This window comes from Pipistrellus hanaki, assembly GCF_964339955.1.
Source record: "Pipistrellus hanaki genome assembly, chromosome: 10".
In the NCBI taxonomy this organism is placed as follows: Eukaryota; Metazoa; Chordata; class Mammalia; order Chiroptera; family Vespertilionidae; genus Pipistrellus; species Pipistrellus hanaki.
This window is the reverse complement of record NC_140512.1, coordinates 58777379-58921557: the sequence shown is the minus strand read 5'-3', so window position 1 is coordinate 58921557 and position 144179 is coordinate 58777379. Positions and strand designations below refer to the sequence as shown.

Below are 144179 nucleotides of genomic sequence, written 5' to 3'. Positions count from 1 at the left end.
AGTTATATAAGGGAATAAATTTCAATAAGACACAAGCATATTTTTGTTTCATGCCTCAGATTACATGGGTATGGGGGAAAAGATATATGTATCCCACAATAGTGCAATGTCTTGGGGAACACATCTAGAACACTAATTAAAATCAATTTTATTGACTTAAGAAAGATCTATGTAAGAACTTTGTGTTCCAATGTACTCGGCTAGTTTGTCTCTGTAGATATTCCTGAATGCACTGATTAGCTGGTTTCTAAGGAAACTGGCTGAAGTTCTCTTGACTGCTTCATTGCTCACTTAGGGCATAACCAAGAACAAGACCTTAGTTCAAAGGCAGGAACATAGACTGCAGATGGGATGATTCAGTAAAAAAAAAAAAAAAAAAAAAAAAAAAAAAAACCTGTAGTGTGTCCCAGTGTCCCAGCAAAATGTGGCAGTGCTGCTGTGTTCCAGTTGTTTTGACTGCAGTGTAACTGCCAGCAGCTGCAGAGATCGTGGAGACGCTGAGCAGGACTGAGCACTGACAGCAGAGGAGCCAAGGGGCTTGTACACAGACAGACGCTGACTCCAAGCTGGCTCTGTCACTGCAAACCCTCTGAGCTTGTTCAAATTACATATTCATTCATTGTTTTTGGCTTTCTCAAGTTTTAGGTTGACCTATATGAAATTGCAAATATTAGTTGGTTTTTAAGCTATAAAATTAGCAATTTCATAATTCATCTTATATATCTACATCCTTCAGTGCCTATGATTAAATGAAATGTTTCTGTAAACTTGTAGATAGAGTAAAAATGCATTTATCATTTCTTTTACTTCCTCTGAGAAGAATTCTCTCTATATAAAACCCTAATATACAAATATTCCGAATGGCAGAACGACTGAACAACCGCTTGCTATGACATGCTCTGACCACCAAGGGGCATGTGTGGAACACTGTAGGCATCAGCTGCAGTGGGGTGGTGGAGCAGGTGAGCAGGGGTGCCAGACCAAGGCTGGGCACTGCTTGCTGTCATCCGGGTGAGCCTCTGGTGGTTACTGAAAATTCTTTGCTTCCATGTGCCGCAGTCCTGCCTAGCACTTGCACCTGCTGCCAGCACTGGAGACTGTTCACACCTGTTGCCAGCTGCTGCCACCTGGTGCCAGTCCCTATCCCTTGGTACGGTCAGTGGGTATGAGCACTGGCTGCTGGCCCTGGTTGTCCCTGAGGGCTTCTCCACTTTCCCCCCAGCTCCTGAGGGGTGAATTGGGCAGCAGCTGCAGCTCGCACCCACTTCTGGCACTGGCCCCAATCACTCCATGACTTCAGCAGTGTGAGCAGGGCCAGTACCATGGGAGTAGTGGCTGCAGGAGAGGTGCTGCCAGCAGAGAGGGGACTGGGGGGCTGTAGCAGGAGGGGCCAGGTGAGGGCCTCGGGAATGGGCTGAACCCCTCCACTGAGCCCACTGCAGCCTTGCAGCCCACAGTTACTTTCAAGGTACACGAATTCGTGCACTGGGCCCCTAGTTTAGTAATAATTGCAATTAATTATTTTAGTTCATTGATTTATATACATAAATTAACAAGTGACAATTTAATTTTTATCATTAAAGAAATATAAATTTCATTGTAGAATAATTTATTCTGCCATGTGTATACTCTGTAGTCCCGGGTCTTCATCAATAGTAGAGCTTGTGCCTATAGCCATGTCATCAGGTGGGGCATGTTCTGTCCAACAACATGTTGCCCTGGTACAGTCTCATTGCTCATCTCTGACACCTGCCTTACTTCATGTTAGCCTGCATTTGTGAAGCTAATTGAAAAATACTGGCCAGTTCTGTGAAGATGTTGCAGTAACACCTCCATCCCCATGAACAAGCCTCCAGGTCTAAAGCACAGCTCTGTTATTAACTGAAATGAGTTCTGTAGCTTATACATTCAGCCCCAGTAAAAGCCCGGAAGTGCAGCTCTGAATTATTGAGATGTTTCCTTAAAAATAATACACATTCATAAAATTATTTAACTCTTTGAGTACATATTTTCACAACATTATAAAACCTGAGGCTTTGGGTCCATTTTCCACTTGATACATCTTAAGGCTGAATAAATCCAAGGTGCGAATTGCATGTTTGTATGGGAAGAGGATAGAGGCATGACAGCAGAAAATGGCCACTAATTCTCTAGGGTCATTACGGAACCTCCAATGGGTAGTTTTAGAACTGAAGAAACAAAGCATAATCCATAATTAATAATGAGGTGTAATAGACTTGGTGATGTTTATAATTACAATTAAACCGCTTAAGGCAGTCAGTTCCCATTGGATTGTGGTTAGTGGTATGTGGTTGCAATACATTTCCTACTCAAATTTCTCAGCATGTTCATTAGTTACTCTATTAAATTAAAAACACTCCAGAAAAACATGTAAAATCAGAAACACACTTCACCCTTCACCTTCCGCGTATCTGGATACTAAGAGCGAGAGAAGCCATAAACCAAAGGTTTCAATCATACACTGGTTGGAAACCGAGGATGCTAAAGATGTTATTACTTTTTCATTCTTACCTGCTCCATGGGTTTCAGACTGTTCTCTTGGAAATAACTGGAGATATAACATGAATCTTGGTGAATTTTCTGAAACTTTGAGATCCACCAGAAACTATACTGATACCAAAAATCTTGATCAAATTTTAAGAGAAAACAAAAAATTCACTGGTAATTTCTCATCAGACAAGTTCTGAGGTCCTTCTCATGCCTTAAGCAGCCATTGACTCTAATGGGTTGTTTTGGTATCTACTTTTAATTTTATGTATTATTTTATTGTTTACAATAATGATAATAAACTGAATAATGCATCCTGTTCTTGGTGATAATTACATGTTATCTTCAGAAGAAAATCCAAACAAGTGATGAATGATATACATTTTAAGTATCTTAATAATAAAATAAAAGATGTTTGCTGGTAGATATTTTGAGGAATTTTCAGTGCATCCTATATTTCTGCCACTTGCAGAAATATAAATCAGTGTTATAAATCAATCCAGAATCATTTATTCCATGCCCAGTATTAGGGGTTTTGGAGCATTACTGCATAAGATAAAGCCCTGCTGAAAAACATCTACATTTCTTTGAGCCTTCCAGATAACCCAGTGTCCTTTGAGAATGCCCAGCTGCTGAAAGTAAATGGCCCAGAGGACAAAGCATGCAGCTTGTAAAAACCTAACCACAGTGCCCTGGGAGTCTTTGGTGGTAAGCACTGTATAAACATCCAGTAGGGACTGCATTCAGAGGGCAGAAGTTCCCAGGATAGCTTTGCATAGAGATGCCCAATAAAGAAGGTAGAAAGGGAATGTCACTAAAGATAAACCTGGACATAATAATGTGTCTTGAACCCCAACTCCTGCCTCCACAAGTATTTTATGGAATAAGCATGTGAAGAGACTTGGGAGGGTGGGAGGAGACTCTGTTTTCCTCCCTTTTTCAAGCACCATGTGCAGCCACCCTGCCCAGCCTGCATTTCTGGAGACAGCTTCTTGAGAGACGAAGTCCTGAGTACACCCGTGTGAGGCATTGTCTGAGAAAAATCATCCCCAATGCTTCTCGCATTTGTCCCCAATACTTCCCATCTGTAACTAAATCTGTGTTTAAATAAACAGCAATGAGGGGCAGCATGAGTATGGAAATAAAGTAGAAAATGCAGCAACTATGAATAAAGTGTTATGGGCTGATGGCCTTTTTTGGAACAGGAATGGCAAATAGACCAGCCAATGGACAAATTTAACTGGGAAATGGGATTTTTTTGGCCTGCATAATGTTAGATTACAAAGTATTTTTCAAAGTTTTAAAATCCATTCTCTACTACAAACTTCACCTAAAAACCTGAATTTCTAGTTCTTTGAAAACCAAGCAATCTGACAACACTGGGCCTGCATTCCCCCTCCTCACTACATTGGCTGGAACAGAGCAGCAGGTGCCTGCTTACAGCCAGCATGTCCTCTCCAAATTGCTGCCAACCATCTCTCTTATTGTCTCCATGACCATGCACCATTTTTCTAGCACCTGCTGGTGTTGGAGATTAAGTCTCTCCACTAGACTCTTATGTGCCTTTGAGCATCATCATCCAGTAAACCAAATACTGTCCTTCTCCAAAGGAATGCTGGCTCTGAAGCTGTAGTCCCTGCCAGCTTCCTCAACAGGGAGCTTGTCCTAGTCTAGGCATAGACTTGGGAAGGAAGAAGAGCCAATCATTGGTGTTTCTGCATGTTGAGTGCCTATCTGGATGGCTACCTGCCTAACAACTCTAAATTTGCAGGCGTGTGTGCATCACCTCCCCGGGGGTAAATCTTTCTCCCAAATAGAAAATCTGATTAATGTGATGGATTTTTCTCAAATTGCTTTGTTCGATATTTGAAGCAGTAACTCTTGGTTTTGCTTAAGTGGAAGTTTTAATAGTAACTACTACATTTAGAATACTATGTCCCAACCATCTCATATTTCTAACTGCATTTCATTTCCCCAACAACCCTAGAATGTAGGATAGCAAACATCTGTTGTTTTAGCTGACCAGAATCCTTTCTGCCTCCTCTTGTTAATAATATCCCCACTTCTCTTCACGGAATTACCTACCACCTTCCAAATCTCATCATGGTAATCTTTGCAGAGCTGTCAATCATTGTATTCTACCATAAGTCACAGGGTGGACTTATTACCCAACTATAGCCAATCAAACTCTAATGAATATCTGAATCTTGAGCAGAGTTGTGCTAGCACAAATAGAGATTGGTCAGATTCATCTCCATGGTGATTACATTAGTCCCTAGTCTGCATCTCATAGCTACCATGATTCCTATATTTTCAGATGTGAGTTATTCCTTTTCTATCGATACATTTATTTTGTCACTTAAAGTAGTTGGAGAATGCATCCATTGTTATAATCCATTGTGCTATTATTATGAGTTAAATAAGATTTTTTAAATCTTGCCATTCTTAAGAAGGGCAAATCCATGGCATAGTGGTGTCAGAGTTCTGTCCTCAGAACTGTAAGATAATAAATTCATATTGATTAAGCCAACTAGATTGGTAGCAATTTGTTACAATAGCCATGGAATACTGATACACTGGGTTTCACACAGAACATGTCATAGTGGCAAGAGAAATGCCAGGAGCTGATTGGCTAAGGCATCAGTTAAGAAACCAAAGGAATTATTCTAGTGGGGAAAGCTGGAATAAGAATCAATGAGCTTACCTTTAGAGCTGAGGGAAGCAGTTATAGGATCCATGGCTGTCCTTCAATGGAGAGCAACATGTGGGTGGGCAGTCTAGAATATGTATTGTAGTTCACTCACTTTAGAAAAGATGTGAAACTTAAGGCAGATACTCTTAAGACTGTGGTTTGTTCAGTTCAAAGGTTACTTCAAAATGTGGGGTTTTTTTTCTTTTCTTTACAAGAGGGGTATGGATTAATTTTTCTTCCATGTCTTACAATTTCTCTTGATCAATATATTTTTAATGTCTGAGGAGGCTGTTGTTTGTTACAAGGCCTATCTGAAGTGAGGTGAATTATGTTTAGTACTTGAAGACTGCTTACATAATGCCTAATGTAGAAAAGAACAACTGAGTGGAAGAAAAACGAGGCTAAGATGCAATTATAACTGTTCATGAGAGTATGATGTTTTTATTACCTTGAGAGAACAATCTAGGAGCATAAACTCATGAAAAATAATGTAGCAATCTGTTTATTATATAATCTTAGTTCACTGAGGTCCTTCAATAGTTCTTTAAATGTTTATATATAAAGACCTCTATTTGAACTTGTATATTTATTTCTATATACAGTAAATACTATATAAATATTTGCTATAGTTAATGCTATAATATATATATATATAAAAGCCTAAGTGACCATTCAACCATTCAACTGGTAACTATGACACATACTGACCACCATAGGCAGATGCTCAATGCACAGACATGGAAACCTGAAACAGACTGATGAATCTCAGAGGGAAGGGGGAGGGAAAAAGGGGAAAAGAGATTAATCAAAGATCTTATATGCATACTAGAGGTGAGGTGCATGGATTCATGCACTGGTGGGGTCCCTCAGGCCAGGCCAAATCCGTGCACTGGGCCTCCAACACCCCCAAAGGGTCCTGGATTTCAAGAGCCAGGCCGAGAGACCCTACAAATCTGTGCACCAGGACTCTAGTACCTATATAATGAGTATCTCAGAATATGAGATGATTCTGAGGTTCATCCAGAGTAACTCTGAAATATAAGAAAGTCTATTTCTCTCTAAAGAAAAAATTAATGTCAACCCCCAGTAGGATGCAATAGATGTGGGAACAGTAAACTTGGTTAGCAATAGCGTTCGGTTTAATCAGTGAAATTAACACAGAGGCATACAGAGGCAGAGGAGAGAGACTCAGAATCAGACATCTTAGCAACTCCACCATGACAGGGCATTTGCCCAGGCATGTCCAGGGCCTAAACAACTATCCCTCTAGACCTGTCATTTCCCTTCACCCACCAAGCCACCATGTGGTTACTAATGCAAATCCTCAGGTTCTTTGATATCAAGACACACCACAGCAAACAGAAGATGTGAACATATACTTACATGCCCCCAAATATACAAAGTAATTGATATTCTTATTATATCTAATTCAATGAGTTTGTCAACCAAAGACGCATTGTCCCTGGGTTATACTGAAAGAGTTCAAGGCCAAAATAGATTTTGGACTTTGGCAAATTCGATTCAAGAGGGCCTCTCACCTGACAACATCCTCACAGCTCACCAAGAGTTTGGCCTTTCCATTCAACAAAGTCTCCAACTTGTTAAATAAATCTCGGAGGTATAGCCTAACAGTTTCTATGGAAAAGTGTATATAAATTACAAAAATTAAAAACCCTCTTGTTACAACATTTTAAAACTCGGGAGTTGTCTATACTTATGCTATCATTTTCTAACCGAATATTCTTTTCATATTCTAATTTTTATAAAATATGGTAAGCTCGGAATAGTGGCTATGCCTCCTAGTATGTATTTTTCCAACTATTTCAGTGTCCGTAATTTCTTTTTTTTTTTAATATATTATAATTGACTTTACAGAGAGGAATTGAGAGGGACAGAGAGTTAGAAACGTCGCTGAGAGAGAAACATCGACCAGCTGCCTCCTGCACACCTCCCACTGGGGTTGCGCCTGCAACCAAGGCACATGCCCTTGACCGGAATCAAACCCAGGACCCTTCAGTCCGCAGGCCTATGCTCCATCCACTGAGCCAAACCGGTCCTGGCAGTGTCCGTAATTTCTTATGGTGGCTCTCAATTGGCTTAATCTGGCACCATTCTACTGCTCCCCAGGGGCCTTTGGAAATATGGGAGGTGGAGATGAAAAGAAAGGAGTGTTCTCTTATCACCAGCACTAGGAAGTGGTCCTGGTACCTAGGTCCTGGGTCAGGCACAGTTAACTTGCTGCAACATCAGGAAAAGTCACACACAGCAAAGAACAACAGAGAACTGTCTTGTCCTAAAGGCCAAGTGCGTTTCTGTTGAGAGACATTGTTCCTGGTCCCTGATGATGCAAGGACTGATGTGACTTTCTGAGATTATGATTCAAAACAGGAAGACGCTGCAGGTTTGAATACATTTCAAAAGCATTACCGGTTTCACTGACCACTTCCATATCACTGTATGTAACATTGTGTGTGTGTGTGTGTGTGTGTGTGTGTGTGTGTGTGTGTGTGTGGCTGGCTTTGTATGAGTTCCTTTATCTTCAACAGGCTCTAACCATAAAAATATTTTCTCTCCTTTTTCAGTGGCTAGAGCCTCATGACATAGCCCCCGGGTCTGTAGGAAATGAAGTTCATTCTAGTTAATCTGATCAATCAAAACGGCCAAATCAGAGCATTCATCTTAACAACAGGAAGCTGCCACATTGGAAACAAGGGCACTGTCCTAACTTACCTTAGCACCGATCATTGTGTTTTTAGCTATTCACACCATGCTTCTTTCCATTAGACTTAACCATTCAAAGGGGGCAGTAGAGGCGGAACCTCTGAACACCCATGCATCTTCTCCCCCAGGTACAAAGCCCAGCGCTCTATGCACACTTTGCTGATGTGGAAAAAGGTTGAGATACAACTAGGGGCTGATCAAGTACCAGAGTGGGGCTGACTCTTCACACAAAGGCGCTCATTGCAGGGCCTGGTGCAGCTGGGTCTCACAGGCCTGCGCTAGACAAAGACTCTTCAGCTGAAACCCTTTATGAGTCAGGTCTAAACAATCACACCATCAGTTGGCATTACAGCATTCCATCTTTTTAAACGGGGTGACCAAAGATCAGTCCCAGGCAGTGAACTTTCTAATTGTTGCAAATACCACGTAAATGCCCGGCTTGTCCTGCCCCAAGGTTTTCGGGAGATAAAAGTTAATTCGGAAACAAAGTTCTATGGAAATCAATGAAGCCTTTTCACGAAACATTATTGCGATGATTTTTTAATCTCTTGCCAAATGAAAAAAAAAGAAAAAAGTGAAATTTCTGCCCAACAATCTCAAAATCAGCAAGACAAAGACAAATAATCCAACCCCCAAAGCCAACAAAAGACCCATTTACAGTCTGACACCCTGGGTGGACTTTGAAGCCACACTTCTACAACAATCACTGTATTATGCTCCTAGAATAATGCAAACCTGTTAATGTGGGGTTTGTTAAATCAATTTGAATTCAAATCAGAATATATCAGGATAGAATGCTGCCGGAACAACAAGTCACTAGGGCTAATCACACACAGAGAAACAAACTAGCTCACTAACAAAAAGTCTTCTTTCCAGGAGCAGCCAGTGAAAACAAGATTAAAACTTAATGGAACTAAATGCTGCCCACATGAGCCTAATTCTATGGTACAAAAGCATGGTTTCAAAATGAAAGAAAACTTGATCCACATGACTTTCAAGAACTTAAATGTGATTCGTGATGTCCCTCCTGCCCACAAACTGACAATTCACAAAAGGACATATTCATCTTGACAAACTTTTCTCAAGTTCTTTATGTTTTTTAACTTGAACTATTAATGTGATAGAAGCAAGCTAAAGTTTTTAAATGTGTACATGCTTAAACATGTTTCTATTTATTTTTAACATTATTTTTATTGTTGACTATTACAGATTTCTCCACCCCTTTGCCCACCTCCACCCAGCCCCTGTCCCCTTCCCTCTGGCTTCACCACACTGTTATATGTGTATCTATGGATTATGCATGTATGTTCTTCAGCTAATCTCTTCACCTTCTTCATGTTTTTAAGCCAGAGCATGTATTCATTTTTAGAAGGACTAAAGCACACATTGTACATTCTAACATAACTTCCCCATTACTAAAATGCTTCATGTTAGGCCACAGTTCTATTGCTTTGAAAGCACTGGTGATCTGAGCCCACTTTTTTTTTTTTTTAATAAATGGAATTACAACCAACAAGATATTCAAGATGAAAAGTCAGTTGAGGGTTAAGAAAACTCTGATTGTCATTTTATGAACTCTTTTGAAAGCTTCCCTCACAACCATTACAATATCTTCTGGACATTCCAGATGTTCTCTCTCTCTCTTTCTCTCTCTCTCTCTCATAGACACTATCCCTTAAATTTTCAAATTCTGTCTGAAACAAGTTTTCAGATTTTATCAAGTTCAAAGTACTTGATTAGGGATTAGAAACCCCAGTCAACCTAAATTTCTAAATATAATATTGATACAAATACTAGTAATAAAATTGCAGGAGACCGTTTCTCTTAAAACTTGGGGAAATAAATTATGATTAAATAGAACAATTTTAAATGTCTATGATTATATTTAAATTCAGCATATATAAAATATGTAAAACAAATCAATTACATGCCTGTCTCTATAGTAAAGCATTAATTCAACTCAGAAGATTTTTATGGATTTTAAAGAATGTATTGCATATGAATTATTTATATATCTTAAAAATAGAAGAAACTATCAAATCTAGTTTTTAGAATTGACAACAATAGACTAACAGGAAATGTAAAAATCACTTAACAGCCACGTAATTGATTAAAGTATTACTAATACAAGAGAATGATCATGTCAAGATTGATTATGCCATACTATTTTTTAATCAATCTTCAAATTCTGAGTACTTGAGCCAAAAGACTTCTAATCCTCTACAAATTTATAAAATGCGATGAAAAGATGATTTAGCACCAGAATTCTAGGGATCAGAAGTTCTCATAACTATGACAGTAAATAATTCTCTTCTACTAATATCAATGCAATCTCTTCAATTGTTGCATTTCAGATTGCAATATTTGAGGTACAAGTGTGGAAGCACGTTCGGTGAATTATAATGAAAAATCAAGACTAAAAATTGAGACTGTTAGATTTAATTACATAAGAAGTCAGTTTTCTAATAGCAAGGATGAGTGGTCTCCCATGAAGCACAGAAGGTCAGTATAACATTGATAACTTAAATTTTTCTACCTACACATAACATAAATCTATTGAGGATGAACAGAAATTGTTTCCATTCAAACTCTGGTTCCAAACTTACTGCTCTATGCTTGCCTTGGCTTTTCCCATGCCAGCCTTCCCTGTTCCCTGAACTTGCTCTTCTGTCTTCACACAGAGCCTTAGCACAGCACTTCCCTCTGTTTGAGTCATCCCCTTGCCACCTCTAACCCTTTCCTAGCTCTTCCTCAAGGAAACTTTCTGATTTTACCACTAGGTCAGGTTCCCCTCTCACATACTCTCAGAGCACTTTTCTTTCTTGGCACTACTCAACGTTTTTGCTGAATAGTCAATGGAGGAAATGACGTTTAACAGTTGTAAACTGTTAACTCAAAAAAGGACTGAATATGTCTAATTCCTACACTGTTATGTCCCTGAGATGTAGCACAGTGTGGAATATAGGGTTAACTGCATAAATGGAGGAGTGAATAAGGGAAAGAAGAAAATGAGCCAAGTACTAAAGTGGCTTTGGGGTTACCTGGACTTAATAACTTTAAGATCGAGAAGTTTGAAGATTTAATTGTCACACCCAGATGTTATATTTTGTTGAAAAAACATACTACATATATGGCCATAGGTATGCACATCATATGATGAATGCTGAACTACTAATGTTATGGTCTGAACACTGTTACAAGAAAACTACATTTTCTTACTTTTTATTTTGTCCTGGTTTCTTAACTCAAAATCCTGGTTTTCCATCTGTAATTTGCTAAACAATATTTCTGCATCTTCTTTCAGTTTAAATATTTGCTATTCTTTCATTGAGCAAACATATAATGAACACCTAGTATGTGTTATCCAAATAAATATAGTATTTTAAAGATTGCTGTGAGTGTACTGGTCAAGTAGTAAGAATTATTATTTATAATCCCTGAAAGGAGACATTCTATTCTTAGAAATTTTTATCCTTGCATGAGAATAACATGTTCCATTTATCTTAAAGAAAGAGAAAGAAAGAGGGAAAAGAAGAGGGAGAAGGAGAGGGAGAGGGAGAGGGAGAGGGAGAGGGAGAGGGAGAGGGAGAGGGAGAGGGAGAGGGAGAGAGATATCAATTCAAGAGAGAAACGTGGATCTGTTGCCTCCTGTATGCACCCCTACCGGGAATTGAACCTTCAGAGGGCAACACTACAACTAACTGAGCCACTTGGGACCAGGGCTATTCTTATAATTCTTATTCTAAATCAATATTAAACCAGGGTCAAATGATGTGACCTTGTGTAAGTCAGTAAACTTCTCAGAGGATAAGTTCCATATATATAAAGATTTGGGTAATAAGGGCAGACTTTGAGGTCACTTGGGGCTCTAAAACAATGTAATTCCCATTTATTATATAGGCCCTATGCTGAATGATTTCCAATTCAGAGACAATGTAAGTATAGAGCAAAAGGAGAGCTCAGTAAATGTTCTCCAATTGCATTCACTAAAAGACGTTCTGCTTACCAGCAAGAGAGAAGGGACATTCATAAAACATGATGGTGAAGTTGTAGAAACTTTTAATATGCTGTTCCTTCTTTCTTTATGAAAAAGGTTAGCTGTAATCAGACATATTGGAATATGCTGCCTAGAAAAAGAACATAGGAAGCCAAGACAAACAGAAAGTAATTGAAGGATACCCTCAAGTGCAAGATGAATTCAAACATTAGGAAGAAACTGTCACGTGTTACCCTAAAGAGTGCTTGAAGGCTGAAAACGGTCCATCTATTTTTTAAATGAGGGGGCAGGGTTGAAGAAAAAAATGTTCTTTTTTTTTTTTTATTTTTATTTATTTATTTATTTTTTAAATCAATCTTTATTGTTCATATTATTACAAAGGTTCCTCATTTCTTCCCCCCTCCACCAGGTTCCCACCCCACCCTCTGCCCCCTCCCCATCCCCCATTGTCCTCATCCATAGGTGCACAGTTTATGTTCAGTCTCTTCCTCCCTCCCTCTCCCCGATAGTAAATCCCTTTTCAGATAGTAAATCTGTTACTTAGCATTTTCTCATATCAATAATACCTCCACATGCCCAATGATACACTTCACACAAAAGACATTTCCAAATAGGTCAACCAGCCTCATCCAGGCCCCACCCAAGGCACTCACAGATCAACACCCCAGCGCTATACTAACTCAACACATCCAGATCTAAGCCTTCATCACTTGATTCAGCAGACCCTCAAGTTCCCGCAAAAGTTTCCAGCCATGTCTGAGAGGCAGCCGTGGGCAGGTACAGGCGAGGAGCGAGCTGTTTCGGGCCTGGCTGCTCCGGGCCTGGCCTCTGTTGCTCTGGTTCGTTCCACAACCAGCTGCTCCGGGTCTGGTCATTGCCGCTCCCGACCTAGTTGCTCTGGACTTGGCTGTTGCTGCTACAGGCCTGGCCGCACCCGACCCGGCTGCTCTGGGCCTGGCCGCTCCCAGCCTGACAGCCGCTGCTCCGGGCCTGGCTGCTCCCAGCCTGGCAGCCATTGCTCCTGGCCTGGCCGCACCAGACCCTGCTGCTCCGGGCCTGGCCGCTCCCAGCCTGGCAGCTGCTGCTCCGGGCCTGGCCGCTCCCAGCCTGGCAGCCGCTGCTCCGGGCCTGGCCGCACCAGACCCTGCTGCTCCGGGCCTGGCCGCTCCCAGCCTGGCAGCCGCTGCTCCGGGCCTGGCCGCACCAGACCCGGCTGCTCCGGGCCTGGCCGCTCCCAGCCTGGCAGCCGCTGCTCCGGGCCTGGCCGCTCCCAGCCTGGCAGCCGCTGCTCCTGGCCTGGCCGCACCAGACCCGGCTGCTCCGGGCCTGGCCGCTCCCAGCCTGGCAGCCGCTGCTCCTGGCCTGGCCGCACCAGACCCGGCTGCTCCGGGCCTGGCCGCTCCCAGCCTGGCAGCTGCTGCTCCGGGCCTGGCCGCTCCCAGCCTGGCAGTCGCTGCTCCGGGCCTGGCCGCACCAGACCCGGCTGCTCCGGGCCTGGCCGCTCCCAGCCTGGCAGCTGTTGCTCTGGGCCTGGCCGCTCCCAGCCTGGCAGCCGCTGCTCCGGGCCTGGCCACACCAGACTCAGCTGCTCCGGGCCTGGCCGCTCCCAGCCTGGCCGCCGCTGCTCCAGGCCTGGCCGCACCTGACCCGGCTGCTCCGAGCCTGGCCGCTCCCAGCCTGGATGCTCCGTGCTTGGCTACTGCTGTTCTGGGCCTGGCTGCTCCCAACCCGGCTGCTCTGGGCCGGGCTTCTCCGGGCCCAGCCACTCCGTGTCTGGGTGTTCCTGGACTGGCCACCCTGGGCTTGGCCGCCTCTGCCTCAGGCCTGGCTGCCACTGCCCCAGGTCTGGCTGCTCCAGTGCTGGCCGTTGATGCTCTTGTTCTGGCTGCTGCTGCTCTGGGGCCTGGCCACTGCTGCTCCGGGCCCAGCTGCCACTGCCTTGTGCCTGGCCACTCTAGGCCTGGTCGCCGCTGTTCCAACATTCTGTCCCTTTTTTCTCTTTTTTTTTTTTCTTTTAAAAAAACAAAACAAAACGCATTTATGTTGCAATGTTGGCTGGTGCGTTGAGTTCTGACTAGTCTTTGATTTTTTCAAGATCTTCTTTGTATTCTTTCTTAAGTAATTTTACTATCATTTGCTCTCACTTGATTTCTTCACATTGAGAACTTCTTTGGTTTCTTCCTCCTTGTCCTGGGAGCTCAGCAGGTTGGCCTGTGGCACCCCTTTGTTCTCCGCGGGCTCCCGCGCTGCTCCAGCCTGTTGCCGGGGTCGGCGCCGCCTAGGAAGCAGCCCCCATCCTTGGCTCCGTTGCCAGCGCTCAGCAGTCGAAGGCTCAGGGGCACCCCCCCCACTGGGGGCCCCGTCGCCCGGCTCCTTGCTGGCGCCCGGCTGGCCGGTGTCCGGCAGGGGCTCCTGCTCCTCGTGGCCTTCCTCCAGTCTGGGGCTTTCTTTCTCCCTCCCACTAGGGGAGTCCAGGATCAGAGTCAACAGACTGTCCTCTGCGCACAGTGTGCGCGTCTCCGGGGGCTCGGCCTTTCGCCGCGCTCCCAGGACTCCACCTCACAGCTCCGTCTCCCCCTGCCCGAGCCTGGGTCCCCAGGGACTGGCCCAGACCTGGAGTTCGGGGCGGTCTGGACTGAGGCTCAGAGCTGCCGCCGGAGGCTTTGTTTCTTCCGGCTAGGGTAATCCAGCATCAGAGTCAACATTCAGTCCTCTGCACGCCATGTGCGCGCGACTCCGGGGGCCCCGCATTTCGCCGTCCCCCGGGATTGTCTCCCCCTGCCGGAGCCTGGGTCCCCAGGGTCTGGCACATAACTTGGGGCTCAGCGCTGCCGGTTCGGGGGTTCAGCCCAGGCTGGGGGTTCTATTTCCTTCCTGCTAGGGAACGCCAGGCAGCACCCAGCCCTCTCCTCCTCTCCGGCTGCGACCTCTCCGCGCGCGCGTGCGTGCGAGCGCGCCGCATGTCTCCGTACCTTAGGCTTTTTTTCAGCTCCTCTGATTTTCCTTCTGGTTTTCTCCCTCCTTCCTATTGTAGAGTTTTCAGTCAGTCGACTACCTGTAGCTCTGGGCAATGTCCACTCTACATTTTAGTTGTATTCCCTTGAAATTGTTGTGAGCTGCTGCGGCTAGGTGTATACCCGAGCAGCCATCTTGGATCCTCCAGAAGAATATCGAAAAAAAATGTTCTTGAACAGAGGCATCTTACACGTTTTTATGATAGGGTCTCAGTGCTTATTTTCATCAGTATTTTCCATGAGGTTTCTACGCACATATAGCATAGGAACCAAACTGGACTGTTCAATTATTCTTCAATCACACCTCATGATTCCTTCCTCTGTTCCTTTAATTTACTCTCTCCTCCTGAAGTGTCCACTTCTCATACTACCTCTCATCAACTCCTGCTGAAACCTATCCGCTCAGTTACCTCTTAAAGCCCTTCATGATGTCCTCCACCCTGAGCTCTGAACCATCCTAGAACTTCATACCTTCCCACCTGCTATCATGGTTGTTGATTTATTTGTCATATGCCTTCCTTCCCATCCCACCCTCGCCTGGCTTTGTAAAGTCTGACCCTAAGCTCTGTGTACTTTCATCTATAGCAGGTAATGGCATAGAACCGTTTCCATATCACATGCTCAGCCGATATTTCTGTATTTATGAAGTTGAGTGAATGTTATGAGAGACACTGGGGCATCACAATTGCTGATCTGCTCAGTGGCCAAAACCTAGCTCAAGCGTCCTTGAGAAGTTTTCCAAAGACCTGTTACGATGCCTTGTTCTTATTCTTATTCTCCTTCAAATCCCTCAGGGTACACACAGGAAGAAGGGAGAATCCCTTTGAACAGTACTGACTGAGAAAAAGGAGTTATTCTGGGCACTGTCAGAACCTGGGTTTCATGTGAAAGATGAATAGTCTGGACTAAGTATCTTTATTTTTCTAGCACTAAAGTGTAATGATTTAAAAACACACACACACACACACACAAAAAAAAAAAAAAAAAAAAAAAAAAAAAAAAAACAAAAACAAAAAAAAAAACAAACAAACAAAAAAAAAAAAACACCGTGTTATAACCTGGAAGAAAGATGGTGCTACTCAGCTATGCCAAACAGTGCAGAAACTGGCCAGCAGAAAGCACAGAGGGTGGTCTCCAGCCAGAGCACGGGATTCTCCTCTCCACCTTTTCTGAACACACAGACACTGAGCCACACGGCCACGCTGTGTCCCCAGGTCACTGTCTCTGCCACCGGATTCAGACATGTGTCCCACCTGGCAGGCATCCTACGCAGCTGCTGCAACTTGAACTCCTTAAGGAATTCAAATTCTTCAGATGGAGAGGGTTAGCTTTCTGATGGAAGTTTATGGAATGCCAGTTCAAAGGTAGCATTTGAATATTCGAGTGTTCTAATCAAGATACATAAATATTTTATTACTCCACTACTGTTCTTTCAGTCTACTTAAAGATGTGAAATCGCACAGATTTAATCAAGTTCATTGTTTGAAAGGAGAGAAATTAGCATTCAGAGTGCTTCGCATAAGAGTCCCAGCGCTGCAAGGTCAGTGTTCAGACGGAAGTGGGTGACAAGTGCATTGTGTTTGAGTCCTTAGTTCAGCTCATTATTCCTTAGAGAAACCTTTTATGTCTACATGCTAGTTGGAAGGTAAGTTAAAAACAAAAACAAAAGAAAAGTTAGTTTCTTCCTACTCTGCTCTCTGTTTATTCGTATTCTATAAATATTTGAAGTAATTTTACATCTGTATCTAAATATTAAAATACAATTTGTTTTAACATAAGATATAGTTTTTTGAGCCATGCATATAAAATCGTACTACGGTATTAAGAAGACTTTATAACACAGTGATGACTGCCTTAAAGGAAAATAAAATTATAAAACACTAAGGCCATTTTTTTAAATTGTGCATAGAACCAGTGATTGTGCATTTAAGGCAATTAAAAGATTTATTGAAAGTTGGGTTAAAAGTAGATTGACAATGGTATTAAAGAATAAAGTGTCATTTATTTGGCGCTACTTTGTGAATGTTTCCCATCTACAAAATCATCTCATGATATAGTATATATACACAATATACTTCCAATTACAACTCAGACGTAATATAACCTACAAAAATCACATGGCTATCATCCACATACAGTGATCCTACTTTGAAAAGAATGAAAATTAGCAATCCGTTAGGGTGCGAGAACGTTTTCTTTTCTCCTCAAAAGAAAATATTAGCACCATACCAGGTAACATGATCTAAAACTATTGGCCTCCTCGGACTTCTTAAATACCTAAATATAAACCTTTTTATTTGTTTGTTTGTTTGTTTGTTTCCCAAAGCACAAATATTAATTTGCAAAAAAATCAGTTCTACAGTAGTTAATAGTTCTCTCCTTTGTCTGCATGTCTTTCAGAGTCAGGAAAAAAAAAAACATAGGAAGTAAAAACTTTCGCAGGGTATGAAAATAAAAAACCGAAGCCAACCTAGCGCCCTTCAGCAGTGAGTGCCCACCGAGGCGAAGGTGGACATCTCGCGGCGGATGGTGCTGAACGGGGACAGCTCCAGCTCGGTGGTGTACTCGTTGTCGTTGTCGTTGTCGCTGGCGGCCGCCGAGGAGGACTTGTGCGCGCACTCTTCGCAGCAGCAGCAGCAGCAGTCCAGGAAGGCGCGGCTGAAGGGCTTGCACAGGCAGAAGAGGACCACGGGGGTGACGCAGGACTTGAAGAACAGCAGGAACTGGCTGATGATGTGCAGCAGGTCCATGGTCTGCGGGGACACGCCGGCGGCCATGTAGGCGGCCACGATGTTGTAGATGTTCTCCGGGACGATGCAGAAGCCGTAGAGGATGGCCAGCGCCACCACCGTGCAGTTCATCTGGCTCTCCAGCTGGATCTGCCGCCGGTGCCCGCGGGCGCAGGCCTTCTCGGCCTGGCGGATCTTGCGCGCCGTCACCAGGGAGCAGGCGATGGTGAAGAGCGTGGGCAGGCAGAAGTAGCAGCCGAAGTACCACCAGAGCCGCGCGCCATCGTAGGTGAGCGCCAGCACATAGATGGTGTCCGGCAGGTCCGGGGAGATCCGGATGGCGCAGCGCTCAGCGGGCGCCTGGCCCCCGGAGCCCGGGTCCTCCCTGCTCAGCTGGCGGAGAACCACTTCGGGCAGCGCCAGCAGGAGGGCGCCCACCCAGATGACCGCCAGCTTAGCGGTGGTGGAGGAACAGTTCTCGATCATCTCGTAGTACATCTGCACGTTGGTGGCGGCCCTGAAGCGGTCTATGCACAGAGCGCATAAGGTGAAGGTCGTGACGCCCAGCGAGGCCACCTGTGGGAGGAGCACAGAATAAGGGTGATATCACTGTCAGAAGGAAAGTTGAAAATGAGAGGGGGGGAGAGGGGGATGTAGTGGTTCAGGACCATAGAATAAAAAATAAAAAAATAAAATTAGAGCTGGAAGGATCTGTAAAGGTCATTTAGTCCAACATCATTTTATATTTCATAATAAAAGGCTAATATGCAAATAGACCAGACAGGGGAACAACCAAACAACCGGTGGCTATGACTAGCGCTGACCACCAGGGGGATATGATGGGCGTTGGCAGCAGGTGGTAGAGTGTGGAACATGATGGGTGGCAGCTATGGTGGAACAGGTGAGCGGGAGCGCCAGACCAAGGTGGGACACCAGTTACTGTCATCCTGTTGAGCCTCTGGTGGTTACCGAAAATTCTTTGCTCCTGCACACCATGGCCCTGCCCTGCTCTCACATCTGCTGCGGGTGCTAGCCTCACTTGCACCCAGCACTGGCCTTGATCGCCTGGCACTTTCAGCAGTCATGAGTGGCGGCGGCTGGCCCCATTGGCCCTGAGGGCTTCTCCACCTACCCCTGCTCCTGAGGGGCAATCAGGGCAGCAGCCACCGCTGGATCTGTGCCTTCAGCAGGTGCCAGGAGGATTGGAGCTATCAGCAAGTGGGAGCAGCAGAGTGGAAGTAGGGCTACTGGCAGGAGGGGCTGAGACCCGCCCCTGTGCCCACTGCAGCTTTAAGACCCACAGTTCCTTTCAAGGTGCACGAATTCATGCACTGGGCCCCTAATTATAGATAAGAACACAGGATCCCAAGAATTTCAGTCATCATGAAAATGCCTGCCACCAGTTGGGCTAGATAAGGAGTAAGGATCACTGAGTGTATCCCACTGTCATTAAAAAGGATGGCCATGTTGTCCAGTGTGAGGGTCATTAGCGTGCCTTACACACAGGTGTTCAAGAGCTATTGTTTCCAACAAGCTAGATATGAGTAGAGATCTCTTCCAATTTCTCCTAAATATAAATGAAAATATTTTAATACTATTGTTTGCATATATCTATGGGAAACAGAAAAGGGAAATTCACCGGAGGTCATAATCAAAGAGAAAACAAAAACTTCAAACAGGTCAGTAAACTCCCCTCCACACCTCTCCTCCCCACCCCATGCTGCACGTCTGCCCTAATGGCATCTGCTAATCCTGGCAAGATTTCCAGGTCATTTACGCTAGAAGGATGGGTCCAGGTGCCTAAGTACATAGGTAGCAAACAAAACTGTGGCCTCTGGGAGTGGGAATTATGTCAAAGATTCCTTGTGAATTTGGAAAGCCCTGAATAGTGACATTTTCATGGTTATAAAAAGAAAATAAACAATCAAGCCAGATAGTGGAGGAACCTGTCTGGATTTTAGGATTCGGTTCTAGGTGAATGGGGGAGTTGAAGGGGAAGGAAAAATTCCAACCAAAAGCCTGAATTCACACTGGACTAGAGCCAGAAATCACACCAGCTACGTGGCTCAGAGAAACCCACAATGCAGTTTAAAATCGTCTCAGGCACTGAAAAAGTGAACATGAAGTCGACTTTAAAACCAGGCCTCACAGCTGATCGATGATGTCTCTCTCATCGATGTTTCTGACTCTCTATCCCTCTCTCTTCCTCTCTGTAAAAACTCAATAAAATATATATTTTTAAAAATAAATAAAAATAATAATAATATTGTAAAACCAGGCCTCAAAAAAATCACTCAGATAAAATCCAGGGAATGTGAATTCACAATTAAAATCCCAATATGGCCCTGGCTGGCCTGACTCAGTTGGTTGAATAGTCCTGCACGGAAAGGTCAATGGTTCAGTTCCGGTCAGGGCACACACCTAGGTTATGGTTTGGTCCCTGGTTAGGGTGCGTATGGGAGGCAACTGATAGATGTTTTCTCTCTCTCTCCCTCTCTCCCTTTCTCCCTTTCTCCCTCTCCCTTCTCTCTCCAAAATAAAAAAATACATATTTAAAAATAAATAAATAAATAATAAAAATCACAATATGCACCAATCCACCACTCTGAGCTCATGTGCCAGAGAAAAAAAGTTACAGAATCAGACAGAAGTGCAATTATCATGAAATAAATATGCTCATCAAATTTAAAGAAATATGAGAAATATGAGATAATGAGGGGACATCAAAGAAAATAGGAGATATAAAAAATAACCATGAAAAAAAAAGCATATAGAAAACAGATAGAATGTCTAAATACTCAGCCACAGGAAAACTTCAGATCCGAAAATGCTGATGCTGACTGCATAGAGCACTGTATTCAAAGAGGAACTGCTCTTAAACCCATAAAGTCTAGACATCTCAATAAGTCAAGTTGAAAGTTAAGAACCAAAAACATGTACATATTTTTTTCATAGAGAGGCTTTTACAAGAATAAAAATACATGTTCCTAGTGCAAACATACTATCATTCAGCATTCTATATAAAATATTTATTGAGCATCATACATATCCTATATAATAAAGAAGTAATATGCAAATTGACCATAACTCCAACAAACAAGATGGCCATCCCCATATGGACACAAGATGGCTACCCCCATGTGGACACAAGATAACCACCACAAGATGGCCTACAGAAGAGGACAGTTGGGGGCAACCAGGCCGGCAGAGGAGGGCAGTTAGGGATGACCAGGCTGGCAAAGGAGGGCAGTTAGGGGTGACCAAGCCAGCAGGGAAAAGTTAAACATCAATCAGGCTGGCAGGGGAGTAATTAGGGGGTGATCAGGCTGGCAGGCAGGTGGGACATAGAAGCATGGAACAGAGTGTGGACTCTTGGAGGGAAGGAGAGGGAGGGTAGGAGGGCGGGAAGTAATCAATCAAGAACATTGTCTGCATATATGCATGACCACGGCTGCAGACACTGGGATGGTGAGGGCCTAGGAAGGGGGATAGGGGCAGGCTGGAGGGGGCCAATGGGGAACATTTGCAATACTTTAAACAATAAAGGAATTTTTTTTTAAATGTGGTCATTATTTATATATTTAATCAAGGACAATAAATAGAAGGTAAAATATCCATAAGGATTAGGAGAAAAGGAGACTAAAAGAAAACTCCCTACATAGATGGCATGCTTTGGGTCGTACCCAAGGCACCTGGGCATGGGCATTCCCTTTGCCCTCCGCTCGTGGCGATGTGTAAGAAGCACAGCTATAGGTCATGCCTTGGCAGGGACTACATATATATGATGTAGATATCTAATTTTTTAGAACTCAAAGGGATCATGTTGACAAAAGGAAAGCCATTTGTTACAGCAATTTTAGCTCTCATACCAGGAGTTGTTTCCGTACTGCATTCAAGCTGTCACTCTCCCCAGAACATAGCAACGTGCCTTGCGGATTTTTTTTTTTTTTTTTTTTTGAGAGAGAGAGAGAGAAAATAAGTTTATTTTCAAAACAATAGAGTCAAAAGGGTTTTTCTTAAATTACCAAGAGGGTTTTTCTTAAACAAAATACCAATGAAAACCTCCACCAGATAATTGCTTGCCTGTAGTGTCATCTACAGGCAAGGTCTTAATGGTAGTAACTTACATAAAAGTTCAGTTTAAATACTTTTTTTTTTTTGTAACTTCTGTAAAGTTTAGAAAAATGCCACCTTTCTTCTCAGTGTGATCTTCTGTCGGGCTTCATTTTGGTGAAAGCCAGCAGCATCTTATAAATGATTATACCTAGCATCTTTGTAGCAAAAGCCTTTTTTTCTTCTGTAAAGTTCTAGATCTCCCCCAGAATTCTTCACTGTTACACATCTTTGGGGATTACTTGAAGGTTTTTCATAGCTGCCCAATGTAGTTCCAATTAAGAAAAGAGAAGATCTGCAGGATTATGTTGGCAGGCGTGCGAACTAACTAATCAAATTTTCCCTGACACAGACTCAAAGAATAATTCCGTTCTTTCCCAAACACGTTCTGCATCTGCCCGCACAGTCACAGGCTCAGCAGAAAATCTTTGGGGTGTTTCCTCAATCTCTCTGGTTCCAGACGGAGCACACCCATCCATGACTTCCAGATGACCTCAGTTTTGGTGACGGAAGTTCTTGCTAGGTGAGCCTCGCTTTCAAATCTCATACACAACGTTGGGCATGGTCTCCTCCTGAAGCTCCTGCTTCCAGCAAGCCTTCTGGATTCTGAGAGTTCCAACATCAAGTCGTCTCTCCTCTTCTTACACTCTACACATTAGTCAGTGTCTACTACTTCTAATATGGAAAATAAGGACAGTGTACCCATGCCCTGACTATTCTCCTGTTGGTGAAGACAGTCTGAAAATGAGATGTAATGAGGGGTTCAACTATGTGAAAAGCAAAAAATGAAGAAATAATATGACTAACAATGGTCTAAGTCAATGCAGATCAAGAGGTCTTGATGGAGTTTATAACCACAATTCCTATTTAACAAAATCTTCAGAAAGTATTCCATGAACAATATAAGAAATATCAATCTAATGTAACTAATAAAGTCATTTTTATATTCATGTTTTAAAAATCAACCCTCAAATTAATAAGTTCACTTTAATGGAAATTTATTTTGAGCTTTTAGCACCAAAAGCTCAAACTAATTTTTAAAATTGAAGTCTAGCCCTACCCAGTTTCGATCAGTAGATAAGAGTATCTAGGGTCCCAGGTTTGATTTCGGTCAAGGACACATACCAGTACTTTTCAGGCTCCTCTCCAGCCCCAGCCCCAATCAGGGTGCATAGGGGAGGCAACCAAACCAACACATGTGTTTCTCTCACATGGATGTTCCTCTCTGACTTTCCCTCTCTCTTCCATTCTCCCTAAAAATCAATGGAAAATTATCCTGGAGTTGAGGATTAACAAAAACAACAAAATTGAGGTCTACACTGTAAGACTGTCTATGATCAGATTATGGTTCTTTTTTTTTTTTTTAACATCTGTAATTATCACATTTGAATGAAAATCTGAGAATTACCTGGCATTTTCTGAAAGTCTACATTGAACAGTATTATGTAGAAATTGCAGGACATATTCTATTTTAGAGATTTTTGAAACTTTTCATTTACATTTTAGCTTTTAAAATATTTTGGTTCGTTTTCCTGTAAAAAGGTAAAACAAAACAAAAATTCCCAAATTACCAAATATGCACAAATCCTCATCATGCTTTCTGCACATTTGCCTGCCACTCTATAGCACAAGTCGGCCCACAAATACAAAGCTTCAAAGATACTGTGCGCTCTCTAAATTAGGAATAACATTTCTATGAAAAGAACAGCTTGGTGACATAAAAATACTAGCAACTCTAAAGAGAGGCAATCTCTTAGAGGCTCAAAACATCTATTTCCTTGGTAGTTTTCTGTCATTACTTACAAAGAACACACCCGGGATAGCATCTTCTCCCCAATTACTCTCCCAAATTTTAAATCTAGAGATTTAAAATCTGGATCAGTTATCCCAAGAGCCAGCTAGCATTTGCATACCTAACCACAAGTCAGTTGCAAAACATTTCTTGAGAGGTAATATCAAATGAATGTGGGTGGACATATATGAAGACTGGTGTGTTTGATGGCCACTCCTAGATATCAGAAGCTGCGCTACACATCCACTCTTACTTAGAAGATGTTCACTGCTTCGAAAGCAAAGCAGGGCTACCTTGGGTTGTATTTCACCTCCCAGGATAACAAAAAACAGGACACAGTTTAAGCAAGATGTACATGCGCTCCAACTTTTTGTTCAGCAGCTCTTCTCCACTGTTTCCCTTTGAAGATGCTCAGTTCTTACAAATGATTATACCTATCGTCTGTGTAGCAAAAGCAGCCATGTTCCCAGAAGCTGTAGTCCTGAGTCGGAACCTCAGACATGTCTGATCTGTAATATTCTTGATGATTCATTGGCTGAGGGAACCTCGATGTCCCCAATTTTCTCAATTTTCACAGACCAATTTCAGGAAGCTCCTGCATCCCGCTTCCTGTTTTCAAATTGGACTTCTCTCTGACAGTATTCTCTGTCTTCAAGATCCAGTGGAAAGAGGATGAACTGTCCAGGAAGTTCGCAACAGCTACAGAGAGATTATTAAAGGAGCCTCTAAGGAGAAGGCTGCCCCAAATGCAGACAGCGCTTACAAGGCAGTTGCCACAGCAACCTCAGCCCAATGCCAGTCCTAGATGTCTATCTGCTCCCTCCTGCCATCACTGCCTGCAGTGTTTTTACTTCACATATTTCCCCCCATCAATTCACGTATGCACTCAATTGTATGATGTGAGAGAACCATAAAGGTGCAAAGTCCCTGCTCAGCACTCTCCCAAAACATTTACAGAAAGCTTTAAACATCTGTAAAGGATAAACGGCATACCTCAGATATTAATTGATAAAAGTCACTTGGATAATGGATAATGGGCTAATTTCTGCTTACTCGGATATGAAATGTATCCATGTAATTAAAACTGCTAAATGTTGGGGTAACATGAAAATATTTCTATCACAATTTTTAAATATACTTGTTTCCATACAGCTCATTAGAAATTCTATCAAGATGAATGGGGCAATTACATATAATTATAAAACTGTATCATGAATACTGGGTCTTCTGCGTTTAATGACCATATCTGATTGCTAAAATTCAATATCGCTGTGAGATATGCTCTTGGGATTAAAGCTGCTAAGCACTAGCTTAGATGGTTAGTTCTTTGAAGCAACATCCTGAGAGATGAAATGAGTAAGATGCAATCTCTTATTAATTAAACTGCAATGGGAGGAATAATTAACATCCACAAAAGCAGAACGGCAAACACTTAGAGTAGACAAGGCTATTAATTTTGAGCCTCACCCTCAGAGGGAAGCTGGAAGTAGAAAAGTTTAACTACAGGGGAAAGAAGATATTGAGCATTTTCAGAAGATTGGCATCAAAACACAGAAACAAGAAGAATCAAAATCAACAACTCTAAAATATTTCTTTCAAATGGAGTTGTTCTATGCCAGAGTCACAGCAGTGACGGTCCTCCCCACCCGGGCCAGGGCAGCATCAGAGCCGGGAGGCTTGTGTGTGTGTGTGTGTCGGGGGGGGGGGGGGGGGGGGGGAACTGCAGCATTGCCTCAAGGCGCCCACAGGAGCAGGGACAGTCGAGCTCTCAGGTGGGAAAGCGGCAGCTCCTGTGTCCAATGGCCTTCCCCATCGGTGAGGCTCCTGATGCCAGACCCACTTCCCATCGAGAGATAACCTGGCCCACCGTGTTCACGTGGTGCTGCATTAAGTCCCTGCTCATTCAAAAAGATATGAACAAAGAGCATACACTTTATGAAAGACATTCACCTATGAAGATCCTGTATTGCTCCGTTTCTCAGAAGCTTATTGCAGACACATAAGAAAGCATTGTGTAAAATATGTACACAGATAATAATTTAATAAATTAAAAAAATAGAAAAAAAAAAGAAAGCATTGTGGTGCTGGCTGATGTGGCTCAGTTGGTTGGAGTATTGTCCAGTGTACTGAAGGGTCATGGGTTCAGTTTCTGGCCCCGGCACATACCCAGGTTGTGGGTGAAATCCCAAGTCGGGGTGCATCTCTCTCTCTCTCTCTCTCTCTCTCTCTCTCTCTCTCTCTCTCTCTCTCCCTCCTCTTTCCTCTTCCTCTCCCTCTTCCTCTCCTTGCCTATCTCTCTAAAATCAATAAAGCATGACTTCATGTGAAGATTAAAAATATTTTTTAAAAAAGAAGAAAGTATTATGAATGAGAGGAAGCTGTGAAACAGAAACACAGATCACCTGAGGTCCAACTCTTAATCATGTCAAGAGTATCTTTTACTAAACTTTCTCGTATAAATCAGTGATAACTCTAATGGGATAAAATAGACCAATGTAGTAATTCTTTTTTTAAATATTTTTTTTTATGGATTTCAGAGAAGAAGGTGTGGGGAGATAAACATCCATGGTGAGAGAGAATCATTGATAGGCTGCCTCCCGCATGCCCCCTATTGGGGATCAAGCCTGCACCCTAGGCTTGTGCCCTGACTGTGACCTGGTTCACTGGACGACGCTCAACAACTGAATCACACCAGCAAGGCTAGACCAATGTACTTCTAAGGAAAATTTCTTTCATATGAAATTAAATCTACATGCTTTAAGTACAGCAAAGCTACTGAAATACACTGATTTTTATAAAATAGGGAAATCTCTAACTGAAGTCATGACAATTGTACTCTAGCCTAACATATTTTACCTCAAAACGATGTTTAAGTGCATCTATTTCTGTGCTATCCTTTGTTTACAAGTAACTCTGCAAACAAGGGCATTATTGTTAAGGAAACCCATTCATTTGGCCATGAATGATTATCTATTATGAGTCCGTGGTTACAGGCCTAACAATCAGTCAGGGAAAAAAAAAAAAAAAAAAAAGCAGGAGGAGCACAGGGTAGTGTTTTCCTTTGAAAACTCTAAATGGCTGCAGCTTATATGCCTCTAGCTTCCTCCTCCATTTTCCATAATCCTGTTCCTTTCAGCACTTTAGGGCAACTTCCCCAGGAAGAGACGCTGCTTTGAGCACCAGTGGGGACAGCGTGTTGTTCAGAGCCACTGTTTACCAGACAGCTCTGAATGAGATGGCCTTTATCTGAAGGTCTTTATTTCAGAGTGCGTGCAAATCGGGATCCTATGACAGTGGCACACTTCCACGAGCGTTTCGGAGCCACACAGAGTGCGTAGGAGTGATGTGCCTCACCCCCACCTGCAGCACTCAGCTCTGAAATGAAACAGCTCTTCACAGACACTCCTTTGCCAGCATCACAGATTCAATCTGATCCACCCACATAGCCTAAATGTCCATTTAATCCAATCTGATCCACCCACATAGCCTAAATGTCCATTTATTTGTAGACACTTACCAATCTAGTTCATCTATACATGATCTCAATGCCACGGGGGGAAATATTTTGAAGCCATTAACTGTCATTACTGCCTCATGCTCCTCCTTCCTCTGTCTTGCTTATGCCTGGTAAAATGCTCTTACTTATTTTAAAAACAATTGAGACCATTTAAAAGCCAATATATCACCCCCAAACTTGTCTTGATTCTGTAAATTTTTCTTTACCATTATATTCGCACCTTGACATAAGGTTTCCTACCAATTGTGACTCCTGGTAGTAAAAAAAATAATATTTACACTAAGTCATCTAAAACATTATAATTTAATTATAAGTATAATTAAATGCTCATTGGTATAAAAATGCAAATGAAGCAAGGTTAATATCATTTGTCCGAAGATGAAAAACTCATCTATTGGAAACAATAAGTCTTAAGGGAGTTATATGTTCCATAATTATTCTCAATAATTAGAAATTCATTTCAAAATATAATATTTACCCTAACCCAAAGTCCAGTTTTCAATGGTTGGTTTTATTATGATATTTCTAATCAATCATCAAGTTACCTAGAATTTCATTTTTTTATCTTGGGGTTCTGATGAGTTTCTAAAGAATAAGTAACAAATGTGTTCCCTGTGTCTAATGACATGGATTTGCATGATGGTGAACCTACTCCATTTATGCTTGTGTGATTATGATTTGAAGATACTGATAAACCGTATTTAAAGACAAAATTTCTCTGTAAATTTTCTTAGTAGTCTAATCAGAAGTACTACTCATGCTCATTCAAACCTCTTACAAGAGACAAATATCTCTAAATCTCACAACTTGTTGTGAATTGATTAACAGGATGTTCTTCCTATATGGGAGTGATCTGACCCCAGGAGAAGACAGCAAAAGTAGGAGGAAAGGCAGAAAGCAGAGAAGGAAGAGGAGGGAGTAAAAGCGTGGCCCTAAGCACAGTCACAGATGTAATAAAAATGAATCACTCCAGGCAGAGATCAAATCAATGGCCTTGGCCTCATTAATGCTATGAACCACTGAAATGTGCTGACAAGTAACACTGAAAACGACTATACAGTCACAAATTAAAAATATTCTGTCTCAAGAATAAGCCTGGTACTGTGATTATATCCTGGGTTTAATGGGAAATATCTGTACCTGCTTTGCAAATGGGAAGACGCCACAGTTGAGGTTGCCAGGATCCCTTCCTCCACTCCACCTTGAAATTTTAGATGAGATCATCTCTTCTGGCACGAAGAATACCATTCTAATTAGGATACTTAAGAGTTAGTCTTGGCAATAAAGTTGAGTTAATTATGGGACGTTGAAGGTCAGTTCTTAGGAAGTGAAAGGACAGGAGAAACCCTGGGGATGGGAGAAGTGCAATGGCAGAGACACCTCACTGCACAGCAGCCTGTCCATCTGTCTCCCCACAGTTCACATCCCAAACCCAGATCCCTGTGTGTCCAATATGACACTGCTGGATCTAGTTGCAACACACAGAAGAGCTATTAAAAGTGGAAACATTCTATCAAGGACCAGGCAGCCTAAGGGCCAACGATAAGGTAGACCCATACCCCCTCCACCTTGGGTAGACATATAAACGCAGATCTATTTTCCTTCTGCAGACATATTTGATTCTTTTTTTTTTTCTATTGAAGGATGCTTTGTAGACTCTTGACAGCCCTCAGAAACTCAGGATAAGTCTTCACTCTGACTGTGTGCTTGAGAGATTAATCCAGTTCTTGGAAAAACATTCCTCATGTTCTCCTGCCCACTACTCAGTGATAGGGTCTAAAGTACCTCCCTAGTCAGTCTTTCTTCCTAGGGTCCCTAAGGTCAAACTAAATAATAGGTATGCCATTCAGATTTTCAGAAGGAATGGACTCAGTGTGATGTACTAATGTTACACCGCTACATAAGCTAGTCATTTAAATACAATTTTTAAATTTGATTTAATTAATGTCCTATGGTTAATAAGGGTGGTTATCTCAGAAATTATATTCCAAATAATAAGTAAATATTTAAGAATATTTAGAATAATTCTGTTTTCAAAACAAAATTTAGAAAAGACTGTCATATTGATGAAATAATTTTGCCAATTATTCGTGTAGGTCTCCTATGCCAGGAAAGGTTTAGAAAATAAGAATGCAAGAGTTAAAATATTTTCATTGATGTAACTTTTCGCCACACCTCTAGGCTGTATGGCATTTATGATGACTAACTATAAAAAATATTCAAAAAGAATTAGAGGGAGCACAGTTTTTACTTTAATTTTTCTTTGATTGTTTCCAAGTACAATTGTGAGCTGACCTATTCCAAGGCCATTCCTGAACTTCCATATTACCTTGTTTAAATCTTTGTTATAGTTTTCATCACGTGGGAAAACATTATTTTACTTTCCCATAACATTAGTAGCAGTGACTCCTCTATGTTCTTCATCTCTGGACACTTTTTCAGTTCTTCCCCTCTCCCTTTCACTCCAGTCTCCTCCTAACATAGTGTCTATCATAGAAAAAAGAAGCCAAATAAATATTTGATGAATGAATGTATAGTGAACAAATGAATGAATGATGACATATATGGAAAGGGATGATAGAAAATGAATTATTCAGACTGTTTTTCAGTCAGTTATTGGGTGCTGCTGTTCTATATATAATCCTTAAAAACTTAATGCCAACTAATATTTTTAAAAGGGAGATAAAGAAAAATCATGTTCATGTTTGTACCTCATTGACAAGCTGTAGAAAAGTATGACATTCTTTTTACAAACAATAGTTGAAAAATTATTTGAATTTCACATTTGAATATCATAAAGCTTTTATTTCTTACATGGGACCCAAATTCAGTAAACTTCACCAAACACTGCTCATCCAAGGAATTATAAATAAGAGCATATTCTATAGCATTTTTTCCCCTTTCTGTGAGAGTTATCAGCTAAATATTTCCATTTGCATGGGGATGCCAAACATAATTATAAAGGGATTAATGGAAAGCATTAAATATTTTTTAAGCACCATTTTCACACACTGAGTCTATTTTCCCTGAGAATATTAGTAACTTTCAAATTGCTCATAAAACTGTATGTTTCCACTTAAAAGTCCATTAGAATACCTAACAGCTAATCCAACACTCAAGCAAACTTCCCATCTGCCAAGATCAATGTGCTATTACATGAATGTAGGGACTCCAGGGGAACCTGTGAAGAATTGCCTACCTGTGTGGTATTATCATCTTCTGCTTTCAGTACCTTCCTTTCTTACCCATTGGTGCTTACAATCTCTAAAGCAATGAAAGGGCCATTTGTTTCATTCACTTTAAAACCAGTATTTCTAAAGCCACTGGGAGAAACTGGCTCTTTTCATCACAAGAGAGTCTAGACCTTTCCCAAATCATTTCTAGTCCAGAGACCCTGGTGAAAAGCATTCCCTTTATTCATTTTCCACCCTCATGCAGGAATCTGTATCCAAGTAAAAGTAAAAAATAGAGAGCTGGAATTGTCTTAGAACTATCTGAAGTCTTCTGCGCTACCACACACCATGAGGGTGTGCTTTCTTTAAACTAAGGAGTCTATATAGTTCAAAGCCTCCCATTAAAGTCCAAAGAAATAAATATTTAGCAGTGGATCTGTTTCAGAGGATGCATCGACTCTGATTGGCTTCCATCAAGTAATGAGCAAAGAGCTATTACACTTGCCACGTTCAATGTCTGAATATTGGCTTTTACCATTTGTTAGATGGTGTGATAGGAAACTCCTCTTCCATTCAGCTACTGTAATCCAGACCTCTATTCCATCTCTCTCTCTCTCTCTCTCTCTCTCCCTCTCCTCTCTCTCTCTCTCTCTCTCTCTCTCTCTCTCTCTCTCTCTCTCTCTCTCTCTCTCTCTCATCTCTGTCTCTATCTCTATACCTAACTCTAGTTCTATCTTTCCCTCTTTCTCTCTCTCCACAAACAAATCTTGATGTGAGTATAGTTTTTGTCTGATGACTATCTCATAAACCAATTTAAAATAATGTGTATGTTGGGATGTCTTCTCTCCTATCCCCCTTTCATACCACTCCATTTGCCCTTGGTCCTTATGGGACTTATCACTAAGCCACAAAGCATCATAATCCTGGAATAAAAATGAAGCAGTTAGTCCTGGCCAGCATGCTCAGTGCTTAGAGCACTGGCCTGAGCTTTGAAGGGTCCCCGGTTTGATATCTGGTCAAGGACACATACCTGGGTTGTAGGTTCAATCCCTGAGGCCCCAGTCTAGGTGTGTTCTGGAGGTAACCAATCTATGTGTCTCTCATATGCATGTTTCTCTCTCCCGAACTCTTCCCCTTCCCACCTCCTTCTACTCTCTCTCTAAAAAAAAAAAAAAAAAAAAAAAAAAAAAAAAAAAATTTATGGAAAAAATATTCTCCAGTGATGATTAGGAAAAAGGAAGAAGCTGAGTTATCAATTACAAGTGCTCCCAGTATATTTCCACTCAAAGCAATATTAAATATTGATAAAACTTCCTTTCTAGTGATAGATCCTGGACACTGGGTGCTTTCCTCAAGCCTATGTCATCAAATTGAAATAAAAAGGACAGTTGAATGCCAATTGCAAAAATTATTAATTTCTGCTGAAGAAATTTCTCCTATTTTTCTATACAAACCCAACCCCTTCCCAAATTCTACTACCTCCTTAAGATTCCACTAATCTTCACATTGTAGGGGGAAGGGGGAAAAACTGTAGTAAAAAAATGAAAATAATGCAAAAGAGGAGATTTACAAAGATCAATAAAAGTGCATTGTGGTTACTATGGACAACAGTATGGAGGTTTCTCAAACATTTCAAAATAGAACAACCATATGATCTAGCAATTCCACTTCTAGGAAATTATCTAAAGAAAACAAAAGTACGAAACTGAAAAGATATATACACCCTCATGTTTATTGCAGCATACAATTGCCAAGATAATAGAAACAACCTAAGTATCCATTGATAGATAAATGAATATGAATAAAAAAGATGTGGCATTATATATATAGTTCAGTGCATGAATTCGTGCACATTGAAAGGAACTGTGGGCCTCCAGGCTGCAGTAGGCACAGGGGCAGGTCTTGGCCCATCCTCTGCACCCCCACCTGGCCCCTCCCACTGCAGCCCCCAGGCTTCTGTCTGCCAGCAGCCCCACTCCTGCTGCCATTGCTCCCACACACTGACAGCACTGGCCCTGCTCACACCTGCTGATGGTGTGGAATGATTGGGGCTGGCGCCCTCAGTGGGTGCAAGCAGCAGCTGCTGCCCCATTCACCCCTCAGGAGCAGGGGGCGGTGGAGAAGCCCTCAGGGGCTATCCGGGCCAGCAGCTGCTGCTCACACCCACTGATGGCACCAAGTGATTGGGACTAGTGCTGGGAACAGGCAGTGGGTGCAAGTGGTAGCTGTGGTGCTAGCAGAGCTGGCGCTGGCAGCAGGTGCAAGTGCTGGACAGGACTGTAGCACGCAGGAGCAAAGAATTTTCAGTAACCACCAGAGGCTTACCCCAATGGCAGAGACCGATACCCTGCCTTGGTCTGGTGCCCCCCCTTCACCTGCTCCACATCCTGCCATGTACCTCGAATGCCTTCTGGTGATCAGCACACGTCATAATGACCGGTTATTCAACTGTTCTGCCATTCGGTTCTATTTGCATATTAGCCTTTTATTATATATGAGGATATATATACACACATATATACACACATATATGTAATGTATATGTGTGTATATATATATGTATATATATACAATGGGATATTATTCAGACATAAAAAATAATAAAATCTTTCCATATGCAACAGTATGGATGGGTCTCAAGGTCATTATGCTAAGTGAAATAACTCACACAAATATTGCATGACTACACTTATATACGGAATCAAAACAAAACAAAACAAAACAAAAAAACAAGTTCATAAACTGATTGTGTAGACTGATGAACAAGAACAGACCCAGAGATAAGGAGCCATGGGTCAGATTGTTGGACCTCAAAGGGAGGGTGGGGATAAAAGGGAGAGATCAACCGAAGGACTTATGTGCACACATATGAGCCTAACCAGTGGTCAAAGACAACAGGGGGGTGGGGGCATGAATGGGGGGGGGGGAGTAGGGGATTGGAATGAGGGTTGAGGACAAATATGTGATACCTTAATCAATAAAGAAATTTTTAAAAAAGAATTACATGCCCTCCCTCCCCCAAATAAACAAATAAACTGATTGCTGGGTGCCAGAGGCAGGAGTTGGGGACAGGATGGAAGAGATCATTGAAGGGGGTCAAAGGTTCAAACTTCCAGTGATAAATAAATGCATTACAAGTGTAATGCACAGCATGGTTATAATAGGTAATGGTACTGTATTACATATTTGAAAACTGCTAAGAAAGTAAATATTACAAGTTCTCATCACAAGAAAATATTGGTATCTATGTAATATGAGAAGTATTAACTAGACCTATTGTGGTAATTATTTTACAATGCATATAAATATCAAATAAATTATGCTGTATACCTGAAACTAATATAATGTTATATGTCAATAATACTTCAATAAAAATAAATTATGGATAAAATTTTAAAATGAGAAATATTATAAATAACTCTAAAAACAAAACAAAAATGGTAAATCATACATTGCAAATCAATAAGAAGGTGTGTGGTTAAAAAAAATTTAAAAATAAAGGAAAATAGCCAACAAATAAAATAAATATAAATGAAAAAGAGGCAAATGCTAAATAATAAAAGGAGATGCAATCTCCAAAAATTTTTAGAAGTCTTGTGGTCAAGAAGAAAATGATTGGGAAGAGGCAGGTTTTGGAGAAAGTTTAAACAAATTTTTTATTTCTTTAAACCTTCATTTGTTTAAATTTGTAATATTCTTTACTAATCTAAAACACTTTGTGATTTTAAGGACATAAAATATATATAACTTATAGAACTTTACTTGATCACTAAAATAATTATGTTTTAAAAGTGCAGTTGTCTAGGGTTATTGCAATTAAAAAAAAATAATAATGCTATCAACTGTAGAACCTTACTGTCAATTTATGAGAAACAAGATGAAAGTTCTATAATAATAAAAGCATAATATGCTAATTAGACCAGGTGACCTTCCAGACAACCTTAATCTAGAAGACCAAGCAGGGGCTGTGAGGGAAGCCCGGGTTCCAGGTGCCAGAGGGAAGCCGGTGCCAGAAGTTGGGGGAAGGAAGGCCTGCTCTTGCACATATTTTGTGCATCGGGCCTCTAGTAATATAAGAAGCTATAAAGGCCATCATCTATCAATTGAAGCCTATCCTACCCAATAAAAGAGAAGCATGCAAATTGACTGCACCTTTGCCACGCCCACCAACCAATCAGGGTGAGTATGCAAATTAACCCAGCCAAGATGGCGGTTAACTTACATATCCAGTCCAGAGCGAAGACTGAAGACCATAGAAAGAAGCCAAGAGCTGCAGAGAAGCAAGCAAGCGGGGCAGCGGAGAAGGGAGGAAGGCAGACGAGGCAGCGACTGCAGCAGGAAGCCCTATTGCAGAAATCTTCCTGCAAGGGGCATCTAGTTATTTTATAATCATCTATTGGATATAGAAATATATTTTAAAGATGCCAAAAAAAAAAAACAGAAATAAAAATGAATGTATTCAGGGAACCCTGTTGCCTCAAAGATGTTAGTAGAATAGTAAACATCCACATCAAGTGCTGAGACAAAGAGTCTGATTGCCACTGACTAGGTACATTAGTATTCAATATATACTTAGGATGGTTCTTTCTTTTCTCTGAGCCTCATGTTTCATCTTTAAGATCAAGGAGTTGGATTAAAATGCCATCTGATTCTAATTTAACATGATCATTCAAAAGCTACAGGGTTGGAGGCTGTGGTTCCCCACCCAGATTGCCGCCCTAATGAAGGGCTGATTCACCCAGCCACTAGCACTACTGGTGGCTGATGGCTCCTACCTGCATCCCTCTCTAGAAGTTGCCCTTGACCAAAGAGATCCACCCAGCTCAACGTTGTGGCCCCTTTCTGGGAGCCACTTGTATCCAATGACTGGTCCATTAGTGGACACAGAGTGTGGGCCCTCATGCCTCCATTCAGGATATCTCTGCAGGCCACCTCAGACCCAGAGCTCCCTGTGGTCTTTGTGGCATCTGCAGCACAGTTCAGCTTCTCCTTCTGCCCAGTCCAGCATGCTTCATTCCCTACTCGGCATTGAACTTGAGTATATAACCCAACATACTTCCTGCAAGCAAATTCCCACATTAGGGTCTGCTCTGGGGGAAACCTGAGATGGAATAAATAAATCTCTGTGTCTTCTGTGAAAATAACAGTGTCTCCTGGAGGCAGAAATACTTTATTTTGGGTTTTGGACTGTACTTATTGTCATAATCAGGAATTATGAAGCTGTTAATAGTCCAATACAATAGGTCCTCGGGTTACCTCGTAGATATGTTCCTACCATGTGACAAAATGTGGTTTTTGCCATAAGTCAGAACCCACCTACATAAGCACCTACGTCACTCACATGGAGCACATACACACAGTAATGAAGTGAAACAGTAAAATAATTTAAAAGAAAGATAACAATTCCTGATTTTACTTGTGGTAAATAAATAATAATAATTAAAAAAACATAAAGCACATATGTACATATGTTGAAATGACGGAACTTTTTTTTATATAAATAAATGGGAGATGGTAACATAACCACAAAACAACGTACGTCGAGTCCAACATAACCCAAGAACTGTCTGTAATTGTTTTCACAAAGCATGATAAAACATTTTAAAACTATTTCAGAGAAATAAGATTAGGTAGAAATGTAGAGAACATATTCTACATTTTAGATGAGAAATTGAAATTTTCACTCACTAGTTTAACAGTAAAAATACAATTGTTGTCTAATTTTTCAATTAAAAAAATAGTGAATCTTTTTTCTCCCAAACCTTTGCTTCTCTAAAAATAGAGCCTGGTACCTATAACTTTTTTTTTTTTTTTTTTTTTTACATAAGTCTAAAAAAAAAAATAGAGACCAACAATAGCCATATTTATATATAAAAGGCTATACTGATCCTACATCTGTCCAACCATCTGACCAACCAACCAAGTGGCCAGTACATATGACCAGCACCGGCAATTTAAAAATAAATGCTGACTCTCACATGTGCAGTACATATAAAGCTCTCTTAGTTGTGCCAATTGCACATGTGTGTTTTGATTTGTCATTGTTGATCATGAATCTGTTTTTGTGGACATTTCTATTACAGAGAAAGGGCAAATAGTGATGTTAAAATATTTCTCCTAATTAATTTTCTTTCCATGTGCACGAATCCATGCACCAGGCCATTAAACAAGAGGTAAAAACAAGTATTCTTAAGGAGCAGAGAATTAAATTGGAAGATGAAATACAAATGAAAGCACAGGACATATTTTTTAAAACTTATTAGAATTAGAATGAAAACCCATATATAATAAATATCATTGTTCACAATTTATAGGTATTACTTTAACCAGTTTTTGTGTGAATTCGGATGGAATTCTTTTCTTTTAAAGTTTTTTTTTTAAGAACTTTAGTAAAAATGTTTCTTTCCCCAGTTTCTCTTTTTCTGTCTTCTTTATTACTTTTTCCTCTAATGATAAAGGTTTCTTCATGTCCAATACATATGCCTTTCCTATTGGAGTAACTCCCCTGTTCATTTTATAGTTTACTATTGCCTCTTCTTTACATATTTTAATTTCTCCTACATTCTTAAACAAAGGAACTTTTAAATTGAAATGGACCTTGAAAAGGCAATTGGTAGACACATCTTCACTAACATAAATTCAACTGCCTCCTCTGCAATTCCACATCGGATGGTCTACCAAACAAACTGGATATTTCTGAGGTCCTCGGAGCTTGGCAACCAGAGAAATCCTGAATCCTGGTAAAACAGGAACAGCTGATTTAGCAAGCATGGCATGATTGTGCCTCTGATCCCTGCCAGGATAACACAGGGTCTTATTTACTGACTCTTGTCTTGGTGCTTCTAAGTAGGTCCTGTTTCTGTGTACTTACCCCCTAGCCTTAGGCCTGGAACAATGTTGAACATAGTGTCATTGGCCCTGGTGCCAGACAGGATCAGGGGCTCTGGAATATTTACAGTTTCCCTTCTTCTGCTTCCATAAATGAAACAAGCCGTATGAATGGAGGAAACCAAGGGCCAGCTGGCTAAAGGCACAACTGGCAGCAGAGCACTTGGGCTCCTTCCAAGAGCTGGTGTTTAAAGAGAGGCCATTTAAAGAGCACATTCCAACCGCCATAATAGCAGTGCAGGACGCTGGCTGTAGGATGAAACAGGCACATTTTACGCAGAAAGATTTTCGTTTCCAAAGTTTAGAACCTATTATATATATATGCCCCATTTCTTAAAAAATCTTCTAGTTTTAGAGTCAATCCCTTAAAATAGCCAATGGCAAATGGCAAACATATATACTTTGAGAATGTTAAATAAATCCTGTCCCAGGATGGCCGAAGTGTTATTTTGGCTTAAGTTCATTCATACAAAATAAGTAAAAAGTGTTGAGAAATAGAGAAGGAAAGGAAACAGAAAGAGACAAGAAATGACACCAGAGTTTAGATGGGACAGCATGGCAGACAGCCAAAGACACTTAAACTAATTTGGGAGGTCATTAATATACCATGAGGCCAACTGACAAATAAAGAGAGGCAGATTTCCTTTGTTGAATAAAATATTACTCCTATTTTGATAGTTAAGAAAAAAATGCAATAATCTCTTGAGGGGGGAAATCATCTTGGAGCCTGGAATTCTAGAAGACAAATTATACAGGCTTTTTTTTTTTTTCTTTTTTTTTTTTCTTGCTGGGTTCTGATCATGACAACCATGCGCTGGCCTTTTATTAACTCTAGAATCTCTGCTTGGTGCCAAATCAGAAATATACGTGACACTATATTCAAGGAAATAAATTTAAAATCAAAACAATTCGCCCTCACTGGTTTGGTTCAATGGATAGAGCGATGGCCTGCGGACTCAAGGGTCTCAGGTTTGATTTTGGTCAAGAGTAGGTATGTACCTTGGTTTCAGGCAAATCCCCAGTAGGAGGTGTGCAGGAGGCAGCTGATTGATGTTTCTCTCTCGTTGATGTTTCTAACTCTCTATCCCTCTCCCTTCCCCTCTGTAAAAAAAATCAATAAAATATATTAAAATTAAATAAATAAAATCAAAACAATTCTACATATTAGGAGATCATAATTATTGCACAATCTGGGAGCAGATGAGTTTGAAAGTGAACAAAGCTACCCCTCTTGATAGATGATAGATAGATAGATAGATAGATAGATAGATAATTGGCAAGAGAAATGAAGGGGAAGGGTGAAAAGGAGTTCGACAGTCAGGGAGGTACCTGGCGCAGCCGTCCTGATACTATAAAACCGGGAAATGGGTAAAGCCACTAGTTGGAGACCCCGTGGAAGGCATTACCTCGATGTAGGGCACAATCTTGCAGGAGAAGTCTTCCAGCAGCCACTTCTTGGTCAGCTCATGGAAGATGACGAGCGGGAGGCAGAAGAAGATGATCAGGAAGTCCCAGAAGGCCAGGTTGGCCAGGAGGGAGTTGGAGATGCTGCGCATGTAGTAGTTGTGGCACACGATGCACATCACCGCCAGGTTGCCGATGATGCCAGTGCCAAAGATCACCACCGACAGACACATGACCGCGTACGCCCCGTACGACTCCGAGGTCAGCGGGTAGAAGGGGTTCTTGAGGCGCAGGCGCCGGCTGGTGCTGTTGCGCCGGCGGGGATCCTCGCGTTCGTGCACCCCTTCCCCCGAGGAGGACCCATTCTGGGCCAGCGCCCTCCCAGGAGGCGCGATCACCCGCCCTTCGCGCTCCAGGGGTCCGCGGACCGCCTTGGAGGGCGAGTCGCGGTGGGAACCCTGGTGCCTCCCGGCTCTCCTGGGCCAGTAATAGAGGTCGCCGGCTCCTCCGGGTTCCGTCCTCACCCCGGGCTCCTGGCTGCGCCCCAAAATGCCAGCGCCCCTGGGACCCTTCTCCTTCTCCTCTGAGGTCTGCAGGAAGAGCTGGAGGCCGGTGGGGTTCCCTCTCCCCAGAGGCCCGGGGGGCTCCGGATCCCGGGCCCCTCTCCACCTCCAGGCGCCGCCGGGTGGTCTGGCTGGAGGTCCCGAGGGCTCCGCCGCCGCCGCCGCCTTCGCCCCTCTGCCCGCCCCGTGGCCGCCGCTCCGGGCCGCCCGCAGGTCCCCCGGGGGCGCGGCGCGCACCGCGGCTCCCCGCTCCCGCTCCCGGGGCGCGCGGGCGCGCAGAGGGGCATCCCCGCCGCGCCGCTGGGCCAGTGCAGGTGAGCAGCTCGCCCCCAGACAAGTTGCGTTCCGGGGCGCAGGGGCGGACCCGCGAGCAGCCGAGGCGGAGACCTGGAGCAGGAGCGGGAGCAGGAGCAGGAGCGGGAGCAGCCGCCGCGGGGTGCGGGCCGGAGGCGCGCTCCTGCCCGGCATGGCTCGCGGCTCCCGCTTAGGACCGACACCTGCTGCCCAAGTTGCTGCTGAGAGTGAGACACATGTCACCTACCCCCGGCCGGGAGATATACCCGGAGCTTTGGGGGGGATGGGACGGGGGTCACCACCCTCCGGCGCTACGATCCTTCCTCGTCCGGCGCCCGGTGCATGTCTCAGCCAAATCCACCCCGAGCGCGGCGAGTCCCCGCGGTGCCGAGAGGGACGCTCCGCTCCGCTCCCGGCGGCTGCTGACCTTGAAAAGTTGCAGCCGACACCTGACTGCCGATGAAATGTTGCGCCTGGGAGAAGCCCCGCGCTCCTCCCCGCCTCGGGGCGATGCCTTCTCGGAACGGCGGCTCTGCCTATTCACATCCCGGCGACACTGCCGCTCCGGGGCCGGCGGGGTGAGCCGGGGAAGTTCACCGCCTCCCGGTGACTAGTAGCTGCAAGCCCGTCCCCGCGCGCTGGAAACAGGTTGCCAAACAGCCAGCCGCTGCACAGCTGCGCCCGAGAAACTCTTGCCTCCCTTCCCCACCCCCCAACCCCTCCCAACCCAGGCGCCTGGCGAGGCCACAGCTGCCGGGGAGAATCGGGACTGGAAACCCGCAGCCGCGGGCAAAGTTGCTGCTCCTCCGGCTCAAAGTTGGCCAGGAGGAGGCGCGGGCTGCGGGGCGGAGAGTCCCCGCGGAGAAGGCACCGGGGAGGAGAGGGGAGGGGAGGGGAGGCGGGCGCTGCTCCTCCGTGCACGGTGCCCGCGGGCTCAGGAGCGTGTAGCTGCGGCAGCCCGTGCAGCCCGGGCGGGGAGCGCGGTGCCTGGAGCCGCTGCGGGCGAGGCGGTGCCGGGCGGGGAGGGGGCGGCGGCCCGGCCTCTCCCCGAGGCTCCGGCCGCTGCGCGCTCTGCCTCCTCCCCCCGCGCCGGCCTGCTCCGATCGACGCCGGTTTGTGGGGAGACGGGATCCCCTGGTGGTTGATGGCTCCCTAATCCTGCACGCGTTTCCTGCCAGCCCTTTGTAGCGGCTTCCACTCCCTGGAGCTGGCTGCCTGCAGGGAACCGGGGCGGAGGAGGCAGGCGCGGATCCGGAGCGGCTCGGGGCCAGGGATGGGTCGGACGTGCTCGTTCCCCAGGTGTGGGAACCAGCCCGACCGGTCCGGGTCTCGCAGAAGGGAGGGGGAGAGACCCGAGAGATCACTGCCCATCCATCCGCCGGGCCGGTGCGCATGCCCAGGCCTCGGGCCCCAGCGGGCAGCACAGCGAGGCGCGCACCGCCCTGGGTGTTCCCGGAGAGAAGGGACGCTCCCAGGTTTCATCCGGAGAGAAAGGGCAGCTGCTAGGGCGGGATGCTGAATGAGAAGGCTCAGTGTCCACCCTGACCTCGAAGGCGGTTGGGAAGCAGTCTACCAGGCGCTGCTTAGCACCATCCATAACATAGTGAACGTGGCTTTGCTTGATGAAGTCCTGGGAGATGATAGATGGGGGAAATTCACCTGAACAAATGTGTCACCATAGCTGACCGTGCCTTTCCAGCCTTTATAACAAACCCCGCAGCTGCCAGGGTGTAGTTATTAAAGTGGGCGGATGCACAAGTCGCTTGAGAGAAAGTAACAGTGGAAGAGATAAACACATTTTGAAATGAGAGACAGGATAAAGAGCAAGGAAAAATATGATGCCAATTGTAGTCAATAGCATAATGGCCCTCCAGAAGATAGATGGTCACGTCCTAATTCCTAATACCTGTGAGCATGGCGAAAGGATCTTTGCAGCGGTGGTTTAGTTAGAGTTCGGGATGGGAGAGTATCACGGACTATCCAGGTGGGCCCTGGAAGTCACAGGGGAAGGCGGGAGGGTTAGACTGAAGTGGAGCCATGAGCCAAGAAATGCTGGGCATTTGCCAAAACAGGTTTGGCTCAGTGGAAAGAGCATCGGCCTGCGGACTGAAGGATCCCAGGTTCGATTCTGGTCAAGGGGATGTACCTTGGTTGTGGGCAAATAGATGTTTCTAACTCTTTATCCCTCTCTTGTCCTCTCTATAAAAAATCAATAAAATATATATTTTTTAAAATGCTGGGAATCTATTGAATCTGGAAAAGGTCCCTAATCGCTCAATTTAGACTTCTAACCTCCAGAACTGTAAGATAATGAATTTGTGTTGTTTTAACCCACTAACTTTGTGGTAATTTGTTGCCACAAAGTAGCAAGAGTAAACTAATATACCAATTAATCTGACAAGGTAGATTAACAAGAATAATTTTATAGGAAAATACAAACTAACAAAAATAATTTAGGAAGAAATGTCTTAGAAACAAGTAGAACTATAACATTAAAGAAATCAGATCATTCATCATGCTCTACTCACAAGGAAGCACTAGACCATAGCAAATCCAAAGAAATAAATATACATTTATACAAAGTGTTTGGAATAAAATATATATTTATACAAAATTCATTTTGTGAATCCTTACTATCAAAATCAGACAATGACAGAAAAAGAGAAAAAAATTATGTTTATTTACTTATATTGTTATTCATTTATATACACTGATTAATTAATTCACATGAATTAATTCAGTAAACAAATATTCTGCCCGAGTTATGTAAGGTAGATTAATGAACAAATTAAGGTCTGTCCTCACTGAATTTATATTCTCTTGGAGGAGATAGGCAATAAGCAAATAAATATGTAATGTCAGATGATGGTAAGTACTATGAAAAGAAAAAAAAATAAAGAATAAAGGAATACAGCAATTAATGGGAAAAGCTGCTTCTTTATAAAGATGGTAGTGAAAGCCTCTGTAATAAAGTAATGTTTTAGTATTTATACACTCATACCCAAAAATACCAAAGAAAATTCTGACAAGTTGATTTCAACACCAACTGTTTGTTGTTGTTGTTGTTGTTGTTGTTGACTATAGCATTTAATAGGGCTTGTCCCAGGAATACCAAGATACCTTAACATTTACAACATTTTAAAATATATATATATTTTATTGAGTTTTTACAGAGAGGAAGAGAGAAGGATAGAGAGTTAGAAACATCCATGAGAGAGAAACATAGATCAGCTGCCTCCTGCACACCACCTACTGGGGATGTGCCCGCAACCAAGGTACATACCCTTGACCGGAATCGAACCTGGGACCTTTCAGTCCACAGGCTGACACTTTATCCACTGAGCCAAATCTGTTTTGACACATTTACACATTTTAAAAAAAATTAATGAAATTGAGATATTGAAGGAGAAAGATATATTCATCTCAACAGATGCAGGAAAAAAAAAAAACTTGGTTAAATTCAACCATCATTATTAAATCTGTTAGCAAACTATAAATAGAGATGTTTCCTTAATATACTAAATGCTAACTAATAAAACACAGCAAAGATCTGTGTAAAATTTGGTTTATTTGACAGGAAATGATAAAGTGGTGGTAAAGAACCTCAAGATGACAGCATCATTCTCAAAGCGGTCAGCTGCAGCTGAGATCTCCAATGTGGAGAGTGGTTTAGGAAAATCCTGGAGGCTGGGATGCCTTCTGTCTGAGATGATACCTCATTATTCATAAGAAATCTCCTCCTTAACCTGAAGGATGGTGCCTTCCTACTTGGATGACTGCCATGCTCTGGCACCTTAAATAAAGACTTAGTGACCATGAATAAAATCACAGAGAACTGCAGCCACTCTGTTGGAGCTTGCTCAGTGTCAATCACCTATCTTTTTGGGAAACACAATTTTCTCATCAGTAAGACTCATACCTGGTCTCAGCTTTGCTCGCTCAAGTTGTTATAATAAGTAGGCACATTTGAAAAGACTTTATCAGTGTACAATATTTGTTTGCTTTTAGGAATTCAACTATTTCTTGCTGTTAGCAAAATTTCAATGCCATCAAGAACATATAAGCCTTGATAAATTAGTCTAAAGACATAAGTTTATTTTATAAGAAAATTTAGAAAGCATTCACTGCCAAAGGAAAAATGTCTTTCAAATCTTTTCCCAAAGCTTATTGCATCTGTAATTACATTTTTTAAATGAAAATTGTCACAGCTCATCTGTACTCGGAAAATATGGTGGTTAATCATTGTCTGGTTCACATCAGAGGTTATTTGTCTGTAAAAAACTGATTTGAACATGGATTTTTCTGTGTCAGCATGCCACGGGGTTTCTAATATATAATATTGATTTTTTATATACAAAAGAGAACATGTAAATTATTACCTGTCTTGGCATTTCTATACAATCTATTAACTTCACTTACTGTTTGGTGTGCTGAAATAAGACATATTACAAAATAAGAGAAATGACTACTTTAAGTTTTAAGATATATCATCGAACAGGAAAAGTATTACTCAATACTCAGTTTACTTCTCAGATAATTATTCTTTCCTTTTGGCTCCAGAGAATACAAATGGACCATTTCTCTGAGAGAAATTCTAACATACAACCAATAGGTTATTATTTTCTGAGATTTAAAATATGTCTTTATTAAAAGATCATGGCTGCTTTCTCTATCCGTCCCTAAATTACTAATTGTTAGTTTGAAAGCCTTTTATTGACTATCTTTCCCCTTTGCCACATGTAACAGCCCCTTTCGAATCAATGACAAAAATGGTACTGTTAGGGATAAATCGCCAATATGATTATGTCTATACTCAAAATTCAACTGTCAATATATAATTATATAAAATTTAATATGAAAGAACAAAAATTAAAATAATCCTTTATTTATGACAGAAAAAAAAATGTGTCTGTTGGGCTCCATAAAATACATCTGGACCACTATACCATATTGCATAGCCAAGTGTTTCTTTGTTAACTGGAAAGAAACATGAATGCAAAAAAGAGATAAAATTAAAGATGAATTAACGCACATATGCATTCTAACCTATAGCAACTCTCTATGGAAGTAAATGCTCTGAAATGCAGCCTCTCCTTGTGATGAAAATCCATTGAGAAACAAAGATACCAGTTGGCAATGAGCCAGTAAGTACAGCTGGCGACCAGAGGATCTCAAGCTTTAGGCCCTTATAGCTTCTCAAGTAATATGTCCCCCCTAGCTATTCATTTAGCTTTAAATTCTATAAATAATCATAGTATGCAGAACTTTTCAACAGTATCCAAAGAAAAATGTGATATTATAAATATACATATTTTATATCCTTCTATTATTTGGATCCAAGCTGTTTATTGATTCAATAAGATTCCTTCTAAGACTCTCAGAAACAAATCCTCCTATTGTACTATTGCTGGGTCTCTGACCAAGGATTATTCTTTAAGTCAGCTTTCTGTGTAATGTTGACACTGAATAATACTCAAGCAAATAAAGCCAAACTACAGGAGCATTCTTTTTAAAAAGTTTTCAATACTAGTTAATTTGAATTTGTAGCAAATTGACTAGAATGTAATTTTTCTCTACAAAACCAGTGAAGAACATTTACACATTTCTATATGGAAATTGAAGAGCTGAGAAAGAAGGATTTTAAGTGAGAAACACGTCACTGATTTGGCTCTCCCGGCAACATTCTTGACCAGTAGTTAACATGCACTGGGGTAGATGGTGCTGAGGCAGGATAGTAAGAAGCCAGAAAGATTCTTAGGCAAATGGAAGGGGGAAACGGAGACATATAGCTGGACAAACTGGTTGAGCAACTAACTTATAGCCACATACAGAAGGTTACCAGGATGGAAAGCCCTGGGTGGCCTTTTCTCCCCGATATATCAGTGGTCCTGCCATTCAGACCCACTGACCTCTCCTCCCTCGAGATGACATCTAAACCTCAGTTGTATTTCAGCTCCAGATAATGCCAGGACCAGCTGCCATGACTAATGATGCCCTGCTCTAGCTCCATCAATGCCCGATCCATCAATGGGGACAATGACCCTAACAGAATACACCTGGGAAAGCTGATGGCTATGCTATGAGAGTCACCCCTGGGACCTTCCCTACAAACCCTCACCCTTGAATGTCCTGTGGCTCTCCCTCCTTGGACATGCCGGAACCTTTCCTCTCCACCGCTTCTTCCCTCCAGATGTGTTTGCCTTTACTTTTCTCTCTCCTAGGCTCCAAGGAACCTTCTTCTTGCCTCTGAAACTTGTTCCCTGAGCCCATTTCTGCTATGTATCACTTATTCGATCTCTGTGACTTTCTAAATAAACTTTCTCTTAGAGTTTGAGTCTTACCTCTGAATTCTTTCTTAAGAACTCAAGTACCAAGGTTATTAAACTGAGGTTCGTCTGACTGCACGGTTCTAACACCTGGTGCTGTTTTGCTACCACCAACGGGTTCATGTACATCCCTTCATGAATTCAGTATCCGTCCCTAAGCATCCACCTTCAGGGGTAGGGAAACCTTTCACTTTCACTCTCAGATAACAAAGTAACCCATCGACTCCTCGTATAGGAAGAGAGGACATGAATGTGATAATGTGACTGAGGCCCTTGCAGTGAGTGCTCTTCCTTCCCAGGGAGGTGACCCTGACGATTGTGTCCACAAGGGTGGCCCTGTGTAGGCAGTGTAGGGAAGATTCTTTTTAGCTCACTGGAGAAAAGACCATGCATTTGCTCTGTGACGGACTTCTTTTAATGAATATATAGGACTTCATAAAAAAATTTATTTATAAAATAAGAGAATTTGGCTGCTAATCAGAAATTGAAGGTCAATGATCTAGCACAAACCCTTCATTTTTGAAATAAGGAAACTGACCAAAGTGGGTGAGGTTCTCTGCTCTCCTTCGTGCAGTGCAGCACAAGGAGACTTTGAACTAAAAACCAAGTTCTCTGAGAGGGAAGGGGGAGGCAATCAGTCAGTGGGTCAGGAAGGCTTCCTGAAGGAGGTGGGAGATAAAAGGGCAGGGAGGGAGGAGTTGGTTATTGAAGTGGGAGGAAGAGGAAGAATCTGTGTTGCAAGCAGAGGGATTGCCCCTCAGAAAAGACGGGGAGAAGAGAAAAAGAAAGATTATGGAGCAAGGAGCACTATGGTGTTGCTAGCATAGTGTAGGAGAATTATGTTTAAAATGTATTTTTATTGGTTTCAGAGTGGAAGGGCGAGGGAGAGAGAGATAAACATCAATGATGAGAAAGAATCATTGATTGGCTGCCTTCTGCACCCCTCCCCGCAACAGGTGAATCGAACTCACAATCGGGCCAGGAATGGAACCTCGACCTCCTGTTAATAGGTCAATGCTCAACCACTGAGCTACACCAGCCAGACTGTAGGAGAATTTTTGTTCTTAAAAAGCTTAGTGTCAATTTTATTTTTTGAAGAGTACTTAATAAAGAAAGTAAATACATGATATTTGACTTGGAGATCTACTTATCCTGAGTCTGGTAATATTTAACTATAGATCCATCTTTTATTTATTCAACAGTATTTATGGCTTACCTCTTCTGTGCCAGGAATTGTGTTGTGTGTGCAAGATGTATAGTGGTAAACAAAACAGCTATGGTCCATCTCCTCAAGGAGCTTACACTATAATAGAAAATTCAATCAGGCAAGTAGGCACTAAATTAGAATCTGCCATGCGCCATGACAAAGTTAGTTCTAGAATAGGGAAGGCGAGGCTGCTAATGAAAACATAAAGAGCTGTCTTATGCAAACTGTATAAATAGGGTGATAGTAGAGTCCCTCGAGACCTGCAGGTGAATGGGGTGGAAGAGGGGAGGGGAGAGTTGGACATCCAGAAGAAACTAGGACAGAGCTGAAATTTAACAAGATATACACTACAACAGTGGCAGCGGTACAATGTGCCTGGGAATAGAGTTAAAAGTGAAGTAGGGAGAGTCAGGTCAGAGGCAATAAAAGGACACCTAATGAATACACATGAAAGCCAGTGATTTCCCCAGAGCATCCCCCGATAAGGATGCCCTGAGGGAGAGACAGGAGTCAGTGGAGGTGCAGGAAACCATCTGAACAACAATCCACCCTTTAACTCTCTTCCTTCTGCCTTTCCTTTCTTCCAGCATCCCCTCTTCTTTTCCACCTCAAATCCTAAAAGGCTAACATGTGAATCCACCGAATAGCAGAATGACCAGTTACATGACCTGAATTGACCGCCAGGGGGCTCCCATGGGGTGGTCACTGCTCAGCCAAAAGCCCTAAGCTGGGCTCCTGGCTGGCGAGCGCAGGGGCAGTGGCCAGAGCCTCTCCCTCCTCTGAGGCAGGGCTAAGGATGTCTGACTCTTTCATTAAGTACCAGGTAAGTAGTAATGAAATTCGTGCACTTGGAGGGGTGGGAGTGGGGGATGGGGAGAGGTCCTTCAGCCTGGATTGTAAGAGGGCAGAGGTCAGGCCAAGGGACTCCACCAGTGAATGATCAAGGGCTGGTGAGGGACACGTAGTCTTGGGAGTGTCTCTAATCTTCCTGTACTTATGTATCTTCATTTGTAAATGGCTAAGGCACTTAAAAAATGTAATATTACAAAAATACTAATTGTTTAAATGATCACATGATGTCTATAATAGTGATATACATTTTTATATTATTTATAAAAATATCTCTTTGGTAAAGACCTGTGTAGAAAAGAAAAAAAAAATTAAAAACTCTAATATAGATGACCAACATCACTACTAATATTTATGAGTTATAAAGAAATAATGGCTTGTTATAATTACACGTTGCTATGTCTGTATGATGCATGTACTATTAGCTAAAAACATGGACCATGTTTAAAACCATTGGTTAAAACCATTGGGTTAAATGTGGTCTGTGCACTTACGGACTGAGAATGATTAAAAATATTTATTGTGACTTTTCAGGTGGTACATCGTATGTGTGGTTTTATTTTCATATTTTTTTCAAATTCCTATAAAAATGTTATTCTTAAGATGAGGAAAAAGTAAAAATTTTAAAGCATGTTGTCCTCTTGGAATTAACTGAAATTTTGAATTCACTGAGCGCTTCATTCACCTCTAAGACATGGTCCACCCTGTCCTGACAGCTACTCCCCAGCAGCCCCAGACATTCGGCTCCCTCCCTCTCTTTGAACTGTGTTGCTTACAAAGTCAAAATCAGTTGTGTCTGTTTTTTTTACAAGTGAAAGCCAGTTATTTTTACCATTCTAATTATTTAAGTTAACATTATGTAAAAACTAATGAGATAACTATGAAAAAGAAGTGTTGTTATCTTTGAATATTTTATAAAGAAATGATTAAAATGCTATTAAATTAGGTGGTGGTGAGACAAGTATGAACTATTAGGATAAAAACTTAAAATGCTTATACTTTTAGATTGCTTTACAAGTACTGTAATAGGTCTTTTTTTTTTTTAATGAAACTTAAACTGGAAATGAAAATGATGTGTTATGGGTGTGGTGTATGCAAGAAGGAAGATGAGGTTCTTGCATTAGAAGGCAACACTCAAAAGGCTGGTGAATGAGCAATAAATGTACAGGTTTATCTTAAATAATAAAGGTTAATATGCAAATTGACCAAACAACAGAATGACTGGTCACTATGACATGCACTGACCACCAGGGGGCAGACGCTCAATGCAGGAGCTGCCTCCTGATGGGCAGTGCATTTCCAGAGGGAAAGTGCCACTCAGCCAGAAGCTAGGCTCATGGCTGGTGAGCACAGCGGTGGCAGAGGTAGCCACTACTACCTCTGCAGCAGTGCTAAGAACCCCTCAGGGGATGTCCGATTGCCGGCTTAGGCAGACATCCCCCAAGGGGTCCCAGACTGTGAGACACCCTCCCCCACAATGTATGAATGTTATGCACCGGACCTCTAGTATTACTATAAAGTATTCAAGGTATGTGTTAATCACTCTTTAATGAGTCCTCACATTCATTGCTTTTCAATTATGTAACTAACTATAGATTTTCCTTGAATTAAATAAGAGAATTCCTATTATACTATTTATTTAGATGCCAATATGTTAAATAATTATTCTGTGGCCCCTTTCCTACTACATCTATCTTACCTCAAACCCTTCCTTTCTTTTCAAATCCTTTAATTATCAACAAAGTTTAGATACAATATAAAGACTTAAGGAAAACAGAATGAGCAAAATTATCTCAGAAGTGCCCATTAACAATCTGTTTTTAATCCTGACCATTATTGTAATCACTACAATTTTTAGGGAATTCATTTCTTGGTCAAATCAGTCCATTCACTCAACTTTGTTGGCTCCTATAGAGCAAAGATTATTACTAGCCTATATATTAAAAGCCAAATACGCTAAGTGTCAGGTTGTCTGGTTTCCATTCAACCAATAAAAGCATAATATGCTAATGATATGCTAATGATGCTCAACCACTCACTATGACATGCACTGACCACTAGGGGGAAGATCCTCCAAATGGTAGGTTAGCTTGCTGCTGGGGTCCAGCTGATTGGGACTGAGCAAGACAGTCTGGACACGCCCTGGAGCCCTCCCATGGACCCTCCCCAGCTGGCCAACCTCCAGTGTCCCTCTCCGGCCCCAATCATGCACTGGTGGAGTCCCTTTGCCTGACCTCTGCCCTCTCACAATCCAGGCTGAAGGACTCTCCCCCTCCATCACCCCCAGTGCATAAATTTCGTGCACAGGGCCTTTAGTAGTTTATATTTTTAAATGTTTAAATAAAAAGCATTTTACCTTGACCAAATTAAATAAAGTGTTACCATTTTTCAGAATAGTTTGTAAGGGGAGAAATATAGAGATATAATTATTTTAAGTGTTGTTTTTTTTTATATGTTTTCTAAAAATTGATTTTAAAGAGAGGACGGGAGAGGGAGAGAAGAAGAGAAACATCAATGATGAGAGAGAATCACTGATTGGCTGCCTCCTGCACACCCCCTACTGGGGATCTAGCCTGCAACCTGGGCATGTGCCCAGATCTGGAATTGAACCATGATCTAGTTCAGTGGTCAGCAAACTGCGGCTCACGAGCCACATGTGGCTCTTTGGCCCCTTGAGTTTTTAGCAAAGGCCAGCTTAGGAGTACCCTAATTAATTTAATAACAATTTACCTACCTATATAGTTTAAGTTAAAAAATATTTGGCTCTCAAAAGAAATTTCAATCATTGTACTATTGATATTTGGCTCTGTTAACTAATGAGTTTGCTGACCATTGTCCTAGTTCATAGGTCAACCTTAACCACTGAGCCACAAGGCCAGGCTTATGTGCTTATTGATTCAACAAATATTTTCTGTCTGTTATGTGAAAGACAATGCAGTGTACTTATACATATATTAAAAAAAGAAGAAAAAAAACACCTTATATAAGAAAACCTGATATGCCTATTGTCCTCACTCTGGGGAAGTTTTCTTTTGATTACTTTAAATAAGAAGTATAAAATAGACTATGTAAAAAGTGAAGTGAAAGCCAATAGCATAGCTAAAATAATTCTCTGAAAAAAAGCATGTTTCCATGAATAATGTGAAGACAAATGCATTAAACTGAAAACAATGGGCAAGAAAAACAAGAAAATAAAAATAACAAGGGAAGCTCTCAGTATTTAGATTAAAGGTTATTGTTGTTTTAATCTGTATTCAACGGGCTAAAAATTCATCATAGTTTTCTACTAAAACCTGTACACTGAATCAATGCCTGGCATTTTCTCACTGTGTGTCTTCAGCAATGCATTGCCAGTGACAGCATTTGATCTTGAGCCTTCCCCACAGGAGAGCTACAGCCCTTGGGGTGAAGAATTTTCTAAAGCAGCAGACCTGCCATCCCTGATCTGTCAGGGTGAGTCAGACAGGCATTCTGCTCCCTGAGGACAACAAGAAAACAAATAGAGATCAAACAAAATGCAAACAAATTCATCAAAGGCATTTGACAAATTAGTAGGTGCCCTAAGGCATCAAAAGCAAGGGCAAGAAACAAATAGCACTTCATTCATTATAATCTTTTGATTTCAATATTCCAAGCATAAATTAAACCATCTTTTATGTCTTCTGATATTTAATTACACAAATACATGGGCTTGAAACCTAGCCAGCATTACATGTTCTCATACACTGCTAATACTCATTGTTCACTCTTTCTACAAAAGTTCATCAAGCTTCTACCACTCCAAGGCACAGTTCTGGGCGCTGGAAGAATATCATGGTGAACAGAAGACAACAGGACTCTCCCTCACCAAGCCCTGAGTCTACCGGGTGGGATTGGTGAAGCAGGCATAGTAATTAAATTTTCACAGAAGCAAATATGAAACTGCAGTAAATACAAATTTGATGGCGAGCTATGTGATTCAGAGAATCTATGGTTTTATCTAACCAGGAGGTCAAAGATGGCCTGTATAAGAAGTTCAGAGGGATTCTTAGAAGTTAATTACTCAAAGAGGGAGGGAAAGATACCCCAGGCAGAGGAAACATCCACCTTCTGAAGCATGGTGACAAGAGGGGGTCTCATCTGATGAGGCTGAACGGAAGTCATTGGCTAATGCAGAGCGTGCCAAGGTGCTGTGGCATGCTATGGGTTTGAAAGAGATGAAGGAGCCAGAGCATGAAGGACCTCACAGCTATGATACATATGATACATGGTTTTGCCTCTATCTTGAGAGCTATATAAAGTCAAAGGAGTATATGACGTGTGTGTGTGTGTGTGTGTGTGTGTGTGTTTTCATGCATGGGTGTGTCTGTTGGTAGTGAGGGTGTCAAGCTACTTGAGTGGCCTGCCTTGATCCATTTTCTTTCATGCTCTTATACTTTACATAATCATTTCTTAATTTTACCAACAAACAACTGTCCTTGTTAACAGTTTCTCCATATGGAAAGAGTAACTGGAGTTGAATATAAAGTAGTTTATATCTAAATTGTGGAAAGCACAAAGATGGCATCATTTATGAAGAAAATATTAAGCCAGTATCAATTACAGGTTTTGCACGTCATTTGTAACATAATGTAACTGAATGGCTTTTTTTAAATGAATGGTCTGTATTCCAAAATACAGGTGTGGCAAAAGTAGGTTTACAGTTGCTTGTATGGAAAATACTACAACAATTAATAAATAATACAAGAATAAACACCGTGTTTCATGTTCTCACAACTGTAAACCTACTTTTCTCTCCCCTGTAGTACAATTTGCTTTTCACATGAAGAGGATCAAGAAAAAGCTTGTTCTGACTAAAACCAATTAAATACTTGAATAATCACCCTAAGCATATACACTGTTGTTCCTGAGCAAAATAATGAATAAAATATTATATACCCACCAGTATTGGTTACATTAAAAGTGAATAGTCTTCCTATTTTAGATAATTTAAGCTAGAGTACTTGTACAAGAGGTTGGGGATATAAAAGATCTGAATATACTCTAAGCATAGCACATTGAACAATATACAAACTATCACCTTTTTATAATTCTATCTAACAAAAGATAATATGCAAATTAAGAATCACTCTGCTATACCCACAAGCCACGACAACTAGCCAATCAGGAGCAAGTATGCAAATTAACCCAACTAATATGGTTGCAGGCATTGAGTGAGCAGGAGGCTTGGGTTTCCCCCAACAATGAAGGAAGCCAAGCTTTCCACACACCCTGCCAGGCCCAGGCCTCCACTTCAGGCTACAAAGTTTTAATTATAGAAGATAAATAAATCCCAACAAAAATGGCTGCATCCATGGAATGAGCAGGAGGCTTGGCTCTGCTCAAGGCTACAAAGTTTCAATTATAGAAAATAAATAAATCCCAGATACCAGGGCCTCCACTTGGGTCTCCATGGAGCATGGCTGGCCGGCAAATCACCACTGGCCCCTAGCCCAGGCCACCCCACACCCCAAGGTTTCCATTTTCATTTTTCTTGAAAATATACAGGGTGCCCCCCAAAAATATATATATATACTCATGTTAACAGCTGATAGCTCAATTCTGAAAATGAAACGTACTTTAATAAGCACTGCCTTTATAATTATTCAAAGTGTGTGTATACATTTTGGGGACATCCTATACATACCCCCTTGCACTATTTTATGAACATTAGAAACCTATTGAAATATGTCTTTTCTACATCGGAACCTCTGTTTCCAGATGTCTGTTATTTCTGAGAAGAAATTTTATGTGAACTATTGAATTCATCCTGTTACATTTAAGTATGCCCCTGGTTTTGATGCTCAGTCCTCTGCCAAAACTAAATGTCTGTTGACTTGCTAAAAGCAAGAACATAATGCTCCCACTTTGGGCACTAATGACAGCGATTGGGATGATAAGATGAGTACCTCAAAGCCTTTAGAATGTATAACACATAAAACTAACTCAGAAGGACAGGAGCCTAGAAGTTATCAATATAGTTACTGTAGAGACTCGGTCTTAAGGCCTGGGAGTGTACAAGCCTCACTCTCATTGTTAACTAAAACAAAGGTTTCCAAGCTATCAGTAATGCTCTAAGTAAAGAAGGGAGGCTCATGACAATCATCGTACAAATTGAAACGGAACAGAAGGAATGCAGGAAGATTCCAAGTGTTGAGTTCCCAAAATAAATCCCTAAAATCCTTCCTTAAAAAGAGCAGTGGCAGTTCAGAGCTTCAGCCCTCAAAGATCACCAACTTGAACTTTGTATTTCAGAACACTCAAAGGATATGGGAAGGGGAAAATCCATTCCATGGTTAAAATCTATTTTGTTTTCAGGCTTATGGCCTCCTCCACATTTTAGAACCTTAGCAGGAGTAAAACTGTCCTAACCCAGCAGCCCTAATTACCCAGGGAATCCAGTCAGAAGGTACTCATCCAGTCCATCTAGCTGGAGTCCAGCACACTCAAGATTGTAGGCTGGGCTCTAGCTGGTTTGGCTCAGAGGATAGAGCATCGGCCTGTGGACTGAAGGATTCTGGTCAAGGGCACTTGCCTGGGTTGTGGGCTCAATCCCTAGTAGGGGACGTGCAGGAGGCAGCCAATCAATGATTCCCTCTCATTATTGATGTTTTTCTCTCCTCCCTTCCTCTCTGAAATCAATAAAAATGTATTAATAAAAAAAAAAAGAGATCGTGGGCCGGGAATGCACATGGGTGAGCTGAATGGAAAGCCCTCCTTTTTCAGTCTGAGTGGGCACTGAAACTTTAGTCTTCTTCTGAGACGACCCAGAATCTCTGAAAACCTCCACACGGCTGTGAAAGGTCCTCCCACCCCAGCTGGGTTAGGCCTAATCATATTTCTCAAGGTCTCCACATAACGGCATTGCCCTGATGCTACTGAATGTGCCGGGTGTTTCTTCTGACCGGCGTGGCTTCTCACGCCTGATTTTCTCCTGGAGGGTTAGATGAGGAGCTCCCTCGCCTGCCTCGCAGAAGGTCATGCCAGGGTGGACTGCCTCCCACGGCCAATCTGTTCCATTCGGTCACGTGGAGTCTGGCTAGATCTTTCCTGTATTGATAGCCCTTCATTCGGAAACCCAAGTTTTATGTATAAATAAATGCATAATTGAAACCTCAACTGTAGAGTGCATGTAGAAACAAAATGTATAACTTGCTCATGGGGTACAGATTTTCTTCAGAAAAACAAATATTATTTCATATGAGGTTTTGGAATGAATAGGAATCTGTTCAGTTGTGAATTATGTGCACTTCCAATCTGAAATTGTTACAGAGGAAATTGTGGCAGTTAATCAACATGCAAATTACATGTTTATGTATGAGTTAAAATACATTTTGACAGAAGTATGCATACCAAATATTAAAATTTAAGGCTTTAGCCGTGTAATGAAAGTGACTCAAACCTCAGGAAGATCTGCATTACCTGTAGATATATTGAAGGTCAAGAGAGTTTTAATTAACAGTTGCCAGATAATTTTTTTGCTAGGTGATATAAAATAAAATATTCAAAATGCAGGAAGTCAGAAAATACTCATACTCAAAACCTGCCACCTCCATCACAACACATGGTTATAATATCCATCCCAGTAAATATAATTTTTAGATATGTGTTCAGGATTAAAATGGGTACATTTAAATGATCATTCTGAAATAGAATTTCTGTTCATAAATATTTAAAAATGGACCCCTGTTTCTGAACACAATGCCTTTCTTTTATTCAGAATCTTGTAAAGTTCAACTTTCGTTAGAAACTTTACAAGATTCTGAATAAAAGAAAGGCGTTGTGTCCTGGAAGGTAGCTCAGTTGGTTAGATCCTAGTCCCAATATGTAAAGGTTGCAGGTTCAATCCCTGGTTAGGGTACATTCAAGAATCCACAAATGTATGTATAAATAAACGGAAGAAAGAAAATTTTAATTAATGTTTTTCTTTCTCTTTCTCTCTAAAATCAATAAAAATTTAAAAAGCAGTTTCTATGAAAAGGTGTGAGATTAAAATCAAAACACAAAGTAATTAAAGTAATTTGCATTTGGAAGATCCTCCAGCTAATATGATTAAACCGAAGTTAAACGTTAGCTACTGTTCTGTACTAGACAATGTGCTAATTGCATTACATTCATTATTCTCTTTAAATGTTTGGGAATTGAAGGAAACTGAAAAACTGAGACCAAAGGAATGAAATAACTTGACCAGATCACACTGTCAAGAAGTAGGAGAGCTATGTTCTCAATCAAGGTCTGGTCCCAGACTCCTTACACTGAACCACTACACTGCCCATCTCAGACTAAATGATAGACTAACAATAGCTTTCTCCCACAGTTCCTTGTCATTTCCTGGGTACACTTCAGGTTAATGAATTTGGTGTGGAACTAAAGGTGGGGTTACAAGATCCAGGATAGCACCTGTAATGCCAAGAAACAGGAAAACGACTAGCTTTTGGTGTGAGAGACAACAGGATGTCAAAGAGGGTAACTGTGAAGCAGATAAGTAGATCTGGGCAGGCTCTGGGCAGAGACTAATTTAACAAATAATTGGGCTTCGGTGAGACAGCCAGGCATACAGTAGAGAATGGAAACGGTGTTAGAAAATGCAGGATGACAAACTTAAAATGTATATTAAAGACATTTAATTATAAAGCGGAGACAAAAATGAACCAGGAATTCAGAGCCAAGACTCAAAGTATAAGAGAAAGTTTGTGTAGATAGCCACAGAGGTGGAAGTGAGCTGTAGAAGAAACGGGCTCAGGAAACAAGTTACAGAGGCAGAGGAAGGGCCCTTGGAGTGGAGGAGAGAGATACCTGCCTTGAGAGACCAAAAAGGGAGAAGTCTGAGCGTGCTCCAGAGGGGGGTGGGGGAAGAAAGAGAGAGAGAGAGAGAGAGAGAGAGAGAGAGAGAGAGAGAGAGAGAGAGAGAGAGAGAGAAACTCACTCTGAGGGTGGGGAAACACACAGGCCTGCTCCATAGAGGGAGCCCCTTGTGCCTCCTCAGGTTCCTAGTCTTCACTGATTGGTCAGTGCCAAGGGCTCATTAGTCATTGCAGCTGGTCCTGATGTCAGTCATGACTCATTCTGTCTGATTTTGCTGCTTCTCTGGGCCTGGAGCTGAGACCAGCTGAAGTCTAGATGGCACCTTCAGAGGTTAGTGCCTCAGGGAGTGGCCATGCAAGGGCTTGTAGTTTTGTCCATTGGAGGGCACCAGGCCTCTCTGTCCTTGTGACTCTGCACCTGGCCCATCGTTCCTGCTCTGCTTATGCCTGTCTAGCCGCCTACGACATATTTAGTATCCCCCTTGGGATAGGCATTTTTTAATATGTTACCCCATTTAATTTTCATATCAACTGCTCCAAGAACAAATACTTTGGAATATTTTTTCCTCATTTTATTGCTTCAGGTACCAAACATTTCGAAGAACACTGGGATGATAGAATTTAGAGAGTCAATGTTTGAGCCCACACTCTTTGATTCCAAATGCTGCCATATGTTTAAGTTCAAGGAGAAAGGGAGTATTAAAAATAGATGTTTTAGGTGATTTTGAATAAATTTTCTGCATATAATTTCTAATTTTTTTTTTTTTACCATTTTAACCATTTATAACTTTATAGTTCGATAGTGCTAAGTACATTCACATTGTCCAACCAATTTCCAGAATTCTTTTCATCTTGCAAAATGGAAACTCTATTTAGCAACTTTCACATTCTCCCCTCTCCCAACTGCATTTTATCTTTTGAAAATGAGATTTATTAGTTTAATCTACTCTTTTCTTTTTTTTTTTATTGAATCTATTGAATCTAAATAAAATTATGTAGGTTTCAGGTATAGAATTCTATACCACATCAACTTTATATTGTGTTGTATGTTCACCACCACAAGTCAAATCTCCTTCCATCACCACTTCTCCCCCTTTTCCCCTCTTCTACCTCCCTTTCCCCCTTCACACCCATTCACGCCACCCCCCTCCCCCAAGTCTGATAATTACCATGCAATTGTCTGTGTCTATGAGTCTTGGATGTTTGGGTATGTTTTTTTATGTTTTGTTTGTTTGTTTTTTGCTTAATCCCTTCACCTTTTTCACCCAGCCTTGCAACACCCTCTCCCCTATGACAGCTTGTAACAGCTGTACATATTTATGAAAAGTGAAAATTTTTTTCTAAAATTTCCTACTTTGCATTCCTTTAAAGAAGAAAATACCTGTGTTTTCTTGTGAATTGAATTGCATTTTTATAAGTTCAAAATGACCTTTTTTGTTTCAGTCCTCTCCATCTTTAAAGGAAGGTCTATTCTTGAAAGGGGGTCTATCAGAGAAGGATGGAGAGCCCTCTTGGGTATTCTGGGTGCGGACAAAGAGGAAAGGGGTGAATTTAGAGGTGCATAGTATTTCTTCAGTATGATTTTCTTTGTTTTGATTGGCAGGGAAAATTAACTAAGATAGGGCACTATTTTTGTGCGCATGATAAACCAGGACATGTTAAATCTGGAGGATGTGTCATACTTACTGTGGTTTTAGCACCAAATCAGATCCCTGGGCTCCCCAGATGGCGAGCAACAGGGGTGTCTGTGAGAGCTCCTCAGCAAGGTGGAAGGTGACAGGTAGGGACACAGAGCCTGGCTCACAGCGGATCTCTCATGACTTTCCTCATGATATCCTGCTGGCCCCAAAGAACTCCAGCATTTCTGAAAGATGCTCCACCTTCCACACAGCCTTGGCTTCACAGAAATGCAGTTGGTGGCATGGAGACATTTGATGACATTTTAAAAGAATATCTCTCTAGGTTGCAAAATGAAAATACCCCCAAATAATGTGCTCTTTTTATTAATTTCTCCCTTATCTCAGAGAGGAGGAATATGTTGAGAAGATTATCATAATGCTGTGATGTCATGAGACGACTTTCTCAGGCTGTTGAAGAAAGACACCTTTATCCTGCTAGGGTTTCTCCTCATGTAAAAAGAGAAAAGTTACAAAAACGTGTTGATGCTTTGGTTTGACTATGAGTTGATATATGGTCCTCACAGGATTTGGAAAAGCGTAGACAGGTTTGAAAATCTAAAACTGTTCGCATTCAGACGGGCTCTGCATATATTTTGGCCTGGGTATGATTTCGAGGGAAGGGGCTGTCTTGTTTTTGCTGCATTCCCAGTTTTCATCACAGCACTCTGGAAATGTGCTTGTTGGAAAAATGCGTGAACACATACTGAACGGGATTCGAGTGCGTGAAGGCTCGAACTGGATTCAAGTGTGCTGAGTCCCAGTCGGGGAGGGGTGGGCCCAGCAACCTCATCTTCTCTACCGGCCTCCACTTCCAAACTTTGTGGTTGAGGCTGGTGCCATGCCACTGCCATCTGTGGGAGGTGATCCCTGGGGTTGTGCAATGTGGCCTCTTATTCAGCCTGGACAGTCCTCTGTCTTCAGTAAAACGGCACCTATATTAACTTTAAATACTTATACCAACATGAAGTATTGCCTTTCTTCCAGACTCATTTGCCTTGTATGAAAGCCTAAGGCCTTGAACCAAACAAGGGAAGCTCTTCCGAGTTCAATCCCTTATGAGGTGTTCTTTGGCAGAGAGGAATTTCTGGTAAAGAGCCAGATTAAGGCAAGTCCGAAGTGGATAGCAGCTTTTCAAAAAGCTTTGATCTATTAAGAGCGGATCCGGGGAATCATGTCACGGATGGCTTTCCTTTTAAGAGAAGGAACTGAATTATAGTTTCACCTCCTCTGCCATGTGCCTTCAGGTGTGGTCTGGCTCTGAAAGATGTTTTACCCCGGTCTTAGGATACCCGAGTGCTGTGACATAAAGATAAGAATACATGGAAGCCAGGTTTAGGTAAATTTTAAGCACCTCACCTGTGTTATTTCTATAAAACCAAATCTTCTTTTCAAAGGCGTTTAGATTATGATGTGTCACATTCCCGTTTGGGGATCTTAGAGTAGAATGTAATTTTGCACATTCAATATTGGAAATTCAGTGATTTCGAATAGGTGTCAGTTACGGTCTGTGGAACCATAAAATAAGCATTAAAATAGCTCACCAAATATCCTGGCATAAAAAATGCATTTTGATTTGCATTTAGATTTAACTCAAACCACAGGGACTGAACACTAGTGGTATATTACATCCTTATTCTTTGTTTAAATCTCTAGTATGATAAGAAGAGACAGTACATGGAGTCATATAGCTCATTCCAAAATTAGGTGCTACCAACTATTAAGAAACTTTCTTAATAACTCTGAAAACAACTAATAAATAGACAGGGACTGACATATTAAATATGACCACTCTGGAGTGATAAAAGCATTGGGAAATCCACTGACTTATTTGCATTTTAGTTGTACGTGACTCAAATGAAGGCACTGAAGAGACTTTTAAAGACTACGTTACAAAAAACGGTCCCCATAATATTTACTTGACTTGTTCTTTTCACCATCACTTTAGAGCTGTTTGCAATCAGGCAACATGTTTTCTCTTTCTCAGTGCTTGCACCTTGTGCTGTTTTCCTTCCCTTGCCCCTTAGTCAAGCTGTTCCCAGTGTTCAGACCACTGACTATTTCATGTTATAGGTCAAGGTGCTTCAACCCACATGCTTTCAGGGCCAGGCAGGTAAAATAAAGAAAGAAAAGAGACGCAGACTCTATACCTTGAACTATTTTGAAAACACTGGTTCTGAATCTTTTACCTGAAAGGAATCATCTGGGAGATTATTAAACATCCAAATTACTGAGCCTCAGCCTCACAGATTCAGTTCAATTTTTTTTTTTTTTTTTTTTAATACCTAGGTTTGGGCCCTGGCCAGGTAGCTCAGTTGGCTCAAGCATCATCCAAATACACCAAGGTTACAGTTCCATCCCTGGTCAGGTCACATACAAGAAGCAACTAAGGAATGCACAAATAAGTGGAACAACAAATTTCTCTCTCTCTCTCTCTCTCTCTCTCTCTCTCTCTCTCTCTCTCTCTCTCTCCTTCCCTTCTTCCATTCTTCCTCCTCACTAAAAGCAATAAACACACACACAGATACACACACCTAGGTTTTATTTAGATGCAAATTTCTGGGTCCTGGAAATCACTTTAAGGGCTAATATCACGTTAGGTGCTAATAAATTCTAGAATTCCCAAATATTTTATCCATTCTAAAAATATTGCTGAGCACCTATATCATACACCAGGAGCTCCTAGGACTGGGTCCACAGCCATGAACAAATCAGACTCCCTGCCTCTAAGGAGCACATGCTCTGTTGGGGAAAGGAAACAGGGTATGAGCCAATAAATGGATGTCAGCTGGGTAAGTGCAAGGGAGAAACTGTCAGGCGTGAGATGAGGCGTGATAGGCTAGACTGGTCTTTTATATGGTCAGAGGCTGCCTTTCTGACGGGTTGCTTTGGGACAGGGGATGTGAGGCAGTCACCAGGGAACCTGCAACAGTTCACCAATGTTCAGACTAAAGTAACACCAAGACTAGGTCCTTGAAGGGAAAGTTGCCTAGAGCACTGAAAAAACAAGGAGACTGGTGTTCAAAGGGGAGTGAGAGGAGAAAGTGATAGTAATAGATGTGAGGGGGCAGGAAGGAGTGAAGGCCATGGACTCACTCTGTGACATTAGAAACATTGGAAAACACAGTGTCTGCCTTTCATTTTGACGGATCAGCCTGGCTGCTGTGTGGAGGGTACAGTGTGTGGGGCAATGTGGAAGCAGGAAGGGCATTTGAGGAAATATGGCTCTGACCAGGCAAGAGAAGAAGGAGAACACGATGGTCAAATGTTGGATATGTATCAGAGAGCAAGCCACCATGATTTCTCAAATGAGCTCTGCATGAAAGAGATCAAGGATAAGATCCAACGTTGGGGCATTCGGAGTTCAGCAAACCCGGTGTAGGTGAAATATTCTCCCAGCAAATCCCCAGGTGGGCACCGTGTGCACCTTGTTTTACTCATGAGAAAGCCACACCTTCCCTGGGGCACGGAAGGTGATGCTACAGCACATATCTTCCAGGGACTGACTCGTTAAGACCCACTTCCTACCTGGCATGAAACACTGGACACAGGACCTGCCTGCTACTTCATTACCTGTGTCAGAAAAGGAAAAGGTAAGAGCTCATTTTCGCAGTGGTATGTATACCAGAAGGGAATTGACTTTTTGATTTTCTCCGGTTGTAATGCATTATGGCTCCTAATAATTCTTGCATAAGCAGAGATACCTGGAATGCTTTGATCATTAGTGAAACCCAAATAAAAACGTACCTCAAAGGAGAGCCGAAGGAGAGCCAGCTGAGAACTCCCTGCCTCCTCTCTCCCACCTGCAGGGCTGCCTCCCACCACTCCGGATCAAGTTGCTGCATTTTAAAATGACTGTTATCCACCACAGAAATCATTGTGTAGTGGGTTAATGCAAAAATTCACCTCACTACTTCTAATAATGACATAAATATAAGGTTTGCCTTTTTGAATAGCATGATCTAACTTTTGTTATTTGATAACAGCAATGTAAACTGTTGCATTTTCATGCATAAATGTTGTTCAAAACCTGTAGCACCCCAGAGGTTAGGAATGAGTTGCTTTTACAATGTTTTCTTTATTTAGTGCCTGTTTTCTTGCCCCATTTTTTAAAGGTTGTGTCTTTTATTGTAAACCACATCAAATCCCTCTTGGGGAGACACTGTATGAATAAGTGAATACAAATGCATAAGCAGGTTTTTATTTACCAATTTTGTGTGTTCTTTATCTTAACCTCCATTTAAAGTTTGGTCATTGTACAGAATATTTGCCAATTATTCCAAAACTTAAGAACAAGTTTATCATTCTAGAACCTTGACTAATGGGGAATAAACATATAGTATTTCCTATCAAATAAAATAAAATCACAACGATGCCTATCTAATACCAGCTGTATTTTCATCTGACTCCACAAGTTGGATTTTGTAAGGTGTGTTACCTTGCCTAGAAGCTTGGGACAGAAAGTTGTTTAAGAGGTCATTAAGCTAGGCAAGAGATTTTAAATTCTAGAAAGATTGCCCTCCAATGGAGGACAAAAATCTGCAGAAGAATAGAGTTATATGTAATGACAAGTTGGCTTTTATGTGAGAGTTCACATTTCAAAAGGAAAAAAAATCATTGTAAACATGTAAGAAAAAAAGGAAGGTATATACTTGAAGATTAGATATGAAAAGGTACTTGTTCAGAACTACACTATTTGATGGGATATTTTATGAAGAGATGATAAATAGGTTTTCAGTGAACACATGCTCCAAATCTTCAAAATATTGTGAATAGCTGAAAAGAAACTTTCACAGTTAAAAAATGTCTTTGTCAGTTGATGACTAGAATGTCAAGTAAATTACAATATAGTACCCCGCAAAGTTAACTCAAAACAGAATAAAAGCAAGCGCCGCCCCCCTTCCCCCCCCCCCCCCCCCCCGCCCCACCTCCCAATGTGACTTTCTGGCCTAGATTCCAGGAGGGACAAACAGAAATTAAGATGTTGCTATTGTCTAAAAATAGCAGAGGAGTTTCTGAACTGCCCATGTTTCACCCACTGGCACATCTGAGGGAGAGCTCCCATGTACATCAATGCATTATCCTTGTCATGTAATTGATGCCTAGCACGTCTTAACCCATCAAATGCAGTCCTGAATGGAAGGGACATTTGTCTCCATGTAAGAGGATCATCACTTTGAAACTGCAAGTGATCTCACATTCCCTATCAGCTTAAATGACAAGATTGAGGGTGCTACCGATTCACTCCAGGCTGCCAAGAGACAGAATCTACATACCAGAGCACACTGGGAGTCCAACACCATTTCCAAGGAGCAGAGGGCAGAGATCACTGTGCCCAGTCTTACTGGCTGACTAGGTCTCCGTTTTCCTGGGGTGCAGGAGGATCTATCCAGAGATCCTGAGGGGAGGGCACAGGAAGAGATATTTTACTTTCCCTAAAATGATGTTCTAGAACTTGTGACCTCACTGCCTTCAGAGAGCCTGAATTTCACAGTAAAAGTATTACAGAAGGCATTTTCCTTTCTGACATTAACATAATTCTTTTGACAATGAACTCTTCAAACTATGAAAGAATATTTCAAGGCAACTATGTCATGGCAGAGTTCTGATATGTATTAAAAAGCCTGAACAGGCTTTCAAAATTCTGCTCACCTGAAATCCTCCAGAAAATATTCTGAAACCAGATCCCAGGGGCTCCAGGTTTATTTAAAGGGGAGGGGGAAAACCAATTAAAATACAGACTAAAATAATACTATGAATAACTATAAAGTAATAAAGTTCACAGAAGAGGTATTCGGAATATATCCTTACAAAAGTGTACTGGCACAATAAGAAATAGAACCCTTACTCTGGTATTGACATAAAAAATGTCTACTCCGTAAAGTGACAAAAGCAAGTTGCAGAAATATATTTATAGTGTGATCCAAGTTTATGTATTTATAGTGATGCTATTTAAAAACAATTTTTACATTTATCTTTATTGTTGGAAGTATTACAGATGTCCCCTTTGCTTTTTCTCATTGACCCTTTCACAGGGTACCCACCCCTCCCAGGGCTTTACCACTCTATTGTCTGTGTCCATGGGTATGATTATATGCTAAGTTCCCCGGTTAATCACTCCCCATCTTCCCTCTGAAATTCATCAGTCTGTTCCATGCTTCTATGTCTCTGGATCTATTTTGTTCATCGTATTTCACATTTGTGTGAGATCATGTGATACTTGTCTTTCTCTGACTGGCTTATTTCACTTAGCATAATACTCTCCAGGTCCATCCATGCTGTTGCAAATGGTTTAAGTTATATTTTTACAGTTATATAGTATTCCATTGTGTAAATGTACCACAGCTTTTTAATCCACTCATCTGCTGATGGGCACTTAGGCTGGTTCCAAATCTTAGGTATGGTGAATTGTGCCACTGCGAACATAGGGGTGCATATATACTTTGATTGGTGTTTCTGGTTTCTCAGGCTATACTCCTAGAAGTGGGATCACTGGATCAAATGGGAGTTCCATTTTTAATTTTTTTAGGAAACTCCATACTGTTCTCCACAGTGGCTGCTCCAGTCTGCATTCCCACCAGCAGTGCATGATGATTCCTTTTTCTCAGTACCCTCCTCAGCACTTGTTGATTTGATGGCAGCCATTCTGACAGGTGTGAATGTCATTGTCATTTTAATTTTCGTCTCTCAGATGATTAGTGCCTTTGAGCATTTCTTTATATGTCTCTTGGCCTTCTGTATGTCCACTTTGGACAACTGTCTATTTAGGTCCTTTGCCCATTTTTTTTCATTGGATTGTCTTCCTTTTGTTAAGTTGTATGAGTTCCTTATATATTTTATGTAACTTTATTTTATTTTTTTTTTTTACAATGGAAAACAGTCTGGAAAACTATATACCAAACTGTGAAAAGTAGTTTCCTCTGGGGTACTAGTTAGAACAGCAATTAATTCAACTTTACATACTTTATGTTGTTTCAAATTCTTACTTTTATTGAAAATATTCTGGGTGAAAGAAAAACTTGATGAAATGCATGGGCAAATTCAAACCACTGAAATAATCAGAAGAATATAGCTTTCCCCCCAGATACCAAGGAGAGCTTCCAGAAAGTGTAGAGAAGTGGCTGGGTTGAGAATCACACGCTTGACAAACTCATGCTTTGACTGTGGAAACAGATGACGTGAGAAAATTGTGGCCCACTCCTGTGATCTGCAAGTGGCTAGAGTCACAAAACTGGCAGCCACTGCCCCATGCTGTGGGGACTGCTTTCTCAGGTGGACCGGGAGGTAGTCAGCCTCCTCACTTCCATCAACACCAGTTTTTCTATATTCACTTAGAAACAACCCCGGATGTACAGCAAGAGACCAGGGGTTAAAAAACAAACATGGGGAATGATGCATTATATCTGGACATGTGGGGCTTCCTCAAATAAAGCAGTGTGATGTATGTGTGGGGAGGAGGGGGCACAAGAAGAGCTTGCAAGTAATGCATATTTCGTGATCATAACGAGATAAAGAATCAACAGCCTCAGATCTTCTAAGACCGGCATGCCCTTCCCCATAAGAACAATCCAGGAGTGTCCAAAACAATGGACGCTGCAGAGTCTGACACACTACTTCCTTAACTTAATGTAACTTTAAAACTGACAGGAAGACTTTACCAGCATTCACAGGGACAACACAAGAGGCAGGGCTCAAACCTGGGCACAATAAACTACCATCTAGTTGCTGCTCTTAGAATTCTCCTATTATTCTGGGTTCCTGACTAGCATAGGGCACATACAGCACCCTGGGTAAGTGCTAGTGTTGATGGAACTCTTGTTCAAAACTGTAGTTAAAAAATAAAACTGATGATGACAATGTAGGGCGTCCAGGAAAAAGAAAAAAGAGAAATAGCCCATCGTCATGAAGCTTCACACGTTCCCCTCCTTCCTCTGGAGACAGCACAGGTGACTCTGAGAGCCTGGGGCCCCGTTGGCCCCTACTCTTCTAGACCCGGCGCTTCCTGCGGGCAGAGGAAGGGTCTCTTCCCGCTTTGTAGCCCAAGCATGCCAGCAACACTGACAAATACCCGCTCAAGTTTATGTCTCCAACCAAGAGTTTAAATCCCCAAAACAGCAGCATCGGTCTCTTTTCATTGTCTCAACAAGCTGGTAATTCGGTGGGAGGGAAGATGGGTAGTTAGGTCTGGAGATGTGCTAACATGCTCAGAAACTAGAATTTAGAGTTATTATAAGCAGAGGAAATCACATATTCAATTTTTATTTGCAAATAAGATATTAAAAACCTTTTGGTGACTCCTCTCACTCCCAATGTTTCAGATGTTTAAGGCAGGACTCGTTTTCAGAAAACCCCAGGTCAGCTTCTGCTCCCGAATCTTCAAGGAGTGAACAGTGCAGCCTCTGGAGAGTACTGACTAGCATTTAATAACACATGAACTGGGACAAGTCAGCTCATCAATCAAGCCTTCGTTTATCAGGAAAATGGGTTGTTGTGAAACTCAAATACATGTTAAGTGCTTAGCACAGAACCTGGTGCGTAGAGTCCTACATATGTTGTACTGACATACCTGCTTTGATTCAAATCATGCCTGAGTTCAAATAGGGCAAAAATTATGTGCATTTATTCACAATTGAACTAGAAAAATCTGCATCTCTCAGTCTTTAACAAAAAAATATACATAAATGTACACATATATAGTTATATAGTTTTAAAAAACTACATACTCATGGTTTTGTTTTTTCAGTTGTTTTAACATTATTTAATGAGTTGAGCAGTCTGTATTTCTCCTCCTCGTTTTGTGTTTTATAGATATCCAAATTATTAAAATTTATCAGTTCTAAGAATTCCAGACAGTAATGATTGTGCTCATTATTCTTAGTAGCATACATTGGCAGTTCACAGTTAGTTACAGACTCATAAATCAAGTTTAAAGGAGTGATAAACACAGGTAAAAAAAAAAAAAAAAAAAAAAAAGTACACCACATTCTCAGCACCCAGATACATTCAAGGTGAATCTGATCACTTTCTTAAGTTGTGATGAAATAGAATGACTTCTAATATATAGAGAAATAAGCAATCAAAGCATATCATTCTGGTCTAAAAAATGGATTTATCCTAATTGGTCACTATCAGCACCCAAAGAAAGCAATTCTACCACTTGCCCATGAATAAACCACTCTTTAAAGAACACCGCGGCTCATTTGAACAAGCGTTTTTTTGAGGGGTATCTGTTTAAGCAGATCCCTTTGTACCACATGTGTCAAACACAAGGCCCGCGGGCCAAATCCAGCCCGCCAGGCCTTGCAATGTGGCCCGCACTGAGCTGTCATCACTGCACTCCGCTGTCAGTTTATGACATTGTCAGTTTATGACTGTTCAGTAAACCATTCGGCCCGCGATTTAGGCTGGATTTTAGATTTTGGCCCCTTCTCGACACCCCTACTTTGTACAAAACCAAAACCAATCCAAACCACTATCCACTACATACCTTGAACTCAGCCAAAGCTCAGATTTCAGGCAAGGGTATCTTCTAATCTTATAACCATGCTAAACTCACACTGCTGATCTAAAAACCTAGGCAGGAAAGCAGCTCAAACAGGAGGGGGGGATGACAGAGAAATCAGTGGCAAACCAATGCAAAAGGAACTTTAATTCAGGGAACAAAATAGCTTCTCCGAAAGGTCTATGAAGAGAAAGCAAAAGTCTTCATTTACTCATTCTCTCTCTTTCTTTTATAACCCTAGCTGCCATCATACTGGATATTTCTGAGTAACAGGAACATTTTCAACTTACAACAAGGTGTTAAGATAACACAATGTCTATTTTTAAAAAATTAAATAGTGGTTACAATGGAAAATAAACTACTGAGTTAAAACTTTTACATGTTTATAGCAATCTCAGAGAAAAAAATACTGTTTTTAAAATTACATTAGTTTACATCTGCTAAGTTGAATGTCAATATTAGATAACATCATCTGCAACTGTGGTATCAAAAATCTGATAGCAAATTTGCTGCTCCTTTCCACTTCTGACATTATATGACTTGATGAAGCATTCCAACCATGGGTATGTATCTACAAATCCAAAAGAAAATGTTACTTACCCATTAAAATTAAACAAGTATCTCTGGCATATCTAAGCATAATTCTTAGCTAGAAAAATTAACATATTTAATTTGAAGATAGAAAAGTAAATAAATATACTTATTAAATGTAATGTTATCTACTCTTCCAAATTACATATGTTATTATTTTATAGTGATTCTGACTAATTTGAACTTTTTCTAACATCAGAAAAAAGTAATGTGGGATTTTCAGAATGTCTGATAGAGAATGTTATAAATTACCTCATTCCAAATTTTCATTCCTTTTCCTCCTGCTAATTGTTTACTAATCTGTTTTATTTATTTACTCTCTTGGTTAACTGCAGAGAAACAGATCAATCCAGAATTTCTCAAATCAGCTGAACGCCTTACATTTATCAAGGTAAAACTACAGGTACCAAGTACTGAGTCAATGCAAAGTTGGCAGCCATCGATGCCATTTCCAAGCTTTGGTTATGACCACAAGTCTATTTAAACACCTAGAAAAGTTTCTGAAGGTTTCCTTCAAATTTGAATTTGAAAGATACTTAATCTAGTCTTCAATATTGGCGAGTGTCAAGCAGGACAGAGACTATAAATAGGTAAAATATTACTGAAAAGTAATTTTGAAGTATGTATCAAAAGCCTACCAGACCTGTGCTCTTTGAAATGGCAGTTTTATTTCCAGATATCTATCCAAAAGAATCTAAATAGCCAACAAAAATTAAAACTGCCATCAAATAAATGTAAGTTAAACTTTGTTACAAATGTATAAAAAACTATCTTTGTAGAATTGCTATAAAATGTATAGACTGACCAGGGAAAAATAAAGCCTGATTAAACATAACCTATAAGCCCAGCCGGTGTGGCTCAGGGTTTGAGTGCTGAACTATGAATCAGGAGGTCATAGTTGGGTTCCTGGTGAGAGCATGTGCCTGGGTTGTGGACTCGATCCCCAGTAGGAGCTGTAGAGGAGGCAGCTGATCAATGAGTCTCTCTCATTATTGATGTTTCTATCTTTCTCTCCCTCTCCTTTCCTCTCTGAAATCAATAAACTTATGCTTAAAAAAAAAACTACAAAAGTTAAATGAACAGTTAAATCTATAGCTGGTAAAATTTGTTACTGATAGAATATTATTAAAACATTATTATTAATATACTATCTTAATATGATTTAGATCTGCACGTTTCAATGTAAATACAGATAATGGCCACAAAAGGAACACTCAGTTGCTTTAGGTAAAGTAATCTATACAATTTGACCTGAAGATTTGGGTGATGAACCAAATGTTAAATCAAAAACAACTAAAGCTGCTAAAAACAATGAGTAAAATAAAAGACTGTAAAATCTGAATATAGTTAATACTGAATAGAAAATTTACCAATTAATTAAACTGGCTAAATGGAGTTTGTTATAGAAAATGTTTCTTATAAAACTTTCCTCCCTGATAACAAAATTGCAAATAAGATATTTGCATGTATAAACAGAGTGTCAAATGTGCTTATTCTCAAAACTGCCTCCCTTTTATTGTATTGCAAAATAATTAAAAAAGCTTTTCATTTCAGGAACTATGATTCATACCTATTTTATAGCTGCCACTGTCTTCATCAAAAGGTACATTATACACTCATCAAGCACTACTTAGTAATTTATTTGGATTCACATTTCAAAGTTTGCATGTGAATAAAGCCTGATTAAAAATAACCTATAAGCCCAGCTGGTGTGGTTCAGGGTTTGAGTGCTGAACTATGAATCAGGTTGAGTGCTGAACTATGAATCTAAAAGTTCATAAATTAGATATGTGCTGGTGCTATTTAAAAAAAAAAAAAAAATGAATGGCAAATACTATGGCTTACCAATTTTTTTCCCTGGAGGACAAAGCATATTCATAATCATTTCCATACTTTCCTGAAGGTAATCATTGGTTAGGATTTCTGATGCTGGAATATGGAAGAATTTGTCCTTAAAAAATTATAGAAGAAAAAGGAAATTATATCAATCTTTAATTCAAGTTATAACTAATATAAAAAGGGTGGGCAAAGGTAAGTTTACATTTGTACAGACATTCTTTTGAGTTAATAAAGCTATTGTAATAATCATAATCCTGTATATCTTTTTCCATAGGAACTGTAAACTTACTTTTGCTCACCCCTATATTTTAATACTATCTAATTAAAATAATCTAGACTATGTCACGCTGTCAAGATTCCAGAATTCATAAATGGCAGTGCTAATCTGAACTCTAAAATCTGATTTACTTTAATCTAATAACAGATTTGAGATATATAATTGAGTTAAATGGCTCCGACTTAACAATAATCAGAAAACAGGGAGGGTTACTATCTAATAACATATATTGAGTGCCTAAAACATGTAAGTATTAAGAGTATAACATATTTATTTAACTTTTCCCTCTTCTACTGTGTTTCTCTGAAAATAAGACATCCCCTGAAAATAAGACCTAGCGCAACATTGGGAGAAAAAATTAATATAAGACACTGTCTTATTTTCGGGGAAACTGGGTACTAGAATACAAGGAGGAAAGGGATTTTGCTTGCCTTGCTCACTGCTATGGCTTTACCACAAAGAATAGTGCCTGGCACATAGCAGGTGCTCATTAAACATTCATTTAATAAATGGACAAACAAATTGTTTAGGCAGGAGAAACATTCTCGACCTTACCCCAGATTCTTTCACAAGGTGTGTGGTAAAAAAAATGATGTTACCAGTGTCTCCCTTGGCTTTTGGGAGGTCATCTTTAAACCCTGGGATGTCATGCCTGATAGGAGTGCCCTTGTTTGCTGGGGTCACACTGGATAGTCTAACAATGTGAGTTTGTGTCGAGTTGTATTAGCTTGACCACTGTGAGGAGGGGGGAGGAGGAAGGTTGGAGACTGAGATCAGTCACGTGTACATTCATCCACGACTACGTGACCGGACTCCAGTGAAAACTCTGGACACTGAGGCTCAGTGGAGCTTCACTGGTTGGCAATACTTCATGTACCCTTACACACTGTTGCCGAAAGTAACTTTGTCTGCTGTCTTCTACAACACGAAAGAGGACAAAAGAAAGTACCACATTTGAAACTTTCTTGGATTCTGCCCTATGTACCTTTTCCCTTGGATATTTTAATCTTCATTCTTCAGCTGTAATAAACTATAATTTTATTACAAATGGTGAGTAAAACTAACAAGTAAAATAAAGAGACTCATAAATAGCATGGGGTAGAGGTGGGTGCAGCTGGGTATGGAGTGTGGAAAGATTGAGCAAAAAGAAAAGAAAAAAAAGACTGACCAATCGGGTTTGGCTCAGTGGATAGAGCGTCGGTCTGCGGACTAGAAGGTCCCAGGTTGGATTCCGATCAAGGGCATGTACCTTGGTTGCCGGCACATCCGCAGTAGGGGGCATGCAAGAGGCAACTGATCAATGACTCTCTAATCATTGTTTCTAACTCTCTATTTCTCTCCCTTCCTTTCTTAAAAAATCAATAAAATATATTTTTTAAAAAAAGATTAAAAACTCCTGAACATAGACAACATTGTGGTGACTACCAGAGGGAGTGTGGGAGGGGAGGTGGGAGGGGGGAAAAATAGCTTTCAGTAAATTCTGTGGGTCTTTCTAGTGAATTATCAAAACTAATGGTGGTAGTGGGGACCTGTGAACCTGTAACCTTAGTCAGAGTGAGGATGGTCGGGAAATCTCAAACTGGGGATTGTTGCTGGCAATGAGGGTGGTCTTGTGGAAAGCTCCCTAGCTTTCCCCCGTGTCACTATCTCCTACCAACGTAACTCTGTTCCTCTATGAAATGAGGAGCTTAAGAAGCCTGGGAATGCTGACAGTTAATGCCTAGAGGATGTGGCTATCCTCTGCCTTTTGCTACTGGAACAGATTTTTTTCTGGGTGGTACAAAAAAATGACTCTCCTAAAACTCTTAGTCATCAATTTTTCAGTTTTTTTGACATTAAGATTTATAGTATAATATCAAAAGAGAGATAAACACATAGACAATTTAAGATGTACACACTCATACTTTTTTCTACATTGCCTTAAATCTTGTTAGGAATCAAGCAGATATGAATAAATGTTAAAATTAAAAAAATATTATTTTTAGTTAGAAATATCTTCACCATCTGTTACTTACAGAATCCACGAGATAAGCTTCCAATACTCCTGTTCCATCATCAAGAGTGAATGTCATCACAAACATATGTTGAAGGGGTACAATACCCAATACTAGTGAAGGGAAAAATAGAGGATATGATATGAATTTGTTTTCGGATAGTATGTACCTGTTAATTTTGTCTACTGAAAGAATTTAAAAGAGAAAGAAAAACATATACATACTATATCTTTTTGTTCTCTAATATCGACATATTAAGCTCATTTTAGAACATTACAATATATTTATATAGAGGCAATGACTTATAAACAGCTATATTTTTTTTTACTAAATATTAATATACCTTTAAAATTAGTTGATCTTAATAGAAAACTTAAAAATTGATTAATGAAATTCAATTTATTACGTTACCCTTATGAAAGACAAAAATAAAGTACCAGCCGAAACCGGTTTGGCTCAATGGATAGAGCGTCGGCTTGGGGACTGAAGGGACCCCAGTTCGATTCCGGTCAGGGGCATGTATTAATACCTTGGTTGCGGGCATATCCCCAGTAGGGGGTATGCAAGAGGCAGCTGATCGATGACTCTCTCTCATTGATGTTTCTAACTCTATCTCTCTCCCTTCCTCTCTGTACAAAATCAATAAAATATATTTAAAAAAAAAATTAAGTACCAGAATGCTCTGGAAAATGGCATGCAGGTCAATACTTATGATTATGTAACATGTCTCTCCCCTCTGTACTACAGGCATAGGGATCACTTATTTTTTAAGAGACATCACCAGGTAAATGGACAAAAATGTCGTAATCTGAGATTTCATAATTTAATAAGATGAATAAATTAATGAAATAATAAATCATATGAAAATTTACAAGTTAAATGAACATCTCTGTGTTTCGAAATGGAAGACATTCAATATGTTTATAGGATGGAATAAACAGAATTAATTAGGGGGCAACTAAGAAGAACAAATTAGGGCATACAGTTGTGCAGTGATTGTTAATACAGAGAAATTGACTTTTGGGATTTAAGGGGTCTCAATAGGTTAACATTGTGAGCTAAAACCAAGAAATATGAACACAAAACCTACTCTGAGGGACCATACAAACAAACAGACAACTGCATTAAGGATAAATAAGTCAGGAAGACTATGCTGTCTGGCCGCAAGCTCATGTGAAAGTAACCTGGAATTTCACTGGGCCACAAACAAAATAAGAGATAGCAGTACCGTATAGCTGAATTAAAAGAGAAGGAAAACAAAACCAAGAATAGAAATTATTATAAAAATTAATATAATCTATATAGTAAGTTCTTTACAACTTGGAACTGTGGCAAAACAACATATAATAAAACCAATTTTACCAGAGATTAATTGATATAAACAAGAGTTAAGATCCTAAGGCATCTCCTCAACGTTACAAGTAAATGACAATGAACAAAATTACGTTATTCAAGAACCTGCTGTACAATGAAATTTTCCGGCCAGTAGAGAAGAAAGTGTCCAATTTTAGGGAAATAAAAGTTTTGTTAGAATTCTGAAGTGGCCAATATCTGCAGCCCTATTTCCAGCTTTGAGTGCTAAACTTTGAGGAGAGTATTGGTAAAGTGAAATGTTTACTGAGGAGAAATAAAATATGAAGGAATGTGGGAAAGTAACAAAGGAAGTGAGATGCTTGCTTGGACAAATAAAGACTAACTGAAGGCTGAACAGATATTTTCAAATGTACAGAGTCTGTTGATCTTTGGAAGAGGGAACAGATAAACTCTAATTCTAGTAAACAGAATGTGGCCCAGGTTATAGGCAGGCACAGTTTGCCTGACTATCGGAAACTGCCTAAAAACTAAGGGAATATGTTGTCTTGCAGTGAATGAGTCCCCTGTCACTGAAAGAGTTCTAAGCTGAGGCTAGGCGACCACAGTTAAACATGTGAAATAAAAAGATAATTGTTCCAGCTAAAGACTTGTGTTGGGCAAAAGTTGTAATAGCTACCGGTATCTTGAACTCTCTTTTAAATTGAAGGTACTATGAGCTAAAGAGATTTTTCAGAAGTTGTATTTGTGGCCGAAACTGGTTTGGCTCAACGGATAGAGCGTCGGCTTGGGGACTGAAGAGACCTGGGTTCGATTCCGGTCAAGGGCATGTACCTAAGTTGCGGGCATATCCCCAGTAGGGGGTGTGCAAAAGGCAGCTGATCGATGACTCTCTCTCATCGATGTTTCTAACTCTCTATCTCTCTCCCTTCCTCTCTGTACAAAATCAATAAAATATATTAAAAAAAAAAGAAGTTGTATTTGTGATCAGTACTTAATACTAAAACAAATTACTGAACATTAAAATAAAAGTAAAAATTACAAGATACTGGCAGATGCTTGAAAGTTAAGTTTCCAAATATTTTAAGCATTTACTTTATACTTTTATTACAATCACTTTGCTCTGGTTTTACTATATCCACAAATACTGAAATATAATCACTGAGATCACCTGATACAAAGAGAGTAAAATTTGAAGGACAAAGAAATTTAGCTAACCTTCTGCCACAGAAGAAGGAATCCATGATGTTTTATCAACCAGATTATTTAGACTTTGTATTGGTTTCAAACTAGAACACCTTTTACATCTGAAATTAATAAGACAAAAACAAACATTTTAAAATAACTTATTATAACTCATTTCATATTATAACTTATTTTTGCTGTTCGAGTATGCACATTTAAAAAAATAAATTAAAGGCGAAACTGATTTGGCTCAGTGGATAGAACACTGGCCTGCGAACTGAAGGGTCCCAGGTTCGACTCCAGTCAAGGGCAAGTACATTGGTTGTGGGCTCGATCCCCAGTAGGGGTCGTGCAGGAGGCAGCCAATCAATGATTCTCTCTCCATCATTGATGTTTCTATCTCTCTCCCTTTTCCTTCCTCTCTGAAATTAATAAAAATATATTTAAAAATAAAAGAAACAAACAAAATTTGATAAACTTTTATTTATTATTATTCTCTAAATCCTTACCCAAAGACATGCTTGACAGGGGGGGGGGAGAGGGAGAGAGAGAGAGAGAAAGAGAAGGAAGAAGAAAAAGGGAGAGAAGAGGAAGTGACAGTGAGGGAGAAACATCAATGTGAGAGATAAACATCAATTGGTTGCCTTTTGCGCGTGCCCCAACCGGGAATCAAACCAGCAACCTTTTGGTGGTACACAGAATGATGATCAACCAGCCATTCTGGCTGGTCAATAAACTTTTAGTTTTGAACTAATTGCTGGATAAATCTTGATGAACTTGACTCTGAGGTTATGAGACCAATGAGAGATATAATTAAAAACACCAGGTACATCAGAGTAAAAATAGCTATAACCCAGACTTTAACTCAGTGGCACACTATTCCAACTTATACCTGAAGTTTGATATTTTGTATATGGAACAGAACTGAGGACAACCTCCACAGCCTACCAATGACTTCAGCAGTCACAAGTATACTGATATTGTGACTGCAGGATGCAGTTTGCAGCTGAAATCGAGATTTACAGGAGGAGGTAAGATGGCGGAAGAATAGATGGGCGGATTCTGAGCCCTCTCCCGAAGCAGAAAGAGAGAGCAACTGAGGGTTTTGTGCTGTGAGTGTTTATTAGCAAGCTGGGAGACAGCAAACACCAGAAGAAACTGCTGGGGGGCTGCTGACAGAGGTGCCCCTCACAGGGAAGCACCCACGCGGGCTGTGTCCCTGCCCGGAGCTACCTACCGGCTTGGACGGGGAAACCTCGCCATCTTGAGAGGAAGATAGGATCGTGTAAGAGGCCTGAATATCCACAGCCGCAGCGACCACCAAGCATCTGTGACCCCCAGAACGCAGATCCCAGGCGGCGCGAACACTTGCCCTCACAAGATTGCCCCACTGCTCAGCGAAAAGGTCAGATTTCGCGGGGAGAGGGTGGAGAGCGTTCGCGGCGAAAAAAAAGCCTGCGCGCACAGAGCGCGCTTGCGGAAGCTGGAGGACAAGGGTGGTGATTACAAGTAGAAGCCCCCGCTATTGGGCGGTTGTCACCCTTGAAAGTGGACGGGGCTCCTAACAGGGGAGATATCTAAAGAGCAACACATTTGGATCTGGCTCGGAGGGATATCGGAGAGTTGCGGGAGATTGCAGTTGCTCGGACCTGCCCCCTCCCCCCCTCCATAGTTCCAGCTTCATAGAAGACAAAAAAAAAAAAAAAAAAAAAAAGCTCGAGAGGCTGAGTCTGGAAGTCAACCTAGAAACACTGCCACCAGATGCTAATTCACAAATTGACTCTAGTGTAATAAAAACAAAGCAAAACTTGCCTAAAAATCAGGACTGGATCATAACAATAGAGGAAGCGAATGACCTTCATTACTGCAAATTTTAATTAAAATTTTTAAATTTTATTATTATTTTTTTTAATTTTTAAATTTTTGTTTTTTATTTTTGTTTTCATTATTTGCAACGTTTACTCAAGAAACTATTTTTTTTCTTTTTACTCACTTGATTTTATCTTGATAATTATTACATTGTATATGTAATCAACATTATTACTACTACTAATTTACCTTTTTCATCTTATTTTCTTTTGTTTATTTTTATTATTTTTATTTCATTTGATTATATATATATATATATATATATATATATATATATATATGTTTTTTTTTTTAAATTTCAGGATTACTGTTCTACAGTCTTTATCTATCCTTCTTTCTCCAACGCTTTATTCTATCTCAACCCTACCTTTATGCCTTCATCCTCTTTCCAATCTTTTCCTTTGATACCCTGTTTATCTTAACCCTTTCCTGCTCTAGATTTCCCCCATTCCTTCTGTCTACCCCCTCCTAAAATTTCACCCTACTTGTATATATCTAACTTCCAACTACCTGCTCCAAACCCATTCACACCTCTCTTGCAGTTGTCCTAAAAACAAAACAAAACACAAAAAAAACATTCTTTCTCTCTAACTCTTTGAAGTTGTATGTTGAATGTTAACTTTACTGAAGTTGTATGCTTTTCTTTTATAAGATTGATTTGCCTATGCTTTTTGTTTGATTGTATGTCTTTGTTAGCTGGGTTCTAGTCACCCTTATTGGTGGTTAGTAATATCGCAAACACATTTCTATTCAGCGCCTTGTGTATTGTACCTGGTTGTGTTGTATTTTGTGCCTTTAAATCAAAGCAGGAGAGAGAGAACTACACAACCAGACATCCTAGATCATGGGGAGACCAAAAAACAGCCCACATATGAAAGAAAAGCAGGCTTCACCAGAAAAGGAAGTAAACGATATAGAGGCAAGCAACCTACCAGAGCAAGAATTCAGAGTAATGATCTTGAGATGGCTAAAAAGAATGGAAGACAAATTTGACAATATGAGTAAGACCCAAGAGGAAATGAAAAAAACCCAAGAGGAAATGAAGATGACTCAAGATGAAATGAAAAATGACATCGCTACTATGAAGAACTCAATAGAAAGCATCAAGAGCAGACTAGAAGAAGCAGAGGATCGCATCAGTGAGCTAGAAGACAAGATGGAAAAAAATAGCCAATTAGAGCAGCTTCTAGAAAAAAGAATTAAAAAGCAGGAGGAGAGCCTACGGGAGCTTTGGGACAATGCAAAACAAAACAATATTCGAATAATAGGGGTTCCGGAAGGAAAGAAAACCGAGGTAGACATGGAAAACGTATTTCAAGAAATAATGACAGAAAATTTTCCTGAGAGATTTACATATTATACCAGTGAATAGCAATGGCTACAAATACAGGAGTACCCAAGGGTATAAGATGTATTCTCTAATTCAAGGTTTTCAAAGCAGAGCATTTCCAAGATGATTGTTTCATCAAGTGAAGGAAAGGAGATGTTATCCCCACTACTTCCTTCCAAAGGTAAAAATCTATTTCTAGTGCCTAGTGTATTCTCATATGTTCCAATTACTCAGTGGCAACTAACTTGTAACTTTGTGCCACAGAAATTCTGGAATTCAATCACTTCACGTTGACTAGGTTGCAGCTCTGAACCTTTCTCTGTAAGTAGTTAAATCCTTGTGAAAGCAAACAAATGATAATTACTCTCTGGGTAGGCTTATATCTAGCACATTGTAGGCACTCAATAGATATGCTATCAAATCGATAAATATGTATGAAAAATCTAGTAGTACATATAAATTGGTATTCAGTAAGTATCCACTGTCTATACAGAAACAAGTGGGTAAAATAATGAAAGTAAAAATTACTCTTGAAGTATTTTTAATTTATAAAGTTCCCAGGTTAAAAACACACCCGTAGTGATGCATTCTTCCTTGGATAAGGAATGGTACTGAAAGGTCAAGCAGGTCCAGGTCCTCGGGGCCGGATCTCACAGGGATTACACTGTGAAACTTGTCTGCGAGCTTGTAGATTTCACTCAGTGTACCTCCTAGTAAGAGAATAAAAAACCCGTCAAGTAGCACAAATATCATGTAGGCAAAATGCAAGGTATAGTAAAAGAGAAGACAAAGCCATGAATTTAGAGACTTAATACATTTATACATTCATTCTGAAAAATGATTTTGTAAACTTTAGGTTTCTACACAGAAACCAGTGAACAGAAATGCTGAGACTTGAGCAAAATACAAGGCTTATGAAATTTTAATCATCTTCTTACATGTATACAGGTTGCTCCTGATGCCAGGAACACTTGATTTCAAAGAATCAAAAGAATAAAATTGAAAGGCAAAGTACACAGGATTCTCCTTATTAAATTTTCTATTACTACTAATGTCTAGGCAAGTTCAGTCTGAGTTTGAGATAACTCTTCTAACTATCAGGTAGGCATTACATTTAAGTAAAGATGCATAGTCCATGTAATATGAATTCCTGTATAGCGCTGGTTCATTTTTCCTGGGAAAACCACCTCAATTACCTCAATTCTACAACAGGGTGAGCATAAATTCCTTAACATTGGCTGAGAAGAAACGGGATTATGCCTGATGGTGCGCCATTATCACAAGGCAGCATTTTCAGGGAAAACTCACATCTCCTGGTACCTTTTCTGATGTACTTTTTACTTAGATTGATAATTTTCCTTACTAGGGAATAAGAATATGATTTATAAAAGTACTTTGGTGTATTTCCTAAAATCTGTAATAATATTAGTAACATTAAAATTCAATTGTGATGGGCAGCACTTCTGGCATAGCCAACTAAGGATGTCCAAAAATTACACTTTTCCATAAAGACAAAATGAACACTGGCAAAATGGTCAAACTCAATTCTTCCAGAGCTCTAGAAATTCACCAAAGGCTCGAAACAATGCAAGGATAGACCTGCCCCCCCCATCCCTCTGTCTGCAGCTCAATGGGAACTGTGAACCACAGCTCTGCCAGGTCACATGGCAGAAACATAGTAAAATAAAATAAAAATTACATTTTGATAAAACCTTTTATATTTTAAAGTGCTTTCAACATACACTTTAAATCTTCGTAAGGTAAAGTATTCTTGCTTTGGATGTACTTATTTATTTAATAAATACTTACTGAGAGCCAGTAATATGCCAGACATACTATGCCAGGTGCTGAAGGTACATAGATTAAAGTAAACGTGTATCCTGTCCTTAGAGAACTTACATTCTAATAAGAAAAAAACTTTTATGAACAGACAGATAAAACTCAAATATAATACAAGGAGAAAAGTGCTTTCCTGGAAATACAAGCAATATGTAATAAAAACCACTCAAATCTGGCTGGTCAATCAGAAAAAGGGCTTCAAATGTATAATTGCTCTTTAAGTATTCCACATGAATTGCTAAATAAAGGAATTATTGAATTTACTTCTGAAGATGTGCCAGAGCACAGATTCTCAGGAGAGCAATGGAGTGACAAAAGGCACAGAGTAATACACAGGGTTCAGGAGTTGCCACCAGTTCATACGGCTGGAGAGCGGGGTGGGCATTGTGGGAGCGGAGACTGAGGGTTTGTGGCTGAGTGGTAAAGATAGGATCAGGAGCTAAAGGGACTTTGTAATTCAAGCTCCCTTTGGCCTTCACAGCCCCTGGGCTTCGGCACAGAATTCTGTGGGAGGCACTGTAACACAGGCGGCCTGAGGCACACAGCACACCCTCTGGATGGCCCTGCAGGACAGTTCTTACAAACCCCTAGGACCGTGCTTTGTTTTTATAGCCTACAAATACCGACTCCATTTTTTTACATGCATGTGTCTGTGTTTTTGTTTTGAAATCCATCTCCTGGTACAGATTAAAATATTGCTAATGGTATAAGTTACCACATTTCACTCATCAAAGTAGCCAAATTCTTTAAAGTGCTAGTATATGATCACGTGGGTAGGGAGCAGATAATTGCCTATGCCACTCAAGCATATGCAATTAGGATAAATTTTCTAAAAAGGAACTGGGCAACATTTACTTAATTACTGTGCCCTCATAATTACACTTTATCCAAAGTTCCTCACAGAGCTACTAAGTCCAACAACTGAAAATGATTCGGTTCCACCACTTACCACCAATATTGGGAAAAACATTTAACTTCACAGTTCAGTTTTCTCATGCATAAAAACAGCTTATAATAGTACCAAATGTATAGGATTGTTGTAATGACTTAATTATTACACAGAAATTAAAATAGTTTCTGGTACACTATAAATGTATTAAAACGAGATGCCCATGAAAATGATAAAATGTCTATTCTCGCTGAAACCGGTTTGGCTCAATGAATAGAGTGTCGGCTTGGGGACTGGAGGGTCCCGGGTTCGATTCCGGTCAAGGGCATGTACCTTGGTTGTGGGCATATCCCCAGTAGGGGGTGTGCAGGAGACAGCTGATCGATGACACTCTCTCATCGATGTTTCTAGCTCTCTATCTCTCTCCCTTCCTCTCTGTACAAAGTCAATAAAAATATATTTAAAAAAAAAAGAAAATGATAAAATGTCTATTCTAGATATACCTATTTTTCTAAAAGGATTCTGTATTGCTACAAAATAAATACAAAAGTGTCAGTAATAACAATGATCATAACCCACTGTAATAAAGAACATTCGTTTAATGCAACTACAGATTTCTATAATGCAAATCAAAGATGATGTTTTCCTTTTATTATGGAATATTCTTTTTAAAAAATATATATTTTTATTGATTTTTTACAGAGAGGAAGGGAGAGGGATAGAGAGTTAGAAACATCAGTGAGAGAAAGACATTTATCAGCTGCCTCTTGCACACTCCCTATGGGGGATGTGCTCGCAACCAAGGTACATGCCCTTGATCTGAATTGAACCCAGGACCCTTCAGTCCACAGGCCGACACTCTATCCACTGAGCCAAACCGGTTTTGGCTTATTATGGAATATTCTTAAGAAAAAAAGTGTCAAGGAAAATAATGAAACTTTCTACTTAGCATGGGAAAAAATATGTGTTAAATATATTAGATAAAAATAAGACAAAAGTGGAAAAGCAATGCAAAAACAAATAAGACTCAAATTTCATTTTTTAAAAACATCTTTACTTGTCTCAAGGGTCCCTTCATTGGTTAGATATCAACAGATGATACCTATTTCATGATACCTATTTCATTTTACTTTTATGAAGCAATAGTGACATCCACAGGCCAAGATAACAGCAACTGTACATCACAAGCAGCCTCTTAATTATTACTCACCTTGATAATCAGCTTGGATCTGATTAAAATTACATTAAAAAATTCAACAAAATGAACAAATGCAAACACCCAAGTTTAATGTATAATTTCAAAATGTCATTCAGATAAGTTTATACATGTGTGTATGTATATATTTGAATCCAGTTGTTACTGATAATATATTCCATTTTATAAAATTTAAATTAACAATATTTTGGCTTAATTTTTCCTAGCTTTCCCCTAAAATATGTTTAACAATTAGAGAAAGATATAAGAAAGCTGTAACCTAATAAAACAATAACTTAAATATCTTACCTTCTATCAAAATTAGACAGTCATTTGAAAGTGGAAGAACCCCATTATTTTTCACAAAATGAACAACTACTTGTCGTTCTCCCTGATCTTTAGTGGTCCAGACTTTCGAATCATATAACAAGGTATTTTGTAGTTTGGTATCAGGAGTTTTAGTTGTGTTCTCTTGCAAAATTCGATCTAAATCACCTTCCTGCAGAACTTCCTGCCTAAAAGAATCAACAATGAAAAAACACAAAACATTTGGCATAAGCTTGGAAATTCAAATTTTACAAAAATCCAATTAAAAAAATTGTTTATGTGCTGAAGAGCCAGCTACTTATTTTAAAATATGGAGATAATTCACTTTCCTGATTAAAGACTGTGATTCAACAGAAAGATATTTGTATTTCATAGCTAAGTAGCTCCTTATCAATAATTACATTAACCACCAGCAACTTTCTTGCCTGGTTTTGTGATATCCAAGTTTTTAATTATAATTATTTCTAGCACCAATTTGTTCTCCTTTGTAAGGAATGCTCAGCTTCCCAGTGGGATAAGAAAATGCAGCTGTCCCCTTCTTGTCTTCAATCCACTTAACACCTAAGAAATCTCAGTCATGCGGTAATGTATGCCCGAGTAGAAATGGCATGATCTGGAATCAACCAGCTATGCAACTTTAGGTAATATCTCTTAACCTTTGTGAGGCAATTTCCTTATTTATGTAAAAAAAAAAAAGATCAGAGAGGATGATTTCCCCCCCCCACAAAGTTAAGTGATTTTACAGAATTTGACAAACTATCATTTGATAATGTTTCAAGAACTACCTAAAATCTGTTTGATATTTTAATTACATATATAACTTAAAATTCAAATGGGCAGAAAACAGTCCCCCCCTTTCAGTTAAGAAGACGTGATCAAAAATCTCTAAAAATAGTATTACACTTAGATTTTTAGAGGGGACTATATGTATATTAGTGTCCATGGAGGCATACTAGTAAACACAAACAATATATAAACACACAAATATAATTGAGATGCATATATAGTATTTATACATCATATATTTAGAGGGAAAATTGTTGAGCTAATAAGTACACATTCATTCTAATGTGTTATACATTTATATGTTTATCTCTTTCTATATATAAATCTGATATGCAAAAAGACCAAACAGTGGAACAACCAAACAACCAGTTGCTATGACGTGCTCTGACCACTAGGGGACGCACATGGAACATGGTGGGCATTGATAGTGCTGGGATGGTGGAGCAAGTGAGTGGGGGTGCCAGACCAAGGCAGGGCACTGGGCTCTGTCATCAGGGTGAGCCCATGGTGGTTACTGAAAATTCTTTGCTCCCATGTGCTGTGATCCCGCCCGCACCCGCTGCTGGCACCTGGCACTGGTCTCAATTGCTCAGCATCAGCAGCAGGTACAAACGACAGCTTCCAGACCCAAACACCCCTGAGAGTTCCTTCACCTCTCTCTGCTCCTAAGGGGCAATTGGGGCAGCAGCCACTGCTCACACCTGCTGCTGGCACCAGCCCCAATCGCTCTGTGCCGTCAGCGCCATAAGTGTGTGGGAACAGCAGCAGGGGGAGAGGGGCTGCCTACAGACAGGGGACTGAGCATCACAGTCAGAGGGGCCAGGAAGGGGCATGGAGGATGGGCAGGGACCTATCCCTGTGCCCACCGCAGCCTCATGGCCCACAGTTCCTTTCAAGTGCACAAATTCATGCACTGGGTCCCTAGTATTATAATAATTGATGTTTAGAATGAAGACTTTAAGGTATTGAGAAATTTTCAATTACTACCAAGAATTTAAATTGCATTTACTATACTGTCATTATTAAACAGGAGAGAAATATTTCCAACAAGGGTTCCTATTTTAAAATTTAACTAACCTTAAGTCTTTTTCTATTTAAAAATTTTAGTTGCTTTGACTATTTGGGGTCTTTTATAATTCTATACAAATGTGATGATTATTTTTTTCTGTTGCTTTAAAAAATTTCATTGGGATTTTGATGGGATTACATTAAACCTATAAATTACTTTGGATAATATGGGCATTTTAACTATATTGATTCTTACAACCCATGAACATGGAATATCTTTTCAATTCATTGTGTCTTTTTCAATCTCTTTTAATAATGCTTTATAATTTTCAGTAAATAGGTCTTTCATGTTCTCTGTTAAGTTTATTCCTAGGTTTTTTTTGTTTGTTTTGTTTTGCAAATGTAAAAGAATTGTTTTTTTCCATTTATTTTTCTGAAATTTCATTGTTAGTATATAGGAATGCAGTGGGTTTTTGTACATTGACTTTGTATCCTGCAACTTTACTGTATTTGTGTATTGTTCCTAAGTTACTTGGTGGAGTTTTTAGCATTTTCTAAGAATCATAAAATCATTTATTTTAATAACAATGTCATTCCAATAAATTTAATTTAAATAAAAAGAATTATAGTAGTTAATGGTCTATTTTTAAGAATATTTTTGTGACAAATGAGTAAGTCTCCCCAAATATTTTAATAGTTTATTATTTGTCTGCATTTGACAGAGCTACTAAATTGAATTTCACATCTAAAAGTAACCCCTACTTTTGTTATTACTAAGAAATATCAGAAGGATTTACTTTCTAAGAATTTAGTATTTTCTCTTAAAAATGTTACCATTTTATCTAAATATAATGCAGAGAATCACACAATTTACTCATTTCCAGGACTTAAAATGACATGTCTGAAAACATATATACATGTGTATTATGAAATGAAACTTGTGTTATTATGGAAGATACTTACATTGACTGACAGTTAGGACAATAAAGTTTAACAGACTGAAAGAGTCTTCTGGGTTTGTAGGATCTCAATTTTGCTCGGATGCGATATCGTTGGGGAGCTTTTTGATTCAAAATAGCACATAGTGGGGTGTTCTCCAAATACTGATGATCTGTAAGTACTATAAAGAAATTTTAGATTAAGGTAGAATAATCTATAAGAATAATAAGTATACTCATGACATGAATCTCATTGAAAATATATTTAAAAAATCTAATTAAATTGTATTGTCAACCTTGATACGATTTTCCCACATTTATCATCATCTCCATCTGTCTTTATCTCTATCTCTTTCTCCACATATACAGGGTGTCTCCCCGCCCTCCCCCAAAATGTATGCAAATTCTAACAGTTGATATTGTGTATATACATTTTTGGGGGACACCCTATATCTTACAGATACGTAATTCATTTATATGTGCATGTATATATATGAATGCTTAGAGAATAATTTCCAGGCATCACACTTCTTTATCCCTAAATATTTCAGTGTGTATTTCACAAAAACATACACACTGAAATATTTATACAATACAAAAGACTTTATTCAAATTTCTCCAATGGCCCTCTCATAATGTTCTTATTCAGAATTTTATTTCTGGGTTGAGAATCCAATCATGAGCCATGCATTTCATTTACTTTTCAAATCTCTTTAGACTCCTATCATGTTGAAGAATGGTTCCTCAGCTTTTCTCTGTCTTTTATGACATTGATGTATTTGAGAAGAGGCCATTTATTTGGTTGTGCCTGCCTTTTCTCATGATCACATTCAAAATATGCATTTGTGGCGGGAATATTACTATACAAATAATACTGTGACCTTCCTTCTCAATGTATCATAGCAAGAGGCATAGGATATCAGTGTTTTCTTTCCTAGGGATTCAATTTTATTGGTTAAGGTGCTGTTCAACAGATTTCTTGACTATAAATTTATTTTTACCCTTTTTAATTAATAAGAAAGCAATTGGGAAAATATAAACATCGCAATTTTATTAAACATTAAAGATTCCACTAGTTTAGGACACACTGGCGATTCACAAATAAATCAATTACTATTACGGCTGCAAACTGTGTGTGTTTGTTTTTCCTAGCTTCATCACTCCTTTCATATTCATTAGCGGCCGTTCTATTTTTAATAACAGCGCCCAGGCCTGGCTGGTGCTGCTCAGTGGTGAGTGTCATCCCTGCACCCAGCATGGGGTTCGATTCCTGGTCAAGGGCACTTACTGGTAGGTTCGATCCCTGGCCCTGGCCAGGGTTCCTGTGGGAGGCAACCAATCTAAGGGTCTCTCTCACAGAGATGTTTCTCTCTCTCTCTCTTTCTCCCCCTTCCCACTGTCCCTCCCTTCCAGTCTCTAAAAATAAATAAGAAAAAAAAAGTTTAAAGAGTTTTCCATTCAACTTCATTTGTTTTTTTCTTTTATTTACTAACCACAAGAGCTAGTGGATTCTACTTTATTCAATAAGTTCTATTCCACTATTAGTATTTTTATTTTGATGCTCATTTTGAACAATATTTGACATGTTCCATCATTAACTGAGAATTTCTTTTTTGGGTTTTATTTTATGCTAGTTAGGATGAGGTAGAAGTATAAAAGATAAATATATGTATGTTTTTGGGATTTTGATGGGATTACATTAAATCAATAAATTGTGTCATTGGATATCTGCTCTTAATATTTAATAGAAATGAATTTGTTGATATGTGTAAGGCCAGATTTAATATGCTCACAATTATTCCGTATTTCAAAAATGAAACATGGTCGTCTTACTTGTAGCTGATAGTTGTTGACATCTTTCTACCTCATACAATGATACTGATCCAGAGCCTATAGGAAGAAAAAGGAATAGGGAATTATACAGTTTTAAAATCCATTAAAAACTATAAAACATTGCAGAGAAACTGAAAAAATTTAAACAAATAATAAAATATGCCATGTTAAGGAATGGGAAGTTTCCCAAATTACTCTGTAGATTCAATATAATCCTAATCAAAATTGCAGATCAACTGTAGAAAGAGACAAGCAGATTCTAACAGTGAGGTAGAAATATAAGAATCTAGAACACATCTTGACATAGAATAAAATTGGAGAACTTATACTCAAGACTTAAAGACTCGCTAAATTAAGACCATATGGTACTGACATAAAGACTGCCAATGTATCAACAAAATTAAATAGAAAGCTCAGAATAAAACCAGTTACATGATCATTTTATTTTTGATAAAGGCAGCAAAGCAATCCAAAGGAAAGCACAACTCTTTCAAGAAATGAGGCTGCAAGACTGGAAATTAGTGTGAAGAGAAAAATTGCTTAATTTATAATATTAGTAGGCACTGAATGGAAAGCCCAGAAATAAATCCACATTTATATCCATTTGATTTTTGGCAAAGATGCCAAAGCCACCTTATAGAAAAACAAGCAGGTGATACAACTGTAAATTTGTATTTTAAAAATGTTTATCTCATACTATTAGCATTAAGAAGGAACAAACTATTGATACATACAACAATCTAAATATATAAAAGGATGCCGAAACCGGTTTGGCTCAGTGGTAGAGCGTTGGTCTGCGGACTGAAAGGTCCCAAGTTCGATTCCGGCAAGAGCATGTACCTTGGTTGCGGGTATAATACATCCCCAGTAGGGGGTGTGCAAGAGGCAACTGGTTGATGTTTCTCTCTCATCGACGTTTCTAGCTCTCTATCTCTCTCCCTTCCTCTCTGTAAAAAATCAATAAAATATATTAAAAAATAAATAAATAAATAAAATAAAAGGATAACATGCAAAGTGTCCCCTCGAGAGTTTGTCTGCTCACTATGATGTGCACTGACCACCAGGGGGCAGCATAGAATGAAGGAAGGCCCTGGCCAGCTGCTGGCAGCCATGGAAGGAAGGCCCAGGCCAACAGCTGGAAGGTCCCAATTGGTCGATCGCCAGCCAGGTCTTGGTACCCTACCTGTGCATGAATTTTGTGCACCAGGCTTCTAATATGAATATAAAAAACATAGTATATACAGGGTACAAGTTTTTTATTTATTTGAAGTTCTAGAAGAGATGCTGTTTAATATAAGGTAGAAAAATAATCAAAAATTCTGGAATGGGGGTAGTGATGAGGATTCACTGGGAAGAAGCATGAAGGGACTTTCTGTGATAAGTATAATGTTCTATCTAGATTTTAAGAGAAATTAGGTTACACATATTTGTGTATTACTGAAAAGTCATGAAATCATACACATAAGTTGTACATTTCACTGCATATAATTGTACCTCAAAAATAAAAAAAGAATCCTAAACAAACACTGAACTCTAGTTAATGATGTTCATTCTGAAATGTTTAGAAGGTATACAAAGTCTGTAACTTATCTGAATCAAAAAATAATATGGATAGGTAGGTTAAGAAAGATAAATGACAGAGCACATAGAGTAAAAGGTTAACTTGAGAAACAGGTTATGGGAATATGACTGCTCACTGTAAAATGTTTCAACTTTTCTGTAAGTTTAAAAATTTCATTATTTTGGAAAAATACATGTGAAGGAAATAAAGGAAAGGGTGGATAAAATAACAAACTTACTAAATTTAATAGGATGACTTGGTGAACCACTTTTATAAAATAGAATTTTAATTCAACAAGAAAGCAAAAGTAGTGAGCAGAGCAATAAATTTCAATTTTAATAATACTTTCTAAAATGAAGAATTTAACACTTTAAAAAGTACCTATATTTTGTAATTATTCTTCTTTAGATTCTATTGTATAAAACCAGAGGCCTGATGCATGAAATTTGTGCACAGGTATGGCCCCTAGGTCTGACCAGCAATCAGGGCCATTTTCCCAAGCTGTGGCAGCCAGCCCCCCCCCTGGGCACCACTGGGCAATTGGAGTCTGCAGGCTGGAGAAAGAGACCAAAAGGTTGGCCTGCAGCTCCTGCGTTGAGCATCTGCCCCCTGGTGGTCAGTGCGCATCACAGCAATCCATCGGTCTACCATTCAGTCAATTTGCATATTACCCTTTATTATATAGGACAGTATGTTATAATTTAGGGTCATCATGTATAATACTTGTCCTTCTTCCTTAGCATTACTCATAAATTATATAAGAAGCCATGACAAGAGAACTTAAATGGACATGCTAACCTGGGAAAGTATAATTTCAATGAATCTTATCTGATTTCTTAATAAATGCTATTCTGCATGAAGTAAAAACAATGGCATAAACTTAAAAATAGTCAAGTAATGAGAAAATCTGTGTAAAATATATACATGGTCTCTCATAAACAAAAATGATAAAGAATCCATAAAGACTCCAATAGGAAATCAGATAAGGGATAAGAGCTGACAATTCAAAGAAGGAGTAAAAAGGACCATTAAGTATATGATAAACTTTTATGTGTCCGGGTTCAAAATGGATGTGGAGTAGATGAAAAAAGCAACACACACCTCCTTCTGACACTAAACTGGATTTACAGCTAAAATTTAGAATCACCAACCTGAATAAACCACCGAAGGGCACGTGAACAGGAGTATTACATCCAAGGATTGAAAAAAAAACAAGCTACCGTACACTGAGTCTGTTAAGGTGGAGACCCGGAGAAGGTTGGTCCCTACACCCAGGTGCAGGGGCTGAGAAGTGGGAGGGATATCGTGGCTGCAAAAGTCCCCCCTGAGGAAAGTGGGGTCTCAGCACCACTCCGAGACCCCAAACCAGAGCACCAGAGCCAGGAAGAAGAGTCATCATAGTATTTGGCAGCAAAAATAAGTGGGACTTTGTCCGCTGAAGAGCAGGGAGGTTTGCTAGAACACCAGGGCCAATGCACTGGGGCTCACTCTTTGGCACTCACCCAGGGCTCTGCAGGGGAGAGGAGACTCAGAGCACAGGGAAGCCATGAAGAGAAGATCTGGGGGGCACAGCTAGGGAGATCTGGAAGGCTGGCTACTGAGGTGCGGGTCCTGAGTCAATATCCCACACCACCCTCAGGCGCCATCTTCCAAGGTCGAGCACTTGTATTCTTAGAGCACCGGCTGGAAAAAGTGCACTAACCCCGTCCTCCAAATATTGGTGACTCCACCCTGCCAAGACTGAGTCCAGCAGAGAGGACTGTTGGCTGCATCCACAGAGGCCCGAGGTGCACTCTTCTTCTGGAGACACTATAAACTGACTCTCAGACGATCATTGAACTGAGGGGCTTTGGATCAAGGGCCAACCTTTCCACCTTCCCACAGGTCAGGCAAGCACCACCCCCAGTGGAAGACTCTCATGGCAGGGTCATAGGTAGCAAGCAGCTTTGCAGCTGGGGGGTGGAGGGGGAGGTGGTGGTGGTGGTGGTGGTGGTGGTGGTGGTGGTGCACAAGGCACCAGTCCTGTGCCTTGATCTGCATTGCTAAGTTCTGCTGGACACTGGCCTGCCAAGCTCAGTTCTTCAGGGGGAAGGAAGCACAACTCAGAACTGGGACATATAGCTTGACCCCTTCCGAGCCTCCTGTTGGGAGTCTCTGGAGGTGTGCTGCTGAGCTAAGTGAAGGCAAGCAGTGCACTCACTTCCCACGGCACAGTTAGTGCTATCTCCCCTTTCCCCCCTGCCCCAAAAGGCTTTTTTAATCTCGATGCCCACGTCCCAGTGACCCTGTTCTGTCCTGCTGAGCTTGATCCTACAGTGAGGACTTCCTACCTGAACCAGCAACACACTCCTCCTGGGGGAGCTACAGTGGAATACTCTGGAAGAGACCGCACAGCATGAGTCAGAAGTAGGGACCACATTCTCCCCACTGAGAGCCGGACCACGCTGCCCCAAACTAGGGGACCCATTAGCCCTGTCCGCCTGACCTGGCCACTTCAACCTACCAAGCTTGAGCCCTGTGGAAGGCTCAGTGGGGCGTAGCCAGCTTGGGCCCACTCTACAGCCTTTCTGCATAAGACTCTGGAGGAAGTCCAGGCAACACTGAGGGGGAGCAAATTAGCCAACAGGTGGATGCAGATCTCAGGGAGCCTCGACCTTTAACTTATCTGACCCCAGCTCAGAGCTCCAGGAAGCTGGCCCGTATATACAGATTAGCCCTCTCTGGCAACCCAGGCCCAGTAGATGCAGAAGCAAACAGTAAACAGCCTGGTAGCATTTGACAGACAGACCAAAACCAGTTACATACAATGTCTGATAGTGACTTGTATCTGAACACCACTCAAGTGGACCCAGAACCAATACAGCCAGTGGTGCGATTCGGAAAACACCAGAGCTCAGCTCAACCAGCCACACAAGAAACACACCCAAAGGAAGATTCTGGCAGGCACTAGATCCTGCTGGGAACAACTCTGCCTCAGAGGGCATCCCTATATAATGTCTCACACGATGACTGAGGTTAACCTTTAGAGCCACCCAGCCTCAAGGGTTAACTCCACCCACTAGCTGGCCAACAGCAGTCATCAAGATGCAACTAAAACAGGGGAGACACATAACCCATAAGAAACATTCCTGGAGCACTCAGCACAGTCATCTGGAAGACTGTGTTCTGAGCCCAAGAAGACACCTCGAGACTATACCTGCACAGCAGCTTACATACCATGGTTAGGGCGAAGCCTCAGTTAGCCAGCCTGAGAGTCAATCCCACACATGAACATGCCAAAAACAATCAAGACCTAATTACAAAAAGAAGGCCCAAATAACGCACACAAGAGACATGCCTAGAGTGACTAGCTCAGGAGATCAAGGAGACCGCACCATGGGGTCCCCCAGCACACCTACTAGAGAACGCCAGCATACCAAGACTGGAGTCATAGCAGTTCTATATACTATATAAAACAAACACAAAGAGACAGCCAAACTGGGGACACAAAGAAAAAACCCAAAGTAAAAGAAAAGAAGGAATTCCAGAAAAAAAGCTAAATGAAATGAAGACAAACAATTAATGAGATATAGATTTCAAAGTGGCTATAAGGATGCTCAACAGCAGGAAAAATGACATAGAAACTATGAAAAACAACCAGGCAGAAATGAAGAATACCATAGCGGATAAAAAGAATACATTAAAAGAAATAATCAACAGGTTTGACAAAGCAGAGGATCAAATCAGCAATTTGGAAGACAAAGTAGAAAAAAATCATTCAATGAGAGCAGCAAAAAGAAAAAAGAATTAGAGAAAGAGGATACTTTAATGCTGTCGTCGGCAAACTGCGGCTCCTGAACCACATGTGGCTCTTTGAACCTTGAGTGTGGCTCTTCCACAAAATACCACAGCCTAGGCGAGTCTATTTTGAAGAAGTAGCGTTAGAAGAAGTTTAAGTTTTAAAAATTTGGCTCTCAAAAGAAATTTCAATCATTGTACTATTGATATTTGGCTCTGTTGCCATCCACTGCTTTAAGGGAACTTAGGGAAAACATGAAACTTAACATATGCATCATAGGGCTTCCAGAAGAGCAGGGGATAGAGAATCTATTTGAAAAAATAGTGACTAGAAATTTCCCTAACCGGCTGAAGGAAAAAGTCATGCAAGTTCAGAAAGCACAGAGTCCCAATCAAGATGAAATCAAAGATATGCACACCAAGACACATCATAAAAAATGGCCAAGATTAAAGACAAAAAGAGAATCTTAAAGGCAGCAAGAGAGAGACAATTAGTTACCTACAAGCAAATTCCCATAGGCTGTTAGCAGATTTCTCAACAGAAACATGTCAGGCCAGAAGGGAGTGGCATAAAGTATTCAAAGCAATGAAAAGCAATGACCTGAAACCAAGATTGCTCTATCCAGCAAGCTATATCTTACTAGTAAATTCAAAGGCAAAATAAAGAGCTTCCCTGACAAAAAGAAGGCTAAGGGAGGTCAGTACCACCAAACCAGCATTGCATGACATGCTATAGAAACTGCTTTAAGAAGGAAGAGAAATAGAGAGAAGAGGAACATAAGCATAAATAAAAAAATGGCAATAAATAAGTACCTATCAACAATAACCTTAAATGTGAACTTATTAAAAGCTCTAATCGAAAGACATAAAGTAGATGAATGGATAAGAAAACTTGGCCCATATATATGCTTTCTGAAAGAGACACAATTCAAAACAAAAGATTCACATAAGCTGACTGTGAAGGGAGGGAAAAATTATTCATGCAAATAAAAATGAAATAAAGCTAGGGTAGCAAAACTTATTTTTGACAAAATAGACTTCCAAACAAAAGCCGTAACAACAGACAAAGAGGTTCACTACATAATACTAAAGGGATCAATCCAGCAAGAGAATATAACCCTTATAAACATATATGTACCCAATTTAGGAGCACCTAAATATGTTTTTAAAAACCAGTGGTAGACTTTAAGGGACAGATCAACAGCAAACAGTCATAATAGGGGACTTTAATACCTCACTGTCATCAATGCAAAGATCTTCCAGACAAAAAAATCAACAAGGAAACAGTGACCTTAAATGGAACACAGGATCAGATGGGTTTAAATGATATTTATAGAACATTTCATCTCAAAGCAGCAAAATATACATTCTTCTCAAGTGCACATGAAATATTCTCAAAGATAGGACACAAAATAAGTTGGAGCATGTGTAGGAGGAAACCATTCAATGTGTTTCTGTCACATCATATCTCTCTCTCTCTCTCTCTCTCTCTCTCTCTCTCTCTCTCTCTCTATCTCTCTATCTCTGTCTCTCACTCTTCTCTCTCCCCCCTCCCTTCCTACTCTCTCTAAAAATCAATAATAATAAAAAAAATCTCACTCCTTGGGTGAGGATTAAAACAAAAAAAGAGACAGATATAAGAAGATATTAAAACAGAGGATTAATGTTGATAAAACCATTTTACTTGGCAGAGATTAAACTGTGATCGTTAAAAATTGTCCTTACTTGTTGGAAAGCTGTCCTCACATTCTGATTGACAGATACCATCTGAACTCTGATTGGCTGTCAAACTTGCACATTCTAAAGCTCTATAATTGGAAGAATGTAAGTTAAAATCACATGAAACAAAGTTAATATGATCAGTTTAGCTCTACCCATAGAAACCAAGACCTCACTAAAATTGCATAAAAAATTCTGTGTGTGTATGCTTTTCTCAGTAGAAGGTCTATATATCTGGAGTTCCAAGGGTCCTCAAAATTAAAAAAAACAAAAAACTGAGTCTAGGAAGATACAAGTGTAGCAGTGGGATGGTGAAATATTGTGAACAAAAATAAGTTGGTAATTTAAAGAATAACATTCTTAGAACAATCTCACTCTAGATCCAAGAAAGTAAAATCTTATAAGATGATAAAGCAGTGAAACTCATATAAGATTATTAAAATAGCTAATTTAATTGACTTCAATATTTTAATATTTAAAAAAATATCTACATCATTTCAATGTACTGATTGGGATATTTTCTAAATCTCTTTGAGGATATGCAGATTTACTTTTATTTCTCTAGAATACTGGTCAAAAAGTTTCTGTACAGAACTAGACACACATCAGGAAAAAGAACTGCATGTATCTAGCAGGACTTAGGGTACTACTCACTTTCTGGAAACATCTAAAAGTTTTAAAAATATGATACCCTAAAACACTTCTGTTCCCTATTTTTTTTCAGCAACGGGCGCTTTAGAAAGGCCACTTTTTTCCTAGCAGGATTAAGTACATTTGGAATGCTAGATATGTACACAATTTTCCAACTTGGGCTAAGCTCCAGTTTCCATTCTTTGTTGCTGTCCTTGGAAAACGTGGCAAATGGCAGAAGAGCATATGTGCAAGAACAGATGAACAGACATACATATTTAAGTGGAAACCTCAGACTAAATCCCCAGCTCTGCTATTAAGCTATTTGAACCTATGATCACTGGATTTGTTTCATTTGGTTCATCTCACTAAAAAATGGATAATGCCACAGAAGACTATGAGGATCCATCACAAGGAACCTTTTAGATTCCCCCTTATCCTCCAAGAGCGGTATTATCTTGAAAATCTGCTTATTGATACCTTATTAACAATTTTTAAATGGATGTCTCATAAGCCTACTTTTTCAGCTGATCCACATCAGAGTTGCTTTCTGGCAAGACTCGGATTCCACGGCCGTAACTGGTACCTCCATGGAGATGAAACTCGAGAGCTAGCAATGTTGTCTGGTTCTCCGAATTCACTGACTGAAGTTTGGTATGAAGGCTATAAATTCTAAGAAAGCTTCCGACCTAAAAAGAGATTATTATTTTTAAAAAATGGAGAAAAATCAAACAATTTCTATTACTCAAACTATTTAACAACCATATGGGATACAGACCAACAACCAAGGGCACTTTAAGAAAGGCCAATAATATACCAGAAAAGACACTGGTTTGTTATGTTGGTAGGTTGGGTACTGAATATCAGCCCCAGTGACACCATATCAAACCCAAAATGTGTGTGTATATAGAAAAGTATGTGTAACAAATATATGTTGAAAATAAGTCATATTTCTACTTCAGAGATATTAAAGTATGAAAGATTGAGTCTTAGCATTGATAAATGACCTAAATCAAGCCTACGCCCTCTATTTGATTAATAAGCCTATTTGATTAAGGTTCCTGAAAATAACCTTTTTTAACTACTTTAATGTAAGATTTAATTAAATCTGATCACTAAAACACTCATTATAAGAATATTATAAAATAATTTAAAATCTGCTACTGTATCAAAATAATACATCCCCTACTCCACAAGTTCTATGAAAACTTTTAGATTAAACCAATTGTAGTTTGGAATTAAATGTTCTATAGTTAATTTCTATGGTTAAATTTTGTTAAGCATAAACTTAAAAATACCTTCAATTATAGAGTGTTTGCTATGCTTTTAATGTATTAGAAGACATAAAATGAGGCAGATGGAGGTTGTTTGTCAAAGAAATTGACACCCACCAAAAGAAGAAACCATATAACCTAAATCACATTTATTTTTATAAGGAGTTATAAACACAGGAGTTACCAAATAGGAAATCTAATTTATTTGCACAAAACAGCACTCTTAATTACAATCCTCCTTTTTTGGTTCAAGTTCAGAATTGAATAACAGTGGTCAAATGCTATGCAACAGCAAAGCTACAAAAGGGGGAGTATAAAAAAGATGAAGCCCTCGCCAGGTGGCTCGGCTGGTTGGAGTATCATCCTGTACACCAAAAGGCAGTGATTCCGTGCCCAGGCAGGGAACATACCTAGGTTGTGGGTTGGATCCCCAATGGAAGGCGACTTTTCTTTCTCCTTCTCTCTCTCAAAATCAATAATCCTATATAATAAAAGCCTACTATGCAAATCAACTTAACATTGGAATGATCAGTCCCTATGACATGCACTGACCACCAGGGGGCAGATGCTCAATGCAGGAGCTTCCCCCTGGTGGTCAGTGTGTTTCCACAGAGGAAGCACTGCTCAGCCAGAAGCCAAGATCATGGTTGGAGAGTGCAGCAGCGGTGGTGGCAGGCAGTAAGAAGCGAGGGGTCCCGGCCTGGGAGAGCCCTGGGCTGCGGGAGGGATGTGGGGCCTAAACCGGGCTGAAGGATCGCCTCCACCCCCCAGTGCATGAATCTTACGCATCGGGCCTCTAGTAAACAAATAAGATGAGATAGTAAACCAGTCTCCCATCTCTGCTTATTGCTGTCTCAGTTAACTGTATTTCTCCTCACCACCCTTTAGATTTGATGGAGGGGAGGAGTGGGAGAACAAGTAAGGGGGGGATAACCCATACTCCCAGATGCTACTCCTTCATTCACAAGGGTCCTTTTCCCATACAATAATGGATTTTGTGAAGAGGAGGTAAGGCAGTTAGTTTTTTCTTCTCTGACTTCTTCCACTAACATCTACATCATGGCAGGGGAACAGGGTAGTCAGAGAAGAAAAACACAAAAAGAAAGTAAAGGAAAAACAGAACTGATTTTCCTTATGCTATCCAAAGTGAAATACTGAAACAAAATATAAAACAGTCTATTTCTATTTACTTTTTCCTGACTTTTCTGACCATTTATTATAATTGATGGTTCTTTTTTTACTATACATAATACATCAGTACAATTCACAAAGTCCCACAAAGGACTTAAGGCCAAACACAAGGAGGAAGACAGCATATTCATAAATAAAAATTTCTACATTATAAAGATAACTTCCCCTTGATTAAATAATCTTTAAAAATCAATGGGGTGTAGATTAAAATCCCCAATGTCTTTCATGAAATGTAAAAAGCTGCTCTGAAAAATGCATATAAAAGTTAACAGAAAAGTCAAATTTGAAGACAACTGGAAGCAGGGTCTTGACTTCTGGAGTATCATTTTAAAATAAAGGTACAACAATTAAGACAGTCTTGTATTGATGCAAACATATGTATGAACATAGATAAATCCTAAAAATATAATGTCAAAGAAAAAAAGCAAATTACAGAATGATACATATATAATATACACTTTTCAGACAAAAGCATATAAAAGTAAAATAGACATGGGTAATCATGCCTACATGTTAGAGTATGTTGAAAGAGAATTTTGAGGAGGAAAATGAGAGTAAGCAGAGATACAAAGAAGGTTCAGTAATAGTTTTAGTTCTAGAAAATTAAAAGTACCTAAAATATAGTGTGCCAAAACATTTAGAAATGTTAAGAAGATAGTATGTTTATCATACTATCTTCTCTATTATTATATTTCAAAATAAAACAGAATTTAAAGACCAAGAGAAAATTTATTTATATAAATAAAGATGACAAATTGTAATTTCCAGAAATTCCTTCTGGAGGCAGCATCGTATTTTTGTATGCTTACTAAATATACTAGGAAATATGCCAGATGCTCTATTATAATTGACAAATATTACTTAATCTTGTCGGAAATGTGATAAGATTCCAGAAATACAAGTGATGGTATCAGAACCAAACAATTATAAAAACTACTTTAAAAATTGTTACAAAAGCAATTTTAAAGTAGAAACATTAAAAATAAAGCAAGTATAGGCATTAAGAAATCACTATCCCTTTAGAAATTATTTAAAGATTCCTTATAAAATCTTATGAATTTCACTTTAATATTTTTAAAAATCTGTACAATGTCCAAATTATAACTCTTGAGTCACTGAAGGCTAAATAAAATTATTACTATGTGTTTTATGATTATTTTGAAATTATATCAGAATAAGACTGGGAATTGAATATATACTGCTTTGACTTCTAGACAAAAGTTTAAAATATTAGTTTGTGTAAAATTCTTAGACAATGAGATAACCTAAAAGTAACAGTATCTGAAAAATGTTATGGGTAACTTATGCTGTAAAAAATGTGTTATAGCCTAAACCGGTTCGGTTCAGTGGATAGAGCGTCCGCCTGCGGACTGAAAGGTCCCAGGTTTGATTCCGGTCAGGGGCATGTACCTTGGTTGCGGGCACGTCCCCAGTGGGGGGTGTGCAAGAGGCAGCTGATCGATGATTCTCTCTCAGCGATGTTTCTGACTCTCTATCCCTCTCTCTTTCTCTCTGTGGAAAATCAATAAAATATATATATATATATATATATATATATATATATATATATATATATATATATGTGTGTTATAAATAGAAGTTAATTATATTTATCTTATAATTGCTTTAATTGTCCTCTTTATTAAAAACAAAACAAAACACAAAAACACTTTTTTTTTTTTAACTGTATCTATGCAGCAAAAATGTGTCCCATGTATTTTGGTACAGAAATGGAATTTTAAGTAGTTATCTCCAAGTGTTGATAAGAATTCATTTGTATCAATGTTATCTGTCTTGATTTCTTAAATTAATATGAAATGGTTGATATAGAGGTTGTCTCAGAAAAACTAAAATGTGATGTTAATGTACATTAATAAAAGCCTTGAGTTATATTACTTATACACAGAAAAATCCTCATTTTTCTATTACACTGCAGATAAATATGTCATATCTTCAGAAAAAAAACTCTTAGTGCTCAATATTTAATTGTGTGCTCACAGCACACTCTAGTGGCTGAGATGAAGCAGACAAAAAAGGGAGAGGGGAAAACTGAAAAAAAAAATTTTTTTTCAACAGGACATACTCATTCACTCATTTACCAGTAAATACTTTTTTTTTTTTTTTTCATCCTTTACTACATGGAAAGCACTGTACTAGGTGCTGCTCAGGACCTGAATAAGGAAGTCAGGACAAGTGAGGGGGAACAGAAAGACATATATTATAGAAGCAGCATAGGGAAAGATAGGGCATTTAAAAACAGATCTACAATGTAAATCATTTTCACTTATAAAAGAAATGTATATTTTTAAAAGATTTTAGCACTAGCTTTAACATTACATTTTTTAAAAATAAACAAATCAATGTAGACAAAATTAGGGAAAAGCATCAAAGATCTACTCCCACAGTTAATTTTCTCTAATATGACAGAACGTGAATATATACACACACATAAAGGAATAAGAAAGTGTAGTAGTTATCACCATCCTGGACCCTGACATACTCTAATTTATTGATTTGGGTTGAGTGGGCTTTATTTGCAACACAATGTGCAAATGGAAATATTTCCTCCTCCAGCAAAAACCTGTATTTACAAAGGAAAACTGGGCACTAAAATTTAGTTCTAAAAACTGCAATTCACTTTCAGTTTTCTTCCTGTAAGTTGGTTGTATAACTTTGTGTGAGTAAGCTGTGTACCTAACTCCCTAAAGCTATTTTCAATAAAGACAATCATTTCTTTATACTGGTTAAGAAATCAGTGTAAGCAGACAGTGTAAATTCAAATACTCTGGAATCAGACAGTGTAAATTCAAATACTGGCTTCAACCAAGTAGCTGTGAATTCTTGGGCTTACTCTCTGAGTGATTCCATTTTCTCATTTGTATAATGGAAATGACGACAGTTATCCACTGCACAGGATAAAGCTAAATACAGATGAAGTGCTTAACAAATTGTACTATAATATTATTGTTGTTATTAATGATGTTATTCTTTGCTGGAAAGAACATTTGCAAGTAAGATATAAAAAACAAAGAAAAGTATTCTTTAAAATGTATTATTATTGAGCAAAACCTACCATATCTAAACAGTATGTTTTCCTAACCTGTATTCCCAAAAACAGTGAGCAAATTCTCAAAGACTGTACAGTACACACACAAATAGACACACAATGTATGATGGTAGTGGTGGATTAATAATTTCTTAAACTAGTATGTACAAAGACTAGATTTTCATTAGCAAAGTTAATGTTTAAATTTATAAATATTTTATAAATCCTGTCATTTTAAAGCAGTACATAGTACACAACAAAATTTTTCTTTACTATTTTCATAGTAATAGTGCATATAGATTTAAGATATTTAGGAAACATTCTTTACTTTGAAGAAGCTGTTCAAGCCATTATATTTTAGTACACTAACAATTATTATGAACATACATTTTACAAATTACATATTAAAGAACATAAATTTGGAGTTAATTTCTAGACCTCAAATATCATCCACAAATGTGATTTACCCTACTTATTAAAAACAAACAAACAAACAAACAAAACAAAAAACAGCTCGTTATTGAACATCACCTTCAGAGATTTTGCCACCTGAACATGGTTATCATAGACTAAAATGTCTACTGCCAGGTTCTGCAGCCGACGGATGTAACTTAAATCACCGTGAAAAACAAGGTCTTGTACGCAGACTCTCCAGGATGGAAACGGGGTCCTGGTGCCATCCCATACCTGCCGGGAGAGGGGAGAGCAAACTTTAATGACCTTTTTGTGAAACTGTGGAGGCTAAGAGAGTTCCACTTGCTGGCAATATGACTTAAAAGTAATTAAATGTATCCTCCCAAATATCTGCTATACTTTAAATATGATGTATACCCTTTTTATGACTGTAAAAGGACTACATATGAAGACGTAAAGAAAAAAGCTCAAACTACTATGACCATAGAAAAAACAGTGTTGTACCTTATACTTTTTTCTTCAATGTATTTATGTCTTGTATTATTATTGTTTTTTAACAAACTAGCATTATGTTCTGTTTTTCATTTCTTAATATATTCTTGAGAAATTTATCAGGCAATTTAAATATTTTTCTAAAATACAATTTTCAATGGCTTCACATTATTTCCTGGTATGGATGCACACAAATTTATTAAACCAATGACCCCTTTATTGGTCATTTGAGTTGTTTCAAACCTTTCATACTATTTCAAATAATTTAGCAATAATTACCTTACATATATAAACTTTTATGAGTACTTCTGCTAATATTCTTAAGTATAAACTCCTAGCTTTTAGGAATGTTTGTTCAGTTTGTTTCGATTTGAAAAAGGCCTTTAAATGTACAGACAGGACTATTTGGCTTACGTTAGATGTTATAAATACAAATGAATAAAGGGATGGTGCTGGAAAAGGAAAAGGGATGTTGATTGCTATGTAAGGTGCACTCAGATAAAGATGGGAACAGGCCACAGGGCCAGCAATTACTGCCCCATCCTTAAGGCAAGAGCCAGCCCGCGCTGTGCTGTAAGAGGGTATGCAGTGGGAATGCCTCTGCAGGTCAGGAGTTTGATTTGAGTAAAAAAGACCACATTTCTAAAGAGAAGATGTCTGCCAGGGTCAGGTTACAGAGGAAGTACTGAATAATGCCGGTGACAGTGCAAGTTTCTAATAAACAACTGTGGGTTTGTGTCACTCATTGCGATGTTGTTCCCAAACTAATTCAGAGACACAGGACAATTACTTGGGGAGCAGTAATATCATATGGCACAAACATGATTCTCCATCTGGAATCTGTTTTGCGTAGACTGTTTTTGTGATTTTAAATGTCTTTACAGACCAATCCACAAGTCGATTGAGGAAGGATCTGAGAGGACACAGTGTTGTATATTGCTTTTATGTTCTAGTTTTAATTGCCTAGAAATCAGACTTTTAACAACCTTTCTTTACCAATGTGCTATTTTTATCACATTTTGAATTACTATAGGCATAAGACCGTTCCTGAGGTTTCTAATCCTTTCCATTGATCTGTCTTACTATAACTGTAACATTTTTAAATATCTGATATAGAGTTCCCATTTAGCTTTCTTTGGCAAGCTTTTCTTGTTTTATTCCTAGATACTTAATGTTTCTAATAAACTTTAGAATTATAATCAATTTTAAAAAATCAACAATGTAATTTTAATTAAAATCTTATTTTATTGCCCTAACTGGTTTGGCTCAGTGGATAAGAGCATCGGCCTATGGACTTAAGGGTCCCAGGTTCAATTCCAGTCAAGGGCATGTACCCTGGTTGCGGGCACATCCCCAGTAGGGGATGTGCAGGAGGCAGCTGATTGATGTTTCTCTCTCATCAATGTTTCTAACTCTCTCTTCCTCTCCCTTCCTCTCTGTAAAAAATCAATAAAATATATATATTTTTTAAATCTTATTTTATTTAAAAACACTTTAGTGAAAAAAAAATCAAAAGTCTTTTTATTAGTTCGAGTTTTCTTTAAAGCTCCTCAATAAAGTTTTCTTCACAGAAATTGAGATATTTCTTACTTGAACTTTATTTTACTGTCCTTGAGATTTTGAAAGATATTTTTTAAAAATATATTTTTATTGATTTCAGAAAGGAAGAGAGGGAGAGATAGAAACATTAATGAAAAAGAGAATCAATCAGCTGCCTCCTACATGCCACCTACTGGGGATCCAGGTAGCCCTAACTTTGGGGGAATGGAAATGTGACCTCCTGATTCATAGGTCCATGCTCAACCACTGAGCCACACTGGCAGGATTGAAAGATTTTTGTTCAATTATCTGTTCTATTTATTACTGATATGTAGAAGAGCTATATTTTACTACAGTTTTAAACCACTTAGGTCACTGAATAATTTTATTAGTGAAAATAGCTTTATAGTTTATTGTTGGGGTTTTCATATCTTGTGAGTACTAGGCACACATAAATGATAATTTGTTTGTGAATACTAAGCCAATAGCATGCATTTACATATTCAGAGTATTTTATGTGTATGTAAACCTGTGTTATTATCAACTTCAAAAACTTCACATTTTACTCAAAGATTTCTATCTTCATCATTCCTTAATATGGGCAAGGTATAAATGATGATAATGCTAAACCCCAATGTTGGTCCAAGAACTACTGCAATCCAATTCCTTCCCTACTGTTGGTCCAAAGAGCCAGAAGCTGAAGTAAACCCACAGGAGCAAGGCTGAAGCAGTGTTGTTTAAATGCATCCTGCCTAGGCTGGGTAGGTGAGGATAATATCAGACAATCGCCTTCTTCAAAAGCTATTCATGATTAAACAGGGAGAGTAGCAAACAAAGACTAGGTGGGTCTCATGGCACTTTTTTATTTTATTTATTTATTTATTTATTTATTTATTTATTTATTTTTTAAATATATTTTATTGATTTCTTACAGAGAGGAAGAGAGAGGGATAGAGAGTTAGAAACATCGATGAGAGAGAGAATCATCGACCAGCTGCCTCTTGCACACCCCCTACCGGGGATGTGCCCGCAACCAATGCACATGCCCTTGACCGGAATCGAACCTGGGACCTTTCAGTCCACAGGCCGATGCGCTATCCACTGAGCCAAACCGGTTTCGGCTCATGGCACTTTTTAAATTCTGTTGATTTAAAAACATAAAAAGAGCAACAAACACTTCAAAACCATGGCCGACCCAGGAAGCAGGCAGAGAAATGACATGAGAGGAGAACGTGGCATCAAAGGGCCAAGAGAGTAAATGAGAAGGCCACCTTGACAAGGAAGCAGAAATATGCATATGTAGAACTGCAACTAAAAATCAGCAGTATTTTTAGTACTAACATAAGAAATACACATTTTATTAGTACTCAATTAATAAATGTAACAAAGAGTACTATATTTAAAATGTAGATCTGATAACACTCTTTCTGTAGACATACAGGATAAAGGGAAATGCAGGAGTAGAGTTGCATGAATATCCAGGCTTATCAGAAATGCTAAGCTAGAGTTTAAGTTCATCGTATATCACATAGTATATATAATTATTCCATCAGAATGCTAAAACATAAGTACCTTATAGACATGTAGGTGGTACTAATTAATAATTGCAAGTATTTAAAAATACCCACCTTTAGGAGAAATGATGCTCCATCCACTTGAGCTTTGCCCAAGAGCTGACAAGTCAGGTCAAAGTACTGCATGGACTGAACATCACATAATTTTACTAACGTCGAAGAAGGTGGAATATGAACAGATGCCCAAGTACGTAAGGTTTCTACCATCTTGTGGTCCTCAGTTGTGAAGTTAAAATACTTGCTCGAAGTACGAGGTATAACAGGAGCCCCCAAAGTTCCCTCAAATGTCAAAGACGCAAAGCCAGAGCTGGTGATACCTTGGGTCTCATTTTTATATACTTGGATCTAAGAAAGGGGGGCAAAGTAGAAAACAAGACAGAAACACATAAAACTGCTTACTGATACAAAACCTGGGAACTGAAAATCTGAAAGATGATAAAATCTTGCCAGTATCGTTAACAGAGGACATAATTCTTTAGTATTTCATTTAATTATCAATAGTATATGAATTTTAAAATCAACTGGGCTCCATCAAGATCTGCAAACACCACACAAACTGTAAAACACTAAGCAAAATCTATTTCTATTTTCTACAGAACTAGGTGTTAGACTCCCTAGTCCTTACCAAGCTTGTACTTTTATATTTATTAGGTTTAAGAGAATTTACAGAAGGAAAAATAACAAGTGTCAGTTATTTATGAGCATAACTAGATCACCTAACATGTAAGTTTGTAGTGAATTAAATGCAAGTGAGGCTAAGGTTTCATCAGCCTGAGAGGGCTGAGTGAGATATGCCACTTTAGCTTTCTAAATGTTCAAGCTCAGTTATTAGATGCACATGCATCTGTGATACGTATTTACAAAGCAACCCTCTGGTGACCTTGTGAAATGCTCCCCCATTCTGATCTTTTGTAAACTGTCTGATATTAGTACTCATTTTATTTTTTACTTACTATTTGCTTGGTATATCATATCTTTTCTACAGCTCTGCTTCCAACTTGTTTGCATCTTTATTTCTTGTAGAGATATATTTGATTCTTGCTTTTTATCTATTTTTTTCTTCCACAAGAAAATGTAGTAACTATTAATATGGTTATTTCTTATCTTCTTTTTACATTTTTTTTCTATTGTTTCTTTCCTGTCTTATTTTAAACAATATGTGTCCCATTGACTTCTCCTTAGCTATGGCTGCATCCTAACATCTCAGTCAGTTTGGAACACTTCCTCTTTTCCACTTCCCACTTCCCACTTGTCCTATCCCATCTTACACTTTTTACTCAAAGTGTCCTATTGTAACCTCTAAAGGTAACAATCTTCAGTGGCATAATTCCATTTAACCATCCCATAATCCTTTGTGCTGTTGGTGTCATGTTTTCCTACATATCTCACACTTCACCTTCCAAAATAATTGTTTTTCTTTTAAATAGCCATATGTATTTTAAATCACAGAAATACAAAACACTGTCTTTCATATTTGTTCATTAACCATTTCTTTCTTTTTCATTCCTCTTTGCCCTGAATACTTTCTTATAGTGAAGGCATGCTACCTATGGACCTTCTCAGTTTCATTTATATAAAAACTAGAGGCCCGGTGCACAAAATTTGTGCACAAAGGGGTGTGTGTGTGTATGTGTCACTCAGTCTAGCCTGTACCCTCTTCAAACTGGGACCCCTTGAGGGATGTCCGGCTGCCAGTTTAGGTCCGATCCCAAAAACGGGTAGTTGGACGTCCCTCTCACAATCCAGGACTGCTAGCTCCCAAACGCTTGCCTGCCTGCCTGATTGCTACTAACCGCTTCTGCCTGCGGGGCTGATCACCCCCTAACCACTTCCCTGGCAGTCTGGTCAATGCCTAACTGCTCCCCTGCCAGCCCGATTGCCCCCAATTGCCCTCCCTGCCAGCCTGATTACCCCAACTGCCCTCCCCTGCTGGCCTGGTAACCCCCAAGTGCCCTCCCCTGCTAGCCTGGTAACCTCCAACTGCCCTCTCCTGCCAAGCCGGTCACCTCCAACTGCCCTCCCCTGCAGGCCTGGTTGCTCCCAACACAACTGCCCTCCCCTGCTGGCCTGGTCACCCCCAAATGCCCTCCCCTGCAGGCCTGGTCGCTCCCAACTGCCCTCCCCTGCTGGCCTGATCACCCACAACTTTCTTCCATTGCCAGCCATCTTGTGGTGGCCATCTTGTGTCTACATGGGGGCTACCATCTTGTGTGTTAGAGTGATGGTCAATTTGCATATCACCTCTTTATTATATAGGATTTTTATCTTTATGAACATATTTCTACTATTCATCTATTCTTAGGGGAAAAGTACTGATAGATCATGAGAAGTAATTCCCACCACAGAATATATCACACCTGGAATGTTGTGCTCATTTATAAGTATCACGTTGAGCATGAGGGACACAAACAAACTGAAGTACTTAGAAAAAAAAGACAACCAAGATAAGGAAGGAGTTGCATGGAAACCCATGTAACAGGAGAAAAAAATGAGGGAGTGAAATGCTTAAAACCTAAGGGACTGAAAATATTAAAATACTGAAAAACTGATTTAAAAATCACACATACTACTTAATAGCTTTACTTTTATATCAAAGGTTTTCTTATATTTAATTATTTAACTGTCAGCATAACTTTAAAATTATCTAAATATCTGCTCAATTTTAACACATTTGATCAACTTGTTTTGACTTTATATTTAATTTCTCAATGCTTTCATTGTAACAGAATTAATACAACAATCAGGAATGAATAATATAATCTCCCAATCTTTATACACTTTTGTTGTTGTTAACCTAAGACTTTTTAAAAACTAAGTTCTGTATTCATGGAAAACATTTAAAACATCGATCTATATTTAGAAGCAAGAAGACAGAGCACAACCAGTCAGAATCATAGCATCTAACACATTTGTATGGGAGAAAGGCAGCTGGCACACATAAAGAGGTTTCCTAATATACATTATTTGAAGTCGGATATAACTTACAATTCTTCTCATCTCTTGAAAATGCTTGATATCATGTTCTAACAAAGCAACCATATAATTAGGGCTAACTAGTTTTAGTGAATACAGTGCTCTCTTAAAAAATATAAGTTCTAGACAGTATGAATTATACCTTCAGCCTGTGAAAGCGAACAATATCTCCGTTTTTATAAATTATTGGAAGGCTTTCATAATTTCCACTAAAGAGCAGGCAGGTTAACTTTACATTTGTCTGGTCCACAATTGTAACAACCGAACAATAATCTGGAAAACACAAGAATATTTTACCTGACTTTTATTATTTCAAAAGATTTCAGTTCAAAATATCAAACAAACTTTATGCCTTTACGTATTCTAAGAATAAGATAAAAACACAGAGGCATTTTCTTTGCTCTCAAAATGCACTACAAAATTATTTTACAAGTGTTTCACAAAAACTAAATTTGGTAAAACAAAAATTAAAATCTTACTATAACTTATCTGGAGTGGCAATAACTTTATATTACACCAAAATTTAAAATCATGATTCAGATAAAAACATTCACCATAATATAATTTATAAAATAAACAACTGTAGAGTGAAAGCAACAGACTAAAAGATGTTTGCAACAAATCTGAAGATGAGTCAATATACTGCATAAAAGTCCCATGAGAACTGTTTATAAAATCTGGATATCACAATAAATATGTAATTCCAATGAATGAACAAAACATTGAGAATTATTTAACAAACTCAAATGGGAAATGATTTATTAGTTACCTTTATGAGTTTACACACTACAGAAAGAAATATTTTATATAATTTAAACTGGAAAACAATTAATGATAATTGAGTTGCAATGGAAACAATAACTTCAACTATTGTTGGTAGTAAAATTGCAACATATGCTGATTTTTAATATACAAGTTTCAGAAAATTGCACACTCAAAAATATGTTGACTTGTGTCCTTTGCAAGAGCCTAGTAATTACAATATCCTATCTAATAAAGAGTTGATATGCAAATTGACCATACTCCAACACACAAGATGGCCACCCCCATGTGGACACAAGATGGCCTCCACAAGATGGCCAGCAGGGGAGGGCATATGTGGGACCAGCCCTGAAAGGGAGGGCAGTTGGGGGTGATCAGGCTTGCAGGGGAGGGCAGCTGCCTCTAACCAGGAATAGAACCAGTGACATCTTGGTGCATGGGATTACACTCAACCAACCGAGTCACACTGGATGGGCACAGGTTACCCGTTTTAACAAATACTAAACAGGCAAACTACTAAAATAAGTTCTATTTAACTACTCTAAGAAGTGTTCTACCAAATACAAACATACATACATAATCCTTCAATAATGACTACATAAAATGAAAATATTTATTTCCCATGATTCACTTTTTACTTAGTCCCAAATGAAGAAAAAATTAACTTGTGGAATTAAAGACAACTTATAACTTCACATTTTAATAATAAAGTTAAAAGCCTAAGAAGGTCATATTCTATTTTCTTGATAGCTAACATCAGCAGGGAAGGTAGAAACAGTAAAAAAATACATTAATTAAGTATTCTTACTTTACCAAAGAGTACATAATCTCTAAAAAAGTATTCAACCTTTACTGTACTGACTTTAACTACTTTAATGCATTAGTAAGACTTCATTTTTAAACTGTTGACAAAGTATTTAACTACTTTAATGCCTAGGCAATACTTCATGTACCTTGATATAAATATGGAAAAGATAACAAATGATAAATTAAGCCCTATGCTCTGCAATCTTGAGCAATTCACTTAATTTCCTCAGAATGATTAAGTATAAATTACTTTGGAGTTTTATTATAAGAAAAAGTTGAGAGTACATCCAAGCAAGGTCCTTAATCAAAGAATCATCCATGGATAAATTATGTAACTCACATAAAAATACTTCCTGAAAGCTGCTTCACCATTTTATCTACTACAACACTGCTTTTAAACTAATCAGTATTTCGGCTACAGCTTTCCGTTCATATAAAATTTTATTGAAACATTCAAGTAAAAGCTATGATGGCAAATCACCAAATCAAGGTCATATTATATGCTACAATCTTTGTTTCATAAGGAAGCATCATACAACACATATAACAGCACTCTCTTTAGTAGGCTGGTGTGAGGTTATATAATTTCCCTTTGTGTTTTTATTATATTGCAAATGATCATGGGAAGCAGGAAAGAAAAGGAAGCATAATCACTATGACCTTTTGATATATATAGTGAAAGAGATTAAATAAAAAGGTAAGTAGGTACACAGATAGGTATTCCACGAGTTCATAGTTCATAACTGTTATTCTGAAATTACAAAGACAAGCAATGATCTCTTATCTTCACAAAGGTTGTATTTAAAACAAGAAAGACCAAACAACAAAAATATATTTAATTTACCTATAAAAGTATATTGATATTCAGTGCCCAATGTATATGCTTTCTTCATACACTGTGCTGCCTGAATTTATTCAAGTCAAATGCTAGCTCTATCACATCAGTGACCTTTAGCAAACCTCTTAAATTGTCTCCTGTTTTTCAACTGTAAAATGGGAGTAACAATAAGAATCTAATACACAGGGTTTTGTGAAGATTAAATGAGATAAACCATTAAAAATTCTCTTACAAGTGGTATAATTACATGTACTCTTCAAGGGCTCATACATCCAGAAAGTCCCTTCTCCCAATGCCTTCTCAGATGCCCACAACTACAAGCAGTCTTCCCCTCTGACCTCCGTTTTGCACTGCACTTTTTTATCTTCTCTCTCAGTCACACTACTTTCTACCTTGTATGCCTTTTATTTTTAATATAACTTAAACTAAAGCGTTTAATACACACCTCAGACCCTTTCTCTCTTAAATAGCTTGTAGATAATATTACTCAAATTTCAACATGCCTTATTTCCTTGAATATGTGATGCACTCAAAGTTCAAATAGTAGATTTACGTTGGTCCAGAATTTATCACAAATTGAAGATAACTTTGTAAGAGTTAATGTGACTTAAACAGCAGATATTCTGATTATTAAATTCATTTCCCTAAGAAAGAGAGAGTGCATGAACCCCCAAACTCAGACTCTCTTTCCAGTCTTAGGAAGAAATAAAGCAGTAAAAGCAAAATCTGCAATTTCTAGTGTAATTACTGTAAGAATCTTTCTTTAAAATTTTCCATAATTATACATACACATGACTAAAAATAAAGATATATGAATTAAATGTTAATTTGTTCACACATTAAACACTGAAGGCCTGATATATACTAAAGATCATGCTAGAGCTGTAGCAGGGAGAGAAGCTAGAGTCAAATAGGTAATTAAGTCAGTGTGACCAGTGCACTAACGGGTACTTTGGGAGCACACAGGGGAGCATCTAACCTACAGGCATGAATAAAGTATGATTTAGAGTAGGATTTCTCAACCTCAACAGTGCTGACATTTTGGGCTGGATAATTAATTCATTGTTGGGCAGGGGGTGTCCATGCATTAAAATATATTAAGCAGCGTATCTGGTCTATACCCACTAGATTATACAGACTGTCCTTGAGATACATCGGACTGGACATACATCATCTCCCCTTTACTTATAAAAATAAAAATTAAAATAAATAAGCTCAGTGCTTTAAGTTTTTTATCATTTATTTACTACAAATAAAGGTCAGGAATTGTTATCTTTCTTTTACATTTTTTTTACTGTTTCACTTCATTACTGCTGTAAGTGCTCCATGTGAGTGACATAGATGTTTATGTAGGTAGGTTCCGACTTACAGCAAAAATTGAAAATTGCGTTTGTTGCACCGTAGGAACGGATCTCCAACATAACCCAAGGACCTGCTGTATCTGGTATATACATAGCACCCAATAAATTTTTGTTAAATAAATTAATGTATGAGCAAACAAACAAAAGAACCCTATGTGTTTATTTTTGTTTTAATTGCTATATATTAAATCAAGAATGTCTGTAGTGATTTTGATATTAACTGGCTATTCAAATAAATAAGTATGAACATACTACAGATCAGGAGTTTGTTTGCAATGTGGAACTCAAAGGGTGGGGACATGAACCTTTGATAGTATATGCTTAATTTTTATGTATGTACATGTATTTTCTGGAATAGGCTCTATAGTTATCATCACTTTCATAAGGAGGCAAGACTGCAAAATGGTTAAAACTGAGACTATACTTTCTGTCTGGAAGACAAAACAGGCTCGGTGCTTAATGTTAATCCCAGTGTATTAAACTAGAGGCCCAGTGCACAAAATTCATGCATTTGGGGGGGTTTCTTTTAGCCTGCCCTGTGCCCTCTCACGGTCCAGGATCCCTTGGGGGATATTCAACTGTTGCAGAGGCAGGAGAGGTTCCCACCACTGCCACTGCACTTGCCAGCCATGAGTCTGGCTTCTGGCTGAGCAGCGCTCCCCATAAAAGTGCATTGATACCAGGGGGCAGCGCCTGCATTGAGTGTCTGCCCCCTGGTGGTCAGTGTGCATTATAGGACTGGTCATTCCGCCATTTGGTCCATTTGCTTATTAGTCTTTTATTACATAGGATTAGAGGTCCAGTGCACAAAATTCGTGCATGGGTGGGTCCCCCCCTCGGCCCAACCTGCACCCTATCCAATCCAGGACCCCTTGGGAGATGTCAGACTGCTGGTTTAGGCCTGATCCCAGGAATCAGGTCTAAACCAGCAGTCAGACATCCCTCTCACAAATCTGGACTGCTGGCTCCTAATTGCTCACCTGCCTGCCTGCCTGCCCCTATCTGCCCCTCCCCCTTGTTGGCCTGATCGCCCTTCACTGCCCCCTCTGCCAGCCTAATTGTCCCCAACTGCCCCCCCTACTGGCCTGGTCACCCCACATGCCCCCTCCCTTGCCAGCCTGGTCACCCCACACAGCCTGCTGTTCACTCATTTGGCCATCCTTCAGTAACCCCCCTGCTGGCCTGGTTGCCCCATGCAGCCTGCTCATTCAGCCTTTGATCATCCCTCACTAACCCCCTTGCTGGCTTGGTCATAGGCAGCCATTTTGTGAAGGTGTGAGGGTCAATTTGCATATTACCGCTTTATTATATAGGATTACTGATAGAGGATTTACTCCTGCCAATTTGCTCTTGTTTTCAGTCTGTCCTGTAGCTCTTTTGTTCCTTGTTTCCTGTTACAGTCTTCCTGTGCTTCACCTTATTCCTTTCTTGTTTTCTTGTCTTTCATCTATAGGTATTTTCTCTGTGGTTACCAAAAGTTTACATAAAACCACTTATAGTTATAATATCTAACTTAAACTGATAAAAAATAAAGTTATATCACATACAAAAACTCTACTTTTACTCCCCCACATACGCACTTTACATTATTGATGCCACAATTTATATCTTTTAATATTGTGTATTCATTAACTTATGTTTACTGGTAATTATTTTTTATACTTTTGCTTTTTAGCTTCTAGACTAGAATTAAAAGTAATTTACATATCACTGCTAGAGTATAATAGTTTATCTATATTTCTGTTTTATAGATGTTTTAATACTTACATGTGCTGTCATATTGCTGTTTAGTATCTTCTGCATCTAAAGACCACATTTATTTTATAATTAAAAATAGCAAAAAAAACCCCATGAGTGTTGGTTGGCAATTATAAATATGACTTGAGCTTCTAAGGCAGGATACTGAAGCTGTATTCCTGAAACCAATAAAGCAGTACCAGTCTATTACATTCTTAACCAATTTTAATACCTACCAGTTCCTTTGCTTAGATATGGAGGCTTAAAGAACTTCACAACACCATAGACATTGACAACCATGCCACCTTTGAGTTCATTCAGTGGGGTGTACGTATAACGTGTTGCTGGAACCTGAAGAAAGACAGTAAATAAGGCAATATTATGTATTTATATTTTAGAATCATATTATGATCAAAGATGAGTCATCTAACCACATTTTTTTTTTCTTGTGAGTGTCTGAAAAGAGACTGAAGCTTGAAAAAGGAAATGTTCAGCTTAAAAGGTTACTATATAACCCACTAGTATTAACTTAGCTTAGGAATAACTATGATCATAAATGGTATAATTTGTACACAATTCGAAGAAATGATATTTAAAAGATTCTGGTCCTTGTTTTTAACCCTAAAGTATTATCATTTCAAAACTTGTGGGAAATAGACTTTATTTTGGACTAAATAAAGCCAGGTTTTAATTACAAATGGTGTAAAGACATTAAAAATGGTAATTAGCAATGAAATTTTCTGAAATAACTATATAAGTTTGGAAAGAAAAGGGAAAGTGATTCCCAAGGATAAGTCTACATATTTGTCAAACAATCCATAAAAGAGTTAAAACATCTGGTCCTATTACCCAATATATTATCTTAAGAAATATCTCCCTAATATATAGATGAATGACAATATCTATTTTGGTCATCTAAGTAATGTACTTGTTAATTCATAGCCAACAAACAACTTAACTATAATCTGGCTTTCCATGTAAATAAGCCAGTATATATGTATGCAGAGCAGCTAAGTTATACCCTAATAGTTCGGAATACCTGGGCTTTCTGAACAACCATTTTCCTCAAGTTTAGAGGCTCCTTTGTTTACTTCTGCCTTATTTATGGGTTCATGGATGCATCAAATATTTGAACCTAATCTATTTATACCAATTCTGAGAAATACTAATATTTGGGATTAATTTACCTTTTTTTTTTTTTTTTTTTTTAACAAAGTACATTAATCCTTTAATTGGTTATACTTTCCCTAAATCAAAAATTCAATTTATACCATTATATAATTATTCAGAATTTAAAACCTGTACCTCGTAGTTACTGTCAATTAGAAACAAAATCTCTGAACTCTGTCCACTAGAAACTAAGGGCTTAAGAACATAGAACACAAATTTTGTATTAAACTTTATCAATATACTAGAGGCCCAGTACACAATATTCATACACTGGGGTTTGGTGTCTCAGCCCAGCCCGCATCCTCTTGCAGTATGGGTCCCCTCAGGGGATGTCCACCTGCTGTGGAAGTAGGAGAGGCTCCGGTCACTGCTACTGTTCTCACCAGCTGTGAGCCTGGCTTCTGGCTGAGTGGTGCTCCCTGCACCACTCCCTCCCCCGCTTGGGAGTGCACTGACCACTGGGGGCAGCTCCTGCATTGAGCATCTGTCCCCTGGTGGTAAGTGTGCATCATAGTGACCAGTTGCTCTGCCATTCTGTGGATTTGTATATTAGCCTTTTATTATATAGAATTTGCTTCTTTCTAGTTTCACTCAGCTACAAGAAGCTCACCTGTAAAAAACAGGAAACTTCCTATTGCTATCATAACAAAGTTTTATTAAATATTCAAGGTGAGAAAAAAAAGAAAAGCAAAATGTCTGATAAGCCTAATAAATTACTTCTAATTACATAATTCAACACATAATAATCTATTTAAGTACAATATGATTAAAACAAAAGAAATACATTTGGCTGAGGTTTAAAAGTAGTAGAAATCCCAATGTCTTCACATAAATAATTTTTTTTCCTTTTCAGTTTTCTTATGCATGTAGCTTAGTGAAAACACCAGCAGATCTTCCAGACAACAGAATAACCAGGTATTAATTACTAGGTAAATATATACTTTGAATGGAACATCAAATATCAAAAAAGTAAAGACTATAATTTCCCACTGTATCAAATATTACTTCAAAATCAAATTATAAAGATACGTATATATTCATGTGTGTATCTATAGTTGTGTATATGTGGGTGTATGTACATGTTCTAAATTAAAGTAAATATCCTCTTACCAAAGACATTGGCTCTGTAGAAAAATGTATTATAGCTTTAACATAAACCTGGGGGGAAAAAAAACACACACACACACAAAAAACAGAAAGGGTTTATTTGTATACAACAACTTCCAATGAGATTATAGACCTTTAACTGTAGTAAAACTACACACTTAACCTGTATATAATATTCAAACGCATCACAGTAGCATAAAGTTATGGCTTTTAAATTAACAGTGATATGTACAAAGTAGTCTAAGCTAAGCTTCAGTCTACTTATTAATTTTAATACACTACTTCATTAATTTTAAGGACAACTTTTAGCCCAATAATGCCCTGTGCACTAGAGAGAAACAGGCAGATGTTGGCCTGTAAGCACATGGCTTGACCCAACTCTGCAGGACAGCTTTCCTCAAAAAGGTGTCTGCAAGTGTGTGTGGGGGGTAGAGATGGGTTTGGAGGAGGGAAAAAGTGAAGACAGAGAGAATGAGCACCTTCATAAAAGAATAAGATAGGAGGAAATCAGTTTTACCTAAAACGGGATAACTGATCAACTTAAATAGATCATCAAAGAGGCTGACAATATAAATGCAAAGAATAAGATAAAGTGTGGAGTGCCTGTGAAGTTTCAACATTTTCATCAATAAGTAACTATCTTTAAGGGACTTTTCTTTTCTACCTGGAGTCATCTAACCATAAAGTTAGGAAAAAAATTCTATTTTAAAACTTAAAATATTAAATTAAAATAATCCAGATTAAATTGCAGACTTATAGAAGCACTACTCCTATTCCGACATTTTACCTCATTAAAACTATAACATGAGCGGAGACTAAAAGTTACACACTTACATAAACAGTTGACCTGAAGTCCTCAAGTGCTTTCAAAAATAAGCAATGTTCACCATCTTTGCTTGTCGTAGGTGAAGACGAAACAATAAAACTAGCCACTGCAATGGTGTCCTACATTAAAAAAAAAAGTTTCTATTATCAAAATATCTATAATTTTTTATTATTTTTAAACAGGAATCATTGCTATAAAATGGAAACTGGTTAGGTGGACTTTTTTAATGTTTTCTAAATATAAGCCTACTACCTCCTCTAAAAGGGTACCAACAGTGTAGCCATGGATATTATATCCCACTTCACAGACCAAGAAAACACTAAATCATCTGGAAAATTTTATTTATTTAACGGGGCTTCAAAAATCAATGTTTATCTCAATTTATGTCAATAAGTTTGTACAAATAAACAAAATGAAGACAAAATGCATGATCCAACAGTATTATGAGTGGAATTTAAATGAAACAATCTCAGATTTGAGAAAGACATCTCAGTACAAAAACTCCACACTGTTTCAAAGCTAATATATGCGCCTATAAGTTCAGGGTCTGAGACATAAGACATTCCCATCTATAAACTATTACGGTTTATAATAGCAATAAGAAGTCACTCTCCATTTAGTCCTGCCTACCTTATACTACAGTTCAACTGTCTTATTTTCCAAACACTAAAACATACACACTCAACAAGTTCTGTCTTGTTTCATTACATACTAATTTTACCACCCAAATCTTGAAATAAAAAAATTCCTGGGCTTTTGGCAGTTTCTCTCAATAATCTTAATCTCTACCAAGTAGAAGCCTTTGGTATAGAAGACTTTAGCTTTGCACATACAAAGGTTGGTTTCTATTCCCAGGATTCTATATGTGGATCCATTAACTAGGCAGTGAGCATCTTGAAGACAGGGACTGCTTTATATTTACAGGGTTTGGCACACAGCAGGCTCTCCTTAAATAGTTTGTGAGACAATGAAAGGATCTTATATTGTCTTTCTAAAACCTCTAGTCCTATCCAGATATCCAACTCTGCAAAATTTTCCTTTTTTTACTCTTCTTCAGGTGATTGCCAAACAATTGTGTCTATCCCCATGGTCGGCAAACTGCGGCTTGCAGCCACATGTGGCTCTTTGGCCCCTTGAGTGTGGCTCTTCCACAAAATACCCTGGTCTGGGCAAGCTCATTTTGAAGAAATGGCGATAGAAGTTTAAGTTTAAAAAATTGGCTCTCAAAAGAAATTTCAGTCGTTGTACTGTTGATATTTGGCTCTATTGACTAATGAGTTTGCCGACCACTGGTCTATCCTGATAATGCTAATAATCTCAACTCCTTATAGTTAAATGGGAGAAAATGTTCCTTCTTACTCTATGTTTCCTCACTGTTTTAAAGGGGAATAAAATAAACAGTAAGATGGCTTCTGGAACAAATTACTTTTACAAACAGAAAAATATGCAATGCTTTCAATTTATTATCTCAGACCAGTAGGCTCTGATTTAAATGAAAAATTAAGATTTTAGTAAAAGATTTAAAGTTTAATCAAACTCTCTTGGCTCCGAGAGAAACCTTCACTCCTCAGCATGGAAGCAGTGAAGAGGCCACCGATGCCCCCTTTCCCTGAAAGAATTCAGAGCCAAGATCCTTGAGGGGACGTGGTAGGCAGACAGATAGACATGAGCAGAGCAAGGACAATGGGCCAGCTGGAGGAGAAAGGGATGGGCCAACCCTGAGATGTGCTTTTTTGCCACTCCAACTGCTCTGAAGCCAGCAATGAACCTGTGGACTCTCTCCCGCTCCCTTCCTCTAAGAAATCAAACAGGTTTTAGAGCAGGTAACGAATCAGTTAACGAAAAAGAGGGGAGAATTTGTAAGAAACACGCCTCTGGTTTACCTTCATAGAAAAGAAACAGCACATGGCCCGGCCATTACTGAATTTCCAGAGCAAACAGGACGTGGGGCTGTGGAGAGGGTATGAACTGTACAGCGGCCAATAGCATTGTCCTGGGAAGATTCCCCTAGGACCCAGACAAAGGGAGGTGGAGGCAACTAGAGAAGCCCCAGCCCATTTCTTTTAAAATAATCCAATGGCAGACAGCAAGACCTAGGCAGCCGGACATCCCTCTCACAATTCTTTCCTTGTATTTTATATCCACATATTAAATGTTCAAACTTACTTTAACTAGAAGCTAAAACTGGAGAAGCAGAAAAAAGGGGGTCTCATACTGAGGGAGGTAAAATGAGAACATATGTATTCCAGCAAAATGTATCATTAGTCTAGCAAAGCAAAAATTAAACTTTTGTTAAAAAATTTCTTTAGCCCAAGTCGGTTTGGCTCAGTGGATAGAGTGTCAGTCTGCAGCCTCAAGGGTCCCAGATTCGATTCCGGTCAAGGGCATGTACCTTGGTTGCGGGCGCATCCCCAGTGGGGGATGTTCAGGAGGCGGCTGATTGATGTTTCTCTCTCATCTATGTTTCTAGTTATCTGTCCCTCTACCTTCCTCTCTGTAAAAAAAAATCAATAAAATATATTAAAAAAAAATTTTTTTTTTAATGTTTTAAGATATTTGTTGTATTCAAATACAGAGCTAACCTCAAGGTCATGAGCACGAAACAAATAAAGATGCAGGAATCTAAACAGAAAATTCATTGTTTTGTGCAGTAAGTTTTACCTTTGGCAATAATCTTTAACCTTAATACTGTAAGCTCTGAATTAAATAGCCTATTTAGGCCTCCCAAATGACCAGCATTTGTGGATTTTAAACCAGAAAGAATGTAAACTGTGACCTCAGTCTCCTCACCATTGTATTTTAAAAAGGAGAAATCTACTTACCATTGTTAGCATCCTCTATTATCTGACAAGTACTAATTAGGTAGTATAGTTCTATTCTATTCTAAAGAATATTTTTAAAATTTCAATAGAAGAAAACACTTTACACATGTTAGATAAAATACTAATATCTAACATATAGTATATATTTTGTAGATGCAATATACATGTTCTGCTAATTTCATTATATTATAACCTTTAATATTATTTCTCAAATAAAAAATTAATATTAGAACCTTAAAAGATAAAGATGGAAATGTATTTAATATATAAGCAAATAGATTCCTAACATTCAAAAACATGTAATTATTTTCAAAATCCTCTTCTAAGATATCCAAGATATATTGTGGGGAAAAAAAACCACACCAATTTATAAAATATGGATAGATGAAGTCACTTGGTAAAAAATATACGGATACAAAATTATGCATATATATCATATATAGTTATCCACATATATTTATAAAAGCTGAAAGGATACTGAGAGAGAGAGAGAGAGAGAGAGAGAGAGAGAGAGAGATAGCGTGCAGTACAATGGGAAAAGGCAAAGGGAGTGTGTTCAGATGTAGAGGGGGGCAGCGTCTGCTTTTCTGGTTATACCTTTGCATATTGCTTGAATATTTCAAAGCTATGACAACATAAGAACAATACTTAAGCTAAATAGTTTCAAGACCTAATTCAAGCCCACTATTTCTCCCTGAGACAGGAAAAAAATACATTTGTGGAGATAAGTTTCTCCACTTACTACAAGTGCTATAGCAAATCTTAGACTTAGAATGTTTATTTTCAGAACAGTACTAATGACCATCACCACAGGGTATTAATAGAGATTACTATGCTTATCAAATAATAAACATATGGAAGCACTTTGCAACTTGTGAAATTCCATACAAATGTAATAAAATATTCTTAGTAACAGAGTAGAAAAAAAGATGTCATATGTCAAAGATTAGTAATAGACTAATTTTAGTAAAAGATTAGAAAAAAACTGGTTAAACTGTCCAGTTGGTATGACTCAGTGGTTGAGCATCAACCTATAATCCAGAGGTCACAGTTTAATTACTTCCAATACAAGGTTGGGTGGCAGCGGAGAAAGTGAGCATCCTGTATCGTATTCCTAATCTCAGGGGAAATGCTTTCGATCTTTGACCATTGAGATGTTAGTTGTCAATTTTTCATAAATGTACTTTATAATGTTGAGGAAGTTCTCTTCTATTCCTAGTTGTTTAAGTGTTGTGATTATGAACAGGCGTAGGGTTTTATGAAATGCCTTTTCTGCATCAATTAAGATGATCATTTCCTTTTTTTCCTTTGTTCTCTTAATGTGATATATTGCAATGATTTGTTTTCTTATCTTGCACTCCTAGGATAAATCCCACTTGGTCTGTGAATCTATTCCTTTAATATGCTGCTGGGTTAGTTTTGATAGCATTTTGATGAGGATTTAGCAGGCAAGTATTTTTAAAACAATTATAAGAAAATATTATAGCCCTTGTCAGTGAAGTTTGGTGGTTAGAGTGTCAGCCTGCTAACTAAAGGGATGTGGGTTTAATTCTTAGTCAAGGGCATGTACTTGGGTTGTAGGTTTAATCCTTGGCCCTGGTTGGGAAGCATATGGGAGGCAACCAATTGATGTGTCTCTCTCACATCAATATTTCTCTCTCTGTCGCCCTTCCTTCCAAAAATATACTCAGGTGAGGATTTTTTTTTTTTTAAGAAAAAAAACATTACAAACATACAGAAGCTACTGCTCATATTGTTACTTAGTAAAACAAAAACAAAAAAATTTGAGAGTAAATGTATATATCTTTAAGACATTCTATTGAACATTAAAAATTAAAATGAAGAGGAAAAAATGTCCCTTTTTATGTCAATGCTGAGTTTTACTAATCTTAGGGTTGCTGCGATTTTAAAGATGCTGCTTCTTTACGCATCATTCTTTTACATACCTGCAAACATGTAATGAATCTCTAAAAAGAGTCTAGAGGATGAATATAGCATCATCAATAATTCTAAGCCCACCTCTAAAATGATAAATATGAAAATATTTTACCCCTTCAATGAAAACTTTTGCACAGTCCTTTGCTAATTTTCCAAAAAATAACACATTGATGGTGTTACTCTCTGAATCTGCATTTTCTTGTTCTAGAGAAAAATACACACAGAAAACACTTATTCAATATAACAGTTTTATACACACAAGAAAAGTGATGGTAACTACATTCTAAAAACAATAGTTTTGCTCTGACCGAAGTGGCTCAGCTACCTGGGCATCCTCCTGTGCACCAAAGGATTGCTGGTTCCATTCTGGGATAGGGCACGTACCCAGGTTGTGGGCTGATCCCTGGAAGGGGGCATGCAGGAAGCAGCCAATAGACGTTAAGCTCTCACATCAATGTTTCTCCCTCTCTCTCCCTTTTCCTCACTGTCTCTCAAAAATCAGTTAAAAATATTTGAAAAAATAAAAACAATGTAATTATAAAGAATAATTAAAATGTTTACAATTCAATTTTGGTTTACTACTTTCAAAAACAATGAAGAGAATGCTACTGGGCACAAAAACCAAAACTATAACAAGGTTCAAATAGAACACGTTCTATAAATTTCTGTAAATATCACATTAATATCACCTAGTGACCATATTCAAATAGAATATGTTCTATAAATTTCTGTAAATATCACATTAATATCACCTAATGACCACTTTCTATTTAATTCCCTATATTTATAATCAAAAGAAACTGAACAAGATATTCATTGTTTCATTTTTATACAATATAACAATATCACCCCGCAAATATTACTTAACTTCTAGTAACTACCGTTCCTGGCATATTAAGTTTTAAGTTAGACAAGTGTGGTTGTCTCCCCCAGCGCCCATATATTGAAGAGTAAAAGAGCTGTGTAAAGACCAAGCTATCTGCAATTTTGAAAATAAAAATTACTTGGGTGTAAGAAATAAGCATTGTACATGTCACCTCATTTGGATTTTCTAGGCTTTGGGAAAGAATCTCCATATCTTCATTCTCTAGGAATCACTTCCGATAACCACGGAAGCAAGGCCGAGTGCTAAGACTCGATTATATCATCGTATCAGTAAAATTGTGCTTCGGTGTGTATTTATCTGTATGTGTACATTTATCAATATATACAAAGTTACCCATTTGTATATTACGGGGGAAAAACTAAGTAGAAATGATCTTATATACCTTGTAGTCCAATCTTCAAAATAGATGTTCTGTTTCCACCATAGGTTAAAGGAGAGATACGTGAAAGTTTTCCCTGGAATAAGAGAAAAAGAATTACACAGAAAAGTCAAGAGGTTATTATAATACCAAGATAAAAAGATTGGAATCATTTTTAAAGGCAATTGACTTTTATCTTTCAAGCAATCAAAGTACCATGTTTAAGTAAGTATTTTTAAGATATGAAAATGATTTATCTAGAGAAAAACAAGGGCCTAAAAATACTTTTGTTCATAAATTAGTATTTTTTTGTTTGTTTTTTATTGTCTTAACTTTTACATATGTCTCCTTTTTCCCTGATTGATTTCACCTCCAACCATTTCCACCCCTGAGAGCAAGCCCCCAAGGCTCCAGTATCTTCAAGTCCTTTGGTTGATCTCCAAATTCCCCACCCGACCCATAAAGTAATTTAATCCTATCTATATTAATAAAAGGGTAATATGTTAATTAGATTGGAAGACCTTCCAGGAGACCATCTGGACATTTTTTTGGACAAAGCCATGGTGGCAGGGCTGAGGTAGAGGCGGTTAGAGGCCAAGAGGGGAGGGCAGTTGTGGGTGATCAGGCTGGTGGGGGCAGGGCCACTGGGGGTAAGCAGACCAGCAGGGGAGGCCAGTTGGGGGCGAGCAGGCTGTCAGTAGGGGTCAGTTGAAGGTGATCAGAACAGCGGGAGAGCAGTTTGTAGTGAGCAGGCCAGCAGCGGGGCAGTTGGGGGTGCACAGGGCCAGCAGGGGAGGCAGTTGGGAGCAAGCACACTGGCACAGGGGGCAGTTTAGAGAGATCAGGCTGGTGGGGGAGGGGGCATTTGGGGGCAAGCAGTCCAGCAGGCACAGTTGCTAGGGGCAATCAGGCAGGCAGGTGAGTGGTTAGGAGCCAGCAGTCCTGGATTGCAAGAGGGATGTCTGACTGCTGGTTTAGGCCCGATCCCTATAAACAGGCAGTAGACATCCTTCAAGGGGTCCCAGATTGGAGGGTGCAGGCCAGGCTGAGGAACACCCCCCACCCCCACTTGAATTTTGTGCACCGGACCACTAGTTAGTTAATATTACCAAATCCTTGTTTTATATATAAAGATGAACTACCTCAACTTCAACTTTATTTTAGCCTGTAAAACTGTTTTCTACTAAAGGAAAAGATTAAGTTTGCTCCTAGAAAGAAATGAAAACTTATTAAGAAAAAAATTTAAAATACAAAATGACAATCTAATAAATCTAATAAATAAGGACAGTGTAGACAAATCAATTGCCTAAGGCACAAATACAGTTTAGTCTTTGTTCTGCTTCTATAGCTAAGTAATCCTGTCAGTCAAAAAAGGTACTTAATCAGAGTTTCAAAAAAATAAATTATTGAATCTGGATAGTTTTTATCATTTCTTTTAACTCTAAAATTTAGTGATTCTAAGAGAAAATATATTATAGAGCTCTTTGGAAACTTCCACACAGACATATAATTGGTTTAATAAAGTTTAAAAAGAGATCCTATCATACATATCTTCTAAACTAATATTCCAACTTTGATATAGCCAACAATAACAAAAAAAAAACAGCTATGTTCATAAATCAATCTTACTTAAAAGCATCAGAAAAAAAGAAAAATATAACCACCAGCAGCACAAAATGATTCAGTCAAAGTAAAGGTAAATAGTTCCACTCAGAAGGTAGGAAGCTGGAAATGAAAAAAAGTGGAACAATGAACAAATTCACAATTTTTCTCGACTCATCAGAGCTGAAAACAGAAAGCAACCAAATAACAAGATATCTAGGAAAAGAGAAGTACTTCCAATGAGAGATGAGAGGCAAGTATCTATATGGAGAATATTGATTAGAATGGCAAAACCAAAATGTAGCCTTATTTCTCTTTCCTTTACTCTTGTATTCATTATACTAATAAACCTCTCACCTATATCCCATCATTTTCTCCTTAGTCCCTAACTTAAAGTGAAATAATGAAAATGAAAAATTCACTAAATATGCATAACAGAATATTGGACATGGCAGAAAAAAAGGTTCAGTGAACTTGAAGACAGATCAATAAAAATTAATCTAAAAATCTCTTTCCATCAAAAAAGAAAATAGTGCTGAAGAAAAAGAGAACTGTAGGACACCAGCAAATACCCTAACATACAAACATACATGTAACTGACATCCAGAAGGAGAAAAGAGTAATAATGTCAGAGGGGAAAAAAATTCCAAGGAACATCCTATATAATAATAGCCCAGCGACCGAATAGCAGAATGACCAGAACAACCGGTAGACCAGTTGTTAGGATGTGCACTGACCACCAGGGGGCAGACACTCAATGTAGGAGCTGCCCCTGGTGGTCAGTGCACACCCACAATGGGAGTGCCATTCACTGACCGGCTTGGGCAGGTCCACAGCTGTTCAGCTGACAGGGATGAACGGCACTCCCATGGCAGGCTGATCCCCCAGACCATGTCCCCCACCAGCTCACGAATCCTGTGCACCGAGCCTCTAGTTAGCCAGTAATTTCCCTAACTTGATGAAAGACATGACTTATGGATCCAAGTAGTCAGTTACTAAGAAGCAGGAGAAATTCAAAGAAAAACCACACCTAGATGTACAACAATCTAACTACTAAAATCAAAAGATGACTATTCTGAGTTATGAACATTCTTACCTGGACATATTCCTTGCTATAATCACAACCTAGCTGTAGGGATCTGAAATCTACTTTGTGTAGTTTATTTAGCAGCTCAATTTCAGGCACCCCATTGACTTCTTTTATTAATTCCAGTGGCATATCAGATCTGCTTTACAGTGGCATATCAGATCTGCTGTCCAAAGCAAACTCAATCAGGGAAGTTGATATCTTGATGCTGAAAATACAGAGACCAGGTTTTTTTTATACAAAATCTAGTCAATTTCTGCTTTAAGCTTCTATGTCTTAGTTTTGCTTTTCTTTTTCTTTTAGTTAGTTGTCACTGTTGGCGGACGAGAGCTAGAGAATGAATTATGCTATAATTTTATTATAAGGATCAATATACACCTCTGAATGTATAATAATCTGGCCACTCAGTGTATATCCTATATAATAAAAGGCTAATATGCAAATTGTCCCCTCGACCAGGATTTTGACCAGTAGGCAGGCTGGCTAACCACCCCTGTCCCCTCCCCCTGGCCAGACTGGCCGAACCCCACCCATGCACAAATTCATGCACAAGCCTGTAACACACACACACACACACACACACACACACACACACACTGAGTGGCCAGATTATTATGCATTCAGAGATCATAGTAATCTGGCCACTCAGTGTATACAACCTTTATCTGAGGTATCATTGCCAAATATGTTAATATGTTCTCCCATACAGTGGGCTACCTTTTCATTTTGTTGATGGTTTCTTTTGTTGTGCAGAAGCTTTTTATTTTGATGTAGTCCCATTTGTTTATTTTATCTTTAGTTTCTTTTGCCCTAGGAGATGTAAACATATTATATGTAAACATATATGTAAACATAGTTCTATGAGAGATGTCTGAGATTTTGCTGCCTATGGTTTCTTCTAAGATTTTTTATGGTTTCACATCTTACATTTAAGTCTTTCATCCATTCTGAGTTTATTCTTGAATCTGGTTTAAGTTGGTGGTCTACTTTCATTTTTTTTGCATGTATTGATCCAATTTTCCCAGCGCTATTTACTTAAGAGACTATCTGGACTACATTGTATATTCTTGCCTCCTTTGTCAAATATTAATTGAGCATAATGGCTTGGGTAGGATTTATGCCAGGGATGCAAGGCTGGGTCAATATTTGCCAATGAATAATGCATCACATAAAAATATTGAAAGACAAAAATCACGTGTTCATATCAATAGATGCAGAAAAAGCACTCAACAAAATCCAACACCATTTTTTGATATAAAAACTCTGAGCAAAGTGTGAATAGAGGGATTACATCTAAACATAATAAAGGCCATACATGACAAACCTACAGCCAACATCATACTCAATGGGCAAAACTAAAACCATTTCCCCTAAGAACAGGAACGAGACAGGGATATCAGCTTTCAGCACTCCTACTCAACACAGTACTGGAAATCTTAGCCACAGGGATCAGACAAGAAGAAGGAATAAAAGGCAACCAAATTGGAAAGGAGAAAGTAAAATTCTAGTTATTCACACATGACATATTGTACATAGAAAACCCTATAGATTCCACCAAAAACTTCTATATTTAATAAATAAATTTGGCAATATAGCAAGATACAAAATTAATACTCAGAAATATATTGCATCTTTATAAGCCAATAATGAATTCTCAGAAAGAGAAACTAAACAAATAGCCCCATTTATCATAGCAACAACAACAAAAATAAGATACTTAGGAATGAACTTAACCAAAGAAGTAAAAGACTTCTACTCCGAAAACTACAGGACACTGAAAAAAGAGATAGAGGAAGCTATAAACAAGTAGAAGAATATACCATGTTAATGGATTGGTAGAATCAACATCATTAAAATGTCCATACCACCCAAAGCAATCTATAGATTCAATGCAATCCCCATTAAAACACCAATGGCATGTCTCACAGATCTGGAACAAATACTCCAAAATTTTATATGGAACCAAAAACAAACAAACAAACAAACATACAAACAAAAAACCCGAATAGCTTAAGCAATCTTAAGAAATCACAATACCAGATACCAAGTCATATAATACTACAAAACCGCTGTAATCAAAACAGCCTGGTGCTGGCACAAGAACAGGCATACAGTTCAATGGAACAGAACAGAGAACAGAGATTTTAGTTTTGCATTAAAAAAAAAAAAAAAAAACTACTTCTAAAAGTCAGTCTTACTATCTGTGGAAACTGAGCTAAGAATAGCCTTTACCACCGTGATGCTTTACAATGTACAAGCTACTGGGCAAGGAAAGTTTTGGCTTCATTTTTTTAAATCTCTTTGACAGTTTGATTATTGCGTAGGCAAACGGTAATTAACCAAAAAGCAAATTACTCCAAAATCTATCTGTTGCCTCCCGCCTCCCGCCCGTCTACAACCCAAAGAAATGACTACCGAATTGGTGTGCACTGCAGGTTCAATCTTATTCCTAAAAACTCTTTTTTCCCCCCAGCTAATCTAAAATATTTTTTATTATTTTTTTTATTAAGGTATTATATGTGTACATACCTTACCAACCTCCACCCCCCATCCCCACTCCCATACATGCCCTCCCCCCTGGACAGTTACTAGTCACTTAGTGCCCACAGTCACAGTGGGTGGATGGGTGCGCGCCACCCGTCCCGAGCCAGCAGCGCCCCCTGAGGGCGGGGACGGGGGAAACCCCACCGAGCGGCCCCCAAGCCCCGCGGGAGGCTGAGCCCCGCGGCTCCCGACAGGGACGCGCACCCAGATCTGCTCGGCACCCACTCCGTCCCCGCTGGCCGGGTCCACACTAACCAGCCTCTTTACTAAGCCGGCGCAGGTCCCAACCCTCCCTGGACCCACAGGACAAACTCCAAAGCGACTCGGAAACTGACTCACCGGCTTCCACAGCAAAACTCCGCGTTCAGACCGGCGCGCCCGTGACGTCACCGCGCGCCGGCGGCGTAGCTCCACGCATGCGTGCTAAGCCCCGGGACTCCGTCGCCGCCGTTTTCTCCCGCGCCCGCTGCGGACGGCGGACGGCTCCCAGCGTGTCCGTTTCCCTGGAAGTTAAAACGGGTCTCGTGTTTATTTAAATGAGGCTTGCGGCCCGCAGGCCGTGAGTTTGACACGCTCGGCCCAGAGACAGGGGGCGGGGCCAACCATAGCGCCCGCTCGGATTCCCGCCTTCCCTTAGCCCCGCCCCCGTCAGTTCCCGCGCTGGAGCCGGAAGCGCCCGCTGGGTAGGCGGGAGCTGGTGGTAATTCCTGTGCTAATTAAATATGATTCCAAAAGGGATCAGGGATTCCGTTTGCTGGACTGGAAGCTTCGGTGGGCTTGGTTACACGGCACTTGTTTTAACCTCCAGTTCTCCCACCCCCTACCCCATGCAGTGGTCCAGGTGTCCATGCTACAAAGAAATCGGCCCAGCAGCAAGGCTGTGTGCAGATGAGAAGGAAAACCCCTATTTTGTAAAAAACTGCTGTTTAGAATTTTCTGCTGTTTTTTAGATGGCCTCTTATTCTAAAAAAAAATGTTTGCTTTATAGCCTCCTTTAGCCTGCTTGAATAATGAGGAAGATAAACTTAGCTGTGTGACCTTGTAGGCCAGAGACTAGATATGCCCATACTCTCAATGCCATGCCAGGTGCATTTTTTAATTGGCTAGAACTGTGTTGTTATCAAGGCCAGCAGCGAGATAACCGCTAAGTGCGCATAGGGCTGGCTCTTTAATAAAAAGGGAAGTTCTGCTTGTAGCCTTGCTTAGAATTTGAATTCATTTTCTCTAAGCCCACCGCAGTGAATAAAGTGAATCTCTCCAAACTCTCCTGCATTGTTTGATCGGCATCTCTGTAACACAGACAGGCTTGATTGACCTCTTCGCTGGTCCACAGGGCCATGATTTTGTGTGTAATGAATAACTGCTCACCGCAGACCAAAAGCGGGCCAGGTATTCCTTGAGCTAAAAGGACTGACTGGGGTGCGGCAGGAAGGAGTGCAATTCATTCCAGCATCCAGGACCAGCCACATGCCTGAAGCAGCCAGACCACAGGAAGCTCTTTTGTGCAGAGAAAGGGCATGTTGGGGAGAGGGAAGTGCAACCATAAAGTTCTGTTACAACCATGAGTTCTTCATGCAAAACTGGCCTGGGCTGAGGGAGTCCTCCCCCAGGCCCTGCACTTTCCAGCCTTGGTTAAGGTCTCTCATGAATTTTGATAAGATCCTGTTAAATGTGAATCCTCACCGAAACCGGTTTGGCTCAGTGGATAGAGTGTCGGCCTGCGGACTGAAAGGTCCTGGGTTCGATTCCGGTCGAGGGCATCTACCTTGGTTGTGGGCACATCCCCAGTAGGGGGTGTGCGAGAGGCGGCTGATCAATGTCTCTCTCTCATCTATGTCAGCGTTTTTCAACCGCTGTTCCGCGGCACACTAGTGTGCCGCGAGATGTTGCCTGTTGTGCCGTAGGTGCAGACAAGACAAGAATTTTATAATTTTTCACTATTTTGTTTACTTAATATTTCATAATAAAGTAATTATAAAATACTTTCTTTGTGTTTATTTGATTCCTATTCAAGAGAATTACTTTATATATAGTCAATATAGGCACAGAGTTAAATTTTTTAACATTTTCTAATGGTGGTGTGCCTCGTGATTTTTTTCATGAAACAAGTGTGCCTTTGCCCAAAAAAGGTTGAAAAACACTGATCTATGTTTCTAAACTCTCTCTCTTCCTCTATGTAAAAAAATCAATAAAAAATATTTTTAAAAATGTGAATCCTCTGCCAATTGATGATTCGTGCCTCTGATCGTTTCAGTGAAACCAACAAGTGCAAAACAATAATAAAGAATTACGTAGCCCTGAGTGGTGTGGCTCAGTGGATGGAGCATTGGCCTGCGGACTGAAAGGTCCCAGGTTCTATTCTGGTCAAAGGCATGTACAAAGGCATGCACATCCCTGGTGGGGGCGGTGTAGGAGGCAGCTGATCAGTGTTTCTCTCTCACCGATGTTTCTAACTCTCCTTTCCCTTCCTCTCTGTAAAAAATCAATAAAATATGTCAAAGAATAACAAATATTTTCAAAGCTAATTTGAACTAAAATATCTGTTTTAGATACACATTTGCAGGAGGAAACAGTTATTAATGTAACTTTTTTCAGCAGGAAGCATTAGTTAGGTGTTAGTCTATCTTCCCTCCCACCCCTGTATTTATAGACCCTGCACGAATCAGCAGTGACAAGGTGTTTTTTTGTTTTTTTTTTTAAGTGAAAACTGTGCTTAGATAGTACTCCTCTTCCTATCCTGGCCTCACTCAGCTTAGAAATAACTGTTCCTCCCTCCGAAGAGAAGACCTCCATGTGGATCTTGATAGTTTCATTTTACCTTCATCATCAATCATATTGTCTTTTAGCATATCTTCAACTGCTTTTTTGTTTTTGTTTTATTCTTTGGCATCAGCATTTAAACACATTCTTCCACAGCCTAAGCTTATTAAAGGAAGGGAGAATTGTGTACTATTATTTGCATAGAGTTTCTGCTGTACCTGGTACATTGTAGGGCCTAAATATTTTGAAACTGTCCATCAAGATCTTTATTTCTAAGCCAAAAGGACAATAATTAGTCTTTCTTGCTCATATTTTTTAAGTGTTTCATTTTGCTACCACATGTTCTTAATTTCCCTCTTATCCTCTATCAACTTAATTTTTCAACGTTTTTTCTTTTCCTCTATTTACTTATAAATGTTCATGTTCTGGTATAATGAAGACATCTAACAAAGTGTCTATAACTGCTTTTATTGTGATTATTCTCATTTCTCTAGGACTAAACAATTCTTATGCATTCAAGTAAATTTTAATCTTGTTTCTTCTTTAGTCTCCTGATTACTGGCAGAGGCTGGAATGCATATGGCTCAAGAACTTATATTGCTTTCCCTAAGATTAGCAATTAGTTTGTCCTACAAATAAAGAAAATTGAACTTGAATATACAGTACAATTTAAGATAATAAGAGAGGGAAAAAGAGATTGAATCAATTACATAATGCATTGAAACCAAAACAATCCATTACTGCTTTTCTATACCTATTGAAACAGCATTAAAGCTACTTCAAGACAACGCAATAACTATTAAAAGTTATAATTTTTAAAGATGAAAAGAAGAACGTTTTGATATAATCTACAATCTAAAAAAAAGTTCAATTTTAAAAATAGTTAAAATGAAATTCTCATTGCCCTGGCCAGTTTAGCCAAGTGGTTAGAGTGGTGGACCACATACCAAAAAGTCATTGGTTCAGTTCCCACCCAAGGGCACATACTTGATTGTCCCCAGCCCCAAACCAATCAACATGTCTCTCTCACATTGATTTTTCTCTACCCCTCCTTTCCCTCACTTTCTCTCTCTCTCTCTCTGAAAAAAAGAAAAAAAAATCAATGGAAAAAATATTCTCAGGTGAGGAATGAAAAAAAAGAGAGAGGGATTCTCACTGATAAATAATGAGCACCAGAAGTGCAAAACTTCTTGTTTCCTTCAAATCAAATGTAGTCCTTCCTCAGGAATCCTAGGGGACAAACCAAACACTAGGGGGAGAGTGAATGGTTCTCTGGAAAGAGAAGATAAAAGACTAAAAGCCAACTTAGCATAACAGGGAGTCCCATTGCGTGAAGAAAGGCATGGACTAAGCAAGAAGGAGCAAGATTTCATTATGAATAGGAAGGGGTCATTCTCCTTTGGGCCATGCCACCTGATACCCAAGTGGCTCATAGTTTGTAAAAGACACAGGGTTGAGATAGGCTATCTCCACAGAGATAAATTTTGATTAAGTTACACCAAAAATACGTTGAGATAGAAAAAAAAAAATGCACGGAAACACTACCATGAGGTTAATTCAGAAAAGGTTACTCTGACAAGCTTATAGAGAAACACGAAAATCTCCAGATGATTTTGTAAGAACCACATTGTCTAAGAAGATGGTTGGTTCTTCAGGCTCTCAGAGATGGGTAAAAGATAAAAACTGAGAAGGAATCATCACAAGGCCAGAGGGTATGCGCGATTCTCAGGAGAGATGTCCTTCTTTGATGCCTCTGCTGCTTTCCATTCACCCATTACAAAAAATAAATAAATGTTGTAACAATGTGAAGTGATTGTTCTCACAGTAAGGAAGTAAGGAACTTGGTTTATGTTCAGATTGATACCAGAATAATTGAGGTAGCATACACATAGAGGGAGATGGAAAAAATAAGAGGAAAAGAGTTGCTGGATTAATTAACAGACATGAAGGATACATTTAACAAAGATGTTTCTGCTTAACACTATAGGGGTTTATGTCTTAAGCTTAGAGTCTCTGTTTTCTACATGGCCTACATTTTTAAAAAAAATATATGTTTTTATTGATTTCAGAGAGAGGGAGTGAAACATAATAACATCAGAGATGAGAGAGAATCATAGATGAGCTGCCTCTTGACCCTGCTGTGGATCAAGCCCAAAACCTGGGCATGTACCCTGACTGAGAATCAAACTGTGACCTTCTGATTCATGAGTCAATGCTCAACCATTGAGCTACACCAGCCAGGCCATGACCTATATTTTGTACCTTGAGAATATGTCCAGAAAGCTTTATGCAAAGAACCTTATTTCTATGTAATCTTGGACTAAAAAACTTGTGTTGATGGTTTGATTGCTTTGAAAAGATGATGGTTCAGCTCTAAAAGATAGAGAGCATACTAGCATAAAGCAGTTGGTCTCATATTTTCCTCTTTCTTTCCCCTCTTGTTGTGAGAGGTCAAAAATAGGCATACTTTAAAACCTTTATAATAAATAGCTTTAAGTAGTAAAAAACACATTAGCACGTTGCATGCTTTTTTGAAATTAATCATCATTATTATTAATATTTGAGACTGTTTACTTTAGATTCAAAATGCATTTTTAACACAGAAAGACATTTTGTAACTTTCTTGGATGGTTTTATTGCTGGTTTAAGTAGAATCTGCATTTATGCATTATGTTCATAGTAGTACACTTTTTCAGGAACTGGAAAAGTCGACAGCAAAGAGTCCTCTTGATGAAAATTGAGGGATTTTATACACTTTTCAATTATATATGATAACAGTGAAATGTTCTATGTCTAAATGACAGTTTGTTTTTTCTCCCTACAATTGCCCATCAAAGATGGTGTGTTGTTAGAATGATAGGGTTATAGCTACTGGATTAATTAGAGAATAAAATAACATTTGTGTTGGCCCTACTTTTATTTAGTTCTCAATAATGAAAAATTAGCCCAGGCTATTTTTCCTATGATAAGGCTGAATAGAAATGATTGCCATATAATCACATTTGTAAAACTTCATTTTAATTAGGCTATATTCAGCCCGGAGTGAAGTGCCAGAGCCTCGCATAGACAAAGAAATGCAACAGATGGAGAAAAACCCTACTATTCCTGCTTATGTTCATATTAAGGTGGTGTGAAACAGGACTAATGTCTAGAGACATGTTGATTTAACAGGGTTTTATGACTCTATTAGAATAAAAGGAAATGGCAAAAAGGAAACATCTTTTCCCCTATCATTTATATCTGACCATCAAGAGTTTTTTATGTATGCCAAATATCTGCTAATTTTATTCATATTGAACTCACAGATACTAATAACATTAACCTGGATCAATATTCTTCCCTAATTTTCCCTTATATTAAAAATGCCGATTTCCTTTCCATTTCTCCCAGGTATTCTGTATATCAAACCATCTATTTCAGAAAAATCCTATATTCTTTTCCACAGTTACAGATTCAAGAATGAGCATATGATGGGGCGAGGTGAAGAGATATTTGCTGGGTCTTCTGAAAGAGATTCTCTCTCTCTCTCTCTCTCTCTCTCTCTCTCTCTCTCTCTCTCAACACCTGACAAGTCAAGTCAAAACAAAACAAAATAAAACATGTAAACCAATTACTCCTGGCAACCATTTTATGGCAACACACACACACACACACACACACACACACACAGCAACAGATTTAAGATGAAGCCAGTCATAGGAGTGAGTGTTGGCCTGCGGACCGAAGGGTCCTGGGTTTGATTCCGGCTAAGGGCAGGTACTTAGGTTGCAAGCTCTCCCCAGTCCAGGCCCTGGTCAGAGCTCGTGCAGGAGGAAACCAATCAATGTCTTTCTCTCACGAAGGGGTTTCTGTCTTTCCCTCTCTCTGAAGATCAATGGGGAAAAATATCCTCAGGTGAGGATTATGAAACAACAACAATGAGTAAACAGACACATTGTGTTATTAAACGTCACCTTTTGTCCTAATACATCAGTCTCATTCCTCTAGGAAGTAACCTTTCCACCATTAGTAATCTCATTTACTAATTTGCTAAGATTAATCTCAATCAACAGTAAATATCCCACTCAATACTACTTTTTTTCCTTAAGTTTAGACGGAGTATTCCATATTCTATTTCTTAAAGGACACCCCGAACCTTCTGTTTATAATAGCAAAATCTATCAAGACACAGGAAGAAGTGTTGACCTTTTCACTAACTGACTAAAAGAATTTCAATAGAGGACCTGCCCCAAGAGAGGAGTCATCCTAGATAACTATAGTTTCATGTAATATGTGTGATAGGGAGGAACCGAGCCAGGCCCATTTCATCCAAGTCCTTTCTGAAACCCACAGTTAAAAATAGACCCGCAAACATTTGCTTTACATCTTTATGTGAATTGCCTTCCGCCCTTTGATGTCATCTGAAATCACAGTCCTCCTTTCTCCTTAGCTCAAGACAGCAGGTAAGCCTCAACTTCCCCATGGTCCTCTTATTCCTATAGGACACCCATATGAACATATGTGATTAAGTGTGGTTGGTTTCTCCAGTTAATCTGTTATTTGGTTATTAGATCAGCCAGAAAAACTTAGAAGGGTAAGGAAAATTATTTTTTCTCTCCTACTATGTAAAACCAAGTATCTATTTTGATAAATTGGAAATATACTTAACCGAGATCAATTTTCACCCCAAATACAAGTTAAATGATATATAAAATATAGCAAAATTTTACATTCTGTAGACTTACCCATCTGCTCCTGTCAAAATATGGTTTCACAATGTGTTTATGCAATGATCACTACAGTTATGAGGTATATATCTTAGCAATTGTTCTATTTGATGGAGTACACTGTATCTATAATTCATACATACACCAGACACCTCTGTATCTTGGTTTCTGCTTATCTCTTTTTCCTCAGTAACCTTCATAGACAGTATAAATACCTACTTGCTATCTCTTTAACCAGGTAAAAAAGAAGGTAATTAAAGCTATGTGATTATAAGATATTTTGGATCTATGTGAAATCATTCATTATTTTGTAAGAAGACCTCTGATTTGTAATAAAAGTTTTGTGGAAATATTTATTTGAAAAGAATCAGTTTTGTTGTTAAAATACTGATTTATTGCTTCTCAAAATGTATTTGACAGCATATAACACAGAAAAAGCTTTCCAGAAACAAAGAGATTTAAAAAAATTCTTTATTGTTTAAAGTATTACATATGTCTCCTTTTTCCCCATTGACCTCTCCCTGGTCACTCCCACCCCCAACAAAGATATTTTGACAAGAAAAATTGTAATGTTTAAAATTTTAGTTTAAAAATATATCTCTTACCCGAACTTTCAAAAACTACATACCCCCGTATTTTCTGGCGTATAAGACGACCTTTGAAACGGAAAAAAAAGTCAACCGAAAATCGAGGGCAAAAGACCAAAATTGCACAAAAATTACCTGCAGATCTTGACGGCAAAGTAAGTCTTTTCTTTGAAGTGGGGGGTAGTCTTATACAGCAAATATAGGCCTAAACCTATGTTTTAACTGTAAAATTAGGGGGTCGTCTTTATACGCCGGAAAATACGGTATGTTTTTATTGAGTTTCGCGAGAGAAAGAGAGACATCAACGTGAGAGAGAGACATCTCTCTCATCCAGACCAAGGGCCAAATCCACAACGTGGGCATGTGCCTCCTGACCAGGAATGGAACCAGCATAGGATGACAGTCAACCAACTAAGCCACACTGGCCAGGACCAAAGCTGAACTTTTAGAGTAACATTGTCATCACTGTGAATAAAAGAGCTTAAAAAAATATTTGGAGTATTTATTTTATTGCCCCTTCACTAGAAAATAGAAGATGGATTTCTAGTTCAAGAATTAAAGGCAAATATTCTCAGGATTATTGCGTTTTGTTGCATCATTTATATGCACTAATAATTGAAATTGGGCACTGGGTGGTTTGCTCAGTGGTTAGAGGCTTGGCCTGCAGACTGAAGGGTTGAGGGAAAGATTCTTGGTGAAGGTCATCTACCTCAGTTTCAGGTTCAATCTCTCACATTGATGTTTCTCTCTCTCCTCTCTCTCTCTCTCTCTCTCTCTGAACCCTTCCTCTCTTCCACTTTCTCTCTTAAAAAAAAAAAAAGAAGAAGAAGAAAAGAAAAAGAAAGAAAAAAGAAAATCAATGAATAAAGTATTCTTGAGTGAGGATTAAAAAAATTGAAGTTGGTGAGTTCCCCATAGATAACTAATTTTAGAGTAAAATAGTTACAAAATTTCTCTAAACTTTTTTTTTTCCTCTGAGACCTTAGAAATCAATTATTTAAATCATGCATTGCCATGTTTTATTGCAGTGAGGGAGGGAGAACATTTAGAAATTGCTTGCTACACTAGAACATATAATGTCTTCATATTTGAATATTTTTTTGTATTTAAAGTTTATAAAAATCTTAAAAAATATTTACTTTACCTTCAAGTAAATAGAGCCTTGTTTATAATATAAAATGATGACACTAACTTCTTTTTATTTCAAAATCTATTTGTAAATTAGTCATTTAGAACTTTAAGTACATTTTTCTCCCCTATGGAGCTTGTAATACTATAGTGAGTGTTAAGTAAAACCCAAGGTAAGTCATACATACATATAACCCAATGTAAAACTAAGTAATAACAAAATTCATATAATAATTTAAATTATTAAATGACTAATAACTTATTGCAGTTACCAATATCCTCATCAAGACTACCTCATTTAATCTTGATAATGACTCTGTATATTCAATACACTAAAAATTAGTGTTTTTATATTAATAGAATTTCATATATTCATGTTTTTATTTCTGTAGGAAAATACAGTCTATATTTATATTTTCCCAACTGTATTTGAATTTTTAATCCAGCCCTTTACACTTATCAGACAAAAATAAATCAATATATTTGAATTCTGCTTCTAGCAAAGACTATAGAAAAATATGTCTATACTCATAAAAACTTTAAAAATATGGATAAATTGTAACTAAAATAATCTATATACATAAACATATGCAACGAACAAAAGAAAATTTAAAGTGTTTTAAAACAAAGAAAAATCAATTAACAACACAAGTTGATGCTGTACATCTAGGAGGTGCTGATCAAATTCTGAGATGGAGTGCATGGCCAAAGACTTGAGCTTAAATGTTCAGGCACAAAAGATGAAACATTTGGGGCATATAAGATATGAATTGGAGCTAAGGCAGTTATACAAATCTGGAGTCCTCTGTTGTTGAAAAGGGGGTTGCAAAATACTAATCTAAATCAAATCGTCATTGGTCTGTTCAGTTCTCTGCATAGAAAACACAAACATTTCATGCAAATTCACAACCAAGTGTGTGTCATGCCAGGGTTGAAACCTGATTTAGATTTACTTGTTTATATGTGTGAACCTTGTCTGTATGAATCCTGAAATAGAAACGTAAGTGTTATTAATATTGGTACTTGTGTTATAAGGATAGGCATATGGGTAAATGGAATAAAAGGAATAGAATTGAAAGTTCAAAATTAAATCCGTAAAATTAAAGCCAGTGATTTTTAATGATGGTGCTATTAGTTAGGATTCTCCAGAGAAAAGAAATCAATACAATGTGTATGTATGTGCATGTGTGTGTGCGTGTGCGTGTGTGTGTGTGTGTGTGTGTGTGTGTGTGTGTACACAAATATATGGAGGGAGAGGGGTGAAAGGGAGAGAGATTTTTTGTTAATCCTCATCCTAGGATATTTTTTTCATTAATTTTTAGAGAGTGGAAGGGAGGGGGAGAGACAAAGAAACATTGATGTGAGAGACACATTGATTGGTTGCCTCATGTACCTACCCAGACTGCCCTCCAATCAGCCTGCAACTGAGGTATGTGCCCTTGACTAGAATTGAACCCACAATTCTTCAGTCCACAGGCTGATGCTCTAACCATTGGGAAAAACTGGCTAGTGCTAGAGAGATTGATTTTAAGGAATTCATTCACACAACTGTGGAAGCTTGGCAAATCCAAAATTGGTAAGGTAGATCTCCTACAACCTGGAGATGCAGGGGAAATTGAAGTTTGAGTCTAGGTGCAGTCTACTGGCAGAATTCCTTTTTGCTAGAGGGAGATTGTCTTTGTTCTATTCAAACCTTCAGCTGATCCGATGAGGTCAACATGAAGGGTAATCTGCTTCGCTCAAAGTCAACTAATTTAAAGGTTAATCTCATCCAAAATCTCCTTCACTGAATAATGTTTTATCAAGTTGACACAAAAACTTAACAGTCATAGGTGTGAAGGCAGTTGAATGGGCAATGAGGAGTATAAAGATATGAACATTAGACTTTGTCAGGTTAGGTTACACATATTAGAAATTTAAAGGAAACCAATAAAAAAAAATTATAACTTCCAATAATTTAGAGCAGAAAAAATAGAATGAAGACACTTGTTCAACACAATTGAAGACAGTAAAGTAGGAAAAAAGCACAAAAACACAAAGTGAGGTAGCACAAACAAAAACTAAAAACAGACAATAAGCAATAAACTTGACCATTAAAAGAAGGAAATTCTATGACTGGATTATAAATTTCCGCTACAAGCTATTATAAAAGGCACACCTAAAATAAATGATATGGTACATGAGAAAGGGTAAGAAAAATTATATCTCTAATAAATATTAACCAAAGTAAGCTGGTGTAGCTATACACTCTCAGCAAAAACAGCTTAAATCAGAAAACAATAAGGTGAAATAGGGTCACTATAAAATGATAAATTAAAAAAGTGCTCACTAGAAAACAAGGATAAGAAAAAAATCTAGAAATCCATTGTTGAATACTTATGCATGTATAATTCTCAAAATGTTTAAAACTAGAATAGGCCTACTTCAGCAAACTTCCTTTTTTTAATTTCTTGACATCTCACCTTGGAAGTTCAGGACATATTTCTTTCACTCAGACTTCCAGCATTGACTTTTTCCAACCCTTTCCACCGTTGCTTTTGCTCTTATACAGTATATTGTATATTGAGTATGATGGGAAACCGCACAGGAGCTTTGCCTTTTATATGTTTGTAAGTGCCAGGTATTCTTACAACTATTATAAATAAATAATCATCATCATCTTGGGATGAAAATAAAGCATAAAAATGTCAACCTTTCAAACAAAAATGAGTTACCTTCCTCTCTTTAACTATACCTAGAGACGCATTCTTGTAAAATTCTAGAAACTCGTTCAAGTATATATTTAAGTTAACAAAGAAAAAAAATAATAATGCTATATCAGCTTAGAGTTGACAGCAATAGTTAGCCTGATGTTAGCACTGAAAGTCCTGTTTCCTAGGAAACCCTTCATTTTCAGGCACACTGGGATAGTGGGTTGCCCAACAATATCACTCTTCTGTTAAGAAACCTAAAGCACAAACATCTTACACTTTTTATTGAATATTTTATCTAAGTAAACTTTTAGGCAAAAGATCTAAAGCTAATATCCACAATGAAGAAAAAATAGTAATTTTCCTTAACCAGAGTTCTTTATTTCTATTGTTAAAAAAGAAAATGTCTACACTTTTATAGCCTAAATATTTCTTCCTAATTAGATTGAATATAGGGCATCTTATTACGTTAAAAAAGTTCAAAATGGTGGGAAATGGACTTTTCCGTTAAACCAGTATCTGTTGCCAAGAAGTTTCTGGTATTTCTACGATTTTTATTAAGCATTCTGGAGAAGTACACACTTATTTTCAGGTACTACAATCTTTGTTAAGTTGAAGAAGGTGAAGGACTTATGAAACCAGTCACCAATTCTTAAAAACAATATTTCAAAAATGTTTAATAGTTTTTGATTTGCTTATATTAAACAGCTAACTATTTTAGCAAGGAAGTGATTGAAATAGAATATGGAATTTACAGTAAAGAGAAAATATGTGATTACAATAGGATATATTTTCATAAGCAAATGATACAAATCTCTCTGTTATTTGAATTATAAAGAAGTATGTTTTCCATATTTGTTGACTTGTGATATTTAAATTTTCTTATGTAGTCAAAATGCTTCTGGGAACCTAATATTTTCTCAAAAATGTTCATTCATTCACAAAACTACGTACTAAGTGTCTGGATTTCCAAAGAGGACCCTACCTTTACAGGATTCATATTCTGTTTTAACTCAAAAGTAAACATTTATTTATTAAAGTTGAATATAATGCCCTGGCTGGTGTGGCTCAGTTGGTTGGATTGTCCTTTAAATAAAAAAAATGGTGGGTTTGATTTCAAGTCTGGGCACATAGCTTGCAGATTCAATCCCTGGTTGGGACCATGTAGAAGAAAACTGATTGATGTTTTTCTCTCTCACATCAATGTTTATCTCTCTTAATTTCTCCCTTCTTTCCTCTAAAATCAATTTAAAAACATTTAAAGTTGAATATAATATAGTATTACATGGAAGGTGCTATCATTATAACAAGAAATAAGTTACTAAGATGTATAGCAAAAACTTCAGAAAGGATTTGATGCTTGAATTAGAATTTGAATTCATTTATTCATTCATGAATGCATTTATCGAAATGATTAAGCAACAATTTTGTGCCAGGCACTGTGCTTAGTGCTGACTATCTATATAATAAAAGCTAAGTGACTATTATGGCAGAATAACCAGAACAACCGGTCTCTATGATGCCTACTGACCATCAGAGGGCAGATGCTCAGTGCAGGAGCTGTCCCCTGGTAGTCAGTACGCTCTCACAGGGGGCGTGCTGCTCAGTCAGAAGGACATTTAGAAAGCAGCGACAATGGTGGGAGTCTCTCCTGCCTCCATGGCAGTGCTAAGGAGCAGCGAACCAAGTGATAAGGAGCAGTAAGCAGGTGGGCAGTAAGGAGCAAAGGGTCCCAGACTGCAAGAGGGATGTCCACCTGGTGGCTTAGGACTACTCTCTGGCAGGCAGACATTCCCTAAGGGCTCCCAGACTGCAAGAGAGTGCAGGTCAGGCTGAGGCACCCCCCTGGGCATGAATATCATGCAGTAGGCCTCTAGTCTAAATATATAAAAGGCTAATATGCAAAGTGTCCCCTTGGGAGTTCAACTGGGAGACCAGGAGTTCGATTGCTCTCTATGATGTTCACTGACCACCAAGGGGCAGCACAGAACAAAGGAAGGCCCTGGCAGGCAGCCAGAAGCCCCCACCTAACCTTGGTTGCCTGCCAGGCCTAGCGACACTACCCATGCATGAATTTCATGTACTGGGTCTCTAATAAATTATAAAAAGGAAAGAGAAGCTTCTAACATTATGCAGCACATATTCTTTTAGGAAATAGAATCAATAAACATGTTCACAAATAAATAAAATACATTAATAACAGATGGTGGCAAATGTTATCAAAGAAATAAGCAGGTGATGGGAGAGAGACAATTTGAGAGAGTTTAGGAATAAATAGGAGTTGTTCGGGCAGATGGGGTGGGATGGACAAGGTCATGCCAAGGTACAGATTTCTTCAAGCTGTCTGGCTTCCTTCTACAACACATACTTGGCACTTCATATCAGTGGCAATCTTTTTGGACTTTACTTGGTAACTGACTGCAAAAGTAAATACTAACATTATATCCACCACATTCTAATTTGTTTATAACATTTCACCCTTTGACCTCATGTCTTTCCTGTTTTTTTTTTTTTTTGTTTTTTTTTTTTTTTTTTTGAAATTGCTTTGCTAGAGTTTTTATTTAATACCACTTTCCTGCCAGCTATTTTTCCTTGATTCTGATTCCTATTCTTTTCCTGGTATGACCAGAGGTAAAGGAAGTCAAAAAGTAAGGGATGAATATCAAACCAAAAAGCTAAATCTTCTATGATTTCCAGGGTAAAATATTCAGGAGCAGGAAAAGTTAATTAAAATAAAGAACAGGTCTGGAGAGATGTGAGCTTATGTCAGAAAGAGGAAGAGGAAGGGGATGAGGCAGGAAAAGGAGGAGAAGGGCTAAGGGGAGGAGTAAGAAGAAGAATGGGGAAAGAAGGAAAAGAAGATGGAGGGGTAAAAAAGAAAAGATCAGAGCAATTATAGATATTTTATCCAAATCAGGTACGAAACGACCAAAGTTCTACCATATTGGATATAAGTATGGGAGTGGGAGTGAATAGCCTCAGATAAAGATCCATAGGTTTTATAAACCCACCAAGCTTTTGGCATCAACAATAAATACCACAATGAATTTGGGATTTCGTTTCTGGCTTTATATGGATCATAGAAACGAGCCTAAGTATCCTTTACCACAAGAATGCTCTGTCAATGTAGATCTATGTTTTCCCCTCTTTCTTTTAATTAAAAGTTTTTAATGTGGACATTATTTCAGACTTCTCCCAAGATCTGTGCTTTTGTTATGCTTCCTCTGTGAAGTCCACCCAACGCATTTATGATCTGTCCCAACAAAAAATAGAGAGGTAGTATGTGCAAAACATGAGGCTTATATTGCTGTTGCCAAAATGTCTGCTTTGTAACCAAGACCTACAGAGAATGACTCTTTCACATGAACTCTGCTTGGGCAACTTCTATTCATAGCAGTTGCTTTGACAGAAGAGATGGCAGTTTGTTTTGTTTATAATCCTCACCAGAGAATACATTTGCATTTTTTATTCTTTTGTGTTTTTGTTGTTGCTTTAGTTGTTGTTTTTAGAGGGAGAGAGGAAGGGAATGGGGAGTGAGAGAGAAACATTGATGTGAGAAACACTGATTTGTTTTCTCTCATACATGCCCCAACCAGGGATCAAACCCAAAACCTATGTACCTACCCTGACCGAGAATCAAACCCGTGACCTTTCAGTGTATGGGACAATGCTCTACTCAACTGTACCACTGGCCAGGGCAAGAGTTGGCAGATGTAGACAGTACTTATAAAATCATTATGTTTCAAGGTAATACTTAACTGTTATAAAAAAATGGCCTTACAATGAAAAAACAAAGGCTACTTAAATAGAAGTGCTAAATGTCCCACAGTCTTACTGATGCTTAAACTCCGTTTTCACTCCCTTCGCTGTTAGTTTCCTAACTAATGAGGTAGGTGAGAAATTAATTTAGAAATTGCCATTTCCTTCACATGCTTTAAAAGGAACAGAGTGTCTGTTAAAAATGAGATATCTTGGTTTTGTGCCCAATTATCTCTTCCTTTCAGGTAGTGTGAAACTAATTAGTTCAATATTATCATCCTACTGTCAAATCATATTTAATTCAATTAATTTCATTTCCACTAACACCTTTCCATAAAATAGCTTATTATTTGTTTTCATCAATAATTTGTCATAGTGACTGCTCTTATGTTCAGGTTACTTATATTACTTACCTTGGAAGATTAAAAAAAAAAACAAAAAAAAACTGCAAACGAGTTTTTATTACATAACTTTTTGTGTCATCTTCAAGTATATTTCATTTTGACTTTCTAAATGAAGGAAATAGTATATATGCATGCCATTTTTAAATTACAAACCTAAAATTGTATTTCATACATTTCCACTGATCATTTAACAGTATAAATATTTATCCTGATTATTTCTTTACATGATATTTAAAAATCACATGTGACTATGTAATCTGAGACATGACAATTTAGTAGCCAATTGAATTTTGAAAATTGGTGTTCTTTTAAAAGTGAAAAAGGCATGGAAGAGGCATTCTGTACTGAGCAATTATGTGGAAGTATTTTCAAGGATGTTTAGAGTTATTTTTGTGAATGCAATTTACTTCCAAATGCTGGCAGAAATACTAATGTGTCTTTGTAAAAAGAAATTTATATTAGAAAATATTATCAAAGTTTTTCCTATTTGGTATGGATCTGTTCCCAAATGTGCCCTAATTCTCTCAGTGTATCTGAATAAAGGCATTTGCCAAAAGGATAAACAGACATGACTCCTAAGACAACTAATTATTTTGGTCCAAAGAGGAATGAAGTTATTAATCTCCCAGTGACTCTTTCTCTGTGTTTGGAGAATTCTTCTCTTGGTTGCTATGAATATACGCTCAGGATTGGCTTGATGTAAGAGGAAGGTAGAAGTCTCCCTAGGCTCCATGGCTTTAAGATATTAATTCTGGTCAAGGCTTAAATACCAAGGACTGAGAAAACAGTGCTTTGTGCCTGAAGAGAATAAAAGCAAAGGCTGTGATGATGGGATGGAGTCTGTGGGAGATGGAGAGCATCCAGGGCACCTAAAATGGGGAGGCAATTTGACCAATAACTGGTGAACTTCACATTTTCTAAACTTATTCAGATTATGTTGTTGTTTTGTTCATTCTCATCCAGCATGTTTTTTTCCCCACTGATTTTTAGAGAGTGTGGGAGGGAGGGAAAAGGAGAGAGAGAGAAACGTTGATGTGAGAGAAATACATCAATTAGTTGCCTCCCGCATGTGCCAGGAATTGATCCTATAACCCAGGTATGTGGCCCTACCA

General features: G+C 38.9%; 2 protein-coding genes across 2 annotated transcripts; both read right to left on the bottom strand.

Moving 5' to 3' along the window:
- Window positions 1–16914: 16914 nt before the first annotated feature.
- On the bottom strand, window positions 16915–40499 carry GPR37 (G protein-coupled receptor 37). Its single transcript, XM_084896958.1, has 2 exons — window positions 38551–40499; window positions 16915–18237 (listed from the first exon to the last, which is right to left on the bottom strand). Exons 1-2 carry the CDS (start codon window positions 39577–39579, stop codon window positions 17413–17415), a joined length of 1854 nt encoding a protein of 617 aa, XP_084753084.1. The 5' UTR covers window positions 39580–40499; the 3' UTR covers window positions 16915–17412.
- A 26393-nt stretch (window positions 40500–66892) lies between these two features.
- POT1 (protection of telomeres 1) lies at window positions 66893–127604 on the bottom strand. The gene is made up of 21 exons (XM_084897673.1): window positions 127373–127604; window positions 124499–124697; window positions 121825–121897; window positions 120669–120760; window positions 115805–115915; window positions 114974–115021; window positions 112930–113044; window positions 107331–107461; window positions 104270–104560; window positions 100728–100883; window positions 95205–95374; window positions 94062–94144; window positions 86999–87055; window positions 85191–85347; window positions 82416–82621; window positions 78758–78893; window positions 75018–75106; window positions 72510–72601; window positions 70224–70329; window positions 67728–68358; window positions 66893–67528 (listed from the first exon to the last, which is right to left on the bottom strand). The coding sequence occupies exons 2-20, from the start codon at window positions 124619–124621 to the stop codon at window positions 68246–68248; spliced, it is 2349 nt and encodes a 782-aa protein (XP_084753799.1). The 5' UTR covers window positions 124622–124697; window positions 127373–127604; the 3' UTR covers window positions 66893–67528; window positions 67728–68245.
- Between the last annotated feature and the right edge of the window lie 16575 nt (window positions 127605–144179).

Bases quoted from the DNA above. Each gene is read 5' to 3' on its own strand.
- GPR37 (XM_084896958.1), bottom strand. From the start codon at position 39,579: ATGCCGGGCAGGAGCGCGCCTCCGGCCCGCACCCCGCGGCGGCTGCTC. The intron at 18,238-38,550 runs GTAATGCCTTCC...CTCCTCCCACAG, and splicing joins AGATTGTGCCCTACATCGAG to GTGGCCTCGCTGGGCGTCAC.
- POT1 (XM_084897673.1), bottom strand. From the start codon at position 124,621: ATGCCACTGGAATTAATAAAAGAAGTCAATGGGGTGCCTGAAATTGAG. The intron at 121,898-124,498 runs GTAAGAATGTTC...CTCTTATTCCAG, and splicing joins ATAGCAAGGAATATGTCCAG to GGAAAACTTTCACGTATCTC. The intron at 95,375-100,727 runs GTGATGTTCAAT...ATCTCTTTTTAG, and splicing joins AGGTGGCAAAATCTCTGAAG to GTCGGAAGCTTTCTTAGAAT.